A 117,962-nucleotide genomic window follows, 5' to 3' on the forward strand; every position below is an offset into this window, starting at 1 on the left:
CCTTGTCCCGGTCCTGGTCCCGGTTCCGATCCCAGTCCCGGGGAAGCACCTCTGGTGTGAGCACCCCTGCGCGCACACACACATACGCACACGCACACACACATGCAGTCACATGCACACACTCATGCACTTACGCTCCTTCACACATGCCCTCACATATACATGCACACGCACACACACACTGACACCCACGCGTGCATGCACACGCATGCACCCACGCACAAATGCACTCACACACACATTCACTCACGCTCACACACATGCACGCCCCAAACACTCCCACTCAAACATGCATCCATACGCACACACACTGACGTGCATTCACACACACCCTTGCACGCACACGCACACAAACATGCACACACACATGCACTGCCCTGCGTGAAAGGATGTGGGTACCTGCGGCCGATCAGGTGATCAGGGGSTCCAGTGTGCTGCAGGCACTGCTGGCAGTTTAGTCCAGCAAACTTCCAAGCCTGTTTTTTGCTTTGTTTTGTTTTGGTTTTTGTTTTGTTTTCATTTTTGTTTTGGATCCCGCAGGCCAGGATGCATGTGCAGGGCAAGATGCTCAAACCCACTGCTTGCACCGGCCCTGCGGAGCCCTGGCTCTGTGCCGTTGTGCAAAACCACCGCCTGCAGCAGGACTGCAGCACACTTGCTTGCCCGTCTCGGTAAGCCAAAGGTTTCACCTTCTAAACTTTATCTTACCTTGGATATCCCTGAGAAAACTCACAGGCAGAAAACGAAGCATGTGCATAAGTGTTCGGAGGAGCAGATCCAGAATCGCATGGCCTTTGCAGCTTGTGACAAACTTAATTACTGTTTCTGAAAAAGGAAAAAAAGAAAAAAAAAAGCCCTTTTAACAGTAAAAAACTCTTGCTAACTTGGATGGGCACAGAGTCAGATCCCTTAAAATGTTCAGCTGGTATAACGGGCATGACAAATGGGTATTGGCATATGAGATGGGTATAGGAGAAATTACGCACAATGTTGAAAAATAAACAGTGAAATCACAGAAGTTCATTCTTTTTCCCACAGGTCGAGGTTTATAATTTTGGCAATTTCTCAGCTTCTTGTGTTTAATGGAAACTTACATTCTTGGAAATTGCAGCTTTTTTTCCRAAGTCGTAGGATTTGTAGCAGGAAGGATAAACAGTACATCAACTTTATGAAAAGATCTAAATTTAGATTTTAATGAAGCAAAGTGCTCCAGAATTCTTTGTGTCAGATTAACTCCTCCACACCCAAGGAATGCGTGTGTGTATAGCAAGGAAGTTTCTCAAGTTTTCACTTGAGGGAATGGCTGATACAACACAAAACTTGCACAGAACACGTAACATTACTTCTCTCCGTAAATTAGAGAGAGAGAGAAACACTTCACAGGCTTGCCGCAGTCAGGAAGTTTTCAAGCACRTTCAGGCTTTTAAAAGTTTAGAGGGCTCGTCTGAAAGGCACTCTAATCCACTTGTTGAAGATAGCTATCCTGAAGGAGGCATGTGCTCAGCCTCAAACAGATGAAGAAACTTTCTTTGCACTATCCTTTTTTAATACCAAACACCCAGCAGTGAGAGAAGATGCAGGCTCAAAGCCCCGGTCCTACTTGGCAATTAGCTAAGCATTTGTGCATAAAATGAAGCAGGCAGCTAGCTCCGCTCTGAAAAAGCAGAATCTGAAACAGTTCCTTTAGCTATTAGCCAGAAGATCAGACCATTCGGTGGRTCCCTGCAGGATCGGGGTCACTGTTAGCGCCTGTGGCACCTCCTAGGCTGGACTTYGACGGCTGAGTACATTCTACTGCTGCAAATGCAGTGGGAAAGACTCATGATGGGAGCACTGACCTGTTTGTTTGATGCAGTTTTTGCAGACAGTCTCCAAAAGTGCATCCTGCTTGGGCAAAACTATTGGAAACAACCGATTTCATATGCATGCAAAAAATATCCTTTCCTTTTCCTTCCTTTTCCTTTTTCTTCGCTCACCCCTCTTCTAGCTCCTCTGAAGTATTTATTCCATGCCAGGGCTGGAAACAAGATTGACATTGCCCAGTATGGTAGCTAGCTGCATTTATTTTCACAAAAATAAAGAACTATCCAGATACAACACAGACCCTCCCCTCCTTTTTCATAAGGACCTTCAGTTACGTTATTTTGCTTCTGTAATCAAGTAATTCATGTCCAGTCATCAGCTGCATAGTCTCCTTTAAGGATTTCTCCTCAAAATCTATAGCTTTATAAATAAGGGCAATAAAACATTGAGTGACAGCACTGGAGCTGAAAACACCACAGTTAAGCAACAACTGCTGTGCACAAATGGGTATTTTACCTTTTTACTTTCTTAATGATTGCTTTGAGAGGGACCAGCCGTCTGGAACTTTTTCCCCCTTGCCCAGAGCGCTGCTGGATTCGCAGTCCTTGCGGCAAAAGGCATCAAACTTGTCTGACAGGGCAGGTGGGAGCAAGGGCCCGAGGAGGTAACTTCCTAAAGCAGGTTGGGTGCAGTGAAGACTGCCCCTGCCCTTTGCACTGTCAGAGACCTCTCCTAGCTCCCAGCACCTTGCTCCCCACTGCCTTTTGGAGGTTTCCTCCCCTGTAACCGTGTGCGCTGTGCAGAGGCCTGATTTTCCGTAGCTGAGATAGGAAAGGGTCTCATCAAACATACATGCTTAGTCTTGGCATAACGCAGCATGGGATAGGATACACAGAAATTATAGGTCATTTCCCTCTTTCATTGGAAGAAAGAAGACTCATAAAATGCTGTCTTTCCATCGCTGCCTATTCAGCWTGGCAAGGCTTTCCCTCCGCCAGAAAGGGACAGATGCCTTCCTCTGCTGTTACATTTGTTCATAACGTTCATTTGAGGTGAACATTAGAGGAAGGCTGCTAGACATGACTGAGGCACTGCTGGGAGTGCTATTAACCATAATCATCCCCTCTTCCAGGTTAAATAATATTAGGMACGATTTTGAGCATAGCATACACTTCCCCAAGTGACAGAGCATGGATATGCTGCAGAGAAGGACTGCAGAGAAGGACAGCTACCAAAAATGTTGCTCTTTGCCCTTTTAAATACTTGCTTAGTTGACATATGTACTTGAAAGCCCAGCATTTATATAATTGCTGGGAAAATCTCCCAAAACGTCTCATAAGCCTTTTTTGTAAGGGCAGTGTCCCAGTGTTGTGAACAGTCTTTTGAGCAAAAAAACAGAGTTGGTATCAGCTTTGGGTCCAGTTGGGTTATGTCCCACCATGCTTCTCCCTTTTTGCTATTTCCTTTCCTCTCCACTCACAAGAATTACTGATATTATGGTAAATATCACTTTACAATTAGGCCTATCTATCCAAAAAAGATTAAATAGTGTGCTTAGATTTCATAAATCTGAAATTTCCACGTGATAGCTGTGTCCAGCCCTTTCAGAAAATCCTGCCTCCTAATAAGTTTTGTTTGAAATTCTCAGCTTAGCGATAGGCTCACTTGGCAGGCATCCAGACGTGTCATGTGCTCAGCATGCAGCTTCCACAAAGACGCAAAGCAAACCAAGATAAACCATATTCGGACAGCGTGGACGAGCCCTTCCCCAGCTGAACAGGCAGAAGATCCATCAAAGATGAAAGAGCACAAACTGCAAACTAAGGGCATCTGTTACCCTGAACCAGCTTTCTTCTGCCTTATGGAAACACAACAGGACAAAAATAGTTCTGATCATTAAAAYACATGTAACTGCTGCCCCTTGTGCAGTACTGCCTAAGTTGCATAGTGGAGTTTGTAGATGTGTGGTTTGGTAGCAGAGCGATTGTTTTCCATTAAAACTATCCGGTTTGGAAACAATGCACGTCGGTGAGATCTTAGCCACTCTTTGGAGGAATAGCCATTTCTTTCAGTTTTCTTTGTCACTGTAGCGGTCTTGTGCCATGAAGCTTTGACAAAAAATTTTATGGAACTGGTGTCTGCGTACGCATCTTCGACACTCCTATGCTGAACAGATGGAGGCAGAGGCTGCTTGTGCAGAAACCACCCAGGATGCAGACTACTGCATTTCTGCAGCTGTAGCTGCAGGACAAGCTTCACTCCTTGGTGCTCTCACCTGTKTCTGCCACGTCCAACGGGCACAGGCCAGCTGGGCAGTGCTTCTGCCACCTCCACCAAGGGGAAAGGTGGCAGTCTGACTTTTCTGTGAGCACCAGGCTAAGGGGTGCAGATCACTGTCCCTCAGCAGAGCCAGGGATATGTTCGTGGTTCTGTAAATCTCTTTATGGTGCTTGCAGTGCTGACAAATGGGGTTGAGCCTGGCACATTTGTCACTGGCAGTTGAGTATTTTCCTGCTCTCTGCAAGGAGTTTTGAGGAGGTGGATTAGGAGATACATAATCCAGTTGCAGTTTAGCTTCTGCAGTTCACTGATCTGATGGGCMAACCCTGCTTATACAGTGCTTCTGGCCATGGCAAAAGTATTCCTGCATCTCTAGCCACTCTCCGTGGAGCACAGGGAGACATGGACAGTGACACTGTCTCAGGCAAACCATCTGCTGCACTCCTGGAGCAGGCCCTTAGCGTCTCGAGCAGCTCTGAGCTTGCTACAGTTTGAACAGCTGTAGACCCGCTTCGGACTACCTTTGCTTGCAGCTGGCTCTGTTGGCCTGCTGGGCAGTGGTCCTGCAGCYAACCCTGCCCCGAGCTGGGCTCCGATGGCGGCTCGCAGTGCAGCTCGCGCTGCCCTCGCCCCGCTGGCCCTGCAGTGTCTCCGAGGACGTGGTGCCGTCCTTCGGAGGTTCACCCGGCAGCCGAGCACGTATCGGTGAGGGAGGGCAAGGTTTGGGGGAAAGGCACACAGTCCTGCAGCACAAGAGAGAACYGGTGAATCCCTTCGAGCTGGGGCTGCCAGCCTGGCCTCTTGCACAGTCAACAGAGCAGGGCGGTGGGGGGAAAGGAGAGAAAGGATTATCGCCCCCAGTCACATGCTTTCTAGAGYGATCTGATTTATGAAATCCAGTGTTTTTAACCTCCAGTTCCCTAACTCCACCTCTGCTCCAGGGACGTGCATGTGCCAAAAAATGGATAGTCAGAAGAAATGCCTTTTGTTCCAAAATATACCTTATACTGACTCCCTGCCTTAAGTCCTACCCTCATTTCCATCTAGAGAGGACTGCATCATACTACACCCCTGTGTAAAAGCAACCAAGATATCTTGCATCCCCATGCCACTTACCCATCCTTTTATTTTTGTCTTTAATTTTAGCTGTATTTCTTTCTTCCCAAATCCCTGGTTTATATCACAGGCTGAAAAACAAAGGCTCAGCTTGGCTGAGCCTCAGCACTACAGAGACAGCCTGTTGCGATGCCTTTAGCACAGGAGCACTGGCACCTCTTTTACCCCATCCACTTTTTAGGTCGTGGCATCCCCATTTGCCCAAAGTTAAGAAATCCTCTGGTTTTCCAGTTCACAGGAGATATTAGCTCTCACATCTTTCCATTAAAATCCTTTAGCTTGAAGTGCACAAATACATCACATCTGGAACTTCTCCAGTCAGTCTCTGCTAAAGGGTAATATGACAAGAGTGGCAGTAGTATTACCTTCTTTTTGATATCTGATGCTCTGAATTACATCTGCCATGTTACACGCTCCTTCCTGGGATGGTGGTTTCCTCTAAAGCTGTAGGGGGAGACCAGTTCTTTTTTTTTTTTTTTTTTTTTTTTTTTGCGTCCTGTATCATAATTTATGGGAAGGATATAAAACAGTCTCCAAGTAGGCAGAACATGGTTAGATTAAGCCTCTAGCTGTATTGCTATTTCACTAGAGCATTTTTTTCCATAAGCACTTCTTCTCTGTGGCCAGTGGCAATATATTTCCCTAATGACTTTTATTTTTTTTTTCTCTAGGAAAACTGGCTGCAAATCCATCTGTCTATGATGATTTGCATTTCTGAGTTCACAGAGTGGGGGACAGGCAAACCCCTGAATAGGATGAATAGGAATGAGAACTCCTTTTTGCCTCCTCCAGCTGGTGGAGGCGTGAACACTTCTCTCCCTACTCTTCACCAAACTTATAATTGGCCATCAGATGGAGGCATCATGACTTGCGTTTGTAGGCAGGTGAAGTCACAACTTAGGGCTTCCTGCAACTTCCTAACCTGCTGCACAGTTTTCTCAGGGCAGATACCAAGCTCTGGCCCATTTTATTTAGCAGTATAGCTGTAGCCTAAGAGTTGGCTGTATAACAGCYGCTGCCTCCTTTTYGTCTGCCAGAAATCTGAGATGTAGGCACTGAGAGAGGATGTTTGSTTGCATTGCTGGGACTGGRACAAGCAATAACTGCATCCTCCTCTTCCCTTCTGTAGCAGCAGGTARTTGTAGCAGCAAAGACGAGTATCAAGGATTTTTCTTTCCAGGTCCTTGTCTGTCTCTACCTATTTCTCTCCTGTAGCAGRAGCAGGAAGGCTTGCAGCTGGCTTCAGCCCTCGAGTAGCATAATTCGATTTTGTCTGCACTCATGAGAAGCCTGGAGCTACCTCAGAGGGCCCTGTCACCAGCTGAAGGAGATTTTCCTTCTAATTTTTTAAATAGAGCTGTGCAATTTTTTACATCTCCAGGAATCTTCTTTGTACTTCTAGGTCCCCTTGCCTATAGATGATTTTTATAGCAGTTAGGTCTGCCAGCTGCAAAGTGAAGGTTAAATTAAAATACACCATTGATGGATGAAAGATGCCACCTCCCATCCTCTTTAACACCACACCACAGAATAGCTAGCAACACAGAGCCCTCTGATCTCCGATGCTGTTGTGGGACCTGGAGAAGTAGATGGCCCCAAACGAGAATGATTCAGCCATGAAAATCTGCAGAACCTCTCAGATCTTCAGGTTCCTGCCTTTGATGGAGAAGCCCTARTGGTCATAGACTGTATCGCAGAAAGTCTAAGGGCCTGATCCAGCTGGTACGATGAAGACACACATAACTGTTAAACAGGAACCTACAACTTTCTGTTTTTCAAATCATATGCAGCAATAGAGTGTGTGTAGCTGTGATACTGAAGCATGGTGGTTCTGGACTGTGTCATTTACACGGAGCTGCATTAGTTCCTTAGTTACACAGTTAAATATTTTACTGGATATTTAAGTGATATTTATGGATGTAAGCTGGTATAGCCTGAAAAYCCTGAATACACTAAAGGGAGAGTTAAGAGCTGCCATGGGAATAGCTATGAGATAGCTTTACACACAGTATTTGATGGCACTGTTGATCACTTATTTATCTAAAAGGTGTAACAACTGTTTAAAGTATTTATACATAAAAATGTCAAATACATGGGAATGAATGTACTGGGCAGTGAAATGTGAAACATGGTAACATGTGAGCTGAATATTGAATTATTCAATAATAATCCATCAGATGGATCAGTTAAAATGATAGAAGGTGTCTTATATAGGTTAAATGTCAATATTCCAAATACTGATTTCTATTAATAAAAATGATATATATACTTTTAATGACTGACTCTTTATAGCCTGTTCAGAATGTGTCTTATTGTATTAGAGGCATAAGTAACTCCTGCAGGGAAGTTCAGTTATGTTTGTGTGGGTAGTGTCTAACAGCAGACAATTACTATTAAGATAAACAATTAATAATAACTATGTAGAAAAAGATTAAGATTTTTTTTAAAACCTGTCTTCTCTTGAAGGATTGCATTTGGAAGGTCCTCCAAACTCCACAGCTTCATTTAAGCCAGTACCCTAAGGTCTCTTGCCAAAACAGCCTCAGCACAACGCTAATTCATATGAGTCAAAGAATTTCAGTCTCACAATAATTTTTTGATTACTTGAAAACCTGATAATCTTACCCTGCAATTCTGCACAGAGGTCAATCCTGGTGGAGAAAAAACAGACTAGTTAAAAAAAAAAAAAAAACCAATGTGGAAATGATTGGGATGTTTGTGCGGCGATGGAGAATTTGATTTAAAGTTTTGTTTTCAGACTTTTTTTTGGTACCTTCTTTGTGTTTCATGTGAATGGATTTATTTCTGAAGGAAAGTAAACATTTCTTTATTTGCCATCATTGAATTCATATCAGAGAATTTACGTAATATATTTTGATTTCAAATCAGGCCTTCCAAAGATACTACCTAAGGATATAAAATGACAAAGGCTGAATTCATTCTCACTTTTTAACATATTTCATTGGAAGATCATCACTTTATCCACTAGACAGTCATACTGAAAATTTTCATTTCCTGGTAGTGAAAACATGGCTCTTATCCACAGCTTTCTGATGAAGTTAGCTGTTTGCCTCAAATATATTCTTTCTCCATTTGTGATAATATATTCCGTAGCTGGTGCAAAAAGTATATGTGATGTTTCCTTCATATTGTCATGACACATGGGATGGGATGGGGATATTTCAGCATCCTTTCACAACAAAGCACAAGACCCCATAGAAAAGAAATCACTTGACTCAAACAAATAATTTATTGTATAAGGAGTCTGGAGAGACCTGGTTGACCATATTGAAACTTAATGTCATCTCTTCTTTAAGAAAAGCATAATCCTCTGTGTTTATGTTGAGCTGACAGAGGTTTTACATGTGACGAGATGACAGATCCCTTGAGCCATTTTTTCTGTTGGTACTAATGGAATTCAGTGGGGTTGTATTCATTTGTAGCAGAGTTGTTCTGCCAATTTACACTGACGTAAAAGGGATTCATCCAAGTGCTTGAGTATATTCTTTCAGCCAAATGATAAAAAAAAAAAGTCACACTCTTGTGAACAAAGGCATTTTTCAGGTCTGAAATGTTTTATTCACCACTTACAAAGACTTCAAATACCTTTTTTTTTTTTTTTTTTTTTTTTTGACCTCTCCCTACAAACCTTGCCTGTCCCTGGCTTATCAGAGTTCAATTAGACTACCTTAGGACTGTCCGCTTTGTAGAAGATACCTGTGGTTCAGTGCCTTCTCTGCAGGTAATATAACTGCTACACAAGTGGCTAAAAATCTGCACTAATTGTCTATCTCCACCTCTCAGAGGCTCCCTGAAGCTCTAAGTTTAGTCATCTAAAAGGCAGATATCGAGTCTAAGCTCACTGCCTAGACTCCTTTTGTGGGCATTGATGAGAAAGAGGCCCCTCCAGTGAGCGAAGCATCCTATGGACTGAGTCATGTGGACCTTTGCCTGGCATTCAAGAAAACATAACCTTGTTCTTAGAAGCCTTTCTTCTGGCCAGAAAGGAAATGTACCTTGACTTACTTATAACATATGTTTCTTCAGAATAAAAGACTACATGTGTCGTGGTATATACACAACATGTTGTACATCAAATGGCAAACTTATCCAGTTTGTTTTAAGAGATCTTCATAACAAAGTGAGGCATGAATAATTAGTTGTAAGAAATTTTTTGAAATAACCTAAAACAAGCTTGAAATTACAGAAAAATCAGCAAGAAACTCTGCTTAGGAGTCCTTACAGCCACCGACTTGATCTATATCCTTAAAAAAAAAAAAAAAAAAAAAAAAAACTATTTAGTAACTGTGTTGCTTGAAATGTCAAGTCCAAATAACTGTCATGCTCCAAAATCCCTGGAGCATAAATAACAATTAGCAGAACACTAGTGCTTCAGGGTAAGCTATTCTTAAAGAGATTCTCATCCTCTTTCAAACTGTAATTGCCTATAAATGAAAACAGTTCTCCTGTTAGATGAATCCTCACATTTACTTTGTTGATGTAGGCCCCCAGCAGAGTTAGTAAGTGAAGAGATTTCTTTTTTCTGCTGAATCTTGAGAAGGCAGAAGCTTCCCATTGCTACCTGTCAACAGTGTTGCTACAAGAGGTTTGTAGACCTGCTTCAAGCACTACTTAAAATCCCCATAATGGGTTTCATAGTACCTTAAAGAATTGGCTCAATAACAAACACAATGGATATATGGAATATTTCTGGCTTAGAAGAAGCAGTAATTAGCTGTTAGCTGTTATTAGTTTGGCACAAAACCACACACAGGACTGGGAGCAGACTTTATGTCAGCCATCAGCTACAACTCTAGTGATGGCAAAGATAACCCACAGGTTGCAACTGAAGGTTGAGGAACACTCTTGTGGATCCACAAACAGTTGTACTGGCAACACAAGCTCTTACTACTTGCTTAACTTCTCCCCTCCCAAAACGACCTAACAAAAAGAAATGAAGATAAGACAAAACTCCTCATGATTTAAAATGTCTTACAGAACTAATTTCTTTCCATCCATTTTTTWAAAAAAATATCAGCCAGCATTTGCATTCTAAAGCCCCTTTCTAAAAGAAGGAACTTAATACTCCTAGAGCATAATATTGCAATAATGAAAACTTTAGTTCTGCATGGAAAAAAAAAATGTTATTGCTCTATGGTACATGTCTGTCCTAAAGAAGAGGGTGTTATGATAGGAYGCGAGAAGAAAGCTGGAGCGGGAGAGAGGGTCGAGCTGTGTCAGGAAATGGAGCAGAGGGTACGGAGCTAGATCAGGAAGGAGTGGGAGGCCACAGGCAGAGCAGGGAGCATTCAGGGATACTATCATGAACGTCAAAGAGGGGATGATACAAGGAAATATTAAAGAAAACAAACAAACAAAAAAAAAGCAAGGAGGCTGCAGCAAGAGAATAAGGGCTGACTGGCAGAGGAGGGAGTGTGGAAGAGTCAAAAGTGAAATCTGTGTAGGCTGACATTTCCTTTACTATGTGTGTCCCACAGCGTAAGGAAACTGCTCCTTAAAGCAGGAAACATTTAAGACCTTTACAGGAAATTAAGAGAAATTTGTTTCAGAGACTTCATCCCTTCTGCACAATTCTTAGTAGCAAAACTGACCTGTGCAACTCTTGGGAACACCATTAGCAGAAAGCACAAAAAAGTAAAGTTCAGCCTATGCCCTTGGTGAGTATATATCATATGCACAGTGGCTATAACGCAAGGAGCTCCGGTGGGTCTATGGCAATTTGTGCTGTGTTTGCTGTCTCTCTGGGGATTTGTGTATGCTGAATAGAACTTTATTTCTTCAGGAACAAAACTGTTCTTTTAAACTGGCTATGCAGCTGTAGGATATGCTACAATTATCAAATACTTTGACCACAGTTAAGGAATATTAGGGCACATACTCCTCCATCAAAATGGATGAAGCATTCTGTTTTTTTCTCAGCATTTTCTTTTCTACATGTTGAAATAGCAGTGTTTGTTCAATTCTATAGTTCTAGAGGGACTGATGAACAAAGAAAGTGATTTCTACTCCTGTAATGGCTTTGGTACAAATATAACAAAAGAGGTGCTGATTGTTCACCCCTCTCAAGTTTTACAAGATGCTTCCTAGAATCACAGTTCCACAACAGGCATTTGATTCACTGGGTACCAGCAGTGCATTGAACTGAATTGGTCAGCACCACTTAAAATAAAGCAAGATTGCATCGTCATTAAGAATACTCAGATAAACAAAATAGTTGGTATTTCATCTTCATATGGAGTCTGACTGCAATGAATCCAGACCTGTCTTAGCTTTTCATTGAAGACAATTAAATTAAATCAAGAATGATTCTGGCCTTTTTGCTCTGAAATCTGTGTAACAACATGCTCTCCTGCAGTAAATATCTGCTTTATTTTTTTCCTTTCTTTGTATGACAAACTTCAACACAGGAAATTAATCTACAAAAGAGTTACAAATTTTCACAGCAGTAGACAGGGAAATCACTGAAGCACTTCTCCTCATAAAATGTTCAAGACAGATCTTTTTGTTTAATTGTGCCACAGAGCTTTTATTTCCAATAATTAAGATGGAACAAAAAAAGAAAAGATAAATCACTGTATCATTTTATGCTGTCGGACTAAATGGGATCCCAGGTTCAAGTACTAAAACTTCTTGGAAATTCAAAGAATTTTTTGTCAAGTCTAGTATTTTATGTTCTTTTCAATAAGCTAGAAGTAGGTTTAAGTGCACCTCATGTTTTTTTTTTTTCCTAAATCATATGACAATTGATGAGAAAGAATCATATTGAACACTATCAGCGAAGTAGTTAAACAATGTCTCAAAGTCTCCATTTGGAAGTATGTACATGAAACTCCTTAGGGAGATTTACTCTGTTGTACAGTTGTAAAGATTCAGGAACTAGACAGATGCATTAAACTAGTGCAGACAAGCTTTTCAAAGCTAATATGCAAATATGTATCTAAATGCACCTAAATCCTTGAAGATATCAAAATCATTTAAAAATCATACCTTCTTGTTCAAGATCTGATGTAGAGATACTTCAGAACTGTGTAAAGGAAAAGAAAGGCTTTTCTAGGATAGAAAATAATGTGAAGGACTCTACACAATAATTAGTGGTTGGCTAATAGCACATCATTTGAAGTGGAATATTTCTGCAGAAATTTTTAAAAGATTGACTAATATCAAGTTTATAAATTCRTATTAGCTTTAATACAAAGTCTTAAGATACTGTACAAAGTGTATCTTTCCGTAAACCTATTGAAGCATGCATAATTATAGGATGATTTGGATCTTTGACTCAAAAAAATCCACAGAACAAATATGGATTTAGGAATTGGCTGGGTGGATGAACCATAATTGCATTACAAAATAGTATTGTTCCAACTATAGTGTGCAAACTGAAGTGAAGGACAGGAAGAATTTCTTTACTTCTGATGGCATTCCTTTCCCTCAGTGGCTGGTCCTGTGTTATAACTTGAAGAGCAAAGTTTATGCCTTTGGAATGCAGCAGATTGCCCCAAGTGTTATGGGTTTGGGTTTTTTCCTTTTAGTTTTTTCCCCTTGGGGACAGAATACTTCTGGTGATCTCTAGCTTCCTTGACAAACTGCACGATTTGATTGTTGGTTCCAGCATAACATACATAGCTTGTAAAAGCAGTGCATTCTTTTGCTCTCTATAAGGGAAAAAAAGTCACTAAAATGTCTAAGGAAAATGTCAAATTCCCAGGAAATAAAAACTTCTGCCAGTGTGTGTGTGTGTGTGTGTGTGTGTGTGTGTGTGTGTGTGTGTGTGTGTGTTTAATGGCTTTTGAATGAAATGACATTTTTATCACTTTGGAGCATACATGTATTACAATAGGTTTTATTATTTTGGAAAGATGGAAGTGTGAAGAAAGAAAAAGCTCTGGAAAAAGATTAAAATGATGTAACATTGAATAGAAAATAAWCTCATTTCATTTGTTTAAAAATAAGCTATTAAAATGCATCACAGGACTTTGTGATTCTTCACATGTCAGCCCGGACAAATGAAGCAAAGATGCCATCTTCTTGAGAAAGTAGGTTCTCAGGCGTATCATATTCTAARATGTTTCCTCGCTTCATGACGATAACCAGGTCTGCAGTTAGAATAGTGTGAACCCGATGCTGCCATAAAGAAAAGAAATTCTCATAGAAATTCTCATTATGATAATTTTCCCTGTAGTTCATTAATGGGCTTGACCCAAAGTTTATGAATTTGGTGAAAGTCTATCCTTGTCTACAGAGGTAGGCCCTGGTACTGCATCTTTAATCTGAAGAGATCTCAAATTACTTTGCAGCCTCTGGCACCAAGCCTGAAAATACTTATGCATGCTCTTCACTTTTTCAGTCAGCTAACTGCGGTTATGGACAACACAGCTGTTGGAATAAATCCTATGGCATCACCAAAATACATCTACCCCTTTTAGTAAATGAGTGAGAAACATCTTGGTTATGTCTGCCCTGTCAAGTGACCTAGCTTCCTCCTTCACTCCAGGGTCTGTGGCCCTGACTGTCTACACTGCAGCTATCTTAGATCACTCCTGGGCCATTTTATTGTAAAGTAATTAGTTCTCTCTGAGATTAAATTTGTGTGCACTACAGGGTATAGCTCAGCCCTATAGACATGAACGAACACATGGATGAAACCAGGCTGAGTGTGATTTCCATGCTGTATGAATATGGCCGGTCAGYTGTAGACAGGACTAGCTCCTAACAGTGTGACACTTCACTACATAGCCTGAAGGCCTGGCACTGTTTTATGGAGTTCATTCATTTAATGATATGAATTTAATGTTAACAGCACGTGTAGGCTTTAGCTAAATACAATCACCACAGTCATGAAATTAAACCCAGAAACCAAGCAATAAACACCTCCTTGCACTGTCATCTCAGAAGGCATGCATTAGAAAGGAARCAGAGTGAAAAGAAACTAAAGAGTTAAAGATAACTACCAAAGAGCCAGAAGTCTTGTAAACAGTGTGGACTGAAAGAGTCTACTTGTGAGTCTTCACCAAAGTGGTGAACAGGCCGTCCTCTTTGAGGAGTAAGTTTGAGGCAGTGTCACATTCAACTAGAAAGCCCTCAGAAAGGACTAGGACAATGCTGGCATCCAAGATGTGAGATACACGATGCTAGAAAAAAGAAAAGAGAAATAGGTGGGTGGAAGAAAGTTCAGCCATGAAGGAAGGAAATGAAGCCAGTTCTGTGAAGAAAGCTAAATATAAATGGGTATCACTTTTTTTGAGACACCAACTTTGGAAAAGAAAAGAAAAGAAAAAAAAGTGAGATTCCAGTGAGAAGGACAATACTGAAAATTTGAGTGGCATTAACTGGATGGGGATATGCTTACTGCTACTATTTTCAGCACTGAGACATACAAGAATCTTAGAGCATGTTGTAAATGAGTTAGGTTAAGTGATTTGCCCAATATAAACTAGTCACTGACAGATTTGAAACCAGAATCCGGGAGACATAATTCTAATCTCTAACCACAGGATTGGATCACAGACAAAGCAACTGAAACAGCTGTTGAAGCACATATTTATCTCATGGATAAAACATCTGTTTGTTGAGTGAGTATGTCGTCACAAGGCTGAAGTATTCTTAAAGTTATCCTTTGTACGTGTGAGTATGTATATATAAATGCACGTATATGTATATGTCCATGTACCCACCCTACACGGATATACAGAACTTTTGGGCATGTTTCATGTCACTAGAAAGGGTAGAAAAATAGGAAAAAATGTCACAAACATTTAGTTGATTTTAATTTTTTGAACAATTTCCATTGATTCCAATTTTTAAAAACTTTGTCATGAAACCAAACTTTTATTCTGGAAGAGAAAAAAGATCATCTGACTTGGGAMACTGCACTAAAATTTTTTTAAACCTCTACTCTTTTTATAAGTTCGTGGCAGTATTGTATGCACTATACATGTATTTTAGAGGCAAAATTCAATCTAGATTTTGAAGAAACTTTCATTAATTGTTATACCCATCAGTTCAATTTTGATTTGTTTATTGCGAATGACTGCAAATTCTTGGAAAATTCTGTTGGAGACAGTGGAGATGGTGAAATTTCCTATAAAATCTATCTTCAGATCTAGATGGTTACTACAGTTTATTTTTGAAAGATAGCAATTATGAATAACACTTCATTTTGAAGTGTTTTGTTATCTGGGGAGTGAAGAGCAGCACTGCATGGTGTGTTTGTGGTGGGCGCTAATCCCAGAAAGGGATTGAATATATAGTGTTTTGACCTGTTCAACCTGGGAATATTCTGACTTTGAGTTTTACTTTTATTTTGTTTTCATACTCATATTAGCTGGTGAAAGGCAAGAGCCACTGCTTGAGAAATGTGGAAAGACACCTTCTGCTACCATGCATACTTACAGCTATTGTTACAACTGTGCGGTCTGCAAAGGCAGTCATCACAACCTTCTGCAAAATGTTTTCCTACCAAAAGAAAAGAATAAAAGCTTACTTTGTCCTTGTACATTTTGCATTGTTACACAGCTTTAAAAAACAAAGAAACAGGATTATATTCCATACTATTGCCCATCTGTGCATCAGACTCTCAGTAATGAAATATGACACAGGTAGAAGCAGTAATTTTCTAATGTTTCACTATGTCATTTATTCCCTCACTRTAGACACCAAACACAAAACTACATCAACAGCAACAACTGAAGCTAAATGCCAGATAAAAGCAAAAAGACTGTAAACCTTTGCTAAAGAGATCTCTTGACTGACATCTAGGGAAGACAACACCTTCTCTCCTAGTAGATTCATGTACTGCACCAATGGCAGTAACTGATATACTCACTGTGGCCATGTCAATAGATGCTGTGGCTTCATCCATGATGAGAATGCTACTCTTACGAACGAAGGCTCGGGCCAGGCAGAAGAGCTGCCTTTGCCCTACGCTGAAGTTCTCTCCCCCTTCTGTTACCACTGCATCTGTAATAGAATTAATTAGGCTGAATATTGCACCACTGAAACACTAGACATTCATACACTCAGGACCAAATAATTTTGGGTGGGCACCATGAAAACTCTCCTCGTGCACTATTCTAGCCTCAAGTAAAATTTCTGTAAAAGCCAAAAAGCATAATCTTGACTGAGCATTGGAATGGAATGATACTAAGAAAAGTGAACATAGCTGTTCAGAAAGGAGTAATGTATCATCAAGAAAAGAGCTGGCACAGATAGTTAGCGTATCTGGTAAACTGTAGTAAAGTATCTTAGTAATACGAAACACTATTAATATGGAAGGAAATATGTGAGTTTCTGTCATGAACCAGATCTGAAAAGATAGGGAAATGCAGCGTTCTAGCCAAGACCTACAGGTCTGCTGACAATACCAGATTCTGCTGAAGGAGCAGAGGTAAAGTATTCTTTTTTAGCTCTTTGCTGACTGGTCACCTCACTAGGCTGCTGAGGCCCCAAAGTAAAATTTTTCTGCAGTGAATGGAAAGCTAGACTACTGTTCAGTTGTTTAGTAAAGGTATTCTATCATAAAGATAGAATATTCCTTAGGTCAACTGTCATGATGGCTCAGACATGTTTGTATGTATGCATGCTCATGAATGTATCATTTTCTTATGGGCCTATATTTGTGGATGCTTAGTTCAGACATACCAAGACCTCCTGGCAATGACTTGACCATGTTCTTCAGCTGAGCAATCTCCAGTGCTTCCCAAAGTCTATCATCAGTRCACTTGCATTCTGGATCCAAATTAAAGCTGCAAAGAAGAACGTAACAGGAATCTCATCACTACAATTACCGTTCATTCAGACATTTTGGAATTGTTTATGTCACTTGATTTCCCTTAGGCACACTGTGCAGACCCACTGGAGTGAGCACGAAAGGTTACTTCCATTTTCTGCCYCTTCCTGTTCCACAGTCCTTTCTGGGATTAGCGCCCACCACAAACACACAATGCAATGCTGCTCTTCGCTCTCCAGAGAACAAGCACTTACCGGATGGAACCGCTGAACAATATCGGATCCTGGAGAATAATGGAGAGTCGGGAACGGAGAGTATGAAGAGGCAATTTGCTGATATCTATTCCATCGATCACTATCCTCCCTGTTTAAAACGACATGCAGCAGACGTGAAGGAATTGCACAAACAGTGTGACTTGTAAGTAGCTGACAGAATGATAAAGCAGAAACTTTGGGCTGGACTCCAAATTATGAGACAGTGCTTCTGCATTCTCTCAGCACTGTGATATAAACATGGAGAAGGTGAATGTATGTAGTAACACAAGCCAGAGGGAATCCAGCTTATTGGTGACACCGGCCTTTCTCTCGCTCTTTCTTCTTCCCTTTCCCTTAAAGGAAATACGTGGCTTCCCCGCTATGTGTTTATGATAGCAGAAGGATAATTTATTATGAAGCAATCTGAGCTTTACAGCAAAACAGAATGAGCACAAGAGCAACTGATGTAATTAGCCTCTGCCTTTCTTTGTTCCCCTTAGCTTTAATTGTAGCAGGAGAAGACGGGACAAAGCAAACTGAAAGAAAATATGATATAGGATATTTTCATCAGGCTTAATTCTGCAGTTTTTCTATGGATTTCAAACCTTGGAAAAYGCCTACATTAAGTTTATTAGTTCTCAGTGAGAAGAAGTGAACCTAATCATGAAGTGGCAAATATATGGATTTTCAAAACTGTGGACATCCAGCCTTACTGACATGTCCAATTGTCGTGATRCTGCGATTTCTAGTTTAATTTTTTATAGTCCAATTCTAATTAAAACCTTATTCCTCACCAAGCTGGACTACCAAGATTTATGCATTTATTAGAAGTTCAGAGGAGCCAGGATTTCRTCTGTGAGGTACAAATTCCAATTGTTTTCAGATTTCTGAAAGTCTGAATCAGATCATGAAACTTCAGTATGACACATCAGTAGTAGCATGAACTTAAACAGTTTCTCTTCCGCCTCAAATGCAAACATAAGAGAAAGTTTCAGAAAGATGAGATGGACTAATGGAAGAAAAATAATTTGGCATTGCTTGGGAATAGGAGAATGTATTTTGGATAGAAGCCAGGGTGCTCAGGGGAAAGGAAGAGCAGATAAGGAGACCTAAGAGAAAAAAGAAAGCAGAGAGGAGCTGGAAAACTAGGAAAGCAAAGAGGCGCAGTCAGGCAAGACAGGAGAAATGAGGTGGTTTGACTGGAGGGCAAGAAAGGAGAAATACTAATGAGCAGAGAAGGGAGAGTTCTTGGGGAATAACATGGAACATAAACAAATTTTAAGAAATAACAGAGACATGAGGAACCAAGACGGAYGCCATGAATGAAATCTTGGTTCCAGGAAAGTCATTGTAAATTTTGTTATTTAATTTTTTTTAGAGTTAGGACTCCACACAGAAAGGAGAAGAAGGACCAGCATAGAGGCCTGATATAGGCTTGTGAGAGAGATTGGGAAGTGGACAAAGGATACACAGAACATGATCAAAAAGTTTTCAAGTGGGAAATACAAGGCATACTGGAGGAACTGACAAAGAAAGGATATAGAAAATAGATTAAAGTAGAAGGAAACTAAAAGCTGGAAATAAATAAGTTATTATTTGTTTGCTCTATTGTAGTAGTCAGGAACCCCAGCGACAAATCAGAAACCTATTACTATAGGTATATATAGGCTCAGGACAACAGCAAAAGCATGTATTATATGCACCAGATTTACTCATCCTCCCACATTCTTCTGGGGTTTCCCTAGCAAGCCTTCCATATGGAGTGGCCAAAATGGAAACATGGAAATCTTTGAAACAAAAAGATGACTTTCCCGTAGGTTTACATACTCCTGCAGCAGTACACATGTATATGTATTATAAATGCCAGCATGCATATTGCTGCATACTAGTTCATTCCAACTAGCTAGGATAGTGAAATGCTGTAGGAGTGAAAACATGGCAAGAAGTTTCCAAAATCCTTAATCAATTTCTACTGTAGCTGTGGGAAACCACAATAAAATAAAAAACAAATATCAAGGGAATGTACTTGTTGAGTTCTAGCTTCTATTTTACTAATATTTTGACAGTTATCATAATTTAATGCAGTTATTTTTTAGGGAGAAATTTAGAGGCTCCAGAGAGCTGCATATTTTTCCTGCTATCTAGAGCATGGAATATTGTTTTGTCAGAGCAAAAAAAAAGAGAGAGAGATTTAGAAGCATAATATATGAGGTGCAGAACACTTCCTGGAAGAACCAAGTGCTACTCATAATAGGACACTTTGTTCTTTGAAGGCTCAGGCATAACAAGCCCCATTTTACTCAAGAATCTTCCAAGCCAGAAAGGCAGGATATAAGCTATCAAAAAGTCTCCTTGCCTCTTCTGAAGAAATAAGGGGAAAGCAGGTCAGGAGTGACAACAAACTCCATTGAAATCTAACCTTCAAATATGTCCACCATTCTGAAGAATGCCAAAGACAGGGAGGATTTACCACTGCCAGTACGACCACAGATCCCAACCTGCAAAAAAAAGCAAGGTATTATTTGCTTACAGAAATAAGTTGTAAATCAAACATACTGTTCTGGGAAAGCTGGACTGTGAAAATGGTCCTGCTGGTGAGAAGAAAGGTCCTTCACAATGGCCAGTGTCAGATGCTAGGGAGAAAAACAAAAAACAAAGAGTGGCAAGAATGCTTCTCATTTCTGGCTCTCTGCATAAAAAACATATGTATAAATTGAATCATACAATACATGTGATAGTGATTATCAACTTTCCAAAAAAACATTCTTAATAATCACTTCATAAAAGTTAGATAGTTTCAACTTGATAAAAAGAGAGTATCATTTACTTTATACTCTGATGATGTTTCTCATTCCTATACAAAGTGTTTGTATACTGGCTAATTTGACAAGGAACTTAAAACAAAGAGATGGTGGAGAATTTTTTCCTTTGAGTGTTATTTTGCAGTGGAAAATACAATTTCTGTAACAGCAATAGTTTCTTTAGAAAAAATGCAATTTTGATCATGGAAAAAAAAGAACCTTTTTTTTGGTTGGCTCACTTAGAATTTTGTTATTTCAGTTTGTTGAACTGACCAATGGAGCAATGCACAATTTAATTTTAAGTTGATCTAAACTTTTTATAACAATTTGGCAAGTGAAAAAAAACAAGTGAATTTCAGGAATATTGGGATATTTAGTCAAAAGTACTGAAACAAAATAGTTCCATTTTTCCTAAATAATTCTTTGGGAATTTCTGTCCCAGGAAGTTTTTTGAAATTGTAGCATATTATCCTGCATTTCAATGATACTGTAGGCTGAAATGTGAGATATTCTTCCAGTTTTTCTCAATTCTGGTTTGATGTTCATCTAATTTCATCTTGCCACCTAGGCTTGTTCTATGCTAACTAGGTGGATGGACATGGAAGGAGATGGGACTCTAAGAAGGACAACTGATCCCATCCAAGAATAAGATGTCATTGGTGTAGGTGTCTTGACCAGGCCCAGGAACATCAAATAAGACTATTGATTTATGCCCTTGTCAATGCAAATTGCTTTTACTCTTGCTCTTCTGCCACCTTAGAAGAGGAACACAATTAGGAAGAACTTGGCCTAGAATGAGGATAATATGCCACTGCATGACACAGTACCTTCTGTCCTGGTTTGATGTAAGCCTTCACGTGCTTAAGAACAGGCTTCAGGTTGTTTTCATACCGAACACACAAATTTTCAATCTTGATTTCTCCCTCTTGGGGCCAATCTTTTGGGACTTGGGAGGGGTCTGAAAAAAAAAAAGTAATCACAGGTCACCTTTTATAACATTTTTCTTTCTCCCTCCCTCCTCCCTGGGCACCTGTTTGGGAGTTACATTAGAACTCTATAATCTTGAATCCCACTGCAAAAGGGGTTGGCAGCACAGTACTGGTGATGAATGTGCCCTCCTCCAAGTTGGTGTGCTCAGGCTGGTTCTTAGGGGAGCTGAGAAGAGTGTGACAAGCAAATTAGCACTTAGCTCCCAATCTTGACACATAGGATAAGAGGGTAAATGTTAAAGTGGCTACTGGCAATGAAATGGGATGAAGCCAAACAAGCAGAAAGGAACGTAGCGTTAGTGCAGCATTAACACAGTCTCAGGTCAGTAGCCRTCACAGGAAGGGCAGCAGGAAGAAGGATGTTGTTACTGCCTAACAACTTGAGCTGTTGACATTATCATAGCTCATATTTCATCCTGGTTTGCAAATATGCAGGCAGGTTTTGTCTCCTGGACTTTCCAAATAATCTTGCTGGCTTGCAAGCTTTTTTGCTGTTGTACTTCTAGTGCTTCTAAAATACCAATTTCTACCACCAAAGACAATTTGAAATATGTGGAATATGAACAGCAATGTGCACTTTATAGAAGAGTTGCTGAGGCCTGCTTCCTCAGTGTGCCCTGTCCTGCAGCCCCAACTTGCTGCRAAGATTAGAAATTTTGAAGTATTTGACTGATAGTGCATTTCTAGTTTTGTCCGTATTTTTGTTCTCTGAATGGCTATAGGAATGTTTTGTTTATACCACCTGTAACTGTACCCTGGTTCTGCCTAATTGTATTATAGGTTGATGCTCTATCTCTCTGGCATTTGGTAGTTTTTTATGTTGACTAGCATGGGTTACATATAAACCAGAGATCCCATGATTGCTTTTGGCTGTCCTTCTCATTCAAGTCTATGGAAGTTCGTACATATCAATAAGAACAGAATTTGGCAAAAGAGGTCTCTATATTTTTCATGATCAAGTCTGCCTTGATTCCATACCRCCCACAGAAAAATCAAAATGTTTATAGTGCAATACCCAAGTAGCCTTCATAGTTCTCCGACTCCATGTTCAGGAAGCTGTGTACTTTTTTTACTGCACCCATCTGCACCTCCAAATCAGCCAGATTTCTCACCACCCAGTTCAAATAGTTGGTTATCTGCATTGCAAAATGAAAACAAAGACAGAGGTCAAGTTTCTGTCTGTTCATCTATCTCGTTTTGAATAAAGGTCAGCTAAATTTGTAAAAGTCTTTGGCTTGACTCAGCAGAGTGGGTCTAGACCTAGCGCAACAGCATTTAATATGGAACAGGCCAGTCATATTCCAACCCAAACAATCCTGACAGAGTAATTTAATGCTCAGTATTCTCATCCTTACTTTGTGAAATAGAAATATGGAAAGGTTATATCTACAGTCTGAAAATGTGACTGATTAAGGGAATCTTGTTCTAAGCATTCAATAAACAGTACTGAAAGGTACTTTTAGTGCCTTTTTAAACACATAGACACAGAATAAACTAAAACTAGTGGCTGTGTTTGGAAATATTGCATTTTCTAATTTTTCAAAGACTGCAAATAAAGGATAAGAAAGTTTACTAATCACAAGTATATTTACAAGATTTTGATTAGCGTTTCTTTTCTATTTCTTTCAGTGCATATTTATATAATTCGTTTTTCTCTCTGTGGAAAATGTGGTTATTTTAACATAGAAATATGTGAGAAAAAATGTATTGTCATCTCAATGGTATTTCCCTTTAACGTTTTGTTCTGATTTATAGGGATTTGATTAAAAGTAGAAATATTATTTGCTGCAGATAACAGTTGATAATTATTTGTCTAACAATACCAAGTAGTTCAGAGAACCTGATCCCTAGTCAGAACTGACTATCTGTAGGCTGAAAATTGTAAAAAAAAGTCCCAAACTTATGTTCCTAGGTCTATATTTAGATGCCTGTTTTAAAAAGCCCCAGATTTCATTAGGAACCGTTGAATGCTAAGCACCTTTAAAAACTGAGCCATTTTAAACACCCAAATAAAAGTTTAGATACCTAACTTAGACAGGGGAAACATCCTATGCACCATTATATCTGGAGAAAAATTTTGTCATTTCATTTGTGAGAAAGATCACTAAATCTGCCAAATAAGAAGTATGTTATGAATAAATCACCCAGATYCACTTGTTTTCCACTTACAAATACTGATGCAATAGGCATACAGTAAATRATAGTTTTCACTGAGATTTCACAATAAAATTTGTTGTCAATTTGGAGGATTTAGTTGTTTGCCAAAATGATAGAGAGTCATTCTAGGAGRTACTGTGAAACAATTCCTTTGTTCTTTAGAAACATACACCTTCTCTGTGTGCAGCTTTTGAATCAGGAATTTAAAAAACAGGTGCATTTGTAGATAAGCTAAACAATATGTAGACCTGCTGTTTGCACAGTAACAGACTGTAATCATAGGTCCAGCAGATTTGATAACAGAGCCTGGCATCCAAAAGGGTCTACATATCATTTCAATTTTCATGGCAGCTTACAATAAAGTTGGCAGTGTTCATACGAGAGAAGAGAATGAGCTTATGAAGGTCTCCCATAAACACAGTATTGGAAGACACACTTTGCTTTCACCTAGTTTCATACATCASCCCACTTTTGGCCCCAAAGAGAAGTGATACAAAAGCCACTTGGGGACACAGCTGAGGATCCAACTGCATCCAACGTTTTACTGGTTTTATTGTGGTSGAGGAAAGAGACAGGTATCAGCTTAGTGACTGGAGAGTCTATTAGTCTGCTATGCCAAACTTCAGCAAATTGTTGATTTGCTCTGATGTTCAGTATGCAAATACTAAGTAAATACAAAGTAGGGTTTGCTTATGCAGACATCTCAGAGCTTCCAGATCTCTGATAATGAATCCTAATGGCTAGGATTACCAGGAATGTTTTCAGAATGAGGTTAAGACATCAGGACTGATTCTTAGTTGCTGGCAGATTCTCATAGCACTGCAGCAGCAGCACAAAGGGGATTTAAGGCCACCCTAAGGCCATTGCCGAGGATTTTCTGTTGTAACCTTGTGTCGGCCAGCATCCAAGCATAAAGTCAAACTATATTGAACCCATACACCAGTCCTCATGGCATCTGTTCCCTTGTGTCACTACTGTAAAATAATCAGCGTTTTGCAATGCCAGCCATGATTTCAAAAATTCTTCTTCCTGTCATCCTTATCTTGCTTTTCCTCTGAAATTAATGGATTAATTCRATGATATTTCTGCTCTCTATGATGACAACACTCACTCTATGCTCCTGAAGCACTTTGAGCTCCTCTTGCAGTCTACTACGCTAAAACAGTGTTCCTTCTCCATAACTGATCTCAAATCCCTCAGTGCTAATGATAAGAGTTAAAATGAATTGTCTAGGGTTCTGCCAGATCATCATCATTCCTCACCTATTTCCCTCACTTTCCTCATGTTACCTGTTATGTTGAACCATGCCTACCAGCCCTAAGGGTCTCAGTTCCTAAATCCATTTAGAAATCAATGGACAATGTTGGGCATTCGAGTGGTTTCCCTCAAAAGGTGCAATTGGTATTTCTAATTCTTCAGCAATGCTCTCATTTGGTCATTGGTCAAATGCCACTTTGATTGTGACAATCTGTGGGACAGCAATTTCTGGCCTAATTTTGGCATATAGAGGTRCAACTAACACTGTGTTGTACAAAACAAATTGCACAGCAGGTCCCCTTATGCACTTTTAATTTTCCTGCTCTCCTTGGGAGCATGCAGGGCCTGGGAATGGTTGTGTTTTTTTAATTGGCTCACAAAACCTGAAGTAAGTCCAAGTTGCCCTGAACTCTCTTAACTTTGGCTTGAATCCAGTATTTGCAAGACTGTTTTTTTCAAGATTAAGAAAGCTGGAAGATAACCATGTATACGTATTTTTAAAGCTAGCATGAAACTMATGTATCTGTCTGATAGCTCTTATGCTTTGCCTTAATACATACCGTCAGAGCATACAGGAGACCTAGCCCCACAAACCCAGAGTTAGGACCTTCGGTGATGGAAGTGACAGCTGCAGTAAGAACTATACAAGCACCAAGGTAATCCTAAAATGACAGAGAGAGACAAAGGAAGAAAAAGAAAATTGTAGACGACGTTAAAATGCAGCAACAAGAAAATTTCTTTAGTTACAGGGTACATACCTTCTACTAAGGCTTATATCTAGTCATTAATTCTGTTTTGTTTTTCCTGGAAAGGATCAGTTCTTTTTGGTGCCCAAGCCGAAATACTTTAAAGGAATCTGTTGAACATAGCTGAATCAGGCCAGCATTTTCTGCAAATCCAGCTGTACTAGGGTATCTCAGCTTGGCCATCCCCGAAAGAGGAGGTATCAAAAAAGTGTAAAACCTCMTAAGAACTGTATAACACTGACATCCCTAATTCCTAACATTAAAATAAATGCATTTTTCTCTGCTTCTCTCCACTCTCCTTCACATGAGTTTGACTCCCAAAAAAGGAGAAGCATCAGTGACTTTTCAAGGCCCATGAAGGATTTTGGTACTGCTTGGATTTTGTATGGAAAATGGACACATTCTATGGACRTAAGTGGGCAGATAGATATAAGCTGTCCACACTATACAATGAGACACTGTACATGGTGAAGGCAGCATTAAGCCTACTACTACACTCAGTCTGTGGGTGATATGAGTGTCTGTGAGTGATGGTAGAGTGAGCTCTAAAAGCAGTGTAACTGTGTAGTTGTGATGCTGTATTGGGCTACAAGCCCTTGCTTCTGCCCTGCCCAGAGTGACTCAGTGGCAGATACATGAAGGTTCTCAACCCTGGTTATGACCTGCCTCACAGAAAATGCTATGGAGGAGCTATCAGAAAGATCAGATTCCTCACAAGCTTTGAAGGAGCTTCCACCCATCTTATTGATGTGTACCTCAGTTTTGAAGTGAATGCCAACTACATGTGATCCCATGTAGATTTCCAGGTGCCTGGTGGCTGGGACTGGTGGCTTTCCCATGGTCCCACTGCTTTTGGCCTGTTTGATAATATCCTGCCTGGAAACTTTGCCTATGTGAGTTGAAATGATGGCTGCCTAGTTCATTTATCTGTAGGAAGTGTTGATAAGCAGATGACAGCCTCTARCATCTATAGTACAAACATGCACTAGAAGCACAATGCTCTTGAATCTCCATCAACTATTGGGACARGACTTCCCAGTAGCTATTAAACCTACAAAATTTTGAATGATGCATCATTAGGCAGAGCTAAATAAGCTATTTTAAGCCTACATTATTTCAAAAGTTCTGATGAAGTGATGCATATTCTTGGATCAAATTCATTTCTAGTGTAAACGGGCCTAAGACTGTGAGACACTAATGCACATTACCACAGCTTATTGCAAGGTTGGATGCTGCTCTGTTATTTATCTGTCYTTGGTCTAGAATTAAGTTCAGCTTAATCTTGGATGTTGTAGGAAATTTAAAGCTTCATGCACAGGGGAATACTGTGCCTAGAAAATGCAGAACTTCATTGCTCTGACAGTGTACCAGGTAGTGCAAGTGAGGATACAGCTCTTAATGTGAGGATTAGTCAGGCCTGTGACTATCTGAGTCTRGCAGAACTTAGTTCCTTGCTCTCTGGACACGTTTAGAAGGACAAGATCACAGATCAGTTTATTCTCTGTACTTGTAATACAAGATAAATAGAGACATCACAATGATTTTGCTTGCCCTTCATGTAGGTCTTGCAAATTAGGGAAACTGCTCATGTGCTGTCCATGGAGAGCCCTCATCAAAGGCAGGAATCTGACTCACTGACATTGGCTGCATTGTGTCTTATTGCTTTTTGTTTTTAAGTTGGAACCCATTTCTGCCATCTTGCTTGGTATTGAACTGTGCACCGCAAAGAGTATGGTCTCACAGCTGGATAAAGGGCACTCCAGATGGGGCTCTAAATTACAGCTGCAGGTTTAAACGCATTGCGTGGAATATAACTCGGGGCCTGGAAGCTGAATGGTGCCTAAAATATGACCCTGGCATGTTGATGAAAATGTTCACAAAATTACTTAAAAGCCAGATTCTGTTTTGAAAGTAGTTTCTTCCAGGATAGGTCTGCAGATGCTCCACAGTAGTAGAGAAAGCCTTATTTCAAGTTATGTAAATGTTTGTTCTTGCACTCTCTTCAGACAGTAGACATCACAGCAGCAAAAGATGAGGGAGCCTTGTATTTTCCTACCCTTGGCCAAGAAAGCTGAAAAAAGCCTACAGCTTTAACTTAAACAATCCTGATCTATTTTAAGGAACACTGAGTATAATCTCATTGTGAGATTAATTCTCATTATTATCTCCTCCTCTGCCTCAGACAAAGTCTGTTTGCTTCCAAGGTTTCAAAACCATGGCTGGGACTAAACTGAACGTACCGTCCTGACCTCCAGCCATCTGTTGGCAGCTGACAGAAATAAGTAGGCAATGTTGTTCGTGTCGGTTAGTTCCAGCATACGTTGTTTAAATCTGGCTTCGTGCCTGTCAAAAGCAAAGTTGTTATATTACAACACATAACACACACTCATACACAAAAGCATGAAGTACTGAAGTCTTCCCTCCCGCCACTCCCTGCAAGCCGAAAGTTGTTGCACTTGTGCCACTGCCAAACTTTGGGGTAACAACTCTTCCCTCARGATCCATGTGTGCTGCTAGTGCTCTCTCTCTGACCTGGCAAAGTTACACTTACAGTGGGGAAGAATTTCTTCTACAAGCAATTATGTTTGACTAGATTTTGCATCAGAGCATGTGCCCTAAAAGAGACTGGGATGCCAGGGGAATAAGGACTTGCTTTACTTTGCGGGGCTTATCTGCATTATAGCTGTAAACTGAGACTGCCACTGCTCTCCAGCCCTCTCAGAGGTGAGTGCTGCCTGCCTGCTCTTTTCCTTACAAGCCAGTTGCAAATCCCTGTGCTCTGGAGGAAGAGTAGAGCAGAGGTCTCACCTGTCACTTCAAAATCTGATTATACCTAAATTACACCTAAATTACAGAAATTAGTGGTTATTTCTTACCTCCCTCAGCTGTCTCTTGTTTCACTCTCCCCCATAATGCTGGTAGTGTTTAAAAACCAGTAAAAGAAAAGAGTGCCTAGATTTTGGGGAGCAAAATCTCTATTGGCATAAATGCGTTAAATTTATGGGGCCTTACAGTACTTGAGGTTCTGACTGGCAGTCAGATGGAAAACATTTTATTGTTTCACATTCCACTGTCAATACTATCACTTAAAAAAAAAAAAAAAAAAAAAAAAAAAAAAAAAAAAAAAAAAAATCAAAGGTGTAGCTTCAAAGAAAACTAAGGTAGAAGTCAACCTGGAGAAAAAAACAGCCAAACTTTATCAAACATCTTATAATCTGTTTTATCATGGCAAATTCTTCTACTTCAAAGTTTCAGGGCTCTGCTGTGAGGCACCTGTAACCTTTGTTCTGCTCAAAACCTTGGGGTTTTTTTGCCTTTTCATGCTGATACATTATTTCCTTGGTTTTATTTTGTGCAGCTTGTAAACGTGACAAGCAACCCCCCCAGAATAACAACTTGTAACAGTAATGACGTGGGGAGGAGCAAAGATTCAGTGAATATTGTGCTCACGTCTGTCCTTCTGGCAACAAAACTCCTGTTTTCCTAATGGAAAATCTGACATGCTCAATCTGTATCTTTTCATCCACGTCCAGCTCATCCTCTGGACAGTCTTAGACCTTTATCCTGCCAGATGACAAACAGCAAAGGTCACTGAAATCACTTTCTGATCCAACTGTGCTACTTTGTGGTAAGTTATATGAGGAGTTGCTCTATTTTATCCTGGAACATACTGAACTCAAACTACAGAGAGTGACTAACAGGATTATTAGCAAATAYGACCTTGCTGATAAAAACTTCTGGAGACTTCAGGTTTGGTTGACATGGGACCATAGATGGGGAAATGAAAAGGCTCTGATTCTTATTGGTGGTGATTCTGGAGAACTCAAATGATCGGTTACAGTGTCTGTTCCKTTCCTAGGGCTTTTTCTCTCTGCTGTCCAAGCCAGTGTTGCTGTGTTGTAAGGTAAAGAATAATTGAATGACTTCCAAAGAGCGCCAAGCTCCTTCATCTTTTTTAAAAGATAATGTGATGAAAGACCACTCTGAACCTCTCATGAAGCATATGTCAACATTAGGCCTTAATTATGACTTACTGTTTTAATATATCATTCTCATCAGTAAAGCCTGTTAGAACATTTTGTGTTGACCATTGTCTCACATCTCTTCAACAAAGAAACAACATTTTGCCTGTCCTGACACAGTCCTTTYTGTAGCACTGTGAACTGTTAGCTTGGGTCCCAAAGCTAGCATTAAGCAATGAAAGTCTGAGAAAATTTGTCATTCTTTTGTGAAGAATGTTCTTCTAGCTGCTGACTCGTTACTCTTTTGAGTCTCCCCTACTCAGCCCACCTCCATCTTGCTGGAAACAGGCATGTGGGGTTAAATTCAGCCTAAAAGATATGGCTGCAATGGACTAGCTTCAGTAGGGTTGGGAAAAATGTCGGAAGTCCCTTGCTGAGTTGAGGCTGATCTAGTGAATATGTAAATAGCAGTACCATGTGATTTGCACTAAAATTCTTTAATGTACAAAAAGATACACTTACTTGGGGACAACATCAAGTTGGCATTTTGACAGAGTTACATTAGCTATCATCTAGTGAATGTAGGAGGAGAATTTGGCCTACCTTTCATGTGGTAAGAAGAGAGAAAATACGTACATAGAAAATCAAAAGAATTATCTGAATTATTCTGGAATTTCATTTTTCAGTTTTGATTAGCAAGAATCACAGAATCACAGAATGGTTAAGATTGGAAGGGACCTCTGGAGATCATCTAGACCAACCCCCTTACTCAAGCAGGATCACCTAGAGCATGTTAGACAGGTTTTTAAATCTCTCCAGAGAAGGAGACTCCACAACCTCTCTGGGCAACCTCTTCCAGTGCTCTGTCATTCTCACAGTAAAGAGTTTTYCCTCATATTCAGGTGGAACTTTCTGTGTTTCAGATTGTGCTCATTGTCTCTGGTCTTATCGCTTGGCACCACTGAAAAGAGTCTGCCCCCATACTCTTGACACCATCCCTTAAGGTATTTCTGTACWTTGATAAGATCCCCTCTCTGTCTCCTCTTCTACAGGCTAAACAGGCCTAGCTTTCTCAGTATTTCTTCACAGCGGAGATGCCCCAGTCCTCTGATTATCTTCATAACCTTATGCTGGACTCTCTCCAGTAGCTCCATGTCTCTCTTGTACTGGGGAGACCAGAACTGGACACAGTATTTGAGATGTGGCCTCACCAGGGCTGAGTAGAGGGGCAGGATCACCTTTCTTGACCTGCTGTCAGCACTCTTCCTAATGCACCCCAAGATGCCATTGTCATTCTTGGACACAAAGACACATTGCTGGCTTATAGTCAACTTGTCACCAGCACTCCCAGGTCCTTCTCTGCAGAGCTGCTCTCCAGCAGGTCAGTCCCCAGCTTGTCCTGGTGCCTAGCGTTATTTTTCCCTAGGCGCCGGACTCTGCACTTGCCCTTGTTGAACCTCATRAGGTTCCTCTCCGCCCAGCTCTCCAGTCTCTCCAGGTCTCTCTGAATGGCAGCACAAAGACGAGGTTAAGTTTTTAAATATTAAGTTCAAGTCTGCTCTGTCACTGTTAGAAATCCTGTTTAGTTTCTCACTTTTTGGATGGAGGATACAATAATGCTGTTTCCCTGCCTAAGAAGTGGGCTGAAATGATTCTGAGGCATTTGAGTAGCGCAGACTGTAGGAGACAGCGTGGGGGTCCTAGAGCATTGATGCCTGTGCCTCCCCTGCAAAGGAGAGCTCCTTACTGTCAAAACAAGGTGTGGTTAAACTAAACACCTTCAAAGTTTAAAAATTATCTTTAACTCAGCAGAAAATCAATACAGAAAAATTAGCTTGTATGAACACATACTCTGAAATGTTTAAAGGTGTGACAAGGAAGTGTTAAAACAAATATTGCTTCTCTTTTATAAATGGCTTAATTRAAGCTCAACAAATCAAATATTTTGCCCTCAGAAATGCTCCAAGCAAGCCGCATGGGCTAGAACAGAACCCAAGCCTCTTATCATTTTTTTCACAGACCTGAATGCTCTAATGGTAGTAAGTCCCTCTGCTGTTTCCGAGAAGTGACAGAGTAAAGGTAGCTGGGTGCTATCATCAAGTTCCTGGAGGTCTCTGGAAGTAAGAGAAGCAAAAGGCAGCCATTACGGTATAAACATCACTATTTGTTGATATTTTACTGCATAGCAGATAACAATAAACATTTTATCGCACATGGCCTTTTCAGGATCATACAGAATACTCTTTCTATATCAAAAAGAAACTGACTTGGAAGTCTCACATTTCTCTTTTGATATTAAAGTTTTCTGAAATAAGCAAAAGTCTCTCTCCAAGCTGCCTCTACAGTTCCAGATTTTGGTCACAGCTAAGCATAGAAGTGGCCTCTTCTACAGTTCCAGCTTTGAGTTATTTTAAGGGATCACTACAAAATACCTTCAGAGGGTGAGCCTGAGTGAAAAAATAATAAAGATAGTAAATACTAAAAAGAACCTATAGTGGACAAAGATAGTGGTTTTGTGGTATATTATGGTTTTCTTCATGACCAGCCATCACAAGTGGCCACCGGTCACTTACCCAAATGTAATCATTTCTACCCCTCCTTTCCTCTTTGTCTCACTACAATAATGACATTGTCTTCTCTATTCTAGCTAAAATCCTGCTGTGAATTTTAGTCAGATTCTAACCACTTAATCATCTTTTACTCTCAAATAATCTAATTTATTAATATAATTAACTGAAACTCAGAACAGAACATGATTTTTAAATCTATAGCATGAAGTTTGTAGCTCCTGCATCAGGTATAAATTAGAGCTTSTGTATCTGCAAGCTTGTCTGTTTTATTGCAGCTATATCAGCCGGCCTAATAAAGACTGTGCCTTTCCATATAAACCTTGCCTCATTTTGAATATCTGCGTTACATCCTGAACATAAAATATAACAGAGGATARCAGATCTTCTACTTGTAGTCTTAATATTCCATGTCAGTTGAAATAGAGATAGCTGTGATACAGAAATAAAGAACATGGGTAAGAAATTTACTCAATTATTCACTGATCTTATTTTCAAATCCTACACGGAGGAATATAAACCTAAAAGTTCCAATCTGCTGAAATAAAAATGTTTTCCAAACCACAGAGACAAATACAACTTTCTTTACACACTGAGAACACTCTGTCATACTCTACCATTGGCATAACAGCCATCTGTGTAAATATGAACAGAAGAAAGGTCAAAGCATTAGCAATTTAAACGCTTAATGCAAATCCTACTATAGCACCATATGCTATTAGATAACTCAGGAAAAATATCTGATCCATGATGCTGAATGTTGCATATACAGAAGTGAATTTGCTGTTTGTATTTTGATGATAAATATACTCTATTTCTAATTTATGATGGAAAACACACTGCAGTTTTTGAAAGTTGTAATGGAAAATATGACAAGGAGTCAAACTGCTGCAAGAAATACTGTAAATATTTGCATTTCTAAAAATTAGTGAAGCTCATATGCCTTAATAGTAGTGCTACATGCAAGCATGTTATAAATACTGGCTCAATCTATTTCTTCATCATACATTTCAAAAGAACAACTTTTCTAGAAATAACTGTTGCATTCATCCTTCATTTCTATTGTAAAGTAAAAGAATACAACTCAACCCTGGATGCCTCACAAGTGATTAAAAGTAATTTAAATAGATCTTTTAAAAGTGCTTGCTAACATAGATTTTTCCAGAAAATTGTAATGGAATAAAATGAATGAGGTAATTATGGGCTTGCACAACATAAGCAGTTGCAGAGCCAGTAGATATGTCTCTACAGGAGTGACCAACCTCTTGTTGGCTCACACAGTATGGCTTTCAGTGAGAAAAAACAGGTTTGGAAATGGGTGGAAGCTTTACTTTCAAATATAAAATCACAGAGAGAAACCATAGTGGTTCCCTGCAGTAAAATACATGAGATTTTGCTTATTCTTGTGTATTTTTAAGAAAGATATTTAAACAGTGTACAGTGCTCTGTGTGGCAGAACAGGATGACACTCAGAAGATCATAATGGAGTTAAGAATGAAATCAGGTCTCCTGATCTTCAGCCACATCTGAGACCTGCTGCAGTGCCAGGTACAACTTTAGTTTGGAAAACTGAAAGGGAAAGGACAAAGCTTCTGGGAAATCTTGGAAAATTTAAGCAAACTGTTTCAAAATTAAACATTTCCATTTTGCTAATTCTGATTTCAGAATTTACCTATGAATAAATCTTGGAAATTCTGAGAAAAGCTACAGAACACTAGGCCACAGTGGAGCTAAATTATTCGCATGTCACTCTGTACCCTATCTGATCCACTGATTCAAGTGGGATAACTAACAGAAAGGGGATAACTCACAGAAATCTTTCTTGGGCTATCTAGATAAGAGTCTAGAGGTAATTGTCTATGAAGCCACCTATACTGGATCACTCAGTTGAAAATCAGTGTTTCTCTTATGTGGATTCTACAAAACATTAGTTAATGCTTTATCATGTGCTGACTGCAATGATGGGACCTGAAGTGACAGTTGCAAATGATGGTAGGTTATTTTGTCTCCAYGCATTTTCTGTCAGTGGGCACCTTACTGGGTATTTTTAAGTATCGAGAAGTGGAGTATAACTAGCCAGATGGATGATTTTTTTTTTTAAAAAAAAAAAAAGCATGACTGATTAAATTTATAAAAAAAACTTGAATGCCTTTCTAAAGATGCTTYACAAAAATATGTATTAGATTTAGCATTGAAAGTCATAATGCTAAGAAATCATGACACAATTTTCCGTGAAAAAAGTGATCTTTACAATCAGCCAAATCATTCTGAATATGAAATGTTGCTGTACAGTGGAAATGACTCTCTGTTTTTTTCTATTATGATGAAGAAAAAGCTGTAATTGATGTTAATCCAGGAAGTTATTTTCCATTCTTGACTAACTCTCAGAAGGTCAAAGTTAAGCTTTGACCAGATTCTAGATAGGTCAGTTGACTAATAAATTTCAYGCTAACCGGTTTCTGGAACAAACCRTATAAAAGAGGGATGCAGCTAGTATCACTTCCCATCATACCCCATTCATACCCAGTCAGGTCAGCTGACATCTTCCAGCATATGGCTCAAATGCATACCCCAGGATTGAAAGAAGGATACCATAGTCACTATGACAAATTTTCCCTTTGATTAGCTTCATCCACCTCACATTCCATCAAAATCCTTACACACAAATTTTTAAAAGGACACTTTTTTAATACATACTTGGAAGCAACTCTGAAGTATTTCTGGATAAAATAAAAAGCAATCCCGAGAGGCACGAGGGCAACAAGGAACCATGGAGTGGCATATGAGATCATTCCAATGGCTGACAGGCAGAGTAAGGTGGACCGGGTAAGTGACTCTAGGGTAGGAGGAATGTGCTAGAGCAAAAAGAAGAAAATATATAAAACAAAAATCACAGAGAGTACCACTACAYGCCTTTCCCTGTAGAGAACCATAGGGAAAGTGGAACAATCATCACTTTCCACTAACTGGCGTTCCCTTTATACCGAGAGACTATCTGTTCACATTGGTCCACTGCTGTAGCGTGCAGAAGTTAAAAATGAGTCATCAGGATTTTCTAGAGGTCAGTGTTTCAGAGATTACGGGGAAGTAGGAGCCATTTCCATCTTGTTTAAATAACAGGCAAGAAAGAGATATTGTTCTTGGTACACCAAATATTTACAGAAACAGCATGCTCTTTCTCAGAGCCTTGCATTTTTTCTTCTGTTTTCCCACCACCCTTACATTCAGGATTATTGCTCATCCAAACATTTTGATTCACAGGCATAGYAGAAGCATCCCTTTCTCTCCTGAATGCTCTAAAGTTATGTATACTACAGCCAGGAGCAGTTATCTAATTATTTCATATGTACTCCCATATGCTAAATGTTATCATGTTTTACCCTATTTATTCCTGTTTTGAGCAAAAAATCTTGTGTTTTGCTAACACAAATCTTCCAACAGAAGCAACCAGTCCTATTCTGGTTGTGAAGAGATAGAGAGCCAGCCATCCTCTACAATGTTCATTCATTGCTGAAAGAGTACATATAATTTCTATTTTGAATTTGTCTTTTTTTCTTTTATCATCTCCAGAACTGTTTTTTGCTATGTCTTTCTCTATTGAGCACTTTAATACATCCTCTGTTCAGTAGTTAGGTGACAACTTACAGAKCCAAGATACTCTAAAACAGAATATATTGATATGTCTACCTGATCAATGATATTTGTATCAGCAGAGAAGCGATTTAGAATTAGCCCCAATGGAGTTGTATCGAAGAACCTGTTGAACAAAGTAAAAGCAAAAAGTTAGCTGACAAGGCATTCCAGTTTTGTATAAAAAGCCCGGTCAGATAGAACATAGGCTTGTGTCCAGCCATTGCACAGCCATTGTGTCCAGCTAAACCAAGCAGTAAAGATAAATAACACATCGAATCATAATGTCTGCATTCTGATTATCCAAATGGTTCTGTTGATAATTTTATTCCCTAACTTTTAAGCCTCCTCTTCCAAAAAGCTGTCATCTTGTCCTTTACTCTTTCATTCATGCCCTGTCTCCCTCAAGGTTTAAGATCCATCTCAAAGGTCACATGCTGTCCCTGACTGCCATTCAACATCCTGCATAGGACAGGGCACTGAGACTCAGTCGTTTCATGAAAGAACTGTGATAACTGTACTCAGTATGCAGGCATCCTTTTGGCCGATCCACTGCCTGTGTGAGGCTGCAGTTAGTGTGCACAGAACATAGCTCCCGGCTGTTCGAAGCAGCTTGGTGTCCACATTGTTCAACCACATGCCCATTGCTCCGCCTTGGAACTGGTGCCCTTGAGCTAGGTCTGCACTCAAAATCTTCCTTGACACTCAAGCCTTGGGAGTTGCTAGCCACCTSACATTTACATTTCAGGCAGATGAAAGAAAGGGTCAGAATTTCATGAAAATATTTTTCCCTTCATCACTTTATTTTCACTTTTTGAGGACTTGAAGAAAAAAGRCAAGAAAAGAACTTTCCACAGGAGTACCCTTCCAGTTACAAAGAGCACAGTTTCCAACCACGTAGCTTTTCAGGAGGAACATTATTTTTGCTGTACCTGATTGGCCCGAGGATGATCTTGTTGAGTAGATTATGGTGTAGGTTTTTGGCTGCTGTGAGGCCCATCCACTCCACAGTCAGAGATGTGATGAGGCAAAGGACAATCCCTGCTCCGGAAAGGATGCTGAACACAGCTACATGATAGGTCTAATAAAATGACAAATACATCAATCCTAGAAATAAACACACTGTTTTTTTCCCTACTACGAAGAGCCCAATCCACTACTCTTCAAAATTAGCACCCAGCACTAATCAGCTGGTATGTCAGAATGCATGTGCTGCATAATTATTTTAATATAATCTTTGAGAAATAAGAGAACTGTCCTGGAATTGCAATTCATCAAGTTCACATAATTAGAAGATCTGGCCATGTTCAAGATCCCTCAAGCTACTGATGRGCATCCTTCAAGACCCTGAAGTGAAAGTACTTAGAACTATGAAGATAAACTGACTTGATAAATATGTAAATATGCAAATTGTTAGCTGATAAATTCAGACAAACAGAGTAGAACCTCTCAAGAATTTAGGCATTTGAGAGACATTGGAAAGGTCTACACCATTAAGTGAAAGCACCACAAAAATTCACAGAGCAAATCCTAAACTAATCTGGCAGGGCTATAACAAATTTAAGCCTTCTGAAAGTTTACCAAGTGGATTCTGCTGAGATATTTGTATRTTAGCCGAATCTACAACAATAAGCAAATCCTATTTAAGTAGAACTTTTGGAGAATGTTTTTATCTGGCAGGACATAACTGCATACCCAGCACTTAGGAAAATGGGGTCATTCACTTAGTTATTAAAAAACACAGATGGTAAAGTTTAGCATGAGTTTTCTACCTTTGAAAATGTAAGTCAATAATTTTTCTAACCTGAACTGTGCTTCTTTTTCAGTTTTATATGTTTAAAAAAGTTGATAAAAYTTGAATTGTCTTATATTTTATCTTAATTCGCTTATTCTATATAATAATTGATCTGACTATATTTATCTTTCTAGTTTAACTAGTTTTAGATGAACAGCAAATAATTATGTGAGAATACTTTCTTTTTTTTTCTAGTAAAGAAAAAGTTTTGCCAAGATATGGCCCACCTTCTTTGTGCTCTTAACGTCGTCAATGTTCTTGGGTTCATTTGCATTGTCCATGGATGTCCATGTAGCCAGCCAATAATCTATGGCTACTATAACTGAGTGTTTTAACAACTTTGAGAAAATCATCAGAAAGAGCAAGAAAAATCCTCCAGATGTTAGATATCTCCAGCAGGTTTTCCATGGCATCTTTGTCCTGAGTCTTAAGACAGTTGACATATTGTCATCTTCATCTTCTTCCTCTTCTTCCTCTGTGACTCAGACATTTGATCAAATTAGTCTGGATTCAGTACTTCACAGGGGATTTTCCCTGTTTTTATTGGATTTGTTTGACTTTTTTGTTTTGAATTGTACGTTTTAATGACAAATTTCAATTTAACATTGAAAACAGCAAACACTTCATACATATTTTCATAAGAATTTCCTCATGCTCTTTGAGCAACTCTATGGACTGTCAATCTTTGACTAGATATAGTTTCGTTAAGAAAATATTTTTGTAAGTCAAGTCTTCAGTTTTGACTGCATTTATAGTAGATACTAGGCCTGGAAAGCTCAAAACCTTTCCCAACCTGTTCAGCTGTTTCTATTACATAGTCAGCAGATCACTTAGAGTTACATGGAAAGATAGAATGCTTTCCCAGGCTTTCCATCCAGAGGCACTGTCATCTGTTGCATAAGAGAATTTCACTTCAACGTTATTTAGCAGTACTAAAATTTTATCTATATAAAGGAGCTCAGACACAAGATTAAGACTTCTTCCAGTCCTACTTTTGATGWTATGATAATCATTCACATCATACTGAAATACAACATAGTGGCAGACTTCTGTTCTGGAAGATGTATATTTCATATATACATTCACAATACCTTTTAAAGATTATATTTCTCCAAATAATAAGACTRTAACATCTAACAGTCCTGCAGGACACACTTGGGAAGGCAAATGTTGACCTGCTTTTACTAGGCAGTCTTAAACTTACAGTACATTAAACATATTTCTGATTCTGAATATTAAAAATGAATTAGTAAGTGATTTCCTGAAGTTGAAATTACAYATGTTTTGGGACATAGAGACTCTGCATACAATCCCAGTCATGTAATGGGTGACATAATAAGTATGGGTGGCTCGAATGCGATGCCAGGTTACTTTTCAAGCATAAAGTTGCTGATATCTGTTTTATGATCCCAATGATGTCTGTATTTTGCAGAGACTATATGGACATGTCTCTTTTCCCTGTGTTTTCTGTCTTACCCCTGGAAGAAGATATTGGTTTCTAGTCTCTTGGATTAGGTTGTTGACAAGGCTGTCCTGCAAAGATCAAAAGTAGGAGCTTGGGACTGACCTTGATTAAACATCTCCAAGAATTCTACTGATAWGTGTGATGATGACATACTAGGAGGTATTCTGTTCAGCTCCACTAARGAACTATGAAGCCACCATGTTCATCTCAGGTGCTTTGGAGTTCAGCACTGCCTATTGCACAGTGATGATAGAATCATAGAATCAGTAAGGTTGGACGGGACCTCTGGAGATCATCTAGTCCAACCTCCCTGCTCAAGCAGGGTCACCTACAGCATGCTAGACAGGGTTGCATCAAGGTGGGCCTTGAATATCTTCAGAAAAGGAGACCCCACAACCTCTCTGGGCAACCTGTTCCAATGCTCTGTCACTCTCACAGGAAAGAAATTCCTCCTCACATTCAGGCAGAACTTCYTGTGCTTCAGTTTCTGCCCATTGCCTCTTGTKCTGTCACATGGGACAACTGAAAAGAGTTTGGCCCCATCCCCTTGACACCCTCCATTCAGAAACTTATACACATTGATAAGATCCCCCTTCAGTCTTCTCTTCCCCAGGCTGAAGAGGCCCWGCTCTCACAGCTGTTCCTCACAGGGCAGATGCTCCAGCCCTCTGAYCATCTTTGTAGCCCTATGCTGGACTCTCTCCAGTAGYTCCATGYCTCTCTTGTACYRGGGAGCCCAGAACTGGATGCAGTATTTGAGATGAGGCCTCAGCAGGGCTGAATAGARGGGCAGGATCACCTCCCTCAACCTGCTGACAACAGTCTTCCTAATGTACCTCAAGATACCATTGGCCTTCCTGGCCACAAGGGCACATTGCTGGCTCATGGTCAACTTGTTGTCCACCAGGACTCSCTGGTCCTTCTCTGCAGAGCTGCTCTCCAGCAGGTCAATCCCCAGCCTGTACTGGTGCCTAGGGTTATTTTTCCCTAGGTGCAGGACTCTGCACTTGCCCTTGTTGAACCTCATGAGGTGATGGGAATCTCTTTGAAATGGAGCAGTTCTRGCTCTATTGACCCCTGACTTAAGATGGCAATCCATCATGAGTTTTGTCAGATGAGATATAYGGCAGCATTAAATAGCCTGCAAAAAGCCAGTGTGCTTTCTACAGTCATTTCAACATTGCCATGAGAATCCCTGTGGTTTTTTGCTCCCTTAGAGTTATGAGGAAGCATGCAGTTCATCTCTTCTCTTCCCTGGCACCATCCTACTGCTTGCCAGGACTAACTACTCTCTATGCCTGGTCTAGTATCCCAGAAATGTTCTTGAGGGGTCTTATTGACAGYTGCCAATAAAATCTTCACCCAATTTGAAAAGTAAGGCAATCTGAATCTCACACTACTCTACTCCACCAAGACCAGGGAGACACAAGAAGCTAAGCTTAAGAATAAATCCTCAAACTATTCCCACAAATAGATTCAGTTTGAAAAACAGCCATAACTAAATCCATAACTAAAAAGATATTGAAAACAGCTATAAACTTGATTATACAGTGGTATTTTAAAAGCCTAGGACAGACTATTCACAGCCATAACTGATCTAACAGCATTCTGCCAACGACTAGACAGAACTACCTCAATTTACATTAACTACATTTCTTGWGACTGTTTTACTTCTGTCTCACCCTTCAATACCTCCTGGTAGTACTGGTTAGTACAGAAGCTAAYTTGTTTTTGTACCCCTTTGGCCTTGCACAACATATAGAGAACTCTGTTTAGAATCCATTAACCAAGTCATATTCTAAATAAGTCAAAATAATGTTACTACCAAAGTAGTAACAATATACCCAGGTATTATTCAAGCRTAAAGGCAATGATACATATTAATAGAGTAAATGAAGTGAAGAGATAAAACATACCTTCATCTTCRTCTTCCAGTTGTGCTTTGGATTCTCTGGGGTACATTGCTCTCCTAAGCGTTTTTCTCTCCAGAGTAGTCTGATCAGCTTCCATTTCCTGTAATAAGAAAACATTTTCATTAATTGGAGAGTTCAGCTGTCTGGCACTGTTTCAGCACCAAAAGTAACCTCAAAGAGAGTTTATTTGGATCATTTAGTTCACTGAATGCAAAAGCACAGTATTTTAGGATTTATGTTTCAGAAAAACCTGCTTTGTTGACTTTTTCCCCTCTCTCCTTCCTCCATTTTTTCATTCCCTCTCTTCTAGAATGATAATAGGGCTCTCAGAAAATAGGGCTATCGGAGATTTTAGGAAGCCATTTAGTTTGCCCCTTGCCACAGCAAARTATCAACTGTGCCCATCCTAAAAAGATGTTTGTCTAATGTGCTCTTAAAGACCTCCTGTGATAAATATACCACACACTTCCTAGACAGTCTATTCCAGTTCTCRAAGCTTCTTCCAGTTCACAAGTTTTTCCTTAAAGTTTAGCTTAAARTTGGCTTGCTGACATGTTTTCATTTTTTTAATTAATTGAAAAAAAACATTTCCTTCCAGAAAGTCCATCCTTGCCCAAATATTCCTATTTACCTTTTCCAATTCTTGATCCGGGCGATTCATCAGAGTTTTCCAGTGTTCGTAAAGCTCAGTATCTTTGGTTTGTATATCCTTTAGTGTCCCTTCCCTAAGCACCATTCCATCCTTCATTGCAATGATCTAGGAAAATATTCAATAGGTCTTCTCAGTGACATATACCATAATCAYTGACCTGGATGCTGCAAGACATGTCTCAATACTGGTGAGATTACCAATATGCAGATTTCTGTGTTTATTGTATTCAACAATATTTTATCAACAACTTTTAAAGYTTGTTGACACAGCCCATACACTGAAACATCTATAAGCTATGCTTATTTGTTCCCAAATTTACTTGTAAAAAGCATGGACAAGGCATAATAATTAATAGTCATACTTGCAGTTAAGTCACAATTCTGCTGTGGCTTTCAATCAAAAAGTTTTTGCAAATAATGTGAAAGCAAAGTTATTCCTATTACTATAAAACATATACTTCCTAAAGTTGTTAGCCATCTGACTTAGAGAATCCGGAAGAAGAAACTCTATTACAGCAAAAAATAGTGATCTCATCAAGTGTCATGGTGCTAGCTTCAAATTTATGTTCACCATTAGCAAATTTGCATCACGGTGTCTCCTCTCTTACCCAGTCAGCATGTGGTAGATATTGTAACTTATGTGTCACAAGAACAAGAGTCCTTTTGTCTTCTTGGAGAAACTTCAAAATCCCTTCCTGCATTAAGTGATCACTTAAGTGAATGTCCAGTGCAGAGAACGGGTCATCCTGAAATAAAAAAGAAAAAAAATCAAAACCGTCTTCTTTCAGAAGTTTTTTAAAAATAGAAACATCTGCCATTACTAATATTTCAGCACTTCTAATGACTAAGACCTAGTCAGACGGCCAAACAATGAAACAGTGAGCCAGAATCCATTCTCTTTGATTCATATCAATAACTCAGTTCATTTGTCACGTCTAGATCTATAGTGCTGGTGGCACAGTGACAGTATGAGGTAAACCTGATTGGGAAGACTAGATCCACTTGGATACTAGATACTTGGACTGAGTATGGCTAGCAGTCAGRCAATACTCAGACTTCATTTCTTGGCTTCTCCAGAGGTCTCTCAGCAAGGATGTTAGTATACAAATATTCAGTAGTAGACTGCTGAATACTCAATCTTTTCATTTCCCAGAATTAGCTTCATTATGATGCTTTTCCTTATCCAGAAATTCTGTTGATTTCTGTAGGAATGTGTTGATACTAGGTCATCACTGCGAGTGAGTGCAAGTTGAAGAATCTGTTACCCTCTTCCAATGTTAATCTCTAAATGATCCCTCCTTCATCAGTCTCTCAGTATGCTTTGGTACTGCCTCTGGTGGTTTATATCTTGTCTCTGTAATTTGCATTGGATGTTGAATACAAGTCCATATAGAAAAGCCAAATATAAGGAATGACAGGTTTATTACTACCTTTCCATACTTCATATGAGAAAGAATAATCTTACCAGGAAGACAATATTGGTGTTCTGATAGAGTGCTCGTGCTACGCAGATCCTCTGTCGTTGGCCGCCACTTAAATTAATCCCCTAATGAATATAATGGATCAGAAATATGCACATTTGAATAAACATTATGSTAGGATATGAGAAATGTGGTATTTTGTGATTACACAGAGTTCTGATAAAAAGGAAAAGCTTAGTTAAAGTGCTAATCCTGTTGATAAATAAGTGTAATCCTCGTAAAATATCCCAAGAAAAAATGATTATTCAGAAACTAATCATGAATTATAAACATCTTCCCTAAGCACAGTAGGCTTCTTAGATTGAAAAAARCAATCAATACTAACATCAAATTACCTAAGCAAAACAGAGAATATTATGATCAAAAAAAATTTTTTTTGAAATACAGCAGAACAAGGAAGAAAGTTTTATTTTTTTAATATTAACAAAATAAAAACTAAGATGTATCTATTCAAAAAGGARTGGTTAATAAAATTGTTTTCCCGTTTCCAAGAGTTTCTCAGCCACTAAGATGACAGTTTCACTTCTGGCATGTCCACAGTGCAGTCCAAGGATGTATRACTGCTCATGTGCACATCTCTGAAGTGTTAATGACCCAATTAACTTGCCAAACAAGAKCTGTGCTGTGGCTGTACAGCTCAGCCTTGTCCAGGTGTCCAAGTTACCCAAGGATGTTTCAATTAAGCTTCATTCTGCCATACATATATTATTGGGATGCCAAAGTCAGTTTTATTAAACTAACTCATTCACATATTCAGATTGCAATGGAGATGTGTTTGACAAGAGCTTGGGCACAAAACTCTGCTTATTTGAAATCAGTGCCAAGTAACCCTATTTTCTTGCATGCCACAGCATACAATATAAATTTACTGTGTGCTCACTTACAGCAACACCTCTTCGCCATACTGTAAAAGGGCTAYATTTTCACTCACTTTAAAGCCAACTTATCTGGTTACCTACCGCCTTACTGGTGTAAGCTTATCCCACAGTGAACATCAAACTCACTGACATAACTGCAATGAATCTTCTGCAATTTTCTGATCAAATCTGTACAGTATTAATCCCTTCAGTATCTGTTTTTTTAATGATGTATCATAAAATCCAATATAGTAATTCTATGGCATTTGAAGAAACAGTTTATGCATGGGGGAAAAATCTGATTTCTGAAACAAAATGAGTTATTTGGATTTATCCCTGTCCTGAGATCTCCAGATTAGAGATCACATGSTAATATYATCTACTGTCATAACACCTTGCTCAATGTCATGACTACCCAGAATGCTGTAGCWGTTAATATTGAGAAACCGCAATAARTCCTGGTGAATTACTAGTTATTTATGAGGCTGGGACCCCCATAGGTGAGTGATGCCAGAGAGAATCTTCTTAATACATAGGCCAAGTAGATATAAAAGCCTCCATATTATTTACCCTTTCTCCAATTTCTGTCTGATCACCAAATGGTAGTAAGTCAATATCAGGCTGCAGAGAGCACGCATCTGTAACAGCTTTGTACCTGTAAAAAGAGCACGATCATCACAATTATTTAACCAACCACTTTCTTTGCTAGCACAAGAATCTCTAGCTCAAGTTCACTGCCAARTTATGGTGGCTCTATGATGGCCAGATAATTGCAAAAATAAGTGGGGCAAGCATCATAAAAAATGACATTTTTATTARAGATCATTATTGGAAAGCCTACTTTTTAAAGATTTGATGACTTAAATTACTGAGTGCATGTCTCCCTGACATGGAACTATTTTGCTGGACTCTGGAGTATTTAATTTTTCAATCAATTTTTATTCTTCTCCTTTTAASTTCCTCTTCATTTACTTCAGTGTGATTACAAGACAAAGAGTTCTTACAGTACTTCTGATGTTGCCAGAATCAGCAAACCATTTGCAGGAACTCAAAATCTCTTTGGAAATTTCTAACTCTGTGGGGTAYCTTGGATGATATGCTATCAAGCAGCTGGGATCAGACGATTTGAGTGATGTAATTCAGCCTTTCCCCTTTGATATGGGTGAAATTAGGCTGATTTGCACTAGGTAAGAATCTGGCCCCTGACATTTTATGGTTTTATCTGGACTGTGAGATATTCACTCATTGGTAATTTTTTCTGGAGCAGGAATGCAGTCATGCATCTTAGCAAAGCACACACTGAGAGGAATAGGATGTGTTTTTTCATGACTTAAAACAAAGTGAGCGTTGCTTTTGACATCTTCAGCAATTTGTTTTCCTTAAGTCACTTTTTCCGCTGCATCTGTTAGCTGACCTTTTAGAAGGACATAAGTGCTTAAGAAGGACAAATACAAGGTAGGTGAAATAGAAGCTACACACCTCAGCTTTCACTCTCCCTTCTCCTGTATTTTCCAAGGAAGAACTAAGATTATTTCCTTGARGTAAGCACACTTGAGGCACCCAATCTTAACACATGAGGAATTTCTGTAAAGTGGTTGCTCCAGTACCTTGATCACAGCAGCATAAGGACACAAGCTCAAAAGAAATACGACTAGTGTCTCTGATTCCAGAGTCCTCTGGCAACCTCAGGCTCCATTAAACAAAATAAAAAAACATCACTGGTCTCCAAGGATGARATTCATCTCACCTGACTTTAGCTGCTTGAAAAATATACATACGACTTCCTCTGTATCCCATGGAGAGAGAGAGCCACTGCCAATGTGTGATTCCTCACACATGTTCTAGACACACATCCTGATTAGAGAGGAAGCCCTGAAAGAGCAGTTTAAATCAGAAATTTGCCTTTAAAATGGCTGAAGTCAGGTGAGCTAAATCCATCCCGGGGTAACATGTGCACTGATACTTTTCTGACTCTGCAAACTTCCCTTTTTTTTGCCACTGCACGTGGGTTGATAATTACCTCTGTTTGTTAAATGGGCTCCCAAAGATAATGTTTTCCTCCACTGTTGCGTTCAATAGCCATGGCTTCTGAGCTGCATAAGCCACTGAGTATCTGTTTCTACTAGAGACAGACAGATAAAAAGCATTGGTAAAAAGCAAAGCACCCCTGTGAAATGTCTGAGAATGGAGGGTAACAATTAGCATTCATAAAAAAACATAGAGAAACACATAAACAAAGCAACTGTTACAAAAGTGAAGAGTTTTAAATGAGATCTTTTGTTAGAACAGCACCCACTCTCTCCCCTAATTGCAAAATCTATATTCTAGGTTATTCTACCATAAATTTCTGGTACCTACCTCAATTTAGTAACTATAATTGCAATGCAAAAGTGAATTATAAATAGTCAAAATTATGAGATTTTCTGACAAGTTATTGGGTAATTTTTCCTCTAACATCAAAACAGGTAATGAAAAGGCACTGTTCAAATGTCATCAGTACATGTAATTCACTGCTTTCTGAAATTTTAGATTATTTTACATGGTTGTTCACTGAAATACTTTTCCTCTGCAGATGCCTTTTTATTTTAAGTCTATTAGGTCCTCGAAGGACTGATATGATATTGAAAACAAGGGCAGTTCGATACAGATTTGTAAGGAATCATTGCAATCTCCCGAGTAATTATTAGATACAGTTTTAAATGTCTAATAATTTTACAAATAATTTAAATATGTCTAAATACCTAATAAAATCTGTACAATAGGGGTATGAATGTTTTTTTCTTCTGGCTGATTTACCTATGTATTGTGACAAAGAAGATCATCCAATTTCAGACGCAGTTTCAGACATTTTTACAAGATGCCTGTGATGTGTAATGAAGCTGRTGTGAACTGGTAATGGCTTGTGAATCTGAATGCTTACACTCCTTCTCAGTCCCTTTGTTTATATTGCTTTAGGCCGAACTTTTGGTATAGTTTTGATCGCAAGTGTCTAGAGTTTGTTATTGAGAGAGAGGGCGCTAGGGTATGAGAAAGAGCTGGTTAGAAGCAGTCAGTAGCATCTCAAAAATTTTTAGGAGTTTTAGCAGTTTGATATATGCTAGTATGGAAACATGTCCTCAGGATGATCAGGTTTCAAATAATGATGTGGCTCCCAACCACAGCTATGTGTGCCACTACTTGTTTGCCACTTATGAGATGTTTTTGGTCTAGTTTGCCCTTCTCTTAAAACTGCAGGCCCGTTCGCTGAAGTCAGGTCTGGAATCACTAACCGACTTCAGCTGGAGCACATCTGGCTCCCTTGGCACATTGTCCACCTTGCTCTGTCGCACAGCTGGGGAGCTGGAACAGCACAAAACCCAGCGCCAATCAGAAAACACGCAAACAAAYGGGAGGGCACAGGTAATGATAGAGAGAGGCCCTGTCTTGCAGGATATGGAGCACACTAAACTCCCAGGGGTGTCAAATGGGAGCTGGGAGCACTTAACATCTTCCAGATAAGACTTGGGCCTTTCTAAGATGTTAGACTTTAAACTCAGGTAGTGGTACAATGGCTAGAAGAGATTGGGATCCACTGGATTTAATACAATTTGTCAGTTAATCCTATAGTAAATGATTATTGACATGGTAAGAAAACACAGAAATGGCTGAAAGGTACAAAGATGAAGGTTCWAGGAGATTCTGAAGAAACAAATGAGTGTATTTAAACACACTAAAAACAGAAATAATACCTTCTGGATGCTTCAAAAGAAGGTTCAGTTTCATTTACACTGTAAGTTATGGTAAATGACATTTAGTAAGCTGGAAATATAGAGAATAACATTTTGTGCAAGTTTTATATTTAGGAAAACTGGAGTTAATACATAATTTTAAGAACAACATCAGTTAGGATTTTTTGTTCTTAATGTGAAAATAAAGTCTTATTAGCAGCATATAATTTTCTAATTTCAACAGTTTCATATCTATAGTGTAGCTGTTAAACAGGCAAATTGACAGGGATGATAGAAAATATCTTTAAAATGAAAAGCATAGTCTAATATCTATTTTAAAAATGGAATTATTAATACAGCCTTGGTATAGAAAACATTCTCCATACTGTCAGCTTCTCCATACCATTCCACTGATGACCTGCAAAAGTTGATAGCTGTTCTAATTCAAATTTCTCTTGGATTGGCTTCACTGATACGTTTTTCTAAGATGCAGATAACACAGTTTTACTTGTGAATCAGAACAGGTTTTGAACACAGAACTACAGCATTAAAGTGAGTCTGCATCAAGATAGGTATGACACCACAACAACTAGGCTTTTTCCAGTCAGTCCTCACTTCTTAAGGAACGTATGCATGAGATACATTTTCAAGAACACACAATGGCGGTAACGACATGAATGATTTTGCAGCTTTCCCTTGTTATTAATTGACTTGCTAATAGTGTTAAGGGCATGGAATGCTAGCCACAGGAGGTCTGTAATAGTGATGATGTCCATTGCCAGGAATGATGGCACATCACTGCAAACTGCAAAACCTAAAAGAGTAAGGTTATGCCAGGTAAATRGAAGAAGACATTAGAAAGGACTAAAAAATGATATTATTAATTTGTTACCTGCCTAACTTCAAAAAACCCAAACAAATCCTCCTTCCTCAAACCTATGAATCCTCCAGATGAATATTTTACTGCTGAGACAGAAAAGTCTATTTGCCTGCTGGGATACCAGTAATAGCTGCTGCACTCTGAAATAAAGTATCCAACTCCGGCAAAGGGCAGAATAATTCCAAGAGCAGAGCTCTCGTAATGCTGGACTCACATATCTAACATCTTCCCAAAGTGCCAGAATTGAGACATATTGCTTTATGTGCTGCAGATCAACTCTCTAGGAGCCTTGATAATTCTTGCCTCTTGAGATGCACTATCATTGTGTTTTCTTGGAGCATTGATAGCCACAGAAGATGTTATAACGTGAGAGATGACTAAGTACTGCTGATTATTTCAGAAGGGTCAGAGWGCACAAATCAAGGCTCAGAACAGATATTACTTCACCAAAGTTGGTCCTTTATTCAGTAGAAGCTTCCAATCTTTTCTATAACAGAAAAAAAGTTACAAGAAAGCAAAAGATGGTGTCTACTGAGGAGAAATACAGTCAAGTCAAACAAAAAAAAGAAGAAAACATAAATTTCTGCTATTATAAAACTTATATCAGCAGTGCATATAATGGTAGACAACAAAGGAGATAATGTTGTTACGGGTATGTTTGGGAGTGCCCACTGAAGTACTATTTTACAAAAACTGGGCACAAGCCTTACAGGATCCCCTGTAATTCCTTACCAGAATTTCCGTGCTTTCCATTATAATCAGATAGGTTAATCAAATAGACAAGGACTAATTTTAGGATCCCAGTTTCTCAAACTCTTTTTCCGTGGTATGCAATATTTCATTGCATACTTAGCTTGATAACTATGCTTTAATTTTCCYGAATTCAGAGGTCTGTGAGAATTCACATTCATGAATAATCTCATAAATAAACACATGTGTAGGATCTTTGCTGAGCTGAGGCCTTCGCAAATAAGGAGATTAAATGTTTGGTCTCGTGCTTTATTACTCAATGCAAAAGAATGATGCAATTGCAGGGCATGGGAGTGGGCTGAAACTGAAGCTCCTGAGATTTCCATAAAGAGGTTTTTATTTGCTCACTGGGATTAGTACTCTTTGCTCTAATTTTTTTACTTCTTGAAATGTGCTTGCTTATACTGATTTTCATTCTGTATCATAAAATATACATATTCCACAAAACAGGGCATGGGAAGTTCAATTCTGAAATGACAGTAAAGAACAAACTGATTAAACTGACTAGTTATATGACTTTTGACTACATCAACTGATCTGTCAGAAACATATTTAAATTAAAGTTTTAAGCCAACAGTAAAAAAAAAAAAAAAAAAAGACCTAGCTGAAGGTTGGACAATTTGTGTACTAACTCTAGACATTTTAAAATAGACTAATGCATCTCTAACTGGGTCCAGATCTCCTCAGCTTGCAAAATGAATATGGAGGAGAATAAAGAGATACAAAATTTCTAGGATACCACTGTAACAGTGGGACAGATCATTTTCTTTTCTAATATGGGCAAGAGAATTCCAAGAAGTAAACATATGCATAGACTCTATCCAACAGTTTGGACAAATTATTTAGTTCTATTTTCCAATCATTTCAATTGGCCACAGCAGCACAGCAAGACTAGCAGCTATGCAGACTTTGGCTGCTGACACTTACCCAGCCAGCCATTTATCTCTATATGGATAATGTCCTTCATTGTCTTCTACAAAGTACTATGGTTGCAATCTTTGATAAGTAGTTTCTCTTGGTAATTCTGCTGAAGGCAGTACTAYTGTCTTAATTTTTCTTGAAGCCTTTCATCGCTTGAGTGCAGAACAGGCCATTTGTGAGGATCTAATTCATAATTCTTGTGTTGCCCATGTTTTTGACTTGGTACATAGTAACCRTTCTGCACAGAAACAAGTTCAACAGATAGAAAATCTGTTCAGATAGAAACAGATAGAAAATGTATACCCGGTTAAGATAGTTCTAACTGTATGGCTTGGTGTGGACAGAGGGAATACATGTCTCAGTGTATTTGTCACATCTGTCTCTGAAAACTTAACTGAGTTTGAAACTCAGATCTCTTCTGAGTCTCTCACAAAAGGCTCAGCTGAATCACTGAATCTGGATAGCCTCACAATTCAGTATTTAAAAAGTCTCTCTAGTCCACTATTCACTGGGAAAAACAAAAACYGGTTTCTTGTCTAAGGTTTGTAATGTATCTCAGACATGTCTCATTTAACTGTGAAGAAATGAAATCTGGCCCATAAGATTTGTCCTGGCCAAGATCTTTTACAGAAAGATACACTAACACACTTTCTTTCCCTAAGATACTGAACCAGTGACAGCCCTGGCAGTGGGATATACAGCTCTCTCTGTAGCCAGCTACAACAGCAGCAGTGTACCCGGGCTCCATGATGGGCTTTCAAATAGATTCATGACAGGATTATTGCAATATAAATCAGGCCGAAGTCTGATCCATCTGAATTTGTTGGGGAATTCATCTAGCCTGCATTTTATCCTTGGATCAGTAGCTACATTAGTCAGGCATGAGGAATCACGTGGAAAGGGATTTAAGAGCATAAAGAGGCCCTTTACTRTGATTTTGTTGTGTACAGCAACAGAGTCCACTTAGTTAAATACTCATGGTATCCTTCTGTACTCATCTCTCTGTCAGACATTATCAGCAAAACATAACTGGGTTTGTATTCAGCTATAACGCAGTAGCAAATTACAGGTTGCAATGAACAGTCACTCAGTAAAGCTTCAGACACTCACATTTGAGTTATCAGTTTGGTTGTGTAGAGATTGCTAACCCACAGACAACATAAACTTAGTCTCTCTTGAACATCGTGATACTGGAGCAGAGTGTCTTGGAGAGTATAGTTTACAAAGGACAAAACGTGAAAGGCTATATGCATGTTACTAATCACAGCATGCATCCATAAGGCACTGGGCAAAATGTGACCTTTACTGGAAATCTTTACTTGGAAACACTAACAAATTTAGGAAATAATCCTAAGAAAAGTTAAGCATCTGCAAAATCTCAAACTTGTCTGAATAGGAAATGATAGATGTTCAGCAAGTCCCAAATACTAGCTAAAAATACAACATCAGCAAAGTTAGGATTTCTCGTCCCTGCCTGGTAATGACCCTGCCATATTATCTCAGAATTTCCCTTCAGTACAAGTCAACCTCACTTCTAGAGATTCTCACAGTCTTTCTCAAATACATCTTTGAAAAGTCATGAGAATAATTTTAATGTACACTCTAGTCACGCCTTGTTTTTTTTTAATTAYTCAGAAAACAAAATGCCTCATTGCAATGGCAACTTTCTCATTGCATGTTTCAAAGGAATTAACTGTGCCACATGCTATTATTATAGGTCATACATTCTTTGTTCATCAAAATTTAAACTCACATCTGATTTAAAAAAAAAAGTTATTCTTGCTTTGGCTCCAATTGTACCTACTACTCCAGTGAGATCATACGTTTTAGAATAGCTGTTCATACTGTTTTAGACAGTGAAATGCAGCTAGAGAACAAAAAACTCCACACGTATTAGTGTAGGGAAAGAAAAAGTAACCAGCTTGCAACATTGCTGTAGGAAAAAGATGACAGCAGGTAACTATTCAAGGGATGGGGCAAAAAAACCTGTCTCTGTGGCAAAATTCACCTATGCAATGGGTATAAACTGAAACAAAGGAAATTCCACTTGAACATAAGAAAACACTTCTTTACTGTGAGGATGGTTGAACACTGTAAAGATTGCCCAGAGAGGCTCCATCCTTGGAGATATTCACAACCCAGCTGGACGTGGTCCTGGGCAACCTGCTCTAGACGGCCTTGCTTGAGCAGAGTGTTGGATCAGATGATGGACCTCTCCAGAGGCCCCTTCAAACCCTAAATATTTTGTGATTCAGTTATTCAAATGTTCAATAAGAAGACTGTGGCATGGCAGATTAGGGAAACAGAATTGATCTTTAAAATCACAGAGATAGTCCCGAGGTTATAGCACATCCCTTCCACAGTCTCTGTCCTACCTTATGGCAGGAACAGTTGTTGCTCTCCCACCTAGTATCTGTGTGAAGTTCTCATTCATTGGATCTGAATTCATGTGGATCCAGATGTCTGACCTCAKAGGCAACTCTGTCCTCACAGCAACTTCTTTTGAACCTTAACACTCTAGGTATTCAGTGTCCCCTGGATGCTTTCTGTAGATGTTAGTGTGAAGACTTACACTGATTTCTATAGGCTGAGGCTCGGGCAGATACCAGGGATAGGGGAAAGTGCTGCTCACAAGTTATTATATAACCTTTTCCTGCCAGCAGCAGCATCACTGAGTGGGAAACACAACCTTTCCTGTATGCTCTTGCCCCACACATTGAAGAAGCTCCAGCCTGTCATTCTGTCACAGGTATACAGTTGCAGTATAACAGTATGGAAAACATAGGAGCTGACTTAATAATCTAGGTAGGAATCCAAACTAGAGCACTGTCTTTTCTTCCGCATTTGTTAGCTATCCCATTCCTTCAATGCTTCTTGCAGAATGTCACTATTTTCACAACTTGAGTTGCAAGTGCTGTGTGAAACTACTAGATTATAAACACCTCTGATGAAACACAACCAATGTAAACTGCACCTCACCATTCTTACCAAACAGCTATTTGGTGATACTATGCAAGTGTCTGTTATTTGCTGCATTTCCTTCTTAAAAGAATACAGCAATTAAGAGCTATAAAAAACATACTTGCTCCAGTGAACTTTTCCCTCCAGCGTCTGCATCTCTCCCAATATAGCAAGGAGAAGTGAAGACTTGCCACAGCCAACTTGACCCACAATCATTGTCATCTGACCTATAATAATAATAATAATAACTATAACAAACATTTAAAAAAAATGATTCAACTCAAGCCCACTAGATCCATTTCTAGACCACTTTAAATAGCTGGTTAAAATTAATAGTATTCAGTATGCTAACGATCAATATTGAATTTGTTCATCTATGGACAAATACTTTGAGAGCACTAATCTCCAAAGGAATGAGAATACTGCTACAACATATTATCATACAATGTGTAGGAATATGTTACATTGGGAAAGTTGTTTAGGATTAAATGATATGAAGTGGGGAGTATTTATTCAGTCTCTAGTTCTATGAAAATTTGGGCCAATATAATAGGTCACTGCAACTGAAAGAAGAAGATTCATTACTCTTTCCTCTTTTGCTGTACTTCTCTTTCCCCAACTGCCACTTGGCAGTCTTACTCTCTGGTGGCACTGGTCCTTGTCAGATATTCCCATAAACTGAGTGAATTTATTAATTCTGCTAGTTAGTCCATGTGCCAGGTTAACTTTTCACCAACTGATGAGTTGGTTTCACCAACTGATGAGTTGGACTCATTCCTTTCAGTCTGGTTCACCATGCTTGCAATCCCATGGGCTTAGGTTGTAAGCATCTTCAAGTAAAGACCTTCTGTTAGCAATAAATGTTGTACAAGGCCAGCACAAATGTCTAGGACCCCTAATGGTACAGYGAAACAAGTTATCTAGAATACTTTGGGCTGATTTAATAATAGCTGTGTAACATCCAACATGGGTCAATCTACAGTAACAAGCTGTTTTAAAACTAAGCACTTGATAGCACATTAAAATAAAATATGACTATTTATTAACATGAAATATCAACAGTGCAATGTCAGGAATTTTATTCCAGTAATAATAATAATGATAATAATAGAAAATAATAATTAGTTTTCCCACTTGGTATGTAAATCTTCCAAAACAAATCAATGTTTTGTAAATCTGTGGAACTCCTTGCAAAGAATGTTGTAGACGCAAGAAATCTAGAAATCTAGATGCAAGAATCTAGAAAGCTCAGAGACAGACTGGACAAATACTCAAAAGTCATTAGGGATTTCTCACCAGACAAACTGCATGAGGCTCAGGAAATGCTCTGAGCTGAAAATACTCTAGGAGTCTAGGACTCTAGGAGAGTGTAAGGTTGAAGAATGGGAGAAGAGGTTATAACATATACTAGCTGTGTCCCTGTGCATCAACCAATAGCCACTGCTAGAAACAAAATATGGAACTAGATGGATTCTTGGTCAGACCCAGTCTGAAGTTCTCTTTTTTTTAATTTGACTACTAAAATGATAATGACTTTTTCTGTAACCATCCTTTTCATATTTTTTCTTAGTGTTGACTTTGTTCCTGCTATCTGGTATTTTTATTAATAAAAAGATAAAAACTATGCAATTCTTTTGTTACTCTGTAGTACTTGAGGTTAATGATGTAATTCCGTGATCCATATGGCTCATGACCTTGTATATCTTTTCTTCCTTCATTTTTCCTTATAATAAAATAGATGTGTATTTTTGTGCATGCCACAACATGAAGAAATGGAATTAGTAGCAATTTAGCATATTAGTAGCATATTTCATGTTTAAGCCATGTGTTTGTCCTACCTGTTGGGATTCTGATGTTTATATTGGACAATGTAGCTAAACCACTGCCCCAGGAAAAGTATCCATTGGTCACCTACAAAACAATTACCACATGTCAGATGATATGCAAACAAAYGAGGAAACAAATTAGAATGACTTTGATTTAAAATGTGTTACTAAGAAATCTGTGATCGATAGATATAGTGAGGTATGCTCATACACACAAAAATGGAAGTTAGGTTAGTAAAGACTGTCAAACTCAGGTAAGTTTGTGAATAGGAAAAGTTATATGCGCACATACATATACTGCATGAAATGCAGTAAAGGGATGGTCTCAACTTAACTCTTACACCAAACACTTTCGTTCTGTCAAGTGAAATTATAAACACCAGAATTAGTGGCCCTGAGATCTTACTGATGACAGTCTAAATACCACAGCTTATCACAGAAGTTTATTCTGCATATTGTGATATACTGCTTATTGAGAATCAGTGCCCAAAGAACAATAGAATACTCACATGGTTTCCCCAAAATGTTCCCCAGGGGACCCTGGCCATGTTTCCACATACTTTCTTTGATGTTAACATGACCATGAACCATTCTTCCCATAGAGAACAGGGCCATATTAAGACAAAATTTGATCCAAATAATCATTTAAAACTAGCACACTTAATTTGTATGAATTTTGTCAGAAAATGCTGGAAAAGCTACAGGACATGCAGTCAAATATGCTCTTTATCAGTAAAAAATGACAAAAATGATATAACAGTTTTGACTGAGAACGAAAGAGGAGTGCATGGATGGAAAGCCTAAAAAAAATCTATATTAATTTATTCATATCAGATCGTTTAATTTTTTTTTCCTTGAGATTCATGATGCCTTGTTCCTCGGAAGTCAGAGGATCACTATAAAGAGTTGGCCAAAGAACTGATTTATTTAAGGGCTTTGTACTTGCTTTYGCAATGGACAATTTGCCTTTGGAAGAAGAGCAGCAATTGGGCACTACTTGGTACTATTGTAGTACTGAGCAGGAGGACCTGTTCCTTGTAAAGAATGAGCTGATGTTTTCAAACCACCTTGATTGCGATATCGTCTATATCCACAGGACGCGTTTGCCTCCTTGATGGCTGTTCGTAACTTTCAAGCTGATATCTCAAGGGCTGTCTCCTGTTGATGGCCTTGGTGTGCTACGTGATGAAATACAGAAAGGAGAAAAAACGAAATTCTCAAGAAATGACAGCATTTGGTGCCTTTGAAAAAAGGCCAATATTCCCTTTCTTGCCACCATCCTAGGTCACAAAAAGAAACCAGTGCTTTTCAATATTTGTTATAATAGAGATACACTCCTGTAAAGCACATTTTTGCAATGTTTTAAAACCCTTAACTGAAGCACAGCAACTTTCTTTATAATGTTGGTTTCCCATGTGGAATTATCCCAAATTTCAGCTGTGTCATCCTCCTCAAACCACTAGATAACTCTGCCCTACCTAGGGTAACTCCAAACAAAGCTGTGTCACAGAAAGTGCAATGGCATGCAGAGTTACCAGTTTGGTTCTTGGAAGCAGACCAGCTGTGGGAGTGAAAAGCAGATCAGATTAGCTTGGCCAGAGTACCTCACTAATGTATAATAGTGAATATGGAGCTAGCTCTCTGGGGTATTTATAAGTGGCATTGTATTGAGCTGAATAGGTGTAATCTTAGTGATTCCTTATAGGTGGACTCCCTAGAGAGTCCACAGTGAATGATTTAACCTTTATAGACGTTACCTTTATTTTTCCCTCTCCCCATCATCTAGACTTTGTCTGTCTGGCTGTAAGGCTGGGTGAAAAATGGACAAGAGAAACAAACAAACAAAAAAACAATGAAAATTTACTTTTTCTCCTTTATTGTAATTGCTAAACCAGAAAAGCAAGGCAAATGTTGTTTCAAGTTGGCTAAATTATTTAATTCAKCTCAAAATAAATTTAAATTAAACTAAGTTTAAATTGATTTAAATTTAGATTTAAATTTAAATTGATATTAAATAAAATAAATTTAAATTAAACTAAATTTAAAAAATTTAGTTTATGCTAATCCCGTCTTTCTGTTGTTATCGTCAAGTTTCGGTCACATTTCAAATGAAATCATCAATTTGAAACAGCTGAAATATTTTGTTTTATAGAAACCTCAAAATGGAGGCTATGGGGACTGTACAGTATATTAACAGTACAGTATGTGGTGTGTTGGACATTTTTAGGTAGGGATGGGTCCTACCTAAAAATGTCCAACATACCATCTTGGCAATATACTGTACAATATCTCTAATACTGTACTGTTAACATTCTGTACAGTCCCCATAGCCACAGGAAATGTACCTGGGACATTTATAAAAACTGAGAAGGATGAATCTGAAACCTACATAAATGTATTGGTGTGTTTTTTACTACTATTGGCACTTCGTGGTGCCTAAATATGTTTAGGGACCCTTCACACCATAGAAACTCACAGGTTCCTATGTAGAGGAGGCAAACCTGACAGAGGAACTGGCTTCTCTAAGATCATATACAGGTTAGAAACAGGATAAACCCTAAACTCCCCATAGATATCTATTAGGCCTTTGGCATTCCATTGAGATATATGGCCTCCCTGCTTGGAAATTCAGTGTCATAAAACAGAACTTACAAGTCCTGTGTGCTTCTTACAGGATTCGTAAGCTACAGAGCTGTCCCCACCTCTCCAGCTGTCATCTCCAATCTCATCACTGAGGAGAAACTCATTCAGCTTCTGTACACTTTGAAAAAAATAAGACAGTGAGTTAAATAAACCCAGATTTGTGTGGGTACATTTCCAGTGKTCTGCACTCCAGGCATTAGGATGTTGGAGGTAATCCAAGAGAAGTTCATGGATTGCCTGTCACCTTGATAGCAAGTGAACAACTATTTGTGTGGAAGAAGGATAGACAAAAGAAAATAAACACAATACTAAAAATGAAAAGGAGAGCTAAAGTCCTGTGATTGCCACTAGAGCTCTGGTGGCATCCATCTTGGCAGCCCTGTCTACTCTGTTCCTCTTGTAGCTCCACACAGTCAGGATGCATAAATGGGTCATTYATCTACTTACATCTTCTGAAAATTTCAATGTAACAGCTTTTGTATACTCTATGTCACRACCCTATGGGTACCTCTAAGCCTCGCTGTCCCTTCCCTCTCCTGCCCCAGGCCTGGCCCTCATTCCAGCCCAACCTGGGGCCATCAGTCCCTGCCCTGTGATGCTCTAGTGCTGCTGGATCCAGCCCCACTGCAGCCCTGCCCCTACCCAGCAATGCACCCTGCACCGGCTGGTGGAGCCCCTAGCCTTGCTGCTCCCTGACACATCACATACAGACAGRTCTGAATATTCTACAAAGCAGCACAGTACTGGCCAGCACTGGAGAAATACTGCAGAAGTTCTCTGACTGCTTTGTAAAACTACTTCCCAGCGAATTATAGCACATAGGTTCAATTCTTTCTCAGAAATTCAGAGGAATTTGATCCTGTCTCTGCCTCTCTCCTTTTCAGAGTGCCATAAATACTTGGATTTTTGTTATTCTGGGGAAGTGAGGAAGGCAAAAGCATCCACCTGTCATGGTGAATCTGTGTCACTGAGCAAAAACTAAAATCAAAATGCATTGATGCAGAGACTGAGAAAGCAGGAGAGCATATGACTTTAAATCAGTGATTTGAGCAAAAATCTGAGAGTCAGAAGGAAGTGCTGTTTCAAAGCCTGTTTGTGCATTTTGCATGAAAACATCAAAACCTGTTTAAGCTATGGCTTGAGAAACTGGCTAGCAGGAAAGCACTGCTATTGTCACTGTTTCCTCTTGCCAGTATACATGCTCCTATCTCTGCTTCTGAAAGCAAAAAKTAGGTGTCTAACTTTTCTAACAGAATTCCAGTCTTACATAAGTATCTTCTTGGATATTAGAATTAGGAAATAATGTTTTGGAAAAAGGTAATATAGAAGATGCATAACACCTTTCTTCAGCATTGACAACTTGCCAGGTAGAAGAAGGCACACCGTTGCTCATGGCGCTGTTTTTGTAAGCCCAGTTCTGAGATGTGTAACTCCTTGCAAGGGGAAGACATGGCCCTAACTCAAGCCTGCAGAACCAAGTCCGGAAGCCAGCCATCCAGCAAGTGGATGTTATGAAGTGCTTCATCTTTTTGCCCCAAATTCACAGGACCAGTCATTAATAGTTTGATTCAGTCCTCACTTCATGCCAGAGACAGACAGCACAAGAAAGCCAGAGGAAGATCAACAAGTTGAAGACAAAAGCATGGCTGTATAGAATTTCCTCTAMTAGAGAAAATGTACTTGCATCAAGCAAGAATTTGTCTTATTATAGMAGATAAGAGACTTCTTTCTGATCATTTGTCTCAGAAGATGAGGACTGGTACTGTCAAAAACTTTCACGTCACCAGAACTAGTCTTTGAAGTGAAATGGAGATTCTGACCAAAGTATAATCACAACACAAATGAGCACATACTCATATACATGTATTTGACTGATGATAGAGGCCATTGCGTTGCCAAAAATGCATCCTTAATGCCTCTGCACTTGGGGAATATGAGGTTCATGGGAGAAAGATTATAGGAAATAAGGTTGCCAAAGGGTGAAGTTTGTTTTGGCAAATATGGTCTTTAAATAATGTTCTGAGGAGTGGCCAGCAGTGCTAACAAAAATGCACATGCCATTTTGATATGAAGGCTATACTAAACATAGCACAGAGATGCAGAGATTAGGATGATTTATAAAGAAGACTTCAGATTTTCAACTACTAAAAAATCATTTTCAACCTAAGGAAAATCTTTCATGTGGCCATGCTGCTGTTCCTTCAATAATAATAAATTCTGTTTGTTTAATTTTTTTTTTTTATTTTTTATTTTTTTTTTTTTAGAGACAGTGGTACAGTGGTGCTGGTAAATGATGGCAGAAGATGTGGAGCCTAATATCCCCTTGATGGCTATTTATCATTACTGTTATCCAACAAAGAGAGGCAGGGGCAGTAACAATGTAGTATCTTGCCAATGTGCCTCAATCTGGGCAAGGAGGAATTATGTTTAAGTGTGGGAAGGTTAGTCTGGTCTTGACATCCTGCTAGTGCTCCACAACTGCTATGTTAACACCAGCCAAGTGTCAGTTTGTGCCCCTTGGGACAGCTTGGCAGTGTGCATGTCTACGTAACTGCCCCATGACCATGACCGTTTCCATACAGACCACTGAAACCACAGTTGAATGTCTGAAATTTGACTTGCTACCAACCAGCTTCCTTGAGATTAAATGCTATATAGCCCGGCACAAAGTAAGTTCTTTTGTTGCTTTGTCAGGTTATTTGGAGACATAAGTAGAAATAAATGAATGCCTGGCACATATAAAATTTACATTCCCTTTTTTTTTTCTTTTGAATCTTTTCTACTTTGTGCCAACTTCCTCCCTGTCCTGCCATGCAGCTCCCTAAACCTCACAAGCTTAACTCCCAAATGGCTGCCTTGCCATGCCTCCTACTCCTGCATTTCTTTACTGTCATTCAGGAGAACAGAATTTTCTCTGCAAGAAAAATCCCGGAGTGCTCAGCTTCCCTCAAGTTACTAGTCCCTCTGTGCCCAATGTTTCTCCAGCCACTCTTTATGAAGAGAAGTCATGCTATTGCTAAACAATATTAGGACAGGACAATGCTAAATCCTCACTTAAAGCACAAAGCACTCTTTGTGGAGGTAAAGTTAAGTCAGTTGCTCTTCAYTGTATCAGCAGAGCCAGTCTTCCAAATGGCTTCAACTGAGCCTCTCCTGCCTTCCCTATATTGGCTAGAGCCCATAACCAAACTAGGTGAGAATAGTGGTGGGTGGCCATACAATGAGAAGAGGAAGAACAGTTGGGTTCTGAATCCAAACTTCCAAAGCTGGTGAAATTATGAAAAGAATGGAACATTTCTTTATATCATGCAACAAACAAAACGTTTACTCGGTTTTCTCTCAGGTTTTTCACCATTCTGAGTCCCACTTCTAATTCTTCTTCTACACAAGCAGGGAGTCCTTTCTTTAGGACTTTCCTTATTGTGTTACTGAATGTAGATGTTCAAGGGTTGGAGGAACAAAAAGGATTACACCGCTTACCTTACAATAGCCTTGACTGCAAAACGAACCACAGTGGAGAGTAGAAACAATGGTGTGACCAGAATATGGAACAACGACAGTGATGCAAAGGCCTGGGCAGGCTGCAAAGGCTTGTCATTGATATAAGCGTAAGTCACGAAGGTCTGTCACATCAGAAAAAGAGCATGTCAGGATAAAAACTGTCTTGAAAAAGATGGGGAAAGAAAACAAGCAAAATATTGTGCTCAACCAAGGCCAATAACTATATAKCTAAATTCTGGGGGAATTCCACTAAATTGAAGATGAACATGTCTTCTGTTAAAATGAAAGAGGTTTAAAAACTTGCCAGCAATTTCAGTGTCTTAGGAATTTAAGAATGAAAAATTTTCTTTGTAAAATTAAAGCATTTCATTTTGTAATGTTTTATAATTGATTTCAGGATTTGGAGGAAAAAGACTACCCAGAAAAATCAGCAAGAAACCACTAAACATTATGTTTTTTCACAGATAGAGAACTGTGGTCGTATTTCATCCAGTTGTTGTACACCCCACAAGCTGTGGGGTGAACTGTGTCTGTTAGGTTTTCTTACTGACCAACACATTGTATTTCCTCTAGTGCATTAGGAAGATGAACCTGGCCAGAAGACAAGTACAATTTATTTTTCCTCCAACTCTAGGTTAAGTTTTTTTGAATACTGAAATCGTGGCTTATGTTGTACTTTCAGAGGAATGAGTTTCATTGCCAGACTATAGAAAAGCAAAGCCACGTGAAAACCCTTCTAAGTGAGAGCTTCTCAAGATAAGTCTCCATTCAAGTTGCTATGAAATTTGTTTTTTGCTGTCAATGAAAATTTACATTTCCTTTTGTTTTCACCAGTTCAAATCAAGGCCGGTGGAATAGTAGCTTTGGGAATGGGCTCTTTTAGTGTAATGTTATCTTACAGACAGCAAAGGCACACTAACTCATTTGTGGGTTTTATGAGCAATAGTTCCCACAACAATAATGGTGTCATTTCTGTCTTTCTTTCTCTCTCCTCACTCTCTCTCTTTTTTTTTTTAAAGTAAAGATGAAAAAAGTCATTTCTTACAGCAAGAACAGCTGCTATTGGTATGGCTGCATTCATAAAAACTGTGGAAGAGAAATAAAATGGGCATCAGATTATATGAAGCAAGAAAAACAATCTTACAATTAGTTGCACGGCACTACAATTATTTCCAGTTCAAGTAATTAAAACTCCCAAAGAAAAAGTCCTCTATAGGAATAAATTTCCTTCTATGATGAAGAAAGAGATCTTAAGCATACAAATAAGCCAAGGATTTATATGTTTATTTTTGTGGACTAGGATAAAACATTTTCACGTGCACAATTATTATGCAACACAACTAAAATATTACCATCTCAGCTCTTCTACAGTGAAAGAAATAACATTTCTTTCAGGCAGTAATTTATCTTTGCTGTAATCAGAACTGCTGATGTTTTCCCGGGACTTCTTACTTTAAAACAACCAACTGTAATGCCATAATGAAGTTGACAGAAGATTTACTACAAAGAAAAATTAACAAAATGTTCTATAAACTTTCAAGTTTCTGTGTTATATGTGTCATGTCTCTTTTTAATCACATCCTACAAAAAAAATGTCATAGGCACAGCTGTGTCTTGCTTTAGTTGAAGGAATGTTGACATGAAGAGCAGGATCCATTTCCGAGAGCTAAAACCGTAGTTACTTACTGGAAAGAGATGTATGAAGTGCAAAGGTTTTTAGACTAGTGAGTTCCTTCATCCTTGTTTCCTCCACGCTAGTACAAAATATGTGCTCCCAAGCATAGAGCTTTAATAACTTAATGCCCTTTAATATCTCATTAGTTTTCTTTAATCTCTCAGTAGAATAGTCCTGTATTTAAAAGGAAAATAAAGGTAAGAGAATGGTTTATAGTTTTAGAGAGAATGCTTTTCCTCCCTCACTTTTGTTGCAAATTTCAAAAAAGATTTGCATTTTTATTTATTTGTGATCTTGTATATGCCTTCAATTGTCATACAGAATAAGATATAGACTTTCATGTTCTCTGGAGATATTAAAAAATGAGGGAAAAAATTAAGAGATCCTCTCCTGAGAATAAAACAAAATAAAAAATCTGAATCCCTCAAATTGTGTGAAACTCACTCAGGAAGGCAGATTAGTAGGTCTATGGTGTTTGTAATAATATACAGAAGGTTACATGTAAGCAATTGCTGATGCAAGATACATACTTGCATCAGCAATGTGGGTTGCATACAGAATGGTCATGAAATAGGTGAGACATTTATTGATGTATTTTGCTAACTGACCCTCATTAGCAAAACAGTGCTCACTTACATCGGCAACATCCCGATCAGAAAGATTTTAAKAAGTCAGAAGGAATTCAGAAAAGAGCAACAAGAAAGATGCAGACTGTTCAACCTGCTGAAAAATACAGAAGATATCCTCTGCTGGTATAAACTAGCATAACTCAACAGGATTCGAGTATGCTGAAGAATATTTCCATACATGTATAACGTGTTTCCTGAATATTAAGGTAAGAGGAATCTTTAAGTATTTCAAGTCTCTAAACATTGAAGGTTGAKTAAAGAAGTTCAAGGATCATGAGAATAACGTTAAAAATTAGACAAAGTATCAGAAAACATTTCTAATCGGTAAACTAGATCAGACAGTAAAATAAACATCCAGCACAAGGGAACGTACAATAGAGATTAGTCTAGCAATGCCAGTTGATATCAGATAATGAAAATGCTTTGGAGTGAGAGTACAAAATCTCTATTCATTTCAGAGTGGGGTTGTTCACATTCTTAATACTGTATTTCTATAATTTGTGGGTCACTTGTACTATTTGCCAACATCTCATGAAATACAGCATTTGAAAATACCATAAATAACATCAATTCCTGGACTCTAATTCAGAGAAAGCTGTGCTATTTGGTGAAATTGCTATTCTCTATAGAGAAGGCAAGTMAAGGCCCATATATTTTTTCAGCTGCTTGTCTGACAAACATTGAAGTTCTTCTACTGAGCCACAGAAAAACAGAAAAGGAGGGATGAAAAAATTAAGTGATGCCTTGTCCAAGCTTCTGAAACGAATGGGCACTAAAACAAGAATAAAATCCAGAAGTCCTGCTTCCCTGTTCTCATTTTTGGATCACAAATGTCACTAAAATAAATTACTTACCAGAGTGCTCTTCTGAGCCTCAGCCAGCTTYGTAGCTATGAAGTACTGTATCGGAGCTAACAGAACGATGACAGCRGCACCAACCAAGGCACTCTCTCCAAGTAAATTATAGAGTAGGATCACACCCATTATGATCTAACGAAGAGAAAAAACAAAGTAGGGAAGAGAGTACATTTCAATGTGCCAGAATGATAGCAAGAAAAAATATCTGTCCTTCTAATAAGCAGTTTAACAGTTTGTAGGAATCAAGTGAGACCTTCTTTCAGAATGTCATGTTTGGAAACTGCGGGAAATCAACCTAGAGGCTTTTGTTTTTAACACAGTTTGTGTTGGTGCCTAGTAGTTCCAATTCTGGACAAGCTTTCCAGAGACCTAGACAGGTACTAAAAGAGATGGTGCCTGTCCCAAGGCATTTTGCAGAATTGCTGGCTGTGATTTTATTTACTCTAAAGATCCTTACATTACTCTGGAAGTACACAAAGGTCTTAAAATAGGCATAAATAACATTTGCATTCTGTTGTGTGGGTCTTCTTATAACTGCAGATGGAGGCACATCTCAGACTTGCACTCAAACATGATACAGATGTGCTGKGAGTGACACAAACGTGAGTTTGCATGTCATTATCATGTAGCTCTGCAGGAAAGTAGCAAGATGCTAGCTCAGTCCTACAAAGAGTTTAGGTACACTTCTCACAAAGGTTTATTTGAGAATGGCTCTGATGCAACTACTGTGATTCTGGTTTCAGAATTAACACAAGCTCTTCTGTAAGTATTTTTATATACAGCTCRACATAATGGTGCAGAAAAGTCCTCAGTGATAATAGGACATACAGAACTAGTTTCCTACTTCGTGTTTTTGTTCTTTCTTAAATGAGTCAGTTCTTTCATTAAATATATCTTCTTGGCATGTAGTCTCACAAATAAGAATCAGTTGACTTCAACATTTTAAAAGCTTTTCAGCTTTACAGGCCCCTGTAACATAAGTTAATATACCTATGTGCCATTTTTTTTTTGCTGAATTATACAAGGTTACGGGCAGAAATTTGTACGCAGAATAAACTCCGAAGTTCTTACTCAAGGCCTTATCCTACAATAAGAATTTGCACTTAATGGTAGTCCATATACTGATGGAAAAACAAAGTAATTTCTGAGATTAATTGCAGTCCTCATCAGGATATGGCCAGTTACACCATATTTGGTTACTCTAGACGAATGTAACATCAATAATGGCTACAAGCTGTTTTCCTTGACATTTGCTATTTTGGGGAATATTCCTTGAAGATCATGTCCTTTGCATAAGGCAAGATGGGATAGTCCTGTCACCTTTTCCAGATTGTGGGGTAGCCCATAGTTAGCATGGGTTAGTTCCTTTTTTTCTTCCCAAAGAGCAGCTGATTGAGCTAATCAGGCAGAAAGATATATTACCACAAAACCTGCATTACTGATACCAACTGCCTAATACTTTGAAAAGGAAGTAATATATAAGTATTCTCCTTTACATTTTATTGCTAAAGGTATAAAGTAATCACTTCAATTCATACAGCTTAAGAGCAGAAGGAAGACCTACTCATTCAGTAAATTCTGCATCAGGGCAAGTTCATGGGTGATGCTACGCTCATTCCCAGGAAAGCTACACTCAAGCTCCCCCATATTCCCTGTCTCCTTATACCTTAAAGAAGAACTACAGGAACCAGAAAAATCAACAGAAGCATCCTCAAAACAGGATTTTTACTGTATTAGTGATACATCACTCCACAGGGAAGTGTGTTTCTATAGTAGCTGAAAGAGCAACTGTTTATTAAAGAGACAAATGTGTGGTGAATTTAGGCTGCATATAATTAGCCACAGATATCTGACCACCTATTCATTTAACAATATTCAAAGTATTCTCAGCAACACTTCCAGATAAACCTGGATGTGAAACAGTGACTTAAAACAAAAATCATGGTATTATTTCTAACCTCTGTTACCATGCAGATCTTTTATTCTCTTTTCCTCCAGAAGTTATTCTTACAACCTTCTAACTCCTACCCTCACCTAAAATACACATATAAAACCAAGGTTTTTTCTATTAGCAGTAGTAGTATTGCTGATTGTTATAACAGATTGTTGATACTAGGCAGTACCAGTAATTTAGGCAAAACAGATCTAACATAAGAAYGGCTTTTTAATTCGCTTAATGTCATTGTCACCTATAAATTATAATTATGCCTATCCCACCCCAAATTAAAATTTGGAAAGTGTTATCAGAGCCCAAGCTACATGGAAAATCAGTGTGGTTTAAGTTATCAAGTTATTTAGCTTCTGAATATTTCCTTCAGGCTAACAATTTTCACCTTTCCTTCCTTCAGATCTGTTCTTCCTCTGTTTCTGTTCCAGGCTTGTTAAGAACCAGAAGTTTACAGTAACTAAACTTCTTGTTTAGATGAGAGCTCCTCTGAGCATTTCATGCAGTGCTGCTGTCAGTCACAGAGCTGAATTCAATTGCTTTTCCTTCCTGCCACAGCACACAGTTACAAGTGGACACTGCAAATGCAGTAACGCTTTGCGCTCTGTTTTGGTCAGAGACTTGTGGTGTTGTCATGTGGCAGAAATAAAGGCAATTACTCATGTCAGTATTAGAAGAAGTATGAGCAGGGAAATGATGACAGGCCATCATTTTGAAAGTTGCAGACCATCMCCCCCACATCCATGACCTGGAAATCCTGCTCAGGAAAACCTCTCCTAGCTGGCCCTCAGAGGGACAGCCTCCCAGCTTTTGCAGAAGATGATGGGCCATGTTTTCACTTGTTAGTCCTCTTCCTGGCAAGTGCTTTTGACATGATTGTGCTGTCAAGGGCTAGAGGTTCCCCTCCGATCTGCATAGATTTRCACTGTTTTCAAAGGGGTGGGAGTCTCTAAAATAGGACCATTACTTTGATGCTCTACCTGAACAGGCATAGCCCATAGATTGGGGCACAGGAACAAGAACCACATTAATTGATTGGTTTCTATAGCAACCAAGTTATTGATTTGTCCCAGCGTCATCTCTCCCATGGACAAGTTCGATGTAGAAAGCCTCAGGATCTTATTATATATCATTGCCTGTGGGGGAGAAATAAAATAGAACATATGAAAATGATACCACTATAAACCAATAGCAGCAGCAGAACATCACAGAAATCAGTATTAGTGATTATCTACACAGCCTTTCTCTCAGTCTTTCAGATGAGAAAGAGAGAGAATGAAAGAATGAGAAAGAGAGAGAATAGACTTTAAACACCTCAAATTCCTTTTAAAAGGTCTAGTGCTTAATGTAGACCTAAAATAGAACAAAACACAACAAAACATCAGAATTAAGGAACTAGGATAAGACCTTTTTTTTAATAAACATTCTGATGAGCCTGTTTTTCTGCGATGTTGTCTGACATAAATATTCTTGAAGTTAAATAGTTAAACTCAAATACTCAATAAAATAGTTAAACTCATGCTATGGACTTTCGATCAGTGTGGATATGTACTCCTTTAAGTGTCTCTCCTTTACTTAGTCATCTATTTCTGCAAAATCTGTAGGAGCTTAAGAGTGGGAAATTAATCAGTGTTTATATCTGCTAAAACTTTAAAAGACAAATATTGTAAGACTTAGCTATATTAAATATCAAGTAGTACAACTTCAAGTAAGTTTTTAAAATAATTTGTACTCTTTGTCATATTTTGTCTGTGAGTAAGACAGCTCTTGTAAAATTAAACAGAAATGTCTGTAGACCATGGTGAATTATATCAGCTGCATATGGTCCTAAGAATTCCCATTATGGCAACTGGGAAACATAAAAGCACAACGAAATTATCAGTCCTCATTCCTCACCAAGGCTGTAATATCTACCCTGGGAGAAAGCAGAAAAGTTTGGAACGGCTATACTAAACAGATTACACACAAAAAAAGGAGCTTCCACATTGATATGATATTCTCACATTAGTTACACCTGGCAAAACATCATTTTCAGCTTCTGCTTTGCATAAGATACTACTACTGTTTGCAGATTTTGGGCTCGGGATATTCCCGCTACAGCTCACACCTTGAGATATAACTACTGGCTCCAGTTTGTAAACATGACTTTCATGCCAGGTTAATGGATGCCAGTTCTAGAGACACAGTCTTGGAGATGATCCGCTCCTATTCCACCTCATCCAACAGGGCTCTGTACATATTCCAAATCATCACTAAACATACACAGATAATGTTCCATGAAAACAGAACTTAGCCAAAGATACTCTGCAAGTTGACTCTGTTCACAGTGAGCAAAAGTAACCTCATAAGTAAATGCACAAACCAGACACAGAGCCAAAATGAAATTGTTTATCTTCATATATCTAACATTAGCTACAAAGATGTATTTTTATACATCAGAGAGAGTGTAAAACTTCCATATGTTAATGTGATGGTTTTAGTTTTCAGCAAAATGAATTGTTGTTGTTAGTTTGGCTGTGCCAGTGATACTACTGTTTTCAGTTTTCTGTGTAAAAATACAATGCATATATTCTCTCAAAATATTGTTGTGAATTGACTCTTTAGATAAAGGACAAAATAATGATAGAACAAATCTGAAGATATTATTAATGCATTTTTTGGCAGAGCACAGGAACAATATCTTTGCTCACCAATAAAGCACCTCGCAAGTTGATGCCAGTTTCTGTAGTCACATAGTAGGAAGCCTGTAGGAATGTCCTCTGTAAGATAAGGGCCAAGAAGAGAAGAACCGCCAAAACATAAACATTCCTGAGGAATTCCTCTGAGGAAAGGTATGAATTTGATGGTCCCTTCAGCTGAAAAGAAAGGGAAAAAAGAAATGATATGACAATAGCATTGGAGGGATTATCTCTTAATGAGACACTGGGAACAAGAGGATCCAGGCATTGCATTAGAAAAACAGTATTGATGATATTACAGCAAAGTTATGACTATGTAGGAAATAAAAATTCTTGCTGTCCTGTATATCATAATCATTTGGATAGAAATTGAACTCTGGTGTTCATGTTCCAAAGACATAGGACCCTACCTTTTAGCAGTTCTGAAATGAATTGTTATTAGCAGAAAAGGGACAGTGAGATCACCAGGTCCACCTTATACTTAGTTTCTCTATAGAATTCTGATGATTCTTTGGGGAGATAAACATATTTCTCAGCAGAAAACAAAACCCATTCCACCTGCACCGTGAAGAAGGTGAAAAATAGTATTTATAATATGGGATTTATTATATGGTATTGGTTACTTGTGATAGATCTGTATATTATGGAAATAATTTCTTCCAGAAATATAATCTAAGGAAGTACAAATTTTACCTGCGTTAAAGCACCACTTTGAATAAAATAGGAATATATCTGTAAGTCCTTCCCGTAACATGAAATTTAAATGCCTCAAAAGGTGAAAAGAAGATCTCGCTTACATCACTTAATTTGTTTTCATTTTCTAGTTTTAATATTTACTGGGCTGCTCTGTTTCAGACAGAGAAGGAAGTAAACCAAAATACTGCGAGAAAAGCTGTTCCTTTGGAATTTCYGATCCAGCTGGAAGCAGCATGTATTGGAATTCTTACAAAAAAAGACAAAGAAGAAAGTCTGTTTTCATGAAATCTCCAGCTTGATTTTGAGATGAAAGGTTTGGAAAATATTTCAATGTAAGCCCCATATCTAAACCCTTAAAGATTCGTTCATCACTCTTCGTATTGTCATCTGCCACAAGACTTGCAGACAAGAGAGGTGCTCTGCTCTATCCACGCTTGCTTCATTGCAGTGACCCCAGCCTCATCACACACTCATTCCTCTGCCACATGCAACTGAGATGCAAAAATATGTAGTTTTGGGTCTGGACTTAGCCTATAATAGAGGGGAGTTTGTTTCCCATGCCTGGAAGGACATTTTCTGTGATAATCAACATACCATAAAATTTCTAAAGCTATATAGGTACTCAAGCATTTATAGGCACCTTACAGAGTTTTCAGAAGGGCCATTGAAGTAAGACACATATGTCCCATTGAAGTAGTAGGACAGAGTCATTTARTCAACTCAAGATCCTTTGAAATGGGGGCTGCTTATGGGCATTATTGGGCAGATACATTTAAAAATCCTTCTCTTAATGTTTTCCTGCATYCGACTTCTGCATGTGTACAGCCGGGATAACAACAATATACCATTTGTAGATACATGAGTGTGCACGGAGCTCTCAGGAATAAAAGTAAAGGGGGAATAAGCACAAAATTCAATTAATTCACGTTAATTCAAGCCAGAGAGATTTTAAATGAGAAAGCCATAATAGCAAGAACAACCAAGAGAAAGTTTATCAAAATCCATAAATTAAAAGCCAATGTATTCTGAAATGTGTCCAAGAGAAATAGYGACTGTCACCAAGTCAGTCTATTGGACCAGTTTCAAGTTCTCCAATGATTTTAAGCTTCCYTTAAGCCAGTGTTGATTAAAACTTTAAATACCACTTTTCTGGAGAGTGCAAAAGATGAAGGAAGGAGGAAAAGTTACAGATTCCTAAATTGTAGCTCCAGAAATTATCATGTTCAAGTTAAAATGTCTTYTTTGTTGAACATGCAAAAAATCATTATTTTGTAGGGAAAAGATGTACTTTTGACTCAATGTCTTAAATCCTGCACATGGATGTTCAGTGATGATGAAGAGTATAAATTGTTAACTTGCACAGTTGAAATCTCCTTCTTCAGTAAAATGGCTAAATGGGAGTCTGAAGCAAAATTCAGAACATTAGTCAAGAACATGAGTGTCAGGAGCAAGCAATCAAGAAGAAGATACTCGGATAAAGTGATAGCAGTCAAATGCTTTATCTGAAGGGGAGAATGGTATTCCATTCCATTATTCCATTCCATTCCATTATCTATCAGATCATTCAAATACAAAACATTCACTGCATAAAGGGTGTGGAGATGTTTCCATATCAGAAAAAAGATGTAGGAAAATTTATTCYTCACATCTTGTCTGCTGTTGGCTAGTAAAATAATTTAATTTTTGTCTTTTCATTAGTTATGAAAAAACTCCTTATGACAGAAAATGTTCTGTTTCAGAGGCTTGTRTTGTACTTATTGAAATGACCTCTGACAGTACAGAAACTTGAAACAAGATGGGAACCAGCATCTTTTGAGTATTTCTAGAATCATGAATGCCATTGAATAAAGCAGGTGCTTTTCTACTGCTCAGCTGGGTCATTCATTGTATTACCCACATAGCTTTTCATCACAGTAACAAGCAACATAATCAGTCAAAACAGGGACTGACTATTCATAGCTTCCCACTGGAAAGCAGATTTCAGAAAGCTCAAGCCTATCAATGAACTACAAATGAACGACTGCATAAAAATTAAGTGACTTAATTCCACAGACTTGTCCTTGGTGACTCCACCACAAAGTCACCACCAGCAAATGACCTGCCTGGAATGAGGAGGCATGGCTGAATGAGAGGCAGAAGCAGTTCCTTCTCCCTTGAAGTTCAGGAGTGACTCCAGAAGGAGGCAGGCACAGGGCAAATCTATCTGTGTTATATCTGTATTATATCTTCAATGTCCCTCCCAACAAACACTCAATTTATTTGAAAGAAATAATGATAGTAACAAAATGATGATGCTATATATATAGCACATATAGCCAGACATATTAAATACCTGATATGAATCAAAAACTGATACCCAACAACATCTTTCTATCAGTGTTATCAGTTTACCTTTTCTGTTGCATTTGTATTGTTGGTTGTATCCTGGAAGCCCTGGACAATGCCAGAAATGCATAATGGCCCAGCAAAGCCCAGCAAGTCAGCCAAGTAACGGAAAGTGCTACTGAGAAGAATCGGTCGTCCAAAGGCACTGTACATCGCTAACCATATTGAGGGACTCCGATTGGGCTGATCTGCTACCTTTTTCTGTAAAACAGAGGAATAGGTGTAAGTACAACCAGAGGCCTTAATTTAATTCTTGTCTGGATGCCCAAATGGTTCCTGAAAAGTGTTTTATACGTAAATGAGTTAGCAAAAATGATGTAGATATCAATAGATGTCAGATGCTCTTCAGAGGAAATTAAAATTCTGCTTCCTCTTGGTAATTGTGGTTCCTCACCTCTAATTACCAACACTTTTCTGAACCTTTGAACACAAGAACACAAACATAGATTAATCATACTGGCACACAGCCATTACTCTTTGTCGCATGTGCAGCTCAGCAGAAGGTTTGACCTTTCAAGTCCTTGCCTATATAGGTAATCTTGCTTCCACTGTAGCTGTGAAACCACTTGATCCAATAAAGGCTTCTGATATGAGTAAGGGATTGAAGGAACAAATCCGTGAAAAACTTGGACAGATACCTGCTAGTGTGTTTATCTTGATGTTTTCTATCTCTTGGATGCCTTTCAAGAAGATTCACTTCAACTGATCACAAATTACTGGAAGTAAAAAGGTGAAAGTAGCGGGTTATCTTGGGAAGTAAGATCAAATCATCTAATGATTCTCTCTAGTCTCTAGTTCTGTTCTCTCTAGTTCTGTTAATCTATGCAACATCAAGACTCTTGCACTAAATTTCAACTGATGTATACCTCTGTGTCTGGTCTGAGGAGTTCCGATGTTTCTGATGTCCTTTTCATCTAGAGAAGAAAAAGTTTTATTCAACAGATCTATGCTCTGCATAATATTTTCTTGCACTTCAGGCAGCAGCTTTTGACACACTAAAAAAAGCATCTGTCATTTTTCAAGTAGCACAGATGCATGCAAATTGTAACCCAGGCTAAGCCCTCTTGAGCGTTCACAGAGACATTTTAAGTACAGCCTAGTAATGACTGCCTACCCAGCAAATCAACCMAAGTAAGTATGTCTGTACTCCGCCTGCATACTTCATCTCTTTTCTTCTCAGTTTTTTCTTTTATACCACTTCAACAGTGAGACAGAATATGCAGATGCTGCCAAAAATGTACAAATATACCAGAGGACCAAGCAACTGCTTATTAGCTTGGTGAGATTAGATCAGGGTGGTCATAAGCCATGATAAGAAACTCAGCACAGAAAAATAAGCAGCACAAGGACAAATTGGAGATAATATACTGGTTTTAAGTTCATCATCATCATTTTCTTTGTAGGCAAGGAGAATGGATGTCCAAGAGAAGTTATGGGGTATTCAGGTAGTACAGACTGTATTTAAAGGTGTTTTGGCACCTGAAGATGAACCAGTCAAGTTAAAAAAAAAAAAAAAAAAAGTGAACAGACACTCCAAAACTCCCATTGAAATAATTTCAAATTAGGTGCCAAAATATGATTCTCTTAAGGCACTTCTCTCCTATTGAAAMCATAGAGCTCACAGGCTGATCTTGTCTAAACAGATATTACATGTGCCTCCAGCCTACAGATACATTGATGTCCTCATTGCTGCCAGAAGGAAATTAAGATTAAAGCAGTAAAAATTTAGGTGCATCAGTATCTTATCAAGCCTGGACCCAGGCTGTCTTATAAATCTCACTAGACACATAAAGATTCCTCTAACTAAATGTGGCATTTACAGCASTGTCAGAGCAGAATAAAAGGCACAGTTGGGTGTGAGTCACCTTCTTTGAAAGAATGTGTCTAAAATAGTTTAGTGCAATCTCTTCCATAAAAGTGGTTCTATCTCTCCAGTGGTTGTAAAGAGAGCTTGGGTTACTAGCTCAGATATGACTGCCTATACCGTAAACACCAAAACTTAGCTGAGATAAATCCCACCACTATTTCTGTTCTCTACTTGCCTAAAGACCTTTAAAATAACTAAGAGGTTAAWGGGTTTCAGAAGAATTTCAGAAAGTAGTAAGAATTAAAGTGCTTATTTTGATTAGGGATATRGCACAAGGACCTTATGGGAGTCTCCCAGAAAAAAAGAGGACCAGGATTTACTGCCTAATAGGCTTTGAACTAGATGGCTATGCAAGAGCCAATGTCATCTTCTCCAAATAAATGCTCTGCACTTTAATGCCTTGGAGAACTCTTCAGAGGAGCTAAGATAAATTATTAGGAAAATACGTCTGTAATATTTTAGAAACAATAGCACATACTACTTAGGACCTGCAATTAATTTCAGCCATTTTTAAAAACAATCCTTATTTCTTTCACCAGCTTTTRCTATTTCAGTAGCCATTTTTGGTACTACTACAAAATGCATGTACTTGTTATCACTMCATTAAATTTATTTATCTTTCATTGGAATTCTATTAATTAAATTAAATTAATATTCCAATTATAAAAGTGGAATTATCATCATTTTGCTATCCARTCTCAATATGAGTCTTCTGCATCAGAAAAATGTTATGACCATGATGATGATTTTTGGTAGCATCCCAGATTTCTCAGACCTTTTGAGGCTATATGACTAGGAAAGCCTACTGAAGCCAATGGGTTTTGTCCCAGGCACAGGAGACTGGAAGGGCATGCTTTTCTTTAGGGAGGTGAGAAAGAGAGTTTTAAATCATAGTGTTAAAAATGATCCAGTTACAGAAAAGGAGGTAGCCRTACTGAAACACAGAGGAGAGCTGTAGCAACACAAATGTGAGTTTAATCAGTTTATACACCCACACATCTTGGAAGCTTTTTAAATTTGTAAAGATTATTTTTATTAGTATGGYTGGTAGCATTTGTTGTTGTGTTAATTGACAGATCTGACTGTTGGTCTAAACKGTGACATTAGTTAGGTTTTTCTTATCTTTGTTACCTCCATTTCAAATCACAGCAATGTTCTCTATCTCARGGACTCAACAGTTGAAATAAAGGCAGACATTCAGCACTTGCTGATAAATCAAGCCACCTGTAAGATACACCCCAGCAAATTAAACCCCAGCAATAATAACTGTTCSCTCAGTGGGTAGTGTTCTGTGTCTTTGATTTCTAGGTATCTAAAAGTCTTTCCTCACTTTTTTTGTCACATCAGGTAAGACTCACAGTGACGCTTCAATAGCACATATAAGAAATTCTRATGGTTCTTGACTTTAAAAATTGCTTTTCCTATTAAACCATTCCCCCCCACCAAAAAAACCCTGTCCATTGACAATTAGGGAAGATTAGGGTTTACACAGGATCAGGAAGAGGAAGTCAATGAGGCCTTCTACAGACGGTTGGAAAYGGCCTCACGATTGCAGGCTCTAGTTCTCATGGGAGASTTCAACCATCCTGATATCTGCTGGAAGGACAACACAGCTAGGCTCAGACAGTCCAAGAGGCTCCTGCAGTGCATCAATGATAACTTTTTSATGCAGGTGGTGGAGGAGTCTACAAGGAAGAGTGTCCTGCTGGACCTTGTCCTAACCAACAAAGAGGGACTGGTTGGAGATGTGAARGTTGGGAGCRACTTTGGCTGCAGTGAYGAYGAGATGGTGGAGTTCAGGATCCTACATGAAAGAAGTAAGGCAACAAGCAGGATTGCAACCCTGAGCTTCAGGAGAGCAGACTTTGGCCTCTTCAGGGACCTACYTGGAGGAGGAATYCWMTGGRTTAAGCCCTAGAAGGAAGGAGAGTCCAGGAGAGCTGGCCRGTATTCAAGCATCRCTTCTTCCAAGCTCAAGAGCAGTGCATCCCAAGGAGAAAGAAGCCCAGCAAAGGGGGTAGGAGACATGTATGGATGAACAAGGAGCACCTGGCAAAACGCAGACAGAAGAGGAAAGTACATAGAATGTGGAAGAAGAAGAAGGGACAGGCTACTTGAGAGGATTATAAGAATGTTGTCAGAGTATGCAGAGATGTGGTGAGGAAGGCTACAGCTCATCTGGAATTCAATCTGGCAAGGGATGTCAAGGACAACAAGAAGGGATCCTTCAAACACATCAGCAGCAAGAGGAAGACTGGGGAAAATATGGGTCTGCTGCTGAATAGGATGGGGGCCCTGGTGACAAGGGATACAGAGARGGCAGAGWTACTGAATGCCTTCTTTGCTTCAGYCTTCACTGCTAAGGGCAGCCCTCAGGAATCCTGCAGCCTGGAGATGGGAGAGAAAGTCTGGAGAAAGGAAGACTTTCCTTTGGTCAAGGAGAATTGGGTATCRGGTTAGAGATCTTAGGCAAWTTYGACATCCACAAACTCATAGGCCCAGATGGGATGCACCCACGAGTACTGAGGGAGCTGGCAGATGTTGTCACCAGGCCTCTCTCCATCATCTTTGAAAGGTCCTGGAGAACTGGAGAGGTGCCTGAGGACTGGAAGAAAGACAATGTCACTCCAGTCTTCAAGAAGGGGCAAGAAGGAGGACCCAGGCAACTACAGGCCAGTCAGCCTCACCTCCATCCCTGGAAAGGTGATGGAACASCTCATTCTGGATGTCATCTCCAGGCATATGGAGGAAAAGAAGGTGATCAGGAGTAGTCAGCATGGATTCACCAAGGGGAAATCCTGCTTAACCAACCTGATAGCCTTCTATGATGGAATGACTGGCTGGGTAGATGAGGGGAGAGCAGTGGATGTTCTGTACCTTGACTTCAGCAAGGCTTTCGACACTGTCTCCCAGGCAAGATCAGGAATTGTGGGTTAGACGAGTGGACARTGAGGTGGATTGAGAACTGGCTGAAAGGCAGAGCTCAGAGGGTCRTCAGYGGTGGCRYGGAGTCTAGTTGRAGGCCTGTGGCTAGTGGAGTTCCCCAGGGCTCAGTTCTGGGTCCCATCCTGTTCAAATTTTTCWTCAATGACTTGGATKRASGGACAGAGTGCCTCCTCAGCAAGTTTGCYKATGATAYCAAGCTGGGAGGAGTGGCTGAYACASCTGAGGGCTGTGCTGCCATTCAGAGAGACSTGGACAGGCTGGAGAGTTGGGCGGAGAGGAACCTCATGAGGTTCAACAAGGGCAAGTGCAGAGTCCTGCACCTAGGGARAAATAACCCTMGGCACCAGTACAGGCTGKGGACTGACCTGCTGGARAGCAGCTCTGCAGAGAAGGACCTGGGAGTSCTRGTGGAYRACWRGTTGACCAYGAGCCAGCAATGTGMCCTCGTGGCCAGRAAGGCCAATGGTCTCCTGGGGTGCATCAGGAAGAGTGYTGSCAGCAGGTGGAGGGAGGTGATCCTGCCCCTCTACTCAGCCCTGGKGAGGCTTCATCTCAAATACTGCATCCAGTTCTGGGCTCCCCAGTACAAGAGAGACACAGAGCTACTGGAGAAAGTCCAGCATGGGRCTAYGAAGATGATCCAAGGACTGGAGCATCTGCCCTGTGAGGAATGGCTGTGAGAGCTGGGCCTCTTTAGCCTGTGCAAGAGAAGACTGAKGGGGGATCTTATCAATGTGTATAAGTRYCTGAAGRGAGGGTGTTAAGGGGATGGGGCTGAACTCTTTTCAGTAGTGCCAYGTGACAGGAGAAGAGGCAATGGGCACARACTGAGACACAGGAAGTTCCACCTGAATATGAGGAGGAATTTCTTTCCTGTGAGAGTGACAGAGCACTGGMMCAGGTTGTCCAGAGAGGTTGTGGAGCCTCCTTCTCTGGASAGATTCAGAACCTGCCTAGATGCAACCCTGTCTAGSAYGCTSTRGGTGACCCTGCTTGAGCAKGGAGGTTGGACTAGATGATCTCCAGAGTTCCCTTCCAACCTCAACCATTCTGTGATTCTGGGATTTTTATTGATGGAGTAACCAAACTTAATACCAATGCATTAAATCTATCCTGGGATATGTGATGGATGCATTGGTATGTWGTTTGGAACACCTAGAGCAGTTGCATAAAACAAAAACCTCAGAAATAGAATCAGATTTTTGATGGGATTATGTGACAAGTGCTACCCACATAAATACCTTGGTCCAAAAATCTGGCTGAGAAAGCTTTGTTGCATATCATTATTAAGGACTTCTTTATCTTTGTACTCATATTAAAGAATTCTTTTATCTTCAGCAAAAATGCCCATTAATGTAGTAGGGACTGTGAATGTGTATTAAGGAGAAAATATAGATTTAAGGTCACAGGTCTAATCCTATGTATGATGTGCATTGCTGCTTATTTTGCACAATGAACCTTTCTATTCACAGTCAGAATTTTTTAAAAAAATCTTTCTCTCTCAAATTTTTTGGAAAGATATGATAAAAACCCTGTAAGATGGGGTATTTCAGTTTCTACAGTGAACTATCTAGAAAAGTGAGAGAATATAGTGGGTCCACCTTTTAGTATATTTACTAATGGAAGACAATAATGAGATAAGTAAAGCCAGTTGCAATGTGGTTTTTGGCAATTCTTTGTTCAGGAAGAAAATGCAAACAGCATTTTTAAGCAAGGTTGATTTTTGAAAGAGCATGTTTTATCTGCAAGTTTATAGTATATTTGAATTTAAAGAACATATGCTATGTTGTTATGTTATGATATATTTTCCTATGTTATCAATCTTAAATTAGACACAAAAGAAGTAACTAATGACCTATGTCTTCTTGTAAGGTAGAATACTTTTTGCAGTACCAGCTACCAGATTAATATCAATCATTTATTTAGCTTTGCGTTGTGTTGTTTTATACTATTTTATATCACAGTGCAAATATTGATAATTAACTTTAAAAGTCTATAAAATATAATGTAGCATATAATGTAGCATGAAAATGATATTAAGATTAAATTCCTTGATGTTTTGAAAAAAAACAGTTATAGCTAAAGAACTTTTAGTAGTGATTGTATTCATAATGCTAAGAACTGCTTGGTACAAATTTCTAAATACATTAAAAGAAAACAGAACAGAACAGTGAATTCAAAWTGTTTCTGAGAAGTATTAGTGCAAGTCTAATGTATCAATGGGCAAACTTTCCTGTGGTAGGAATCAGAGGAATTCTATTTAAACAGCAGAATAAGGACTTCAGAAGCTATCCCACTGATATCAAAGGAAACAAGAAAAGTTTGCACACAGTGTTTACAGACTTCGTGACTACTCGAGTGGCACAATATTATCTTTGCAAAATATAGCAACCATAAAATGTTAATTCAAGACCTACAGATTTAATCTGCCATATGTTTGGGACACTGGTTTGGAAAACAGTGATTTTGAAGAAAAGGTCCTCAAAATTTAACCTGTTTCATTTCCCATGTTCTATTATTTTGTAGAGAACCTCAGCTGGTTTTAATTTTCATTTCAGACAGAAGGCATAGCAAAAAAACTTCAAATGAGTTATCTCAAACAAAATTACAGTACTGAACATTCATGTTCATGTTCAGTGTCTTTCATCAAGGTGTGATAAAAGAGATTGGGAAAGGAACAGAAGCTTTCTTTGTGCATGGCTATGGAGTGCAGGCAAGACCAGCTATCTCCAGGCAGAGGCAGAGGTAACCCAACTTAATCCAGAGGATTCTGGTGGGCTCCCCTCACCAGCTGCAGAAGATTAACATGAAATACACCCTGGCAACAGAGACTGTGACATAACTTCTCTTCAAGATTGCAGACTATGTTACAACTTGAAGAATTTTCCTAATTCTGCAGCTGTTTTCTAACTCAAGCATACATAAAACCAGTATGTTTCTCTGTAGGAGTGAACGTCTGCAAGTTCTACTGCCAGGCTTTTTGGAGTGGTTCTACCCCTTTGGTTTACTTTAACATTATCTATGAAGTATCAGTTTATTTTAAGGTTTAAGGTTTTAAGGTATTTAAGGTTACAGTCTGTTTTAGAATATTAACACAAATGTGCTGGAGGCTAGGCTAATTTGGAGATTTTAAACAATTATGSAAACCAATAGGAAGAAAAAATCTGGTGTAAACCAGTTTTACAAATGTTCGTGCAAATAACTGGATATGTACATTTTTGCAAATCTTCATATGTGCATAATGCACATCAGTGGAGCTGCACACTGAATGCTAGTATGCATGCATATGAGCAAAAAAACAATTAACTGGCTTTTTGGCATCTGAATAGCATATTTGTGCAGGCACATACAGTATCTGCAGATATAAATGAGCTAGAAACAAATACTTGCACTCAGTCACGCATACCTGCCATCAAGAGTCTGGCACAAAGACCCAGATCCTCAGGGGCATGTAGGCACCTAAGTCCCATTGGTTTCTTTAAGTAAGATTTAGGCACCAAACATTCCTTTAAGGAGCTGGCCTAAGAGATGCACTTAGGTGTGCAAAGCACAATTCCAGTGACTCAGTAGTTTTCTATTTAAGGCAGAAGGGCCCTGGACTCCCCAGTACTCTAGAAATCAATTACAAATGGTAAAATGAAAGAGATGCAACCTAAATATATTAAAATAGAAATGCTTATGTTAATTATGATTTAATTTCAGATTACTCAGAAAAGAGTCTGTAGCTCCATTAGTTACTGGGAGAATAGAGCTATTCTCAGCTTTTCCTTGCATTGCAGGTTTAAATTGCTGCATTGCCTGGAAACAAGTTTATCTGGTGTGTAAAAGAAAAGGATTTATATGCCTTTGTTCAATGTGCTGCATTTTCCAAATGTATTTTCCATTCTCCTCTGAATGCCTGTATTCTCTCTGTTTATACTTGAGAATTGATCTGTACATACAAACCAGGGAGACAGGCTTTCTCACCCTCTCTCTCTGCAAAACAAATTATTTATTTTCTGGCAGAATCACCAGCTTTAAGCACAAATGAAACTACACAGTTTTGCCTAAATGCATCCAGAATTTTCTTTGGAAACTCCTTCCCTATCCTAGTGAGTTTATCCAACCTATTTTTCTTGATGCATGTTTTTGAAGTAAAGGTACAATTACAGGGAAGAGGTTTGCTATAATGCTTCCATACGCAAGAAGATTTTTGTGTTCAAACACCCTGCTCTGTTTATACAACTTTGCTCCTCCTTCCAGTGAACACATCTGATAGGAAAGGTTATAATAGAGCCTTTACCCAAAATACATGTCTTGCAGAGGTTATCCATTCATCAGTTTGTACTCTCTCACTATACACACAGAAAAAAATTACTTAAATGTAGAGTATTTTTGAGAGAAGTTTTCTGGAGAATAAGTGAAGATGAATGTTCCCAAATGAACCTATTGAGAGAATGTCATCTAATTTAAGATGCTGTCATGAGTATTCAAGGTTTAAATTAAGCTTTCACTGCTAAATTGAAATCTAGTAAATCTGTTACGGTTTCAGTTTCCAATCACTCCCAATCTGGCAATACTCCCCTACTGTAAATTCACCTAAATTCAAACAGTAATCTTTGGATTAGAATTTCCTAAACCAAGATTCATCTTGGAATAGTCCTAAGTTAAAAATTCCTAAAACTAGGATTTCATAGCAGCAGGAAAAGTTCAATGTWACACTATCATTTTTAAGCCCTTACAGTGACATGGACATCTTAGGTTACCTTTTGTTCCTCGTATGCTTCTTTGAGACAAACATAATTTGTTAGTGCTCTCATTGCAATTGGAAGCTTCCCGATTGCCTTCAGGTCTACAGGTTTCTTGTGAGCAGATATAATAAGTGTATTCATCCACCAGTAAGTTGCTTTTGAGAGCAGATTGACAAATGGCTGAAGAAACCTCACACCCAAGTCCTGCAGATCCTCTGGTGGCTTTACCTTCTGAGGATTCATGAAAAATACATATCTCTAGAGAGGAGAAAATAGAGAGCATGTGCTCAGGAATTATTCATATTAATGACAATTCTTAGTAAAAAAGATGCAWAATATAAGTACACTGTCAAGTTTGCATTTAAAAGTAATTGTAAACTGAATGTAAATATAAATTTGTATTTAAACAGGAATATTTCCATTTTGACAGCATAACTGGTAACAAATTGAGCAAGGTGGAATGTGGATACAGCTTTATAGACTACCAGTCCCACCCATCTGTCTCATAAAAAAAAAGGAACTCTTGGGATACAACTGCCATTCAAATTATAACAGGTAAAAACGTATGCTTACTTATATATTCACTGCATATATAGTTTGATTAACATAGTATATAACGTAGAGATTACATGTACATGTACATACACATAAATAAATATGCATGTATACCTACCTTTACGTATGTGCATACACTCTGTGTGTGTGTGTGTGTGTGCACGCATGCGTGCGTGCRTGCATGTGTGTGTATGTATACACATGCATACCCATACACACACACACACATACCAAGGCTAGAACCTGATAAAGAAATCACATACCCTAACTCGAATGACATTGATCTCCACAGCCATCAGCAGCCCATAGAGAATGACCATAATTCCAGTGATGCAGAACCGCAGCTGAGAAAAAGGCACACCATCCTGGCAGTATCTGACAAGCTTGATTGTTTTAGTGATAAAAGCCATTATCCAGTAAAGAAAGAGAGCTGTAAAACAGAGACACATCCATCATTTTTTTTAAAGATATTTTAGATACACCAGTGTCACAGACACTGTAGTGCTCTCAAGTAGAAATACTCCATAGCTTACCTCAGTACAAGCATGGTGACCCTATAAATCATTAGCCTGCAGGCTAACAGGGGCACAGTGYGATTTCAGCCACAGTTAAGAACTCAGGATTGTGAGATCTGCTTTGCATTTTTTCCCCAAGTCACTGTTTTCTTCCCTGGGCTACTACCTTTCAATGAGATCCACAATGTGGATCTTCGTACAATTGCAAAAGTCCATCTAGGGTAATCTGATGGGGAACTTTCTTTTTGAAATGAAGTGAAAGCCACTTAACCCAATAAATATAACGCAGCTTCTTGGGAAAATTTAGCAGGGTGCAGCCCAGCTGCTCATTTGAAATGTACTCATTTTGAAAAGGAGTCCGTATAGTTTAAATTTTATCCTGCCACCTGATTTGTATCAGTCAATGGCTAGTTCAGGTCTTTGAGCTACAGGTAATTTGGACAGTGTGCTTCCCTGAAAAGTTATCCAGCAATGTCTAGTCAAATTCTTCTGTTCTTGCATCATCTCCTGATTGAGCTAGATATAGTGAATATCAGATACTTGTATTTCTCACAGGGAAACCTGTCTTTTGTCCCTTTGGAAAGGGTAGCAGATGGCATTCATCATCAGGTTTGGTAATMTCAAATTCAGCTGCAAAGGATACTGGGAAATAACATGGGATGGCTCTTGATCTGATTACTATTAAAAGTGGCCTCTTACTACAGTCCTTATGAATGAAGGCAAACTTTTGCCCAGAAATACTGAGTAGTGTTAAAAAAYACCTAAAAGCTCATAACAGAATTATATCAGGCATACTATACTTTCCTTTTCGTGAYGATTTTTAAAAATAGTTTCCAGTGTGTACTTTATAAAATGTACAATAGCTCCTATAATAACTCCACTTTTAAGAGCAYAAAATTCTCCCTCTCTCTGCCTATTCTCATGCATTTCTCCATCCCCTTCAATCTGAAGTGAGCTGGCTTTGAAAAAATTTGGAATAAATTACTGTTTTTTATAAGAGTATATAAATGTCAGACTTAGACTTACCCAACAGTAACTTTGGAAAGTTAGATGTTTCAATATTATGRTAATAGACTATGGATACTGTTGCAGCCACAAACCCCATTATAGCTGGTAGAAAGAGATGCAGATGTCGGGATTTCATTTGTCTGAAAACAAGTAAGGTACAAGTTAGAGAATTTGGTGGGTTTATTGACCCTTCTTGCATTCCTAGGTGTTCTGCTAATCTACTTGAGAGGATGAGTACGCCTTCCCTGGAGAAAGATTTTTGTCCATGCRAATGCTTTAACTGCAGTTAATATTCACTGGCTGTTGTAGCTTGAGAGAATAGCACTGTGCTAACAACAGCTGTTTGTCTTCATCTCGCTAAAAGCTGGACAGTTTGTGAAGCAATGCCCCATCCTTTCTGGAAAAATTCCTTATGTCTTAACAGTAGGTCTGCCATGCATTAACACCACACATTAACAAATGCAATTAGCTGGACTATCCACAAAATGGCCACTTACGTATCTGAAACTATGCCCTCCGCTATTTCACACACATGTACAAAGAGGAGAGTGAAYGTCAGAATCCACCGCAGATTGTGTCCAGGGAAGTGCAGCCATGTGTTGTGGTGAATCTGAACTTTGGAGCTTTGGCTTCCCCAGCCTGGAAAATTAGTGAAGGAGAAAGGCTATCACATAGTCATCAAGGATCTGGTTATCAATCTCCTATTCTAATCCATACATTTCGCTCAACAATATATAATGAATGCAAAAGAATAAGGAGGCTACAGGGGCTGTTGTTACTAATTACAAGACACAGGGGTCTCCGAGCTGCCATGTAGCCTCTGCAGTTTAGACCTGACCCTGCAGACGATGGAGAAAACAGACTTCTCAAGACAGCGATCAAAGGCAAATCCTCAGTCTCCTAGTCAAGGAGAATGAGCTAAAAAACAGTAGAAACATCTCAAAGTCTCATTGCCATGTAAGAGGGACTGACAGAACTTAAATGATGGTGTCATCTTGCTTTTTCCAGTCACAGATAACAGTGGATAAAGTTTCCAAAGGCTATAAAAGTGTTATCCTCCAATGAGTTCTCAGAGAGATTTATTTAACTCAAACAAATGAAGTTTATTATCCTTGTCTCAGGCCTGGTTAGGAGTATGGCTGGCCTCAGGGGATACTGAAAGACAAGTTCTCGGTCTCTGTCCTTCAGACACAGCCCCACCTCCTTGCACCACCCGTGCTTTGCAGGTTCAAAGCTCCCAGCGCAAGATACAACTGATGTAATCATTGAATTCAACTTGGAGTCCTCTTCAACTTCACCTGCTCAGATGGCACCTGTCCTTTTCAGACATGAATCTCTGAAGCCAGCTACCTGACAACAAGCAGGACACCAAGGATCTGACAGATTCAACCGTGCTGGGGGAGCTGAGGACTAATTAGAGGTCAGTTTGCCCACAGGGGAATGAGGGTGCCTGGCCCTAGGCAAGTCCTGTCTCACATGTGGCATTGTAAGGCAACTTGTCCTCTGGCCTTTCTCATCCTGGTATAAGCTTGTCCTGAACCATTCAGCCAAAATGTTCTGGCCTGTGTGTGTCCTTCTGACGATGAAAAAATAAGACAAATCCTGAAATTCCCTGACCGACCTCATGAAGTGCATGGATAGTCCCAAGAACAGTGAATTAAGAGGACGTAAAAACAGTAAAATAAGTTTCACTAGGGGAATGAGCATTATTCAATTCTTTCAGTAATTGAATAACGATATACTTTTGATACGAAGGGATACAGTATCTCATAATACTTGGAGTCTTGGATCTCAGAAACATAAACAAGAACCCAGGTTGATTCATTCTGCATATCTGCCAGGATTTCACCATTTCGTCCCCATTTAACCCGCAACCCACTGCAGGAACAAAATATTGTCTCTTACTCTTGTCTACCAAACATTCTTTATAGTTTCCTGAGATTTACCTAATCTAATATGGCTTTCTTTGACTTTGCTCCTATCTTTGTCTCTTCCAAGCTGCTTTTCAGTTTTATTTCCTCTTGGTCCACACACTTGCACACACGTGACTRGTCATCAATTTTTCTTTTTCGGGCTGAGTCTATATTGTGGACTCCAGCTGGCTCCCAGGCTCTGAATAGTCATTAGCCAAGCTACTTTAGACAATACGCTTTTGCATGAAGCTACTTCCTTTTGTGTTCACTTCTGTAACTGGGTTTTTCTAAATGACGAATATGTATTTTGGAGGAGATAAAATATTGTGAGGGCTGTTCTACTGTATTTGTCTGCCTACGGACAGATTTCAGGCCTTTCAGGAGAGAATAAGTTTCAGGAGTGTATATGACTGTTCTCAAAACACAAGAGAGTGAGATTTAAGCCTCAGACTTGTTCCAGAATTCTCAGTGTGTTTTTATCTCTTTTTTGAAACAGCACAGGATTTATTTTGCCTTACTTTAGGTATCTGCAGTGTAGATATACAGTGCTGGGACTGAACTAGTCACATGAAGCTCTCTAGTGCCAATGTACTTCTAAGGCAGAATTTGTCCTGAGGTAGTCATTTCAAAAAAATACAATGAATTGTTCCCTACTAAGCCCTGTTTCTCTCCCTGGGCTATAAAGACACTCTAGCTTACTAGCATAGCAGGTGTGAAAAGATACTAAGGCAGTTTTTTGGAACTCTCTGAAATCATAGTAGCCTAAAGATGAATACTGCTGAAATACTGTTGCCATCTCTTAATCCAACCACTCTTTTAGCTTCTAACAGAATCACAAACACAGAAGGATGATCTCTCATTCCACAGTATAGGAATGTCAGTTCAACTGCAATTTGTCCTGATAATCATGGTAAAAGATAGAAAACAAAGAATTATACACAATTTAGGCTATTACGGATTTTTATCCAAACGTTGCTAGAAAATAGACTGAAAAGTTATTGGCCACAACACTATTTCAAAATGAATTGTCTAATACCAGTAAAACTATTAAAATAGCCTTCCAAAACTTGATCCATAACACATAATGTTATAAAAGATTATTATCTCTACCTTCTGATCTTGCATTGAATTTCACTCAAATGATTTTGCAGACAGCCCAGTAATTCAAGGATGGACTACATCTCATCTTAAAAAAGGATCCAGAGCTGACATAAAGATTTCTGGTGGAAGAGTCCTGAGTAATTTTTCCAGTCTTTATTTACGCTCTTGTTGAAATATGTATCTTATTCCCTTGTTTAATTAGTTAGTTTTCAGTCACTGGATCTTGTTATACCTTTGGTTGCAAGGTATTGATTGTCTTAGCCCACAGGTTCTTGTAGCCTATCATTCAATCACTTCAGCTTCTTTTTGCATGATGGAAGTCCTTAAATTTCTAGTTCTAATATATTACTAACTTTAAATCTTCCTCTTGGAAGGAACGTGTTACTGTGTAAATATACTACACCATGAAGGTAACACGGAGTAAGYGACTCGCCATTTCTCATGCATTAGTTGGGAGATTCTTTCATTCTTATTAACATTTATGGCCTTTTTGGGCAGCTATTAAAGTTTATTCATCTCTTACAATCACTTAGAATGTCACCATTTGACAGCCCTGAAAAAGTCTTTTCAATTGTATTTGTCTCATCATTGCAAATAGCTGAGATAAAGACAAAGAGAAGTATTGTTTGAGTATTTACATTTAGCTTTCTCAAGAATATGTAAGCTACAGTCACTTAACTGTCCTAAATTCTTCTAGAGATAGATTTATCATTTCTTATTTTCATTTCCACGGACAAATATTATCTACTTAGCTCTACTTTTGTTTACAAATGTTGGCAAAAAATGAATTATTCTGTTTTAAAAGTTTTCTACACTTACCCTAGCCATAGATTCAAGTTGTGCATTTTGGATATTCTCCAAAATTCATTTAACTTCAAGGGAATTCAGACCCACTGTCCTAAGTCTTATAATATCTAATAATAGAGAAGACTGCAAGCTGCCAAGTTCAAATCTGAATAAAACTTCTCCAGAGAAAAGTTTCAAAGTATTTGGATCTGATTTCTCTGGTTCTGATCCATCTTTTCATGCTGCTTAGTTCAGATTTGTATCCAAAATTCCCACTCTTTCAAATGGGCCGGCTTCAAGCCTTCTGGATCAGGACATTTTATCTCTTCTTTCTGACAATTAATAAATACAAACGAGCTAATCATTTGCACCAGAACCCCTGTAACCTTAAAAGACCACAGGCCTCCAAACACATACAAACATGGTTGAGTTTAAATACACACTCAAGCATTTGCAGGATTGCACAACTCCATTCAATAACTCACCAATGAACAAAATTGGAAATGTGATAAATAGCAAAAAGACATGGGGAACCAAGTTGAGGGCGTCCACAAAGCAGACATTTCTTAGGACACCAGCACTGATGTTATAGGCTGAAGCATTGTCATTACCACAAAATGCGAGCCTCATTGCTTCTAGAAGGTCTGCCTGCTACAAAAGAGAGAGAGATCAGAGATGTGTTGAAGCAAGTGTGTGGCTATCAAGACATTTCTTTTAGCTAAACACAAAATAATAAAATTAATAAAGACATACAGAAAGAGAATATTGAACAAGCGATAAAGAGTAACTTAAYAGGATTCTAAAAATGCTCATATGCCCACCCAAGTTTAAGCAAAACAGAACTAAAGCTAGGTTTATATTAAATGTAGTGTTGAATACCTACTCACTGATAACACTGTGCAATGTCTTTTAGTATTCCTTACATGCATAAATACTGTGTTGCAAGAGCTCTATATTCAAAAGCGTATAGAGAGAAAAATAAAAGTTATGAAAAATTTTCTGTTTCTCATAAGAAAACTCAAAGGCACATAAACTGAAGCCTGTCTGAAACTGCATATTTGATGAGGCAATATTCTCTATATCTCTATGCAACATCTCTGTTCATATTATCTGTTGTACTTCATTTTCAGTGCAAGCTCTGAACCATTGATATTTGTAGCTTGGCAGCTTTACTTTCATCGACATTTTGCATTTCCTCATTGTCCCACAGAACAACAATGGTTGCATTATAATTAGTATTACAGTTGCCACTTGCCAAATTCTTAATCAAAGTTGTAGTGAAGATTGCATGGGTGGTAAATCAATACTTATGCCTGATCCTGCAAATCCTTAGGCACCTGCTTAGTTTCATCTGAGTAGTTTAGTCGCTTCCATGACTTCTTATGAGATTACTTCTGTGCACCAAGATAAGCTTATGTGTTCATGCCTKCAGAGTGGGGGCCACAGTATGACCCAGAATTATGGTCAGCTTCTGTTTTTTATCAGCCTATGTGTTACTTATTTACTCATTCTTCTTTACAAGAAGATTGAAACCAAATGTTTCACTGCTGGTTTCCTTCTCTGCAAGTTATGGAGTAACATATTTCTGTAGAATAGGTTGTTTTAGCTTATTTGTTCACTTTTTTCCCCCCAAATTTTACATATCAAACTGTAAAGAAAGTCATTAATTCAGTAAAGCATATGTATGCTTTAGTGAACGCATCTTTCTGCACTAAATTTGACATTAATGAGCTTTGTGGAATCAGAACAATATAGATATGCAAAAAATGCAAGAATACAATTAAAAAAAAGTTAGTTGAATAGGAAAATAATGCTTTCCTTCTTTCCTCAAATATATCAGTTAAGTTCTGTTGGTCTACTTATTTATACAATGCAAACATAACAAAGAATGTATAAGCTGCTCAMGTGCTTCCTTAGAGTGAACATAAATATATAGTTTTTAAAAGAACAGAGTTCAAAGACTAACCTTGAACCTCAGCTAAACCTTCTTTTTGCTTTCTGTTTGCTTTTTGTTTGGCCTGCAAAGCATAATCCAAATTGAAATATTTCAGTGAAATGTGTAAAGGAGTTGGAATTTGAGTGAAAAGAATGTGATAAAAGTAGGTCTTTTCCAAACATATCAACAAGTCAAGGACTGACATTAGCCAGAAGTTAGGCATAACTCAAGGTCATATGGTGGACCACATTCTGAAAAAATCTGTGCACTTATTTTGTGCTGTACAAAGGTGATCTTACAAGAAATAAGTGAAGCTCCTGAATTATTCACATTCAAAAAATTAAGAGCATATGGAAAAATTTTCAGTATCAAAATTTACATGCTGACAGGAAATCCGTTCAACCTTTAAGTGGAAGACGGAAAATTTGCTCCATTCTCTATAACGAATAGCATAACATGACTATTATCATTTTATACCAGTCAGGCAATGCAGAACAATAAAAACATATTCAAAACTACAAATGACTAACAATGTAAAAGAAATATTGTGTTAAGATGAATTATGTTTGAATATAGTGATGAGTTATTAGCAGGGTATATATGGAACTTTTCAGAAAAATTACAGGGAGATTGTTTGATATTTTCTTTGTAAAAACTTGACATGTCTCCTTTAAGAGAAACATAATAGTAAAGATAATCTTGAAAATCAAAAGTGTCGTTTCCTCATTTTTATTGAAGGTCAGAAGTCCAAGGGAGTTGTGCTGGGAATTTTCCTCCCTTTCCCACAAATATGACTCTTTTCTGACATAGCGTAAGATGCTATTGTGGTCTAGTGGTTGGATTGGTACTGAAAGGTAGGAGTACCCTGGGTTCAAATAAGCACTGCATCGCTGACGTCCAGTGTAGCTTTTGGCTTCTAGTCAACAACGAAATTGGGAGAAAGTATTAAAACTGTGTCCAAGAGGCCAAGATAAGAGGAACATGTTTTTTTTTTTTTTTTTTTTTTTTTTTTTTTTTTTTTTTCTGGAAGGGAAATGTAATACAGGCAGTAGACATTCCTGTGGAATAATGGACCATTAACTCCATGGAGAGTGCCTTCGCCCACCTAGGACTTACCATCAGTTTGTAGAGGTTTTGTATTGCACCTCAAACCCAAGTCCCTAGGAGCTCTTAAGGAAGATGTGTAACAGCTGTGCTGTGCCTAATTTTGTGACGCTTTTGTAGTGTGTCCAATAATACTCTCTCTCAAAAATAATTGTCCTTTGCATATTTGTAGGGCTGAAAAAAGATCTGGCCCTATTTTCAGTACGGATATATAGAGACAGTATCCATCAGACGGATGATAATTTTCAAAAGTACATTCAAGTAGTCTATTCAAATACTTGTACTACAGGCTCATTTCAGAAAGGAGGCAGAATTTAATTGTCTTCTCTAAAAACAAGAAATAAAATCAAACGCTACAGGCTGGTTACTATTTGTTAAAAGAAAAACAGACAGTGAGAAGTATTGTATAGTCAGTGAACTGAGATATGCTAACTGACAATCAGTTCCCAAGTTTTAAAACCACAAAATACTTCATCATTAACCAGCACATTTGGTGATCATCATTAAAGCTCCAAAGATTTAACATCTATTTAAGTATTCTGACCAATGTCACAGTGTGGTGTTGATTCACTGAAGCTTATGATTTGGCCTTCCAAAATGCTCACCAGGTAAAATTTCCCTTTTTAGCAGCAGGTACTTCAGGACACACTTTTACTGTATTCTTTCTTTTTCTTTTCCTCTTTTTCTTTTTCTTGTTTTTTTTCTTTTTCTTTTCCTTTTCCTCTTTTTCTTTTTCTTGTTTTTTTTTTCTTTTTCTTTTCCTTTTTTCTTTCCCTATTCCTCTTCCTTTTCCTTTTTCCTTCCTTCCTTCCTTCCTCAAGTTTCACAGTGTAAACAGAGGGTGCCATCACTGTGTTGGAAGTGAGCTATGGCTGCAAGTGATGTGTCTGTATCTGCAGTTCTGTGTCTGCTGATGTAGGTCAGCTTTCACAGATGCTTACTCTGGCGTTTACACAGAGAGGCTGCAAGTAGTTCCTCTGTCTTGAAGAGTGGTTTATGAAAATACACTGTGTTAGAGCTCTAAGAAAAAACGTTATCTCAATGTGCCTCCASGCAACAACAAACCACTCCATCATTCCCTTCCCATCCACTTCTGGTCCAGTAGGCAGATCTGATATGCCCTACTGCTCCACCTCCACAGGTTTGCACGTATGGCCCAAAGCACTGGCTCCAGCTCTGTTTCTGGAAACCTCACGTAGGAGATGCACAGATGCACATGCTCATGGCACGAGGCATAAAGCCTCCCATGCAGTTTCTGTTTCTTTGCTCAAGTTTCATAGATAGGGCAAATGAACTGGATTAAATCCTCCTGGCATGCAAAGGAGGGCTCTCTGCATTTAAAGCCTGGGAGTGACACTTCCATTTGGTTCAAAGCTAAAGTTAGCCATTACTTTCTGCTGCATCAGGGCAGCCTCCAGATACTCATTTTGATTTGCCTCAGGATTTATACGYTGTGTTCATCTGCAGGTAGGAAAGAACAGAACAAAAAGACCCTGGTAGAAAAATAAGTCCTTGAATTCTCTAGATGGTATGGGGCATTTTCTAGCAATGGTTGTGCAGCTCCACCAAAGTTAACAGGAGCTGGACAATAAATTTCCAGATGCAATTGCACATACAACGAAACAGTGTAACCCTAGGGCTTCTTCAAAAGGAAAACTGGATAACATAATGTCAAAAATTATTTGTGCCTACATTAAGATCCCATGCTTGTAAAGATTACCATGGCTAGCGGTGAACACATCCGCAGGGCTGCACCAGTGCATGTAGCATTTTCAGAAGTATCTGACTAATTTAAGAGCCTAAATTCCATTTTCAAATACTATTTCAGGATTGGGAATTAAGGCTAAAGAGAACTTTAATAATTCTAAACAATTTAAAGARTTTTAAAAGGCCTCTGCTCCAGTGATTTTCAATGCATCCCAATATCCTATATCACCTTTTTTAAAGAAAGGGGACAAATGGCATCCAAGTAACAWAAGTACTTTTGAACATTTTCACTCGAGAAATTGATCTTGGGAATGAAGACAGCTTGGAAGATCTTGACTGCTGACAACCAATGAAAGACAGAATGAAAAGGCATTATTCCCTCCTGTTCTGTAATACCTAAGATTTAATTTCACAAAATGGAAATTTGAAATGGAAGAACAAAATGGAACAACAAGTTCAAAAAAAAAAAAAAAAAGAATTCTGTTGTGCTATTGTTGCAACTCATCAAAAACTACAGCTGGGTTTAGAAAGAAAGATGGATTACGTTTATGACTGGTCACTGATTAAATCTGTGTTCCTTAAATTAGTAAATTAAACTGTTCTTCCATTGGCTTTAATTCTTCTAGTAWGCCTACACACTTTAGGCAGAACTAGACCTGCAGAGAGGTGAGCAGAGGTATATTGGCTATATGTGAAAGAATTGTTTGTTCTGTTCTGTGTAGAGCATTGTGTAACTACATAATTAAATACACTAAAGACTTTTTTATATTTTTCCCAAGCACTAGTTGTTGATCATTGCCAAAGATTGATCATGAACAGCCTGATCCTCTGGTACCCAYTGGCAATCCTGTAATGAACAGTCATATTGAAGATCTCACACTTAGCTCCAGGAAATCCAGAATAGAGTTGACTCAAGGCTTCCYACAGTTAGGCAAAGGCAATTCTCTCCTACCCAAACAGGAGGATCTAGACTTTTCACTAAGTGTGCAACTTTGCAGTAAGTATGGAAGGAGAGATCAAAGAGGAACAGCTGGGCTGAAGAGCCGTCGAGGAGATATGAAGAAATTTCTGGRGTCAGGGGATGGAAAAGAGAACAGCAGCAACCGTTGCAGTTAAGAGTGGTTATCCCATCCCCAAGCTGCACTTGTGAAGAACCCATCCTTGGTAGCACTGGCAGCAGCCCAAAGCTTGGCCTCCGGGCACAGTACATAGGCAGATGAAGCAGACTGGTCATTTTACCACCCGCAGCAGTCTGCTGCTCCCAGCAGCTGCCTGCTTCACTGTGGTCTACACAGCCTAGCGGAGAGCAAGGTAAATGTTATTTCAGTCTCAGAATTAATGGTCCTGTATCACCACAGTGTTATTCCCAAGATAATCAGTCTTACTTGTAGCAAGTGTGAGCCTCATGCTGAGTTCTTGTGGTCATCATACTTCAGTTTCCAAGGTAGCGCCTTCAGGACTAGCTCAAAGACCTCTGAACCATGGGGTGCAGTACAGCAGAGAAATGCCCACTATTTTCTTAGTGAATTTATATCTGCATATATATATATATATCTGCATCCCAATGGAAGTGATAGTTACTGGAAAGTACGCAGGCCTCTTTTTCTTGTATGGATTACTAATACCTTTTTCCTAAATTCATGTTCAGTTAGGAATCTTTGGAGCTGAAGGTTTTTTACATGAAGGCAACTTTGTCTAGCAAATAGTAATGTCCGCAAAACTGGGAGCACTTTGACTGCCAGATTAAAAGAATAAAATGTACAGCCCAAACATCAATATTCAGGAGAGAATAGGTGGAATGGTAACAAGTTCTTTTGTAATTTTTCAGTCATCTAAAGCTATTGATCACTATTTTCCATCAGGAAGAAGTAACCTTTCAGAGTAACTGTTGAGATCTTCTTATACTAATTTGAGAAAACAGTCTTTTTCACAGTCATTGCAAAAATACTGAGGTTTTCCCAGTGTTTGGAAGAAACAGAGGGAAGAAAACAGCTGGTATTCTTTGAAAGAATAATTTGTTAGATGAAAAAGTGACAAAATATTTTACCAAATTTACAACTTCCTTAAACTGCCAATGACAGACAAATAACTGCTAAAGCACACTGAGGCTGCACTTCTGATTTGCCTGGACCTCTTTCTAAAGGCCGACCATACAACGCATATGTATTTGCTGGATTCCTTAAACTTTTCAATAGACAGTTCTTGCTTTAGAGACCAGCATTCTGTGGATCTCTAATACACTGGTGAAAGTTCCAAAGACCTACATAAAAACACCATTACACAAGCTGCCAGGAAAATGATGGTTTAACTGAGCCACTACTGAATGCTCAGGACATGCCACCAGAACATCTCCTAGAGGCAGATGTGTTCCTATAGAAATAATATCCCTTTCTACTGAATATAGTAGACCATGAAAATTTGATGCCGACTGCACCAAAGTGAGTACCTTGTAATATATTTGCTTCACAACTAATTATAACAAGAATGTTATACCTTAAAATAACGTTGTCAGGTTTAATTTAGCATTTCAGCAAGGGGAAATACGGTGATGTGATAAATGGAACTATCTTCTGATAACAAGTRCCTGCTATCTAAAGGTACCAGCTACATTCAGCACCCCAACATGAGTGTTATCACTCTAAATAAAAGCCATTTTTTTAACACTTACAGGCCAGACATTCATTGTAACTTAATGGTAAATTGCTCCCCTTAATTTCAGTCTTTACAAACTCTAGAACTTGTCGAAAAGTTTCAAAGATGTTTTTCCTTCCTACCTGTGAAAATGGCCTTTGCTGAGCAGTCAGCTACAAGCTAAAGGAATAAGCAAAACTTCAAAGGAGAGGAGAGGAATGGGAAGAAGGACCAAGAGGATGAGCCCAAGATGGTGCCAATAGAAGGCAAATTTCAGCTCTCCTTTACAGCATTTACAGCATCTCCTTTATATCAGATTCCCTGTTTGTTTACTTTAGTGAGGATGTAGCTATCTGAACGGCAGTCCACCCTGCAATGAAGTAGCTAAATAAAGTTATGTCCTTTAATCATTTAGAATTTCATCCTAAAATCCCCATCACTGGCAAGGTGAGGATTTCTGATTTGGGTTAAAATATACAGACATCATCATAATATATCAAACAGAAATCAATACAAAAGAAATTCAGGTACACTTGCCATGGATGAGAAAAGCATTTTGTGGAGAAAAAAAAAAAAAGAATAAAGTTTTAAGCAAGAATATGATGTGGCATTTAACCTAAACATTTTAAAAAAATCCATGGAACTCATTTTAAGAAAGATAAATGGAGATTCTCAAGGCACTAAGCCAGTTCCTGAGATATATTTTCCATAAACAATTGTGAAGAAGATAATGGGAAAATGGCAGACAATTTTAATTTCCAAGAGAAGACATCTTTGCTAACTGCAAAAGCTGTAAGAATTCTACTTAACCACATGTTAATTACCTTCAGGTCTTGTAAAGTGAGCTTAAAAATCTTCATGTTCAAGAATTTCATCTTACCTGGATTATGACTCTGTTCTGTGTGCTCTGAAAGATACTCATGACTATAAAAAAAAGAGTATAAGTACAGTCCTCAGGTGGACTTTACCTGGGGGAAATTTGAATCCTTTGAAAAATTTTTATTTCAAGGGTTTGCCTTCCTATATTTTTTAAAAATTCAWTAGGTAACACATGTCTGCACTTCCTGATTAAAATATATAATCTTTCAGGATATATATTTGGGTCTCAGTTCAGATTTTATTATTTTCTTTATCTTACATATAATGTGCATTATATGTTCATATATGCATATATATATATATATATATTCCTGATTAAAATATATAATCTTTCAGGATATATATTTGGGTCTCAGTTCAGATTTTATTATTTTCTTTATCTTACATATAATGTGCATTATATGTTCATATATGCATATATATATATATAATTTATCTGTATATATGGGCACATATACTCATACAGATACAGATTGGAGAAAATACTCAGAGTTTTACAAAACTAGTCAGTGTATATCTTCTGAATTACTGAATAATTTAAATAATTAAAGGCAAGAATTTTTCTTTCCTTGTGGAATTTCACAGAAAAATATTAACAAAGATCAAATTCTGAATGTATAGGTTTGGATAAGCAAAATGGAAGGCCTAACCCTGACTTTCACCACAGATTTCAGGTTAATATTCTACATCTTTTTCCTTTACATGTATAAGCCCTTTATTTTGTTCTTTTTATCTCCCTTAAAGCACTTGGTCTAACGGAAGCCAAATATGTTATAATCTAATTTGCATTATTTGCAAAGAGCTCTGATAAGCTAATAGCAAAAGGTGCTGCCCATGTAAAATATATTTTACATATATTTTGTACAATGATACTCTATAAAATATTGTTTTCCTTTTTATTACTATTTCAGCAGTGACCACCTATCCTAGAGATACCCTGCTACCTTTGTAAGCACTGCCACAGTTATCCTGGGCCTTAGGGTGATTAATTATTTTAGATACTCACCAGCATTTGCCTCACTAACTGGCATATGCCTGATCCAAAGTCTACTGAACTCAATGCAGGGAATCTCATTGACTTCAGCAGATTTTGGATCAGGCCCCAAACACAGAGCAAATCACAACAGCATGGTGCTATGCATGATACTGACACTGAAAAGCATTTCACAAAAACATTTGCAGTGCTCTCATACCTCTAATACATTGCCTTATCTTTTTTGGTAAGCATTTAAACACAATGCGATTTCATATATGAGTGTGCTACACTCAGCCTGCTGCAAAACCTAAGACTTCACACGCTAAGAGAGGACGGTTTAAAAAAAGAAACGTAACTGTGAGCAGCAGCAAGGAAAACATCAACAGGAGGGGACTGTAAAGCCTGAGAATGCCTGAGAATGGAAAAGGAAAAGAAAAACAGATTTGAGCTGTAATCCCAGGAAAGAGAAAGGAGCAGCCCTGTCCCATAGATACACGGGGAAGGAGGAGGAGGTGGTTAGTGGGAGATGATGGGGGAGGGTCACTGCATGCCCCGTTTTGGTTGCTGAATGTTAGATCGAACTCTCTTGCTTACCTTTGCACACACAAAAACAAAATACCAACCCAAATTTTCACTCGGCTCTGCTATGTGATCAATATCATCCCGGTGGCAGGATTTTCCTCCACTTAGTGAAGCAGCTCCAAGCCCTGGAGTGGATTATTTTTAGGCTGGTGATGGGAAGATCAGCTGCTGCCTCCTATCGAGTTTCCAAAGTGCACAAGCTCTTCTTGTCTTTCTCACACGCTAAAGGAGGCAGGAAACTGGGAAGAGACAGGCAAGCAAAAAGCACCAATTTTTCGCCTCTTGAAGCTACCGTCCCCCGGGATTTCTTCTGCTTGCTTTTATTTTGACTTCTGCTCACAGAAGTAGCCAGAGTCGACTCGGCTGCATTAGAGCACAGGCATTGGTGTCAGCCGGCTCTTCTGAAATAATTAATTAYGACACAAGGTAGCCTAACTTTTGGCAGGCATGGGAGCTTCAGCTTTTGARTTCTTTTGAATTAATCTTTGTTAATTTGAATTTGACAATACAATTTTGAACATCTTCCATCATCCGGAGCTAAAAGGAAAATACAAGTCTACTCGGATATTTTACTTTATCCTAGATCCCTGTAGATTCTACTGCTTAAAATACAGAACATGTCCTCTTTTGTTTAATCATACAGAAAAAAAGAGGAACTTGAGACACTGGATATCATTTCTCTTTAAACAGTATTTTTTAAATATGAAATAAAAATATGTATCAGAACTACAATTTTCAATGCTATTGCCCTTATTTGCAAGGGATGCATATTTTTTGCAGTATTAGAAGTTGCTACATTGTATATGTTTCTCTATTTAAAGAGAAAGAKGTCCCTAGATAGCTTGCATGTCCTTAGTTGGTTTGTTTACTTATTTTCTTACAGTACTACTGAACYGAGATATACTAGGCTTCAGATTTTCCATCATGGCATTTTCACTTCAGCCATRCAACTTGAGGTTGCAAATGGCAAAGATCTTACTGCCAGATGCAGGTCTTTGTGGTCCTTTGCAGTGCATCATAAGATGCATCATAGCACAGGATGTTTTTGAGCACAATTGGTCCTTAGYTAAGTATGGGAGCAGGAAACCTTTGAGATAGACTTTGCTTAGACCTAGCAGAATCCAGTGGTTACACCTAGACTGTTAGAGCTCAAATGTTCACCAGTGGATCTGGATCAAGCTCTTTCYTGTATCATGAAAGGGATTGCAATAAATTCTGAGCTGAGACCGCAGCAAGATGGTTGGCGCCAGATATTGGCAGGATGTACTGAAATCTTGGAAAAYCCATTTTCCATTTTTCTGTGATTTTTCACCTTATGACTATAAGGACAAGAAARCAGCAACCTCATATCTTGAGAAAATTATTGCCTTTTGTTGTCCCCCATTGACATGTAACTTCCAGCACACTATTACATTAAGTAACTGAGACAGTCCTCCACAGCATTTCAGAAATCTTCCTTGCATATTAAATTTTTCTGCTTCTTTTCCTTCCCTTTCTAATTTTGTTTTAAAGTTCAGTGCCTTAGAAAAAAAAGAATGTGGAATGAAAGCTCCTGAGTTCTGCTATATATGTATGTTTTGTTTAAGAAGATGAAAAAAATACTTTAAACACATCTAACCATCATCTAAAAGAGCACTGTAGTCTGACATTTCTGAAAATGGGCACAATTTCAGACAGAGTTGACTGAAGTTTATGGTCAGAATTTCCTTTACCAAAACATGAAAAATTTGCTCAGTATCAATCATTTCCATCATTTCTACCAAACTGTATAGATAGGAATAATAATTTAAAAAGCAGCTAAAATACACATGGAAGCAACCAGCGTGTTTCATTTTGCTATTTTCTAACCGAAGCGCTTTCGTTCCTCTACCTGCAAGGCTAAGATGCTTCGAAATTTATTTTTGGAAGGATTAAGAAAAATGGAAAGCTCCAAAATGACAGAATACATTCTGTTTTGATCCGAAATGATTTTCTGTATTCCCCTGGGCTTTTCAATTTACCAGAGAGGGATAAAAAGAGAGGGAGAGAGAGAAAGAGAAGTATAGATGCTTCAGGATGCGTTTGGAGCTGTAATTAAACGGTGGGGGGAGGAACACAGGCCAACTTGCAGGTAGTCCCATTTTAAATACTCCACCTGATTTCCCACGCTCGCTCCCCGGGGGAAAGCGCTCTGCCAGCTGTGGCTCCCAAAGCCCGGGAGCTCCCGGCGCCCTTTGAGGGACGAGCGGCAGACAAAACGCCGCGCTACAAGACCGCGGCCGGCGATGCGGCAGCGCGATGTGGCGCCGGCCCCGGCGCGGGAGGCAGCTGCCGCGTGATGCTCAGCAGCCGGCGCACCGCGGATGGGCCTTACGCGACGCGGTGCCGGGGAAGGGGGCCGCTGCCCCGCGGCGCCGCTGCTCCGGCTCCCGCGCTCCCCGCGCTCCCCCCAGGCCGCTCCGGCCGCCCCCGCTCCCCCTCCCCGCCGCAGCCCCTCGCGGCACCTCTGGGCAGAAACGCCACGCGCGAGGTGGAAGGAAGAGAAATAGGAGCTATAAGATGCCGTGCTTTGTGGGGGGGGGGAGGGGGGGAAGATGTGCAAAGAAATCCTGAGGGGCTCTTACGGACCGCTGAGGTTGGGGCCCTCGCTCCCGGGCAGGCAGCAGGCAGCAGCCAAAGCACATTAAAATGCCAGCAAAGCCCAGTCCCCCGTGCAGGCTCGTACCAGGCTCAACCAGCTAAACCCAAAGGAACCTAAACGGGGCAGGAGTATCGGGAGCGGAGGAAGGCTTTGATGAATTAGGACTCGACTRCGTGAGGGAACGGTGGCCGCTGCGGGTACGGATCGCTTCACCCTCGCTCGCGGTTGAGCGCTCGCCGCTTCCATTTTCCTGCTTTACRTAAGCCACTGAACAGGACAGGCCGTTCGCGCTCCGGAGAGCGTTCACGGAGCGAGCACTTCTGGAGTAGCCGTAGTCTCGGGAGGCAATAACTCTCTCAGACAGTGCCCACATTGCAGACCGGTCCCTAGACCTCCGGCCAAGCACAGGCTCTGGGCGCGCCAGCCCCAGCAACCGCGGCGCTGGGCCCAAAGGAGCTGCCGGTCGCCGTTAGCTGAGCCGGGGGAGCTGCCTGCAGCCTCGCAGGCTCTCCGTGTGCCAGGCAACGAGCTGAAATCGCCCTCTTTTCACCACTGCATGCAAGGAACTTGGTCAGAAGTGCCGACGTAGGTGTTTCGGGGAAACTCTGTCACGCACGCTGTGCCGACCCAGCGGGGGAAAATTGTCTGACTTATTTTAAACATATGTAGATCATTTATACTGGGGCTTCATGCYCTTCTATTTAAGTTTTTGTGGCCGTATAAACAAATGTATGACTAAATTATATAAGCTCTGCCCTATTAAGCCTTTGTTTTCGTTCTAAATTTGTCATAGCAATGGAAACCTAGWAGCATGGTGTCAGAACTCTTGCCATCATATATAAAGATCAGATTGACACGGCTTCAAGTTTAATTTTGTTTATGCATACAGCCCTATTTAAAAAATAAAAACTCGCTGCATTGGTTTTAGTTACACTTTACTTATTTTATCTCAAAAAACTATATCTACCAAGATTTTTAAATCTTATTGAAGCAGCAAAGTCGCAATTTTCTGTTTCATTATTTGTTTAATGTAATGGAAAATTCAGCCTGGTCTTTGAATAACTTCTCTTTCTCTTTTAAATATTCATTGTGATTAAGCTTGGYGGGGGGAAGCTGCAAGAAGCTCAGTATTATTTAAAATATTTTCCACAGCTTTTTTAAAAGTTATTATTCCTTGTTTCTATGGGGAAAAGTGTTGTGGAAAATATATACAGCAAAAGTTCAACAAAGCAATCTGCRTAGAGAGGAACTCTATAAGAAGAACTACAAGAAAATCCCCAAAGTCAAAATTCACCAGCACGAAGGGATATATAAAGCCATTAGACTTCAGCAGGGATCTCCTGTCCTGCTCTCTGATGGGCAATGTGGTGCAGCGGTGGAATCCCATGCACCAAGTGCAGTATTACGATTTCTCTTGGTACTTCTTGATCTTGGCTGAATCTGGGTGCGCAGCTGCAGCATGCAGCAATTTACTCCACCTACAGAAGAAGTTTGCGCTGTGGTGGGTATCCGGRTGCTTTCTGCCCGTGGCTCATAAGCACAGGTCTGAACCTTACCACCTTACTACAGCTTCCTATCTTTAGCTATACTCATATTCCCACTATGCTTTCTCCCACTGATTTGCAGAACTTTCATTTCAATCACTACTTCTGTGATTTAAAAACACAACTCAACTAACAGAAGCAGTTAAAAAAAACTCTTCACCTCTAATATTTGCAACAGGAACACTTAAATAACATGCCTGTGTACCCAGAACAGAAGCTTACTAGAAAGTGACTGCAAGCAAAAATGGGATTGGCTGGTTTAGTTTCAGTGTTTCAGATCTCAGGAACATGAAGTAAAAAATCAGGATAAATATTGAAAAATAAGTTATGTGCTTAAATGTCAAATACAACATTACTTTTCAGATCTCAGGTTTTAATTGYTCTGTTGGTGAAGGTATTAACTTTTTAAATCTATCACACTGGCAAGAAAATGTATTGTTTTGATTATACATTTTTTCTTTAAAGACAAAACAAAACCTGAGAGCTGTTCTTTTAATATTGGAAAACTTCCCAAGTCTGTCAAGAGCAATGAAAGATTTCTATGTCCTACAAACATATAGGAGCTTCATCCTACGTATCCTAGTATCCTTTTTGTACTGCAATTTAAACTCTACCAAACACTTAGATATATCTGTAGTATAAATGACATGGTATCTGTGTGTATATAGAGCTGGAAGAAAGAGTTGTCTTTGTTWTTATTTGTGCTGTGCTGAATTTGTGCCCTCTGGGTGGAGTCTCGATAGTTTAGACTATTCTTGTGTGTTACTCATAAAATTTTATCTTATTTCTAAACAAGCACACCTACTAGCTTGATTTCATCCTGTCTACAAACACGACAGGACTAAACTAAGGATCAATTCTTTTTCTCCCATTGAACTCAACAAGTTACCTAAACTAACAAGTCCCATTGTCGTGTTTGGTTTTCACCTAAAAAATAGTCAGAAATGAAAAGATGTTTAAGTGTCTAGTTCCACTGTAAATGATCGAAGTGGTAGTTAGGTACCAAACACAGAATCCACCCTCGAATTTGGATTATATGGCAGATAGTTGATTCCTTTGTCTCAGCTGGTCTAGATGACCACGTATGGTTTACGGAGAGAAAATCAGAAAAATACATTTTCAGAGGATAGTTCTTTTTATCCTAAAACAGGTATATAAAATAGTGGGGAATTATTTCCCCCTGGATATGACTATTTCTCCCYACGGACAAGGAGATAGTCTGTATTGCTGTTATAGGTTTAACTAATTCTCCCATATCTAAAATTTAGAAAGTGGAGTCCTATCCTCAACAGTGCTATGCTACATTTGAAAATGAAAATTAAGAAACTAAATCACTAGAGGATTTTCAAAAATTTTGCCCTGTATCTTTTTCTTTTCTTTTCCTGAGGGGGCTCAAAATCAGCTTGAGATATTTTCACATGTATCCATTTTATCTTACTGTACACAGTAAGACAGTCTCTTACAATATGACGAAAAGGGGTAATAAACATCATAAGTGTCCTTTAGAGGTTRTCCTCACTATTTTCACTAGATCTGGTTGAATCCACACAATCCTTCTCCAACATCCCTTACCACTATTGAYTATAATGCTGTAACTTGTCTGTTGTACTTCAACACTGCCATGTTCTATTCTGGCATAAATGTAAAGAAAGCTAAACCATTAAAGCTATAATAAATCTCATTAATAAGAAAAGATGAAATTCACTTGCCTATACTAATATTAACCTTTCACATCCACGGTACCCAAAACACATAATTTGTTATTTCCATCATATATAATGTATTCTTCAAAAGTCACTACTAAACAGAGACCATAAGAGGATRCATTGAATCCTTAAGAGGATTCGTATCTTTTTTTCAGGCCAGATATATGGTGTAATTTCCTCACTTTTATCTAAGTCCTCATACCCCAGTCTCTGAAGTTGCATATCTCAAAACTAGAAACTTTTAACAAAGTTCATGTTAAGGTTCCCAGGAACAAAAAAGAGCTTATATTAAAATTCACTTTTATATAAAAAAACCCTCAAATATTATTTTAAAACATTGTAGTCACCCCTCAAAATGTGTATTCAGTTAACAATAGATACATCATTCAGGYGATTTAACTGCTGCAGCGTTATCTCTAGCCCTGTCCTGTTCTCTGCACTATCAACTACCTACCTCTGCAGGGAGGTACTAACTGCTAATGTCCTGATCTCCGACTTTTTCTTATTGCCTCTTYGCTAGTGTTATCTGTGACCCTTGCYGAAAACAGGAAACGGTAAACTATGCCCAAAGCTTATTTTACAACATATGAAATTCTATTAAATCCCCATAGTTACATGGATTAAAAGCTGGAGTAGAATTTAGCCCAAAGGATTGAATTTATTTTAAAATGACTCTGTTTCTTTAGAGCAGGATGTGTCAATGTCAGACCAGTGGAAGGCAATGGCTGAGCAGAAGACACAAAAGATCATTAACAACAACAAATAAAAACATTCTAAATTATCCAGCAATCAGCACTATCCTTCCTCTCAGCTACAGAATCTCCAAAAACACTCCCTGAAGATCCTCAGTGGATTATATCTGAGATATTTCTATAATACTTCATTGTTATCTTGTGACAGCAGTCAGATGGCATGGTCAGAGGGTTCATACCAGTACTGAAAGAGTAGGGTAAATTGTTAAAWCACAATTTGGTCCAGATACAGGACAGCAGTAATGCGATACCATAGGGTACAAACTGGTAGAAAAAAAAAGCCTTTGAGATGAAAAGGACAGTTCCTAAAAAACAGCAGTGGACAAACAACAGGATGAAGTGTATAATGCTTCAAGGCAAACTCTTGGCAGACATATAAGATTTATTAATACGACTTAAGGGAAATTTGCATCATAGTTATCGTAATAAAGCAAACTGTCTGAGAAATGTAAAAGTGCATTAAGTAGACTATCGTCAGCATTCACTCTGTTTTCATCTTGTTGCTGTAATAGTCATGAGATTGACTGTGTTATTTCAAGCAGACCAACAGATCATTTTATAGCTTTGCAAGTCAAATGCTGACATGCTGAGGCAATCTGGGGATCATTGAACAAATAYGACCAGAATCATTTTGTCCAGATCTTGTTTGTGAGCTGTTTTTTAAACTGATGGCACATGATGCTGCAGCTCTTCTGATGAATTAGTTTATGCCTTCTCTGTTATCTCAAGGGTATGCAGAGTAAGCCAGTATATGGGCATGTGTGTGTGCTACGTGTCCAGTAACATATTGCTTAGCATTCCAGCTGCAATTAAGAATGAACCCATCTGTACAACTCAGATTCAGATCTGGCCTGTAAATGAGTCATCATCCAGCAGATGTTTCAAACTAAAGGGTGCTTTTTTCAACAATAAGACAGATTCTGTGTATCAGCTTGTAGCATCCRACTACTAGACATGGCTGAGTGATGTCTGAGAGCAGCAGAATATAATTGATTTTGGCTTTGAAACAGAAAGTAACAGTCATTTGTGATAAGAATCACATATGTATGGCATGTCTGAACAAAGCAAATGGTATCTTCAGGACGTAGATCTCCCATTTACCTTTTCAGAAAATCCTAGATGGAAACGTGAGTTCTTGAAGCTGAAGTTCTGGAGTCTCCTTCGCTGGAGATATTCAAAACTCACTTGGATGCAACCCTGTCTAACATGCTCTAGGTGACCCTGCCTGAGCAGGGGAGTTGGACTAGATGATCTCCAGAGGTCTCTTCCACCTGGGTGTGGTTGGAAAGGATAAATTGTTCCGCTCTTTACCACTCAGCCCTGGAAACTAGTGTTTCTAGTTGGCTCTGTACTAGTGATAGAAAATTCATCATTAGCAAAATTGGTTGAAATTTTGCTTTGAAAAGCTTTTATTTTGCCTAATTCACTTGTTTTTTTTTTTAAAAAAATGTTCAACATATTTGTGGTAATATTTTTACTTTTTACTTATGAAAAAATATTGTCTTTTATTTCTTATTTTTGYCTTTCCCTCCACCTTTTATTTCCTCCTTCTCTTTAGTAACAAACCAGAAACAGAGACTGCAAACCTTCTTTCCAGTATTTTGAGAGTTCTTAGTATCTCATATTTGTTAGCTGAAAAATCTGATAAAATATTACTGTGAAAAGTCATAGGCATGAAAAATTTATCTTTTTGATGCCTATGATGTTTGTTTCAGCAACTTTAAAATGCAAGATGCTAACTTTAGGCCCCATATTTTGAAAAACTTAACTTTTCTTCGTAAGGCCCAGGGCTAACRTTGTTAAGTACCTTCCTAGAGAGGTTGGGAGGATAGCAGTATCTTTTGCATCAAATTTTCTGCAGAACCAAGTTTTCTGCAGAAACTTTCGGAGGTAGAAAGTGAGACACAGATTAATCAAAGAAAAGGAACATGAGGAATGTATGGGATGATATAGTTACTTAATATACTAACACATTTTATTACTGCTGGGAGAATCCAACAAAATGTGATTCTGAAAAATAAAGCAAATTGAAAGAATATTTTATAAGAGAGACTATTCCCACTGCATTTAACACAGTTTCTGTACCTGCTTGAACAAGGACAAAATAAGAATCTTCTTCAGAAAGCTTTCTTTCCTGCAAATACGCATTTCAGCTTCCACTAAAAAAAATTTACAGAGTTTATAACAATGGTAGAATAGGTCCCTCAACAAGGTATTCTGTGTTTCATYATCAATTATCACCAACGAATGTGTTCAATACAACAGCCATTATATGATGCAGAGATCTACAGCAATATTCCTGTTGTAGTCCTTATAAAGAAAATATTGGGGTTACTACAATGTAGAAGTGAAAACATTATGTTCATTTGATAAATTAAATACAAAATTATATACAATTTCCAGTTTATAAACTTTATTTTGCACAAACATAAGCTGTTAATGTCTTACAAGGAAAGTGATTTTTCCTACTGTGGCTGTACCTACCTGCCTGTTCCAGGCATATAACTGTTAATATTGATTCCACTATTATGTTAGCATAACCCAGTTTTCATACACACTTGGAAGCAAACAAAACTCCTCTGATACAAAATGTACTAGTATTCAGGCATCTTCCATCTATGTACRGAGTTGCAGAAGAAAAGAGAGTGATATAGGGGAAATTTCTTTCTCCCTATCAATACTTGCTATCAGACCAAAGAGGTGTCATTCCGTCTGAAGTTCAGAAGGAACTTTATGTCTCTGAAGATAGTTCTTCATCTAAGCAGAGACAGTAGCTCATTAGGGAAACTGAGAAGAAAGACAGGGGAAAAATTAACCTACAATTATACRGGAAATATAGTCTCAAGACAAAGATGGTTTATAGAACATTTAGGTGCTAATTCTCATGGTCAGCATCAGGAAGGGCATCCCATGGCAGTTACCAGTGCACATTCTACCTGAGACACAATCAATCCAGTCTGAAAAAAATACTTATTTCCACATCACACATATTTTCAGGTTTCCATAGTTAGTGAGAAGAAAAGGAACTYTAGGATATTTCAAATACTCTATCAGGTAAATGATGAGCATTTAATTGGCATTCACTGTACAGCCCTTTGCAAGCACAAAGCACTGTCAATAGTTAGCAACTTTTTCCAGGAATCAAGGTACAAAAGTGATTTGTATTCAACTTCCCAGGAAAGTTTACTTCAGTGCTTGAACACAGATCTTTGTTTTTGATCATTTAAAACAAAATTTTGAATCCTCTGGATTGTTTTAAGACACAATATGCAATGATGTGTGACATGAAATGCATTCAACCTGAGTTCAAATAGTTGGAGGCAGTCCACTGTGTAATACTAAAGTGCAGTACATCTCAGAGAACAGATCTGTGTCTGGTATAGACCACAGTTTGGAAATACAGTTTGAGGGGACTTGGTGGGACAGACTCAGTTTTTAGTTTCACGTTATTACCAAAAGCTTATAAACTTTAAATTTCCAACAAATTTTATTGGAAAATGTCACAAATCTTGCAAAGGCAAGGATAAGAAAGCTATGTCATAAGAGGGAAGTTATTCCTGAACTGGGTTGAATTCTCCGTATTCTTTTGAGTTTGAAGCTAGAATTAGAAAGTATGTCATCTTTGAACTTTAATAYAATCTTAAGTCAAAAAAAGCAGTTCTGTGGTTCCAAATGTTCCAAGGTCTTCCCAAAAAATAAAAATGAAATTAATTATATTTGGGGATCTTTTTGGCCTATCTGCAAATTAATGGTCTACTTACGAGACCTACTGATAGACAGAATCACAGAATGGGTAAGGTTGGAAGGGACCTCTGGAGATCATCTAGTCTAAYCTACAGCATGTTAGACAGGATTGCATCCAGGTGGGTYTTGARKATCTCCAGAGAAGGAGACTCTACAGCCTCTCTGGGCAACCTCTTCCAGTGCTCTGTCACTCTCACAGTGAAGAAATTCCCCCTCATGTTCAGGCRGAACTTCTTATGGTTCAGTTTGTACCCGTTGCCTCTAGTCCGGTCGCATGGCACTACTGAAAAGAGTTTAGCCCCRTCCCCTTGACACCCTCTCTTCAGGYACTTATACACACTGATAAGATCCCCCCTCAGTCTTCTCTTGCACAGGCTAAAGAGGCCCAGCTCTTGCACCAGTTCCTCATAGGGCAGATGCTCCAGCCCTCTGATCATCTTCGTAGCCCTACGCTAGACTCTCTCCAGTAGCTCCRTATCTCTCTTGTACTGGGGAGCCCAGAACTGGACACAGTATTTGAGATGAGGCCTCCCCAGGGCTGAGTAGAGTGGCAGGATCACCTCCCTCMAYCTGCTGGCAACACTYTTCCCAATGCACCCMAGGAKACCATTGGCCTTCYTSGCCACAWGGGCACATTGCTGGCTCATGGTCAACYWGTYRTCCACCAGCACTCCCAGGTCCTTCTCTGCAGAGCTGCTCTCCAGCAGGTCAGCCCCCAGCTTGTACTGGTGCCGAGGGTTATTTTTCCCTAGGTGCAGGACTCTGCACTTGCCCTTGTTAAACCTCATGAGCCTCCTCTCTGCCCAACTCTCCAGCTTATCCAGGTCTCTCTGAAAACTAGAGACAGACATGTCTGTCTCTAGAAAGCAGAGGTTTCTAGAGGTTAGACACAAGTCCAATGCTTTTCCAAGTCACAGTTCAGAGTACACAAGTCACCTTAGGTACTTGAGTCATTTTAATCATCTTAGCCCTGTTGGTCAACTTAGCTATCTGTTTTCCCTCAGTCAGGTACCCGAAGTCACCACAGTCATCACTAAGTCAATCAAAATTACATGTCAAAAGCTGTCTGAAAGTAATCTATAAAATTAGTTTATATTCCAGATATTTTGAATGTTCTATGTCCTTCTTAACAAAATTCTTTCATCCATACTACTTTAATTCGTAATCCATAATTAATGTAGTTTCTAGTTTTGGGGGTGTTTTTAACCAAAAATTAAAATATAGCACAAATGCTTCAAAGCAGAATGTTAGTCTCTGTAAACACATAGCCAATGACATTCCTTCCCAGCAGTAATTCTGACTAAAAAGTGGGTCACGTCCTGCTGTGGATAGTCCTAAGTGACTATTAGCTAACCTATTAGTTTGAGTGTGAGAACTGTCTGTCAAAAATTTCCATTGAAATGAAACAGGAAGATTGTACGTGCAGACCTGAACTCTGTAATCCTCTCAGCAGCTGTCTTGAGGCAAGTGATCCTACAGAAATGTGACACAAAATATCTTTGGGTCTGAGAAGATACTTGGCTAAACACAGGGGCACAAGAGAAAAAACTTTCTGACGCTAGTGGCTGTTGCCTAAGCAATGGTGAGTGGGAAGTATATTTCTAAATAGTATGAGTTACAAAGGTACCATCAGGAAAGATCACTCAGTCTGATCTTTCACACAGTCTTCTACGGTTCAYATGTTCATAGAAAAATTATTAAGATAGCTATTTATCTGACCCTGCAAAATTATGTTCAGACTGTGCATGTGCTTTGTTTCTAGGGCTTGCTCTGCGGGTCATCAGTCAGTGATGATATTGGAAATAGGAACCAGTCCAAACAACAACACTTTATGGTACTTGTTTCCCATCCAGCTTGAGGCCTAGATACAGGGAAAGTGTTTACACTGAGAAGAGGAAGAACAATATGCGTTCACAAGTGATTCATTTTACTTAAAGGGAGGCTATCATACGATCTATACCCGTAAGTTTTGTTCTCTAAAGTAGAGGAAATCCAATTCAACAAAACCATAAGAGAAATTAAAAAATACAGTCAGTAGAAACTTAAAACAGTAATAGCACAATGGCATCTGCAGAAGTTATTTCATGGGTGATTATCACAGATAACTGCCTGGCAACCTATCTATAGCAAAAATAGCTGGTGATGTTATTTAGTTCCCCATGGACAAATTTTACATCATTGCTAGGGTTAGAAAGGCCATTTAAGCAAAGTTATAATTCCTCAATTCTTATTCCATCTCTGACAATGATTTTCTCAGTTGATGTTATTTGCTGTTGTATGGTATGGTGTTATGGCTGTTATAATAGTGTTAGTAGGTGGCTGTTCCCATCAGCTGCAAAAATAGAGTGTGAATACTACCTGGGTTGTTAATTTTGGGTTATGCTGGGTTATGCCAGGTTATGATGTAGGAGCAGTTTCAGAAGACAGATGGAGACGTATGAGCTATACAAATCTATAATTAAACCTACTGCTTTAGATAAAGCAAGATATAAATTGCTTTAGACTAGGTATGAAGGTATGAACAAGCTACGTTCTGATTAGGCCATGATTGCACATCATGGATTTCTCCGCAGCTGGAAAGGTGACCTATGAAGCTTTGCAGTTACCAGAGCAAAAAAAATCAGTATTAGTCAGGCATGTTCAGTGTCAGATAAAAAGGAGGCATTACATACACATCTTTGCGCTTCAGCTGGAAGAATTTGTTACTACACAAAATGCACAAGCATTTCATAAATAGATAAATATATCTGGGGCATATAGGGGCTGCAGACTGAGGACATTTATGAGGAGATAAACTGTTTTAATGATCCAGTGCACAGATCAAACAAGCAAGCTGGCTGCTAAAGTTGTGGAGATTTTTAACAAAAATATTAAGAGCAGTACGAACACAGTACGAATGGAAATGTACATGTGTGGAAGCACCATGTGAAACAGCAGAACAGAGGTTAAAGGAATAGCCTGTATTGATAACAAAGGACACCATTCTCTGGACATTGTTCCCAGGACATTGCTCCCAGCAGTAAAATTGAGTAATGCGATGTTTGTGTCAAGCCCAAAGGCCTGCACTCTGCTAAGAGCACTGCACAAATGACTGCAAAAGATGCTGTATCGTAACAACAGGAGAATGGCAACGATGTTGCAGCATATGACACATATCACTTCTTTTCTTTCTGGCCCATCAGAAAAAGACATGTATTTCAAACAAACCAGAAGAAAACAGACAACAAACAGCAACCTTGCCCAAGATTTATGGACTCTGAAGTAAGAAAGATCACAAAACAAAGGATCACACTGTGTAAAGTATTCATTCCTAGAGAGTATGAAAGATCCATCCAAGAGTTCATTGTTTTCAATTGAGAAGAACCCCAGAGAGATGAAGACCCAATAGCCAATGTCCCTTGTCATTTCTATTGCCCACAAGTGAATGTTTAGTGCATAACATCAATTTGCACAGATTTTGTAAATAAATATTAATTCCCCTTAGATCTAGCACTAAGTTTTATTATGCTGAATTTTCCTACAGTATCTTTTGCTTGTATTCCCATGTCCCTTGATTCCCCATAACCTTTTTCAATTCATCTCTATTGTAATCTCTGAGACTTGTGTATGACAGCAATTTGGGATTTTTTTGCCAGAAAACTTGGCAGAGATAATTTATGGCGGCATTGAGCTACGATATAAAATATATTTTCTCTGTCTGTTTTCTTGGCCAGATTTTCTTCCTTGCAAGTGATAACTTTGATAAAATCACAGGAAATTGGGCTCCAAAGGACCTAAAGGGATCATTTAGGTCACCTGTTGTGATCCAAGGCAGCAGCAACTATATCTAAAACAAATCCTAACTCTGTGCCAGTGCCAGCTGCCAGTGAGGGAGATGTCACATCCCCTAGGCAATGTGTTACAGAGTGTAACTACCCTTTGCATTACAATTCCTAATAGCTAGCCTGAGTATCCTGTAACGTAACTCAAGCTTACAACTGCTTGTCCTAAACACACTGACATGACAGAGTTTATTTTCTCTCCTCTTGCAGCTATCTTTTACTTATTTGAAGACTATTATCTTCTCCTCTTTGTTTCTGCTTCTTTTAATTGAAGAACTCCTTTTCCTCGGCCTTTCTTCACAATTTCAGTCAAAGAAGAGAAACCACATAGGATCTTCAGTCCTTCACTTTAGCAGCTGGCAACAACTTCCTCACGTTTTYGGGTCTCAGCTGCCTCCCATAGGTTGGTTGGTGGAAGTAAGATGTAAGAACAGTACGCTAGAAAAAGATCATCTGGTCATGAGTTGGTCATTAGTCTAAAAAATTCCAATATGCCAAACCATGACATTTCCTGACACTGTACCAAGACATAAGATTTTGAGTCAAAAGACTAAAAGTCACTAAGTACAGGAAAAAGATACCATTTGTGTACTAAGTCCTTTAAGTAGGAGGGAATTTATGATCAGAAGATTTTAGAGAGGACCATAGACAAACAATACTACAGAAGAAAAATCAAAAACAACTGAGAAAGGTCCCAAAGGTCTTTGCCAGTCTGAAATGGGAGAAAATTCCTGTCACTTGCAAATCTGGCCATGGGCTTAGCCTTGCCTGTGTAATCAGGACACATTAATTTGGCATCTGAAAAACGTAAGTGTCATGGGATCACTAACACCACTGAAACCTTTTTTTCCAGGGTCAAGCTGCTGATGTGGCAGATTTACCCCTTCTCTAGTCACCCTATTTTACATCTATTTGTTTCTTGTCATTGAAGATTTGTTGACTGACAYTGAAGAATTTATTTTTGCAACGCATGAGCTGAATATCACCTGTCTAGAGGGTAATTCAAAGTTTAGTGCCTTCAACCACCCTCTAAAGGAACCATGTGAAGCATACTTAAAGGTATCCTTCCCTTTTGGCTATACAAAGAACCTGAGGTCTTCAGGTGTCCAGCTTATTGCCTCATTTAAATGCCTGCATTTAGGTAGGATGAATCTAAGTCATGATATGGAATGTTAAGTATATGCATAATTTTTGCATTTACATTTGCAGCATCAAAGAGTTGATTTGCAGAGTGATTTTCATTTTTTACAGTGAAAACTAAATGTGAAATTAGTGTTGTTATTACAAGAATTAATAATTACTCTATAGCTAGATATGTAATGTCAACACTATTTGTCAAATAATGTAATAGTCTTAGCAATAATAATACTTCAGTTCAGCTGTCTAAGATCACTTTTAAATATACACATTTCAGCTCTCTCTGATTTCTTCTGTACCCATCGGATGACCAAAAGGAACACAATCCATCCACCAGACGTTGAATTAAACAACCATGTATTTCAGTATACTTTAGCAAAGTAGTTTGTTTCATGTCATCTCTATAGAAAGTCTGAGTAATACACCAAGTCAAGCGTAAGCTCTAAGTAATCATGCTCCTTTCCATCTGCTTTTCAGAGATGATTTATAGAAATCTCAGACCCATGGGTACTTCCTTGGCCTTTTTAAAAAAACAAGTGTTAACCCTTATTTATCTAACTCTCATGGATAGACATACTATACTTGGTAGCTCAAGACTTGCTTGAAGCTTCCAATAACAAGAACAGGTGATTTGTCTAGCTTCCTGAGGCCCATTTCTTATTTCATATACGGTGGTTTGAGTCAAGCGTAATTCTGTTGATTTCATTGCAGCTATGCATGGTTCATTGCTGGGAAAGGTAAGACCTGAATATCTGAACTTTTCTATTGCTATGGAGAGGCCTAGAAAGAGTAATTTCAGGATACCTAGACACAGTATTTCCCTGGATCTCTRTCACAGGTTCCACTACATGCTTCCACTGAGAGTATCCCTTACGTATCTGTAGTATTCATTTTTATGTATGTCCTAAGAAAAGACAATRCTCTGCATTCCTTGTATTTGGATCTATCTGCAGTGATCATTGTGGGGTTCTACTTAYGTAAATGGAACTAACTTCAGACACAAAAGCATGTCCTGTCCCCAGTTAGGTCAATGCCAGTTTTACCATTGTTTTCCAAGGAGTCAGGCTTTTCTCAGCATATCAGAAGGCTCTTCTTAGGAAGCTCCAAYATGAGCTTCAGGGAATGACTATTGYATATTTTTCCTATCTTAAAAACTGAGAAGTTTTACAATTAGCATGAACAGTAGAAAGGGCAGAACAGACCTCCTGATGGGCAATTCAGAGGGTGTCAGTTTGAAATCAGACCTCAGCTATCCTTAGGAATCAGGCTTCTTTTCAGCTGTGGCTGATATACATCAGTAACATAATGCATACCAAAATACTGTCCTACAAATGCAGAGGATTAACAGCCACTGTGTTAATTCTAAGGTGTAGTTCTTGTAGCAGATGATTACTTTTTAATGGTGATTACAGAAATACCTGAGTGTAGACCTACTTAATACTTCCCATTTTGTTCATTTGTCTCCTCACTCTCACATACAWACATGAATGAATCGACTTCTTTCTTGAGAGAAACAATATGATAAATTTATAACAACTGAACTGTGGCCAGAAAGGAAATTCACAAATCTTATTATCCCCAGTGGAATCATATGGCATGGAACATGTTTTTAAAAAAATAGATCTATTCCCACTAATTTTGCTAATTAATTCCCACTAATGATAAAAATATATCAGTATTTCCTTGAAATGAGCACATTTGGCCCTATTTGTTCAGGAACAGTTGAATATGACAGGACTAGGGACAAGCAGGCTATACAGTCACAAGACTGTGACCACAGTATTTGATGTGGGAATGTGTGCTGCACTATTTAGCGATGATGKGAGAGCTGAAACTCTTTCCTCCACATGGGGAAATGTATGCCTGAAGGCCATCRCGTGAAACAGGATATGTTCCAAAGAAATGGAAAGCTTTATCCTGATAACAAAATATAATACCTACTTTGTTTTGTTCTCCAYTGTTCTATTATTAAGAATAGCTTAATCCTATCTCACTGAGCTCTGTTACCAGCATGCTTCAGGAGTGTTACCAGCTCCCTTCAGGAGCAATATGTGAGTAGAAACAGGGAAGAAACAAGTCAGGATATGTCTAGGTGATGGTACCTGTATGCAAACTAGCTCAGTTAACCCGTTTTTATCTGCTACATCAACTTTAGCAAGTAGTGTGACACAGTAAGAGCGGCTCTGAAAGTTGTTTCTCAGTACTCAAATTTCATACAAAATGGTCTTCAGGCAGTTCATTTCAGATTAACTCTAACATGTTTTTGTGAACTCAGAGACTGTTAGCAGTTTATGTGCTTTAAGACTCAGTTTTGAAGTGCACTTTTGATCTGGACTAAAATATTGATACAGATGCATTTGGACTATCATTTTAACTATTAATCCTGGGAAAAAATGCTGGAATAAATAATCGATGAGTGTTGGTAAGCACCTAAAAGACATCAAGGCAGTTAACAGCAGTCAAAAGTAACTTACCCGGAACAAGTCAAATCAAAATAATTTCATTCTACAAAAACAGGCCTGTGGCTAGAGGAGGATGGAGTAGATATATTTCTGAAGTTCTGTAAAGCTTTTGACATTGTCCCACATGATTTGCAYATAAATGAACTAGAGTAGCATGGTTGAAATGAAAACATTATGAGGTGGAGCCAGRATGGGTAGGAATAAATGCGAGACACGACACTGGGCAGATACAGTTAGCTGCAAAGATATAAGTCGGGAGTATCCAGCCAGGCAATAGCTCTTGCAGAAACAAATCTCAGGTTAGAGTGAACCACTGACTGAATTAAGAGTGTGCAAATAAAGGAGACGTATACAGAGATTTATAAATAGGCATACAGTCTTCAAGATATACAAAAYAGTAATCCTTCTGGTTTATTCACTTGCAGTATTATGTTTAGTGCTGAGCACTACATTTTAAGCAGTCCAGAAAATAATTAGGATGATTAGATTTCTAGAAGAGTTGAAATAGGAGAAAAAYTGAACTAACAAGGTTTCTCCTAAACAGGAAAAATGTAAGAGGAGAGAGAATACTATTTTCAAATATGCAAATACCTGCTGAAGAAAGATAGGAAACAATTTGTTCTCTACATCTATTCTGTATGAGACAAGACTTAATGGACTTACACTGTAAAGAGGAAGATTCAGTTAAGATTGGGAAAAGCCCAACAATCATATGAAACTCTGGATTGTTTGGACAGGTGAAGAATAGGTTTAAGAATGGATTAGGTAAGTGCCTGTTGAGAAGGACATAGGTATTTAAAATACTGCCAGAGTACCCTTCTAGCCCTATGATTCAATGAGTAAAAGATTTGCTGTTAGTGTGAAGATAAATGTGAATGCAAACAGGCTTTTAATTAGCTACAGACTTATAAAGAAATTCTTGAAAATCTATGGAGTTTGCCAGATATTGTAATGCAATTTCTTTTCTCTATAAATGAAAGTGGAATCCAGACTCAGCTCCCCATTTAGGATATTCATGGACTTTGAGATACTGAAGTGAATTATGTAGATGAAATATTTTTAACAGTATTTATTATATTAYTATTATTGATAAATCATCCAATTTCCATAATGTGATGAAACAAAGTAGAGAAACTCGATGTTTTTATCCCATTGCCATTTAGCAGGCATTTTGAATATTGTAACAATTATCTACGTCATGTAGAAAGAGATTTACTGTGGTAAATGTTTTCTTATTCTTCAGTTGATACAGYTTTGTATATTCTCTTTGCAACATGAGTAATTTTATCATAATACCTTCCAAAGTACAAAATTCTTGTTTCAAAATGTATGGAAAAGACAATGTGATAAGACATAAGATTTGGGACTAATGTGTACGTACTACATGATAATACATACACAATACACTATACAGGTACTGTCTACAGCTTCTTTAAAGGAATTTCTCAAAGATCTGCACAAAATCGTATGATTTAAAATCAAAGTCCATAAAATTGACTCGAAATCTACTCGTATCTTTCTTTGGAACAGAAAGGATCTTTGCAACACAAGTGTTGCACCTTGTAAATGTTGTCTTTGTTAAGAAGTTAGGCTAGAATTTGACGTATTCCTTTTGCTTATATATAGGCCTGAAAGCTCTGATAGGTAGCATCTACAAAAACCASTTGTGTCAGGTGAAGAAGTTACCACTTCTTTGCTTTAGACCCTCTTGGAGATGTGTGCCACTATAGTAAAGCTGGCAGTCCTAAGCAAGACCACCAGAGGTGGCATTGAAGTAGAGCTGGTGAAGGAACACATTTTGATGAACTCCATCTCTTGTGGGAATAGCAGCCTCTGACAGAAGAGTAGTGATAAAAGGTAGGGACTTAGATGTGACAAAGGCCTGAAGTTCTAGAGCTCAAAAAGACTTCAAAAATAAGTGCATGGGAACTGGTCTGTAGGAAATAGGGAACTCAGCAGCTTGAGGCTACTAGTTTCAATCTTGCCTAGAAAAGTGGTCTCAAAGGTGTTGGATTCACATAGGAAAAGAGTGAGCTCTCTCTCTTCAGAGGGAGAACAAAAACAACAGAACAAAACCCCAGTAATTAYTTTATTTAAGCCTCCAACTGCAGCTGAATAAAACTGGAAAGCATTTCCTTTGGCATTGGCAGATTAGACCCTTCCAGYCTGCAACACAAAACAATCTGAGGACAACTGCACTAAACTGAGTGTAATACATTTCTATTACAGATTGAAAATGTGAGTCTTTAGGAATGCCCTTGAAACACATTTCGCCTGTCTCTATTTTCCATTTTCCAAAGGGTACTAAAAACCATGCTCCCGTACAGCCTTATATTGGTAGTGTATTACTTTGTTTTAGCCATCTAGTTTTCTATGAGCTAGTTCACAGGACTAGGGTGTTTTTTGCGTTTTCATATACTTTCAGCAGATGGAAAATAGAAGTGATGACTGACAGAAAATTCCTCCTCACACATAAAAAGGCTCTGGTGTGATTACTCTGCCCTCTGCTGGGACTCTATCATACAGAAGGAAATGACACAGGATAAACCAGTTACAGTAAGGATTTACACTGGCAGCTCAAGGAAAAGTGCAGAATCTGGTTTACGCAACTTTCCAGATTAAATGCTGCAGTGCTTGCTCACCTCCTGGCCACAAGGGCTATATGCTGTTCAGGACCACGGTTAACGAGCCTAAGGCCACCTTGGACGTGTTAATGTATGAGGCGCAGCTACAYCTCTAATTTTTTTAAGCGCATAAACTTTACGAAGAACAGATACCCAGCCCGCTGCTCATACCACAARCCACTCTCCCCAGCACCTTGGAAATATTATCTGAGGTAACGTGGGGCGGCTCCATCTCACAGGCAGGACAGCGCTGCGTGCGGGCACCAAAGAGCAGCCACCCCTCCGCACGTAGAAAGAAGTGCGTCTCATGCCCACTTCCCCCCAACACCGAAAGGCCCAGGGGCACCGAGCTCCTAACCGAACCCCTCTCGCCCCGTTGCTGCCTCTCGCCCTGCCGCCGCTCCCTCACCCAACGGCTCCCCGCCCCCTCCTGCACGCATGCGCGGCCGGCCCGCGGCGCGCCCTGCCGGACTACATTTCCCAGCATGCCCTCGCYCGCAGCGCGCGCCGCGCCTCAGGGCGGGGGTAGAAGGAGCTGGCGGTTAGGGCGCGACGGGGCACGGTGGGGACAGAGTGTGTGTGTGTGTGTAGGGGGGGGGCGGCGGCGACATGGAGGCTGGCGCGGAGGGCTCGCGCGCGCTGCCGGCGGGCGACGCGCGGCCGCGGGGCCACCTGGCCGCCCTGGTGCTGGCGCGCGGCGGCAGCAAGGGGATCCCGCTGAAGAACATCAAGCTGCTGGCCGGGGTGCCGCTCATCGGCTGGGTGCTGCGCGCCGCCCTGGACGCCGGGGTC

At 38.9% G+C, this 117,962-nt stretch overlaps 2 protein-coding genes across 4 annotated transcripts in view; one reads left to right on the forward strand and one right to left on the reverse strand.

The window, feature by feature from the left end:
• Positions 1-12,385: 12,385 nt before the first annotated feature.
• Positions 12,386-96,895, reverse strand: ABCC9 (ATP binding cassette subfamily C member 9). 3 transcript variants are annotated; one of them, XM_085323986.1, is made up of 39 exons: positions 96,773-96,895; positions 87,431-87,593; positions 83,643-83,784; positions 83,164-83,285; positions 81,886-82,052; positions 81,083-81,325; positions 71,531-71,725; positions 68,456-68,620; positions 66,746-66,901; positions 63,818-63,952; positions 62,346-62,508; positions 61,705-61,745; positions 60,639-60,781; positions 57,168-57,276; positions 55,583-55,693; positions 54,528-54,600; positions 52,811-52,916; positions 47,199-47,237; positions 45,491-45,592; positions 44,041-44,125; positions 42,598-42,678; positions 41,741-41,878; positions 41,113-41,238; positions 40,485-40,581; positions 37,331-37,578; positions 36,241-36,389; positions 35,366-35,435; positions 34,376-34,533; positions 31,133-31,225; positions 27,390-27,492; positions 24,964-25,065; positions 22,005-22,125; positions 20,828-20,958; positions 19,619-19,697; positions 17,200-17,308; positions 16,858-16,961; positions 16,043-16,176; positions 15,610-15,672; positions 12,386-13,341 (listed from the first exon to the last, which is right to left on the reverse strand). In XM_085323986.1, exons 2-39 carry the CDS (start codon positions 87,573-87,575, stop codon positions 13,204-13,206), a joined length of 4,686 nt encoding a protein of 1,561 aa, XP_085180112.1. In that variant the 5' UTR covers positions 87,576-87,593; positions 96,773-96,895; the 3' UTR covers positions 12,386-13,203. The 3 variants fall into 3 exon arrangements, with proteins under 3 accessions (XP_085180112.1, XP_085180113.1, XP_085180110.1); XM_085323987.1 differs by having other exon boundaries at positions 45,491-45,589; positions 87,431-87,596; XM_085323984.1 differs by having other exon boundaries at positions 87,431-87,596.
• A 20,832-nt stretch (positions 96,896-117,727) lies between these two features.
• CMAS (cytidine monophosphate N-acetylneuraminic acid synthetase) overlaps positions 117,728-117,962 on the forward strand; it is a 12,895-nt gene continuing 12,660 nt past the window's right edge. The window contains exon 1 of the mRNA XM_085324010.1: positions 117,728-117,962. This exon is cut by the window's right edge and continues 1 nt beyond it. Coding sequence (XP_085180136.1) covers positions 117,780-117,962 — 183 coding nt within the window. The 5' untranslated portion in view covers positions 117,728-117,779.

This window comes from Rhea americana, unplaced genomic scaffold (genome assembly GCF_003343005.1).
Source record: "Rhea americana isolate MKP2758 unplaced genomic scaffold, rheAme1 scaffold_9, whole genome shotgun sequence".
NCBI lineage: Eukaryota > Metazoa > Chordata > Aves > Rheiformes > Rheidae > Rhea > Rhea americana.